The sequence below is a fragment of the Impatiens glandulifera genome, chromosome 1 (assembly GCF_907164915.1).
Source record: "Impatiens glandulifera chromosome 1, dImpGla2.1, whole genome shotgun sequence".
Classification (NCBI taxonomy): domain Eukaryota; kingdom Viridiplantae; phylum Streptophyta; class Magnoliopsida; order Ericales; family Balsaminaceae; genus Impatiens; species Impatiens glandulifera.
The window spans coordinates 27644721-27753571 of record NC_061862.1 but is presented as its reverse complement, the minus strand read 5'-3'; the positions used below and the strand labels follow the sequence as shown (position 1 = coordinate 27753571).

General features: G+C 31.2%; 13 protein-coding genes and 3 non-coding genes across 17 annotated transcripts; 10 read left to right on the top strand and 6 right to left on the bottom strand.

The window, feature by feature from the left end:
* Positions 1-14593: 14593 nt before the first annotated feature.
* On the top strand, positions 14594-16789 carry LOC124922295 (calcium-dependent protein kinase 2-like). Its single transcript, XM_047463034.1, has 8 exons — positions 14594-15296; positions 15368-15511; positions 15581-15731; positions 15799-15928; positions 15997-16164; positions 16236-16363; positions 16451-16550; positions 16611-16789. Exons 1-8 carry the CDS (start codon positions 14594-14596, stop codon positions 16713-16715), a joined length of 1629 nt encoding a protein of 542 aa, XP_047318990.1. The 3' UTR covers positions 16716-16789.
* Positions 16790-17832: 1043 nt separating this feature from the next.
* LOC124921781 (F-box/kelch-repeat protein At5g26960) lies at positions 17833-19621 on the top strand. The gene is made up of 2 exons (XM_047462486.1): positions 17833-19197; positions 19273-19621. Exons 1-2 carry the CDS (start codon positions 18031-18033, stop codon positions 19450-19452), a joined length of 1347 nt encoding a protein of 448 aa, XP_047318442.1. The 5' UTR covers positions 17833-18030; the 3' UTR covers positions 19453-19621.
* Positions 19622-22515: 2894 nt separating this feature from the next.
* Positions 22516-25829, top strand: LOC124922392 (hemolysin A). The gene is made up of 9 exons (XM_047463124.1): positions 22516-22850; positions 22924-23008; positions 23255-23334; positions 24120-24222; positions 24300-24456; positions 24538-24666; positions 24787-24873; positions 24945-24989; positions 25104-25829. The coding sequence occupies exons 1-9, from the start codon at positions 22733-22735 to the stop codon at positions 25281-25283; spliced, it is 984 nt and encodes a 327-aa protein (XP_047319080.1). The 5' UTR covers positions 22516-22732; the 3' UTR covers positions 25284-25829.
* LOC124922393 (ubiquitin-like-conjugating enzyme ATG10) lies at positions 25334-26600 on the bottom strand. The gene is made up of 6 exons (XM_047463125.1): positions 26486-26600; positions 26271-26421; positions 26063-26206; positions 25865-25985; positions 25682-25779; positions 25334-25609 (listed from the first exon to the last, which is right to left on the bottom strand). The coding sequence occupies exons 2-6, from the start codon at positions 26403-26405 to the stop codon at positions 25364-25366; spliced, it is 744 nt and encodes a 247-aa protein (XP_047319081.1). The 5' UTR covers positions 26406-26421; positions 26486-26600; the 3' UTR covers positions 25334-25363.
* Positions 26601-29038: 2438 nt separating this feature from the next.
* Positions 29039-31880, top strand: LOC124921259 (cyclin-dependent kinase C-2-like). The gene is made up of 12 exons (XM_047461889.1): positions 29039-29286; positions 29371-29452; positions 29544-29634; positions 29703-29735; positions 29825-29934; positions 30047-30119; positions 30189-30309; positions 30385-30502; positions 30607-30746; positions 30826-30883; positions 31011-31081; positions 31175-31880. Exons 1-12 carry the CDS (start codon positions 29177-29179, stop codon positions 31701-31703), a joined length of 1536 nt encoding a protein of 511 aa, XP_047317845.1. The 5' UTR covers positions 29039-29176; the 3' UTR covers positions 31704-31880.
* Positions 31881-32063: 183 nt separating this feature from the next.
* On the bottom strand, positions 32064-40037 carry LOC124921201 (tyrosine-specific transport system-like). The gene is made up of 14 exons (XM_047461829.1): positions 39603-40037; positions 39481-39521; positions 37817-37909; positions 37637-37711; positions 37175-37224; positions 36364-36453; positions 36043-36099; positions 35299-35368; positions 34895-34996; positions 34759-34811; positions 33128-33278; positions 32960-33044; positions 32742-32870; positions 32064-32452 (listed from the first exon to the last, which is right to left on the bottom strand). The coding sequence occupies exons 1-14, from the start codon at positions 39961-39963 to the stop codon at positions 32265-32267; spliced, it is 1545 nt and encodes a 514-aa protein (XP_047317785.1). The 5' UTR covers positions 39964-40037; the 3' UTR covers positions 32064-32264.
* TRNAV-AAC lies at positions 33393-33466 on the bottom strand. The gene has a single exon. It is a non-coding gene; the product is annotated as a tRNA-Val (tRNA).
* TRNAV-AAC lies at positions 33551-33624 on the bottom strand. The gene has a single exon. It is a non-coding gene; the product is annotated as a tRNA-Val (tRNA).
* Positions 33710-33783, bottom strand: TRNAV-AAC. Its single transcript has one exon. It is a non-coding gene; the product is annotated as a tRNA-Val (tRNA).
* A 4974-nt stretch (positions 40038-45011) lies between the features above and the next one.
* Positions 45012-56954, top strand: LOC124921200 (E3 SUMO-protein ligase SIZ1-like). Of its 2 annotated transcripts, none has more exons than XM_047461828.1 (17): positions 45012-45143; positions 45408-45505; positions 46984-47064; positions 47578-47620; positions 48422-48494; positions 48690-48849; positions 50798-50931; positions 51510-51578; positions 52402-52489; positions 52572-52647; positions 52910-52983; positions 53241-53348; positions 54131-54295; positions 54763-54867; positions 54987-55067; positions 55156-56395; positions 56493-56954. In XM_047461828.1, exons 2-17 carry the CDS (start codon positions 45482-45484, stop codon positions 56630-56632), a joined length of 2661 nt encoding a protein of 886 aa, XP_047317784.1. In that variant the 5' UTR covers positions 45012-45143; positions 45408-45481; the 3' UTR covers positions 56633-56954. The 2 variants fall into 2 exon arrangements, with proteins under 2 accessions (XP_047317784.1, XP_047317783.1); XM_047461827.1 differs by having other exon boundaries at positions 45012-45252.
* A 1255-nt stretch (positions 56955-58209) lies between these two features.
* LOC124922285 (probable serine/threonine-protein kinase PBL2) lies at positions 58210-60042 on the top strand. Its single transcript, XM_047463025.1, has 6 exons — positions 58210-58270; positions 58351-58622; positions 58710-58845; positions 58914-59050; positions 59125-59248; positions 59650-60042. Exons 1-6 carry the CDS (start codon positions 58210-58212, stop codon positions 60030-60032), a joined length of 1113 nt encoding a protein of 370 aa, XP_047318981.1. The 3' UTR covers positions 60033-60042.
* A 960-nt stretch (positions 60043-61002) lies between these two features.
* Positions 61003-64939, top strand: LOC124919780 (proteasome subunit alpha type-3). The gene is made up of 10 exons (XM_047460114.1): positions 61003-61232; positions 61334-61373; positions 61447-61530; positions 62598-62671; positions 63212-63298; positions 63402-63486; positions 63579-63625; positions 63806-63871; positions 64460-64550; positions 64635-64939. The coding sequence occupies exons 1-10, from the start codon at positions 61129-61131 to the stop codon at positions 64704-64706; spliced, it is 750 nt and encodes a 249-aa protein (XP_047316070.1). The 5' UTR covers positions 61003-61128; the 3' UTR covers positions 64707-64939.
* A 260-nt stretch (positions 64940-65199) lies between these two features.
* Positions 65200-68312, top strand: LOC124919710 (vacuolar protein sorting-associated protein 26A-like). Its single transcript, XM_047460030.1, has 11 exons — positions 65200-65427; positions 65543-65617; positions 65829-65903; positions 65982-66054; positions 66389-66433; positions 66718-66829; positions 66930-66996; positions 67122-67166; positions 67359-67414; positions 67714-67889; positions 67975-68312. Exons 1-11 carry the CDS (start codon positions 65425-65427, stop codon positions 68145-68147), a joined length of 900 nt encoding a protein of 299 aa, XP_047315986.1. The 5' UTR covers positions 65200-65424; the 3' UTR covers positions 68148-68312.
* A 14446-nt stretch (positions 68313-82758) lies between these two features.
* On the top strand, positions 82759-84111 carry LOC124922267 (stemmadenine O-acetyltransferase-like). The gene has a single exon (XM_047463005.1). It carries the CDS (start codon positions 82759-82761, stop codon positions 84085-84087), a length of 1329 nt encoding a protein of 442 aa, XP_047318961.1. The 3' UTR covers positions 84088-84111.
* Positions 84112-105114: 21003 nt separating this feature from the next.
* Positions 105115-106494, top strand: LOC124922248 (stemmadenine O-acetyltransferase-like). The gene has a single exon (XM_047462984.1). It carries the CDS (start codon positions 105115-105117, stop codon positions 106492-106494), a length of 1380 nt encoding a protein of 459 aa, XP_047318940.1.
* Positions 106495-106564: 70 nt separating this feature from the next.
* Positions 106565-108123, bottom strand: LOC124921899 (UDP-glucose iridoid glucosyltransferase-like). The gene has a single exon (XM_047462599.1). The coding sequence runs from the start codon at positions 108080-108082 to the stop codon at positions 106655-106657; it is 1428 nt and encodes a 475-aa protein (XP_047318555.1). The 5' UTR covers positions 108083-108123; the 3' UTR covers positions 106565-106654.
* Between the last annotated feature and the right edge of the window lie 728 nt (positions 108124-108851).

The following is a 108851-nucleotide window of genomic DNA, read 5'->3' as shown; positions in this document are numbered from 1 at the left end:
GAATTCTAAAAATAAAATATCATCAAAATAATATGTTATAAGTAAATACTAAAACAACAAAAAAGATTCAAACAAAATATAAAATTCATGTTTCGAACTAGTACATAGTCACTTGAATATTACTATTCAATTTCCTGGATCATCAACATTTAAAGGAAACAAAATCTTTTGATTTATATCTCCATCAGTGTCACTTTTAGGCATACTTACATCGTTCTCATTTTCAGACTGTTTTGGGTCTTCATTGCGAAGTTCATTCAATTCACCATGTTTCCGATCATTCAACTTATCATCGATGTCATTCTGGTTCACTTGCTTTACTATTTGATCGCTTGTGAAATACTTATTAAGGCTTCCTACTTTGCTTTGAATTAAAGCATATTCCTTTTGTTTTTTTTTCTTTTTTCTGCCTCAGACAATTGTTTTCTTATAGGAGACATGCTTGATAAAACTCTAAATGTTAATTTGCATTAAAAAATTATATATTAACCAGCATTCTATGAATCTATGATTAACCACAATGTTGCACTTCCGCTATGCAATAATGTAAGATACAGATTGTGAATCCACCATTCCACTAGACAAGTCCTCAACAACCAAAAATAATCAAGTAAATCGAACCAAAAGATCACCGAAATCGGAGGAAAAACTCTAGTGGGCAGTGGCGCAGTGCCGAGAAACAAGGCTGGAACGAGCGAAAAAGGCCCAAGAGCTCGGGGAAGGAGACGACCGAGTTTTCTGCTCCGATTCCGGCAAGCTGGAGGATCGACGACGGGCTTGGGGTTTGGGGGAAGTGTTTCCTTTTCTTTTTCCAGAATGCTTATTCTTATTTTTTTTTCATTGATTTAGTTGATAAATGGGAATCATACGATTCTTTTCTCCAAGTAAGATAGTGTTTTTTATTTTTATTTTTTTGGATACAAATTAAGTTAGGGGCTTAAGGCTTATCATTGATAGGTTATCAATTATTATTTATGGGTTTTTTTAAAAATAAGACCATGAACATGTCATTATAATTTTATTTTATTTTTTTTTTGAAGATTTTGTTACCCCAAAAATATTTGGGCCTGAGACAATTGTCTCACTTATTACATAGCAGGTCCGGATATATATATATATATATATATATATATATATATATATATATATATATATATATATATATATATATATATATATATATAATTAATGTAAAAACATATTTTTTTTTATAAAACTAAAATAATTTATAAATTTATAAAATTTTAAATAATAAAAATTTTAAATAACTTAATAGTTTACTTAAATTTTAAATTTTTCTAAGAGACCAAAATGTGTCGGGTTTGATTTTATTAGAAACACTTTAAATGGAAGAGAAAGTCATGGTGGTGAGGTGTCATTAGGAGTGTGAAAAATTAACGATATTATATTTATATCGAAAATACAGTACCGCAATATATTAAAAATATCGATTTTTAATATATACCGAAAAAAAAGTAAGGTATGATACCGATAATAAAATTATTGGTACGGTAAAGGTATGAGATTTTTAAAATTTTAGTATATCGAGATATCCTGAAATAGTATTTATAAATTAAAATATATATATATATATAATATGAATAATTAAATAGATTTGATATTAATTTATTAATTATAAAAATATAATTTTTTGAATAATATCAAAATATAATTATACTGAAATATTATTTAATTTTTGTAATCACATTAACCGTTGTTAGTGAGTCTGATTTCAACTTGGGTAAAAGGATAATGAATATTTTTAGGAGCAATTTGAGTTCTAAAATAGTAGAAACATTAGTTTGTACAAATGATTGACTAAAAGGAAAAGAATTGAACTTATGAAAATATCTTATTCATGAACTTGAACTTGAATTGTTTAAAAAAATTGTTAAGAATGAAATAGTGATTTTTTTTATTAATTAAGTCTAAATTAACTAATATTTATTATTAATATTATTATCAAATCTGAATTGTATTATCAATTTATAAAATAAATTTGTCGATACAAATATGATTAAAGATCGTTTTGAATTTTACTTTTTCGCCTGCACTTTAGTTTAACTTGAAAACTATACTTATATTTATTCTTGTTAATTCCAATTTTTTAACTAACTTTAATTTTTAACATTTTCTAGTTTTTACAAATTTAAATTGTAAAACGAATATTTTAATTTATAATAAATATATTTTTCTTAGTTTTGTGTAATAAAAATATTATTTTTTAAGTTAATATTTTTTTTAGGTATCAAAAGTATAATACCAATACCGTACCGAAATCAAGTTAAGGTAAAATTATAAATTTTTTGTATACCGAAATTAAGGTATACCAAAATAAAAGTAAGATAAATGTATGAATTTTTTGTATACCGAAATTTTCGGTAAGATATAAGGTATGAATAAAACATTAAGGTAAACCGTATCAACTCACCCCTAGGTGTTATGCTAGTTCTCATTCATTAAAAATAAAAATTTATTTTAATTTAACTTTTTAATTTCTTTTAAAATTATAAAATTTAACTTAAATGTTTAACAGAATTTAACTAATATTTATTGAAGATAAATAAAAGACAATTAAAAGAAAGATAAAAATGTAACCAGATTAATTTTATCAATTCACATCTAAAGTTAGAAATGTGATAAGGACATCATAATTTTTTTCTTTTACTTAATTAGGCTATTTCAGTTAAAATATATTTACTATTACATTGCCTTAATTTGACTCCTAATATTATCATATAGGAAAAGTTTATAAGTAATTAAATTAATAAAAAAAAGGCATAAAATGAAAAACTAAAGAAGGTGAGATTCATGAGATAAGTAAACATATTTGTAATCTAATTCTCATGTAACTCCTATTTGTAATTTATATTAGCATATATATTACATTGTTTTTCAATTTGATAACTGTGTTTATAAGTTAAATCGATAAAATATAGTTAAGAATTTTTGTAATTCAAAATAATGAACTCTCATTTCTATTTAAGTTATTCTTATAAAATTGAAGATAAAATTATCTTTTAAATAAATTGTTGTTACTTAGATCATTTGAATAGATTATGATATATATATATATATATTTAAAATTGTTACAATTAATGGTGATATATAATAGACGTATTATAATGGTTAAATTAATGTTAATATATGGAAAATATTATTGAAGATGGGTAAAGGGGAATTTACAGGAAAAAAAATGTAAGGGTAAAAAAATTAAAATGATAAATATGACTGAGTTTATATGGAGAATTTTATTGATTCACTTCTATAGATAGAATTGTGATAAGAAAATCATAAATACAATTAGCCTATCGTGAATAATTTAAAGTTGTATTTAAAAATAAAAAATCAGATTTGAACTGTATATTAAGAAAAATAACTCAAATTAAGGTGTGATTCATGAGAGAATGCAACATATTTTATAAACTATACCAATAGATTAAAATAGTGCAGACTAACCTTTTAAAATTACAAGAAATATACAAGAAATAATGAGAACATGTTGAAAAAAATGAATTGTGGTAGGGAGAGAAAAAGAATAATATATATATATATATATATATATATATATATATATATATATTAAATCAATTTCGAGTTAAAATTTTAAAATATTTATAAGAAAAAGATCTAAATGTGTTATTTTAACCAAATCACAATGTTCCAAAAACATGATATTTAATATTAATATATATATAAATAAAATAAATATATTTTTGTATTTTGATTTATAATTTAAACTATTTCATGAAAAGAATGATAAATGATTATAACTAATTTGTAAGTCTTTATATTAATTTTATTTTAAAAGTTATCATAATGATTTCACAACTATAAATAATTTTATAAAATAAAGTAATCTTGTTTATATATTTTATATAAAATACAATTAAAGTTGATAAATTTTATTTGGAGTAAAAAGTAAATAAAACTATATGAAACCCTTTTTTATTTGTGTTAAATTTATAGAAACATGCTACAGCTACACACAAATTTTTATTTTTTTCACTTAGATAAATATCATAAAATTATACCAAAAAGTTAAAAAGTTAAATTAAATAGTGAAATAAAAAATCTCACTCTACGTCCGTGGTCCGTGGCGGTCTCTGTCTAGTGAAGTGTGACTTAGTCTAGATTATTCATTTGTTTTTTATTTTAAAAATAATCATTTAACATTTTTTATTACATAAGTTCAAAGTTGTATTAAATATGAAAAATAAATGATTATAAGATTAAAACAAGCATATAATAGTCATTTTCCTTTTTATACTTTTGTTTTCTTTATGCAATAATCTTAATTTATTTCTTATAAATATTTAAATAATTTACATATTGCTTGGTTCAGAAAAGTTCTAAAGGTTATAGTGGTTTGGGCCAAGGCTCGGATTGGTCCGTGGGCTATAGGAGGCTTGGAAGGCCCGACAATCGATTCGGGAGACGGAGTTGATTCGGGAGACGGAGTAGGCTCGGAGAGCGCAAGAGGCACTTGGTCTGGTCTAAAGTAATGTGGTCCGGGTTATGGGTTCTATTCCCGAATGCCGTCTTTTTCTGTTTTTTTTTTTCAGTATCTTTCGATGAATCTAGTTATTATTGGTCTTATATTTAGGGATATTATATTATTCTATACTTATTATATTTATTAATTTAACTAATGTATAAATACCTATATTATATTATTTTAAATATATAAAAAATATTAGTATCTTTCTCCGTCCTCTAACATGATGTATTTGTCATTAGACATCCATTCAAATGTTTTTTCAAACTAAGTTTCTCCACATAAAAAATTCTAACTTTTATAATATCAATGATTTTTATATATAAAATAATATATCATTTTTCTTTAGTTTAAGAAGTTAGTTTCATCGCAATAATCCCACTATTATTAATCAAAAGAGCTTTTTGAATAATAATAATGAAATTTGAGATATCAAACTTTCACTTTAACCCTTTAACATTCTATCATGAGTAGATTTATTTATTAAAAAATGTTATGATAGTAAAATATATAATGGTTGAGATGTATATATAACTTTATCTTATTAGTTTTCAAAACTTATTGTCAATTTCCAATTGTTTACAAGGTTTTAATTTGAGGATTTTTTATAAAAAAATTGTAAGTTTATTATTAACTTAGATGTTTATATAACTTATAGTCAAATACTTTCAAGATCCGGTATGTAACATTAATATTGTTGATTTAATATATATATATAATCATGGATTTGTTTCACACTAGATAGCGTGACATTCATAAATTGGTGTTATAAATGAAATTGTAATAGTTATATTACTACTAATATTAGTATGGTTAATAATAAGAAGCAACTTAATTATAAATTTTATGTACTTTATATAGAAAAAAATATCCTTTAGTTCTTTATTTAGAATATCTTTAAAAATACTTTATCTTGTTCTCATGAAACTCTTTGAAATATACTCCTTACCTAACTAAATATAAAACAAAACATACTTAAAGGGTTAATATTTGACAGTCATACTTATATTATTTAATGGTAAAACTTTATAAGTTTTCACTTAATTAGGCTCAAATTTTAACTTGTTTTTTAAAATTTGTCTCAAACTAACGTTCTTCTTCCCATCCTTGTTGTACCAAATGAATTAAATGTAGTTGTACTGTTGCTAAAATATTATTTGTTAAATTTCATATAATATAATATATATATATATAAAAAATGATACTTAATTTTTAAAGTGTTTGGATTGTTAGGTCGAGAGATATAGTTAATTTGGATATATATGTGAGAATAAATAGATACTTTGGTCGAATTGTGAGTTGACTCGCCCATAAACTTAAAACGGTTCAAAATAAAATTAAAAATGCTATAAATATGGTTCAAACTTACAACCTAACAAAACAAGTACAACCCTTTAATCAACTAGGCTAATACCACTTTATATTTTAAATTTAACACCAAATTTGATGAACGCGAGATATTTTAACAATATAAATTCAACTTTTTAACTAACTAATATATATATATATAATGATATTTAATTTTTAAAGTGTCCGGATTGTCGAGTCAAGAGCTGTGGTTAATTTGGATATATATGTGAGAGTAAATGCATATTTGGGTCGGATTGTAGGTTGACCTGCCCAAAAACTTAAAACGGTTCAAAAAAAATTAAAAATGCTATAGGTATGGTTCAAACTTGTAACCTAGCAAATCAAATACAACCCTTTAACCAACTAGACTAATAAAACTTTATATTTTAAATTCAACACCAAATTTGATGAACGCGGTGGTTCATCAATAGTTTTTAATTGGTCATAATTCTCTTTTGACTCTGCGCTATAGATTTCACTATTATTAGTGTAGCAATAATGGAAGAATTTCATCATATTTATAGAGATAGGGGACACAATTCATATGGATATAGTAAGTCTCGAATGAGCTACTTTAATGATAGTTTTTACATTTTCCCTTTCACTCGTAGTATGGGGAAGAAGTGGACTCTGGAGGTCAAACTAATTAAATTGAGAAATCAAACTGTATCAATTATTTTAGAGATCTTCCTACAATGTGAGAGTAAATAGATACTCGGGTCAGATTATGGGTTGACCCGACCATAAAATTAAAACGATTAAAAATAAAATTAAAATTGTTATCACATTTTTACCGTAATATTTTTTCATAGTTTTTTATATTATTAATCGTGCAAATGCACGAAATATATGCTAGTATTTATAATTTTGATAAACTATTGTAAAGGTATTATAAAAAGTATTGATTTATTATTTAATATTTATACATTTTAATATAATAATATTTTGTAAATATTAATTCAAAAATAAATATAGTAAAAAATTAGGGTACGAGAGTTTGAACCAAATGTAAATAAGAAAATTCAAATTAGAATGATGAATTTAAATTTAAATTTAGTGTAAATATATTTTTGTAAAAATATGAATTTAGAAAGAATCGAATTCAATATGATATATACTTTTAATATAACATAATATTTTATTATTTTTAAAAGATTGACATAATAATTAATTTTTTATTAAGTTTTCGAATTTGAGACTGCTGTTTAAAATTTAGTGAAACATTAAATTAGTTGTTTCATATTTGTTTTTATTGAAAAAATATCAATTGAAGTGAATGATTTTTTCAAACAACAAACGTTTGATCACATTTTTTCTCGAGAAAAAAAAAGGATCTATTACATTTACAAAATTGTGCTCAATTTCATATGTTGGTTAGTTGAGGTACGAATCGGATAACTTTTATAGATTTGTCTTTTTTTATCTTATTTATAATCGTTAATGTATGATAGTTTATTTTTTAAAATTAATACTATTGACTATAGTTTATATTATATAAAGTTGGTGTAATAAACTATAACACTAGTCTTGTTGGTGCAATTAACTATAGCACAAGTAGTCATCATAGAAGTTTTTTTTTTTATTTATATACAGGATAATCAATCCGAACAAACCCTTTTTTTTAGAGGTATAAAATTAAAATTGTTTGATAATTTTGTATTTAACAAAAAGATATAATAATTTGTATAAAAAGTAAGACATTTTTTCTTTTATATTTATTTAGAAGTTAGTTTGTGTGTGTTAAAGTTGATTTTATCTTGAATTATTTTAATATTATTTTTTAGTCTTTTAACTTATTTTTATCTTTTTGTTATGAAATAATATTTATTAATGAATTTCAAAATAATAAAATATATTATATTTATGCATTTTATTGAATTCATTCCCAATTTATATTATAAAACTAAGATAATTTTATTAATATAAACTTTGAAAAACTAAATCGTGTAAGTATATTAAATTATTAATGAATATTTATTTTAATAATATATTAAAGCTTATTCAGTTATTTAAAAAAAAAAATCAACTATAATAAAACATTATTTCATGTGCGTAGTATGTTCTTGTCTCATCTATGAATATTTTTTTATTACAATTTTCGTCTTCGAATTTGATAAATCTTCGAGGGAAATTGTTTATATAATATTTTAACAAATAATATTTTAAGATAAAATTATATAAAACGAAGTTGGTAGACAGTGTATTAAAAAATCCATATTATATATTATTATAAAAAAATAATTTAAGACGTTTATAAAATATGAAGAATAAATAAATATATTGGTGATGTTATAGATTTAATTGTGTTTAATTATTAGTATTGGGGACGATGCGAATACAAGGTAAAATTAGAGTGAAGTCGGAGGGGCACATCTCCTGTAATTACCGGAAAAAACCGTCTCAAACGAGATAATTCGAATTGAAAATCGCGGGATAAATTAAAATTTTCACGTTTAATTTTCATACATATTCTCATCAATTATATCACTTCATTAATTAACCAAAATTTACTTTTAAACATATATTTTATTAATATAAATTAATATTTTTTAAATTATTTTTTACTAAAAAAAATTATATCCTCAAAATTACAACCAATTAATCAATATTTTCTAAATAAATCAAAATTTATTTTTTTAAAATTCATTACCGAACAAGCTCTAAAAAAAGAATAAAAATAGTTATATTAATGCATAAAATATTTTTTTTAAGATCATTAAAATAACAAAATGTTAAAAAATTTTAAAAAAAAAACATATATTTAAAAGCGGGTGAGAATAGTAGATAACCACTTAAAGATCCTCTATTCTCAATTTAATATGCTCCATTTGTTCCTCGGGAGAGACAATATTAATATTGTCCATTCCCTAATGAGAAGAAATAAAAGAAATATTAACATGAGAAAGCACATTAAATTAGGAGTAAAGGATCATATCTCGTAGGTAACTTCTTCTCTGTACAATTTGTATAAAATAAAATAATGTTGGTATAATAATATTACTATCGAGTATCTACTTGAAGACAAGTGCTTTTAATGATTTTATTTTAATTTTAAAAAAAAATTAAGTTATAAATATTATAATACTATAAAATAATTCAGTTATTATTCTGTTATACTTACTAATTATTTTTTTATTTAAATTATAAATGATAGATTCATGAAAACTAAAAACTATTATTATCTTTAAATATATATATATATATTTATATATATATATATATATATTTATAGAAGTCATGCACCAAAAAGCAAATATTATAAAAAAATATATTATAATCGTTCCAGGATATATTGCAAAAAAATGGAGATCAATCTCACTTCTTTTCTGTTGTAATTAAAGTATTAACTGCAATTATTTGAAATATAATTAGTATTGATTCAGTGAGGTGATTGCATTGTCCGAAAAAGTTTGGATAGAAACTACATGCTCCTAGTTAGCTTTTGACGGACTACATATTATTTAGCTCGAAAAAAATCATGAAATCTTCGATAATCGCGGTCAATCCATACATTTATTCAACAACGTTATTTATATATATATAATGATGTTTAATTTTTAAAGTGTCTGGATTGTCGGGTCGAGTGTATAATATGGATATATATGTGAGAGTAATGGATACTTGAGTCGGATTGTGAGTTAACCCAATCATAAACTTAAAACAATTTAAAATGCTATAAGTATGTTTCGAACTCGCAACATAACCAAATAAGTATAACTTTTTAACCAATTATGCTAATAACACTTTATATTTTAAATTTAACACCAAATTAGATGAATACGAGATATTTTAACAATATAAGTTCAATTTTTTAACTAATATATATATATATATATATATATATATATATATATATATATATATATATATAACTAATTAGATGAAAGTGTTTTTTTTATTTTAATATATTATTCGTGATTTATTAAAAATTTAAACATTGAATAAATATTATTATTTTTATTTTATTTTATTTATATTATTTATATTTTTATCCGCGTTTCAATCGCACAGGATCTTTCTAGTTATTATAATAATATAGATAACCGGTAGAGATGATATTATCTTATTTAAAATTGTCGAGCTCGTTAACACTAATTTTGTATGTTTGTTTATCGGTGAATATTTCAAATAATTAATTCTTTATATTTTGAATATATTGAATAAAAATGTGTTTTTATATTTTTTTTTTGTCATTAAATTTAATTCAACTAATTTAAATATTATTATGCAAGGATTTATATATATATATATATATATATATATATATATATATATATATATATATATATATATATATATATATATATATATATATATATATATATATATATATATATATATATATATATATATACGCGCGCCCACTCGAAGATATTTATCAAAAACAAACAAAAAGGCATTTAATTAGAAAGAGAGAGAGATTAGATAGGAATGAATAAAAATAATAATTTTACTATATGCATGCAGCATGAATTATTAATGGTCCTTTTATTTAATAATGTCTATATTGATGGTGACGGAGGAAAGAGGGTTCTTCTTTTCATAGAATAAAGACAGGAATGTCACTCACTATCCCCCACTTTCACATTTTTTTTTTACTTTTTCTTTTTTTAAATCTTTACTTTACTTCTAAGTTTTAACTATTTAATTTATTAAATTAAATATTTTTAACTTTTTCTTTATTAAATGTAAAGTTTAAATATAAAATACCATTTTAATAATTTATCCTACAAAAAGTTCAAATAACATATTATTTTATAAAAAAAAAAATTAAAATTAAACTAACTCTTAATCTTCAAATTCATGATTGTTTTTATTTGTTACATTCACAAAAAAAAAAAAATATATATATATATATATAATGCATCTGAAATTTAATTTAATATTAGTTTTTATAATATATATATATAATTATAATGATGCTTAATTTTGAAAGTGTCCGGATTGTCTGGTCGAGATCTGTGATTAATTTAGATATATATATATGTGAGAGTAAACGGATACTTGGATCGAATTCTGAGTTGACCCGCCCATAAACTTAAAACTGTTAAAAATAAAATTAAAAATGCTATAGATATGTTTCGAATTCGCACCCTAACAAAACAAGTACAACTTTTTAATCAACTAGGCTAATAACACATTATATTTTAAATTCAACGTCAAATGTAAAGTTTATATAATAATGTTTAATTTTGAAAGTGTCCGGATTGACGGGTCTAGAGCTGGTTAATTTGGATGATATATATGTGAGAGCAAATGGATAATTTGGGTCGGATTTTGGGTTGACCCGCCCATAAACTTGAAACGGTTAAAAATAAAATTAAAATTCTATAGCCATGTTTCGAACTCGCAATCTAACAAAATAAGTATAACTCTTTAACTAACTAGACTAATAATACTTTATGTTTTAAATTTAACATTAAATTTAATAAATGTGAAACGTTGTAACAATATATTCTTAATAGTATTTAAGAAGAAATCATTTAAATTTCTAACGTGTAAACAATGCGATGTAGCTACGTGGACAGCTAGTCGGACCTGATATTGGAGAAAAAAAATAGTGCATTTATTGTATGGGCGGTGCCGCGTTCAACCCTAACCCGGATGACCTTTTTATAATTTTTATTTTATATTGTGTATAGTCCTCCCGGTAGTTAAAGAGGTTTTCATTTACAAAAATTCTATCTAAAATTTATATAATTTATTATATAATAATAAAAATGAAGTCGGCAACTAAAAATTATATAATAATAAAACATAATTAATTCAAGTATGGACACTCTTATTAATAGTCTAAGCTAATTAGAAAATTAAAATTTATTCTCTCAAACTATAATTTTTTATAGGGCTAAATAGAAAGTCGTACTTTAATGACTTTAGATTAAAATTCATTTTCTCATATTTTATCGGTTACACGATTTTAAATTAAAATACATTATCTCATTAAATTATAATTTTTAAAATTATATATTTTATCCATTATTTTTATTAATATTTTTAGTACTATAACAATTTATGTCTATATGAATTGTTTTATACTCTTAATGTTTCAATAATAATTTTATTAGTTATATTTTAGACTCAAATATTAAATTTAAGAAGTTCAACATTAACAAAATTTTAATTCTCACGAGTAGTATTATAATGAGGATTTCATCGAAGAAATGCATCATTTTAGGAATCAATTACAACATTTTAAGCTTGATATAATTTTTCATGAAAAATTTTAAAATATGTTCTCTATTTCAGAATTTTGCCAAAGTTTATTTAAAACAAAATAAAAACAAATATCATTTGATTAACAAGTTAATCCGTTTAGTTTTAACCCTCCTTGTTTCTAATACGAGCATTTATTGCTATGAAATATTTTTAAAATATTTTTCGTAATAAAATGGGAGAATATTTTCTTACAAATTACATGATTATCTATATTGAGAGAGAATTTGTTTCAAGTATAGACTCTATTCAATTATTGACTAATAGTATATCTCACTTTCGATAGTCGATAGGAAGGTATGAATACTCAACTTTTTATTATTGTGTTATATTTGTTTTTGTGAAAAACAAATTAATCCAGATAAATTTTAAATTCTGCTTCACTCGGTCTATTGTCTGCCGTCCACCCATCTTTATGTATTTAGTCTTGTGTATATACGCCAATTTAATGTTAAAAGGAAAAATTAAGAGGTGTTTCAAAATAATTGTATAAAAAAATTTCCCATAATTTTATTTCTTCAATGGATTTTTTCTAAACACTATATTATAATAATAATGAGAATGGTTAAGAAAGAATACAGTCCAATAACAATCAAGCCCATATGAGTTATTAATATTGTATACCAACAACATAGATCCAAATCAGCTCAAACCCACTTTACTATATATTAAACCTATGAGAATATACAAAAAAAAAAAAAAGTCATCAAGGCCCGCCCATCCCACCATCATGGTTTTTCATCTTAATAGGCAAATTGGTTAAAAACTTAAAATAATCAATTTATAGTTAGAATTTGTATAGATAAATAGATTAACAAATTTTTAGGATTTTAAATTTATCATCTTAAAATTTTATAATTTTAAGAGTTTTAACCCTTTTAAATTTTACAATTTTATAAAAATAAATAAATTTGTATCAACAAATTCACTTAAAAAAATTATCACATATTCATATATATGAGAACTATGTCATTTATTTTATAAGTAACTTATTTTTAATGTTATTTATTTATTATTATTTCTTAACTTAATTATCTATAACTAATATTTTGTAAAAGTAAACTCATATTATTTAAGGTAAATGTGTGGTAAAAGATTTTAATTAAACTATTAATTAGAATTAGAATTTGTTATTTAATTTACTCATAAAATTATTATTTTATTTGAGGCTTGAATTTGTTTAGGATGAGAATTTTATTTTCAATTTAACATATTTAGTTATGTGAGGGATTTTTTTCTAGCTTAAGTTTGACAAGGTTATTCAATTTTTTTATCATTTTTTTTGGGTGTCTAACCACATAGGATTTGAAATGGAACAATGATACCTATTTATTTTTTAATTTTAAAAAAAAATGTAAAATTTATATTGATTCATTCCTTTTATTCATGATTTTTCAATATTTTCTTAAAACCATCCTAACTTATTTTATCAAGTAAGGTTGGTAACAGAAATGGGGTAGGCTCAAGAAGTTAGGACAGTCTATCCCAATACAACCCATTTAATAAACAAACAAATATATTTAATTAAATTTATTTATTTTTTAAACATATAAAAGGTGGTTCATTATAGAAATTGAATTTTTTTATTAGTTATGGTTCAATCTCTTCAAAAAAATTTTTTTTTTAATAAATTTGTTAACTATTATTATGACAACACAGATTTATATAGAATAGTTAGCTAAATGTAAATTAGTAAAATATAAAGTTTAATTCGATAAAATATTAGTTATATGTTATTATTATATTATTTATATATATAATTAAATATTTTATACCTAATTAATTTTTAAAGATTATATTATATAAATTTAAAATGATAAGAGTTTGTATATTTAAGAGTTTATTTAAAATTTTAAAGACTCTTACTCTTTTTTTTTTCTTTTTTTTAATTGTAAAATTGTAATATTTTACTTCAAAATTTAGGATACCAAGTTTGGAACTAGGTCGGTTTGCATGTATGATAAATGCCAAATTTAAACTAGTAACTGAGACTTTAATTTATTTTAACATGTCATTCTAAATACTACTTAAATAAAATTAATTTAAATAAAATTAATTGTTAAGCTTAATACATTCTTTATAAAATAAAATAAAAAGTGGGCCGAAAAATCCTCCACACCTCTATTTATGAGCCGGGTAAAATAGGAAAATACTAGAGATTCATATTAAAGGTTACGTTTGTTTGAATGATAATATCGGCGATTCATGATTAGACATTTGTTAATAGAGTAAATATTATTATCAGTCCATCGTTTGCAAGAGGTTGAGTGATATATATACTTCCCACCGCTAGAAATTAGCCAAACAAAAAACAAACAGAACCTTAAAATTTGGTTTTCACACTTGTTCTTATTGTAAATTAAGCCAGCCTTTCTTATCCTACAATTCCTCATCATCAATAGATCAGTCCTCTGCAATAGCTGATCTGCTTCTGTGAACTACCTTTTCTTCCTCATTCATCTCTAATAACACACCATTTCTGTTCTGTTCTTGTTCTCTCTTCAATGAATCTTTGATCATATTCCAATCATGGGGAACTGCTGTTCAAGAGATAACGAACCCCCAAACGACGCCCACGCCACAGAAGACGCAAATCAAGAATCCGTCAATGGCGACCGACATCACAACAACAATGGTTCACCCGACGACAGCCCATCTGGAAGCAAAGGCATACCCAGTTCCTCCTCCGTCGGAAGATCATCAAAAGGTGGTGCAGCCCAGATCGGGACAGTGTTAGGACGTCCAATGGAAGACGTACGCAATACATATAACATTGGTAAAGAACTGGGCAGGGGACAGTTTGGTGTTACCTATTTATGTACCAACAAACAGAGCGGCGATCAGCTTGCTTGTAAGACGATCGCGAAGAGAAAGCTCGGTAATAATGAAGATATCGAGGATGTTAGACGAGAGGTTCAGATTATGCATCATCTTGCCGGTCAGGCTAATATTGTTGAGCTTAAAGGTGCGTTTGAAGATAAACAGTCGGTTCATTTGGTCATGGAACTCTGCGGTGGAGGTGAACTGTTTGATCGTATAATCTCAAAGGGACATTATACAGAACGCGCGGCTGCGTCTTTGCTGAGAACGATTGTACAGATCGTTCATACTTGTCATACTATGGGTGTCATTCATAGGGATTTAAAACCAGAGAATTTTCTTTTGTTGAACAAAGATGAGAATTCTCCTCTCAAAGCCACTGATTTCGGTCTATCTGTCTTCTACAAACAAGGTCGAAATTTGTGGATTCATAATCACTTAATCAGACCCATGATCTTAAAAATTAATTATCAATAATTACAGGGGATGAATTTAAAGATATAGTTGGAAGTGCATATTACATTGCTCCTGAAGTATTGAGAAGAAACTATGGACCAGAAGTTGATATATGGAGTATTGGTGTTATGCTCTATATTCTTCTATCCGGTGTTCCACCATTTTGGGCAGGTTCGTTCGTCTAATATTATATATTCGATACAAAAACAATAGAATTAACGCATTCATGCATGCATGAAGAGTCGGAGCATGGCATTTTTAACGCTATTTTACGTGGGCACGTCGATTTCTCGGGGGATCCATGGCCTGCGATCTCACAAGGAGCAAAGGATCTGGTGAAAAAGATGCTTTGTGCAGATCCTAAACAGAGATTATCGGCCTTTCAAGTTCTTAGTAAGCATCGAATGAATGAATAAATAAATTAGTAACATTCATGATTCCACATTTTTAAATTTTGAATGGATTAATGTAGATCATCCATGGATTAAGGAGGATGGTGAAGCACCCGACACACCACTTGATAATGCAGTTCTATGTAGGCTCAAACAGTTTAGAGCCATGAACAAGTTCAAGAAAGTTGCTCTTAGAGTATGCATGCATGCTTTTAATTAATTAATTAATTAGGACTCTGAGTAATTTAATTTGTTTTGTCTTAGGTTATTGCTGGGTGTTTGTCCGAGGAAGAAATTATGGGACTAAAACAAATGTTCAAAGGAATTGACGTTGATAACAGTGGCACTATCACACTTGAAGAACTAAAGCAAGGGCTAGCCAAACAAGGCACAAAATTATCTGAATATGAAGTTAAACAATTGATGGAAGCGGTAACTATTTTATATTTAATTGATTAATTAAAATCATATATAAATGTAATTAACTAAAATATTTGTATTAGGCTGATGCAGATGGAAATGGCACCATAGACTATGACGAATTCATAACCGCGACAATGCATATGAATAGAATGGACAGGGAAGAACATCTCTACACCGCGTTCCAATATTTCGACAAAGACAATAGCGGGTATATAGTGCCATAAATATTCTCGATCATCGTCATCATCATCGATGTTTATTATTGAATCTAATTGCGATTAATCTTTGTGTTAAGGTATATTACGATGGAGGAATTGGGGCAAGCTCTTAGGGAATTTGGAATGGATGATGGGAGGGATATAAAGGAGATAGTTTCTGAAGTGGATGCGGATAATGTAAGTGAAAATGGAAAAATTTCTTAAACAATAACAAATCATTAACTATATTTTTTTTAGGATGGTCGGATTAACTATGACGAATTTGTGGCAATGATGAGAAAGGGTAACCCGGAGGCAGCGCAAAATCCTAAGAAACGACGTGACGTGTTCATTGAGGAGTGAAAGCCGATAAATTAAGTTATGGAATGGAATTTTCTGAATTTATATATAGTGTGAATTATGTAAATTCGGATAAGAAATTGGGCTATTTGCAAGAGAGCAAGTTTTGGAAGAAGAAGATATATAGGGAGATGATATAGTGCAAACCATTATAGATTATGGACCTGGAGGGTTTGATTGAGTGGAATTATTTGTCTTCTTCCATATATACTAAGAATGGTCATTGATGTTAAATCTAGGTTTCTTTGTGGTTTCATCTTCTTAAGATAATGTTGAAATGGGAAATAAAATTAATCAGAATAAATGGATAATTTCCTTTTTCTAATATGTGTCATTCTTGAAGTGCAAACTTCAATTTAGTGCATTATCAGTAAAACAAGAATTGCTTTACTCAATTTCTATTTGTTTTTTAAAAAAAGTTCATACAATACTATCTAAAAGGACAAACACAATTAAAAAAAATTTAAGTATTCACATCCTCACTAAACACACTCAAAACATAACGAAGTTAATCATTTTGAAGCAATAATGAAAATATAAGCTAGAAATATTCATCAACGAATAAACCTAATCGTAACGAGCTCAGAAATTCTTAAAAAGACCAATAAGTTCATTGACCACCTTTACCGTTTTTTCAGAAAAAAAAATCTTTTCTATTGTCATAATAATAACATTATTGAGTAAACGCGTTGGACGTTGGTCGACCGCAATCACTAAAAGTCTTTCGAGCCAAATAGTCCACAAAAAATAATCATTATAGAGACTCATCGATTCAATCCAACCAAACTCTCGATTTCTATCCAAACATCGTAACAGCGAAAATTGAATTAAGCATAAGTACCCCACTCAGATGCAAAAACAAATTAGGTTTGTCTCAACCTTCTCGCAACACATTTTACACCAACTAATAATATTCTCCACTTTCTTTCTTTTTTATAAATCCATTATATATATAGAATCCCACAATTTCTCATATAAAAATACTCACCTCACAAGAATCTATCATGTTTTACTCAATTTCTTAAGCAATGAAAATACCCAAATAAATTTAAAATGAAAATATTTTGATAAATAATTGGCATATTATGATATGATATGATGCATCATGTTTTTTATTCCTTCCAAATAAAATACTCTGAGAAATTGATGAAATCGAAGCATAAACTCATATTCATTAGATATCTTATCTTCAGAATTCCAATGGTCAACAGTTCGTTATTCGATCCCTCTTCTTCTTATATTCAATTCCATTTCAGCATCATATAGATTTCCTTTCCTCTCTCTCAATCTCTCTCTCCATCCTTCAAACTCCGATGAGATGCCGACGACGACAGACAGAGCCGGCGATACCTGCAACTTTCGCCACCGTCCATGGCTAATGAAATCCTGCTTCCCCAACCCAAACGAACAAATACACCCCCCACGTTACAAGGACCCACCTCGACATTGCTGTGGAACCATCTCAACAACCTCCGCCGCCGCCGCTTCAAAGATTCCTCCACCCACCGCCGCCGCCGCCGTTCTCCACTCCCACACCCAGCAAGCTTCAATATGCTCCCTCCCCGACGACCTCCTCCTCGAATGCTTCTCTCAAGTCCCACTATCCTCACTTCCATCACTTTCCCTAGTCTGCCGTCGCTGGTCCCTTCTCATCGATTCCTCCCATTTCTCCGACCTCCGTCGCCGCCAACTAACCCTTCACCAAACAATCTATGCCGTTTCCATAACCGAAACCGGCCTCTCCGCGGCAAGTATCCGAATCGGCCATGATTCATCCTGGAAATACTTTCATTTTCTATCGACAGATATGTTACAAGGATTACTCACCCACGCTAGAGTTTCTTCAATCGGCCGTAATATTTACCTAATCGGACGAACATCGATGGTCCGATGCGATGCGTGGACTGGACGGATGACGGAGCAGTCATCCACCACTTACCCGAGAAAGAAATTCGCTGCCGCGGTTGTAGCTGGTAAAATCTACATCGCCGGCGGTTCCGCCGGCGCGTCAGTGGTGGAAGAGTATGATCCTGATTGTGATACATGGCGCGTGGTGGCTAGATCGCCGAGGAAACGTTATGGGTGTATTGGTGCATCGGCTGACGGTGTGTTTTACGTAATTGGGGGTTTGAGAATTGGTTCTGCCGGCGATCAGGTGTCACGCGCCGCCAGTGCAGAGGCTCATGTTTATGCTAGCTCGATGGATTTATATGATGTGAAGGCACGTGGTTGGCTGAGGAGTCAGTCGGTTCCCGGCGGGGGTTGCGTTGTGGCGGCGTGTGCAGCCGACGGGATTGTTTATGTGCTTACAAGCCACGCGCTTGAGCTTTCTTTTTGGCGGTTTGATGGTCGGAGGAAGAGTAGTGGTTCCGCCGCCGGTGTCGGCAGTTTCGGCGATTGGCGGAGAATGAATCCGCCGCCGCTTCCGGCGCAAGTTAGACTGGACACATCTGTTAGATTTAGCTTCGTTACTTTTGAAGACAAGGTAACAAAAAGAACATATTTTTTTTAATATTTGAAAATAATAATGTTTTTAATTGTTTTTTTTTATTTTTTTAAGGTGGTTTTGATTCAAGTAATGGGGTGTATAGATGATTTGTTGAGGAGGAGTGGGAGAATGTCAAGAGGGTTAAGGGAGGGATTGGTTTTGGTTTATGATGGAGTCGCCGGCGAATGGAGTAGAGAGCCGGACTTACCGGAGGTGATGCGACGCGCCGCCTGTGTATGTGTGGAATGCTAACCGGCGCATTTCTTGCTAATCTACGCACATGGGGGGATAGGATACCTAAAATTCCACTTATTTTGGTTAAATATGCTTTTCCTTTTTAACCTTTTCACGGGAGACTTGTATTTGACGCAAAGTGTGCGATTAATTAATTGATTAATTTATATATTATTGTTTATTGTAATTGGATTCTTGTTTTTGTCAATTGTAATAATTTATTAAAGTAATTTTATTATTTAATTTAAGATTATTTTTTTAATCATAATTATTATAATCTTCCATTCAAGAGAAAAGCCATTATCTTTATTATTTTTTAAACTATAATATTTTGTAAGGATATAAATATTGATTTTTTAGATTATATATTAATAATAAAATATTATGTGGTTAAAAATTGTCATTGTATTTTTTAATATAAATATTCTATTTAATCTAAACTAAAATAATATATAATTAAATTTTGACCTACAATTTTAACTACCCATTTACATTTTAAACAAAAGTGTATTTTTTTTAAATTAATTTTGTAACTTTTTATTCATGAAGGTAACATACACTACAAAAAGTTAGGTTTGAAAGAAAAAATAATAATTTTAAACAGTTCAATATTATGAACAACAGTTTAAATGTGTTTTTTCTAAGTTATCTTAAGTTGTAGTTTATTATTATTAATTTTATTTTGAAAGCTAAGACAAAAAAGTAAAAAATATTTTTTAATTAGATCAAAAATTATATTTTAGATAAAGTAATAGATGAATTTTTGAGAGAGTTTAAGTGTATGTTTATTAAGTAGAATTTGACGCGTTTCAACAAATAATTGATTTTTTAAGCAAAACAATATAAAAAAAAAGTCATGTGTTGTTAAACAAAGATGAGGGTTTTTTAATATTTATTTAATAATTTGCTAAAGAAGATACAAGGGTAGTGTCATTTTCTTGATTTGCATCTATCTTCTGCACTTGTCTCTATCCACCAATTATTCATTATTATTAATCATTCACACCTTTTCTTTTTATCATTATACCTAGTTTGATTTTTGTATATTATTTTATAATTAATTTGTTATAATTGTTTGTTTGAACGTTGCTAATAGGATAAGTTAAATAAACTTAGCAAGTACTTAATCATTTTTTTCTTCCTTTTTTAAATAGTTTATATATAATAAATAATATATATATATACATTTATTTTCTTCTGCAAACTATATATATATATTTAATTATTTAAATGACATAAATATTATTGATGATTAGCATGCTGAAAAGTTTGTTACATGACTTTATTATTTTGAATAATTTATGTTTCCCATCATATTTTGCTTGCCCCCACTCAATTAATTTATTTTTCAATCGACCAACCATTCACAGTTAAACACAACATTTAGATAAAATTGTTCTTTTAATAAACTAAAAAATGTGAGGTCTCAGGTGTTCAACTAAAAAATGTTAATAAATGTTAGATCCATATTTTGATACCATGTGACAAGTAAACCATTGGTTAAATTTAGGGTGTAAGCAGTTTAATATTTTTAATTCGGTCTGATGTTGATTTTGGTTTATTTGTAGGTTAAAAAATGGGTTTTTATTGATTCCATCCGTTTCATAAGTTTGCTTATTTAAATAGTATAATTATATATCAAATTTGGTTTTGAAAAACTTATCTAATTATGTATATTATTTTTTAAAATAAATTATATATATATATTTTGAGAAGATAATTTTTTTTTTTTTTATTTCATTCCCTTTTTTATTTTTTTTCTTAAATTTTTTCAAAAATTAATTATTAAAAAATTGTTACTCAAGACTAAGGATGACAATTTGAATCTGTTTAGGTAATCGATTCGAACCGAACCGATTGGTGCGGTTTTTCCTTGCTTTGACCAGGGATCGGGACGGATCGAGAAAAAACCCAAAATAAGTTGACCGGGTTCAAGACGGGATGATATTTACATGCCTCGTATCGACTTCGAACCAAACCAAAAATATACCATTATTATTTTTTAATAATAATTAACTAAAATAATTAATATATATTTATTTAATGCCATCCTTACTAATTTTTCATTAAACAAAAATTCCTTTTATTTCTTTTATTTAATTAATATAATTATTAGAATGATAAATGTTTGATATTTTTTATAATTTATAATTATATGAATTATTTAATTATTTATATTTAAAATTTAAACTATTTTTCGGTGGTTCGGTATACCACGGAAAAACTCATCCCGATCTGGATGGAGATGGTTAATATTTAAAATCTACATGGGAATCAAGGCGTGACGGCCGGTAAATTTGAAACGGAATGGTAATGCGACCAATCTGTCCCGCCCATTCCCATCCCTAATTATCAAGGTTTTAAAATATGCGGTCCGATCGGCGGTTCAATCGATGATTCGACCACGAAACGCTTGAATGGGCGGTCCGACTTTTGACTTATATACGATTACCTTTCGAATCGACCAAAAACCGATCCGACTGGACAATTTGATTGGAAATCCGAACCGAAAATTTTCGGGTTGAAAAGGTTATCCATTATTCTATTGGATTTATTATAATTTTATATTATTTTTCTCCTCTCTCGGTAGGCAACCTTAACTCTAATCGATTCTATGCATCTTATGTTAATCATTTGAAAAGAATTTGTACCATTGTCAGAAGTTCAAATAGTGGCAGACGGTGAAGCATCCGATAACTCTTATCAATTTCTTTCTATATGTTTGTTAAAATTGAAGATGCAGGGGAACAAGAGACAGAGAAATGGGAAGAAGAAGAAAAATAAAGAGAGGCAGAAATAACAAGACGAACAGTCTGGTGTCTAAACATTACATGGTTGAGTATGGTAAATGAGAGGTGGTAAGTTAAAAGTAACCATGATTAAGAGTAACTATGATTAAATTAAGAAATCATTGGTTTATGAGGTAAAATGTTTATTTTTGTATTATCTTCTCAGTAATTTTCATTTATTATTATTTTCAAATAATATAAAAATTAAAATCCCGTTCAACTCACTGATTCAATCGGACCGAAGTTCGAAAAAAAAAAAAATTTTCGGGTCGATGCTAAAAATCGTTGGGTTCGGTTGAGCCATTTCACAATCGATTAGGTCGTTTTTGTTTCGATTTAGACTCGTTTTCGGTTGGTTTTGCTTCCACCCTAGGTCAATTACCAAACAGACTCGTCTTTCCGCCAGAAAGCCCAAAACGGCGCCGGAGTTCATCCATCGGCAATAGACGGCGACGCACTTCAGCTCCGGTTCGAATTTTACACTGTTAAACTTGAGAAGGAGAGGGAAAATGGCGCTACAATTTCTCAAGCTTCCCATTTCGCGTTGTTGCATTACAAGTAGTAGTACTAGTTCAATCAGTAGCTTACTTTTCCTCTACGAATCATCAAATATCCGATACATGCCAGGTAATTTCCACTCAAAGTTGTCCAATCATGAATTATCGACATATCTAATAATATACTACTATTTGATCTTCAGTGAGATGGAGGGCGAACCAGATCTGTATGAAAATTAGAACATTTGCCTCGGCCACAAAGTTAGATAATCCCCCGCCGCAGAAGAAGTAATCTCTCTTTCAGCTTTATCTAATTGCCTCCATGATTGTTCATATATTCTGTGGATGTTCCATGTTATGATAGATGATTAAAGTTTCCTGTTTCCTGTTTCATCTTGGGAGTAAAACAAATGGCTTGGTTGTACCTTGTTGTCTGTATAGTTTGCATGATTTAACTTCCTGCTCTGGATATTATGGTATTAGTGAAGATGTACTTGTATCAATTTGAAATATATATCTACTTATTGACTTCAGGAGAAAGAGACTTGATGAGTTATGTCTTGAAAAGTATCAGCAGTACAGCCGAAGCTTGATACAATCGTGGATCATACAAGGTGAGTGTCCTTTTAGTTGAATTTCCTTTGATCCTGATTTGAGAACAGTTCTATAAATTACTATTGGGTTTTATGACTATAGATGAACTAGATCCTTGGACAATGATTTGTCATGTGAAATTTGCTTGGTATCTTCAGTTCTAGTTGTGATTTGAGAGTGTGCTTGCTGGTTATGAATATTTACTAAGAATAAATTAGGAAATCAACATTTGAAGAATATCCATTGGTCCACTATGCTTGTATTTTTCGTCTTAAAGCTGTTATATGGTTTCGATGGATGGGCGGGATATGAACAGTTCCTCTTGAAGTTGAACAAAATATTTTCTTATACTTATTTCATCTATTCCACTCTGAATGTCATACTTTGGCATTTCTTTTATGGTTTCTTGAATGGAGATGGACTTCCATGAAATCTGGCTATCCACAATTACTCTACACTGTCTTCTTTTTGTTTGAGAAAGTTCTACGAGTACAAAATTCACTTTTAAGTAAAGGAGCAGTCTAACAAAAACGGGGGATCACTCCATTTTTGTTTTGGTTGATAAGGTTTTGATTTCATTCCTTTATGATCAATCATTGGCATCTTTACGAAGGATTGGTATAAAGGCTAGGGGACTGGATCCCAATACTTTCCCTGACATAATCTCATAGCAACAAAGCAAGCTATCAGTGAGCAGCTTCATTAGCTTCCCATATAACAAAAATAGTCAAAAATCAGGATCACAAGGCATTTATTGGATTAAGATTATGAAGTCACATTAATGGTCTCAGCTAATGGCTTGCAGGTAAAGTCTATGTTGATGGAAAACCCGTAAGCAAAGCTGGTACTCCTGTTTCTGATAAAGCTACAGTGGAGATAACGGCGGAAATTCCTAAATATGTGTGCAGGTGGCTACTTATTTATTTCCCCGAGGAGAATTTATGAGTTCTGGCATAATTATTTTTTTATCTGTTTTTAAATCTAGAGCAGGATATAAATTAGAGGCAGCCATTGAACAGTTAGGTGTTGATGTTTCTGGAAAAGTAGCTCTTGATTCAGGTTTGTCTACTGGAGGTTTTACTGATTGCTTATTGCAATACGGTGCTTCCTTTGTTTATGGAGTTGATGTTGGATATGGCCAGGTAGGTAGTATTGCTTAGTACTCTTCAGTTTTCATTATTTTCTGTGTAGTTTCTTGGTTAATGGCTCGGGTTTTTGTTTAGGTTGCAGAAAAAATTCGAAGAGATGAGCGTGTCTCCATAATAGACCGGACAAATTTAAGATATCTTCCTGGGCTTCCACAGAAAGTTGATTTGGTGACATTGGACCTTTCTTTTATCTCGATTCTTCTGGTTAGCATCTAAAATAGAACTGTATTCAGTGAGTTTGGTAAAATCCCTAGGCTTCTAGTTTTGGTTATTGCTTTGTCAATCCTGTTAGTTTTGTGCCTTGATATTCGTCTGTTTTTGCAGGTCATGCCGGCTGTGGTGAATGTGATGAAGGAAGAAGCTACCCTAATTACTCTAGTTAAGCCCCAGTTTGAAGCTCGAAGATCCCAGGTTAACATTCTTTCAAAAAATCCTAGAAGGAGCATAGTCGTATTCTCAAGATCTGTATAATTCTCTTGTAGGTTGGAAAAGGAGGAATAGTGAAAGATCCTTTGGTTCATCAAGAGGTATGCATTATTAAAATAGAAGAAACATATATTAAAAACACTTGTAATCTTTCTTTTAATGAAATTGAAATTACACACATGTTCATTAACGGGGAATATGTTGATTGATTATAGGTTCGTGAGAGGATCACCAGTGGTATAGAGAACTTTGGATTTGAATCGAAAGGATGGATCGAGTCTCCTATAAAAGGTGCAGAAGGAAACACAGAGTTTCTTGTATGCTTCAGTCGGAAAATTGACAAGTCCTCAACTCCTCAACAACTCACACTTGAAACCGCACCAAGATTGAACTAAAGTTACTATAGAAGAAAGTAAGGAGATGAATTTAACAAGTTTTGTCTGTCGAACAGAAAAACAGGGTTTAATAAATATTATTAAGATTTTGAACTTGAAATAACAAAATCTTTGTCCAAAGGAGGATTTGGAGAATCTTTCAGCATTTCAATTGGTAGTTTAAGTTTGAATACTTGTCCAACTACAGATAGCCATGACACAAGATAATGCTCCAATTTCGCTCCATTTTGATCTCTCGATGAATCGTTTTCAAGTAACAATTTCATCCACTCGCTCGTTGCACACGGATGCAACATGTACCACGGCCTGTTTAACTGCGGGTGATCCTACAAACAAACGAGCAATTCCAATGTTATGTAAAATCCCATAGAAAGTTTTATATTTACTTGTTTTTTTACCTCGAGAGTGATGAATGTCCATTTTGATTCCATCAACAACTTAAGTGAATCAGAAGACAGGTCCATTTCAATCTCGTTCATTAACATAATCTGTCCATCTGTTGCAGACATTATACGAGCAAATTTCAAATTTAATCAGATTTTTGCATAGAATGTTCATCATAATCATACATACATACATACCGGTGTCATAGGCGCGAAAGTAAAGCACAGGAACCCTAAACGATGAACTGTAGACTATATGGAATTCATAACGATGATGATGCATCTCACAGCTATGGTCATGATGATCAGATGATGATACCTTGCAAAACATAATTCAAAATTTTCAGAATCTGTCTCGTCTCATTTTTGTCTGTCTCTTTTCTAATATAGATTTACCAAAATTGCTTCATCCACAACATCATCGTCTGGATGATGATCATAAACTGTCAGTTCTTCTTCTTCTTCTTCTTCTTCTTCAATGGGTGGACTAGAGCTAATAACCTTAACAAAATTCTCTAGCGATAAATATCCATCATTAACCTGAAGAAAAATGTAAAAATAAGAGAGAATTCAGATAATGAGAGAAATAGTTATTGACACTAACTTGGTGAGCTGTGGTGGTGGTGGTGATCCATGACCAATTGGGGAAGAAGTGTGAGTTGAATTCGATCCATTTTTGAGAAAAAGCATGAGCAGCAACACGGAAATCGTTATACGAAATTGTGCCATCCGACGGCATCTAGCTTCCTTCTTCCCTGAACAAATTGATATAACCGTCCGTCAGCCATTAATGACAATCAACAGATGATTTAGACTAACCTTTTCCAATTTGTCGAAAAGAATCTTCTAGGGTTTTAAGCTATCTTTTCTTCCACGGGCGGTGATCGGCTTGCTACGACTCGGCCGGCGGTGTTTCTTCTCTTCTATACTGCCCGGCAAAATAATAATAATAATAATAATAATAATAATAATAATAATAATAATAAAAGAGCCTTCCATTTCCAAAGATGTTTAATTAGAACCTAAACTTTAGATTGAATGATTGAATAATTCCAATTTCAAAGATGATAAATTATTGATTTCAACTTTATATATATTTATAAATAATTAATTCCCTCATTTAATTTAATAATATCTATAAAATTAAAATAATTAATTAATGATTTAGATTTAAATTTAAATTATATGAACAATTTATAATATTAAAATTTTCTTGATGATCATTTTAAAGACGAACTTCAGTTTTTAAACGATAAACTCACGAGTAAAAGTAAAAATCATCCTTAATCCATACTTGATATAAAACGTCTAAAAAAATAAATAAATATAGATATTACTAAAATAGTGAAACTAAAATAATGAAAGACTAATATAGATAATAAGATTATTAAATGATACATTTAAGAGGGTCTTCAAATGAAAATCAATTCTAATAATTTTGTATATAAAATATAGAAAATAATTTTAAATTCATTAAGTTAGTTAATTATGCTATAAAAAATTGGACAAATACAGATACAAGAAAAATTATAAGCAACAAACCAACAAAAATTTCAAACGACTAAACATTATGCTATATCAACATCATTCAAAATATTTATTTTTTAAGCAGAATTTAATAAAAATTAATAATACGAAATGGATAAAAACACGAGTAAAATTATTATATATATATATATATATTTCTCGTCTAAGAATAAGAATAAGGAAATAAAAAAGAATAAAATAAGGATGAAAAGGCAAGGTTGGAGAGGAAGCAAATTGTGTCCAACACTAATTTAAATTTTAATGATAAAAAAAAATTAAATATTCTTCAAAATTATAAAAAGTTATAAAATGAACCAAAATGAATTACATTATTTTTTAAGAGAAAATAGAAGAATTAGTGAGGATTTATGCTTGCAATGATTAAATTTCAATATATATATATATATATATATATATATATATATATATATATATATATTTTGAAGAGTTAATACTAATTGGTGGTGATTGGTATGAAGTATTACCCTGTTGGTTGTTTGGTTGAATTAATTTTGTACTAACAGAAAAATTATTGGTACAAATTATACCTCAAAAGTAGTATAAATTAGTAACATGTTACAATAAGTATTAAATTCTTAATTTTTTTAATTATATTTTTTAATATTAACCTTTATAATTTAATTTTTTATTAAATTTTAATTATTAAACTTTAAATATTTTTTAATTTGAGTATTTATTATTGACTCTTTTTGTAGAAATTTAATTATTTTATAATAAATTTATTATTTAACATTTTTTTAAAAATAATGTTAATGTTTGTTTTATAATTAGTAATATAAAAAATAATAATAAAATTATTATTAATTATAATTATCATCTTTTATATTAAATACTCGTTAGTTTAATAATTTTAAAAAATATTTTCATATTTTAAACTAAATTATGAAATAATTATTATTATTTATTTTAATTTTTTTATATCTCTCCAGGAAAAAAAGGAAGTTTTAAGTAAATGATTCATTTTTATTAATTTATTTGTGATTTTATTATTATATATTTATTAATATTAATTATTAATAAATAATTATTTAATTATAGGAATTTAAATATAAGAAATCATATATATATATATATATATATAAATAATATAATTATATAGTATTATTATTTATTTTTAAAAATATTTATATTGATAATTGAATATATGTTTATTAGTTTAAATATAATTAATAATAAAAATATTTAAATATTTTACTCTTTTTACTATTTTCTTATACCATCGACCAAACACAAAATTATAAAACTTATATAATTTATACATTTTTATTATTTCAATCAAACACTAATAATATATATAATTTATACATCTTTATACCCCTATATAATTTATGTATCTTTACAATTTATACTTATATAACTAATAACTCGTAACAAACGCCACCATTGTGTATAACACCACTCTAATATAGGTTTCAGAAAAGGTAAAAACAACTTCTATTCAAAGTAACTATACATAGTGAATTTAATACATATGATATTAGTTTATGAATTTAAAATAATAACAAGTTGATTTTAAATTATTTAAAAATAATATTAAATAACTCAATATTCCATTTTACATAATTAAATTATCTTATCATTCAAATATTTTATTTTTTAAAAAAACTTTTTTATCCAGATAATATTAAATGGGAATAACCAGATTGCATTTGGGATTCTAACAAGGTCCAAGTTTATTTTATTTTTTTGTTAGAATAATAAATTTAGATAAAAAAGTGAAGAATATAAATATTTTCCACCCGCCCATAGAATAGAATAGATAGATGATAGATATCTGTAATCTATTGAAAAGTGAAAACCCGTAAAAAGCAAACGGGCAAAAGGGAAATTCGAGTTGCATTGAATTGAATTGAATACCAGACCAGACCAGAAACACCGGTGTCTCGGTTTGGTTTTAGCGATCGAATATTATCGAATATCGCCGCAGCCAGTCACCGCCAGCCAGCCAGCCAGCCAGCTGCGATGGCGATTGCGGCGTCAGGTCAGCTCAACCTTACCGAATCCTCTGCTTGGGGATCAAGAAGCGTAGACTGCTTCGAGAAATTGGAACAGATCGGTGAAGGTACATACGGGTGAGTCTAAAATCTAAACCATCCTGCCCCCCTTCCTCTTTACACAATCATCTTTATTTGACTCCTCTTTCTTTTGTGGGTCAGCCAAGTTTACATGGCAAAAGAGATTAGAACTGGGGAAATCGTTGCTTTGAAGAAAATTAGAATGGACAATGAACGAGAAGGAGTATGTTTTTCTCACCCCCTACTAAGCCCTTTTGTTTCATATCTTCACTAACCCATGATTCAACAATTGGATCTTTTTCCATCTAAATTAGTTTCCCATCACTGCCATTCGCGAAATCAAAATTTTAAAGAAGTTGCACCACGAAAACGTAATCAAGCTTAAGGAAATTGTTACATCTCCAGGTAATCTTAATTACCCACCAATTTGTTCTTGTTCTTGTTCTTGTATCTAAAAATGGTTCATTTTTCAGGTGGTGAAAGGGGGGAAGACCAGGGAAGGCCAGGCGAGTAGTATATATAAATTGGTGTATTTATTATTAGTTTGTGAAATGAAATTTCCTCATGTTACTACTATTGATGTGTGTGAATGCAGATGGTAACAAGTACAAAGGTGGAATCTACATGGTTTTCGAATACATGGATCACGACTTGACAGGTCTTGCGGATCGCCCCGAGATGAGATTTTCAGTTCCCCAAATAAAGGTGTGTGTGTAAAATATACATATATAAGGGGGGATTGATTGGCTGATTCTCCAGTTAATAATCGGTTGATGACTTATTTATCCCCTTTTCCCCAACTGATTGTTCATTTCAGTGCTATATGCGACAACTTTTAACCGGGCTTCACTATTGTCATGTGAACCAAGTTCTTCATCGTGATATCAAGGGTTAGCATGAGAGTTCCCACTGGTATAGTGTGGTGTTTTCTCTAGGCTTATGTTAACTGTATTTTGCAGGTTCCAATCTTCTGATAGATAATGAGGGGATCTTGAAGCTTGCTGATTTTGGGCTTGCGCGGTCGTTCTCGAATGATCACAATGGAAATCTTACGAATCGTGTAATCACCTTATGGTATCGGTAAGTCTCAATTCAATTTTGGCACAATCATCATTAAGAGTTTTTGTCTTAACGAGGTAATTTTTTTTATTCTAGACCCCCGGAATTGCTTCTGGGAACCACAAGGTATGGTCCAGCTGTTGATTTGTGGTCTGTAGGGTGTATATTTGCTGAACTTCTTCATGGAAAACCAATTTTTCCTGGGAAAGACGAGGTATGTCACGTCGATATGCTCCATTTGGAAACACTTATTGATTTTATTTCTAGCCTTATTTTTTATCCTTCACTAATCTGATTTTTCTTGTCTAATTCTTTTAGCCAGAGCAATTGACTAAGATCTTTGAGTTGTGTGGAGCACCGGACGAATCTATTTGGCCTGGGGTTACAAAGATGCCATGGTATAACAATTTCAAACCTGCAAGGCCGATGAAGAGACGTCTCAGGGAGGTTTTCAGACAGTGAGTAGTCATGTTTCAGTTATCTGTTGATTATTTTCTTAGGAAGAAGTCTGAGATATATATTTTTTTTCTATGACAGCTTTGATCGAAATGCTTTGGATTTACTGAATAAGATGTTGACTCTTGATCCCTCTCAGGTATGTTTCTTGATCTTTATTTTATTCAACAAGGTTTTTTGGGCATGTTTTAGGCTGTTCCAATTTGAAAAGTGTTTAATTGAAAGATTGGTCTGTATCAGAGCTTACATTGAATTTTATGATACAGAGAATATCGGCAAAGGATGCACTTGATGCGGAATACTTTTGGACGGATCCATTGCCATGTGATCCCAAGACGTAAGTCTATAATAATACTGTCATTTGCGGTTGTTTGTTCTTGTTGTTGTTAGTTGAGAGTACTAGTTTTGTATTTGGGTGGTTCTTCTCCAGTTTACCAAAATATGAAAGTTCACACGAGTTCCAAACAAAGAAAAAGCGACAGCTAGTAAGACAACAGGAAGAGAATGCAAAACGTCAGAAACTGCAACAGCAGCAGTCTCGAGTTCCACCGGGTCAACAACAGTCTGGACAAATACGTCCTGCACAACAGAACGTTCACGGCAGCAGCAGCGGTCAAGCACCAGCCTCTTCCTCGGGACCCAACCACCATTACAACAACAATAACAAGGCTCGTGGGCCCTCGGGAGGAGGGCAAAACAGGTACCACCAGAGATCAAGTGGATATCACCCACCAAACCGCGGTCAAGGAGGTGGTGGTGGATATGCAGCAGGTCCATATACGGCTGCCCAACCGCGGGGCCCACCTTATGGTGCGGGTCCTCGTGGTGGTACAAGTAGTCATCCGCAACAAGGTGGTGGTCAGTATGGTGGTGGAGGAGCAACGGGTTCTGGGGCTGGCCGCGGAGGAGGTGGAGGCAGTGGAAACCGAAACAACCAGCAGTTAGGTTGGCAGCAGTGATAAAAGGGAGGATTAACAACTACCACTACCACTAGTTTTCTAAGTAATTTCCACTCTTGTTTTGTATACTTATATATGAACCATGAAATTATTCTCTACTCTGTTTACTCACTTTTTTGGCTTTCATAATTGTAATTTTCTTTTCTTTTTTAATGAAAGGTTAAGTTTTTATTAATACAGTTGAAGTCCAGTTTGGGAATTATTATTTTGTAAGGCAATAGTAGTGCATAAATCATAATTAATAATAAGAATAATAATATGACCTGTGAAAGAGATTATTCTTATTTAACTATAATGTTTTTCTATAATTAACAGATGTAATGGCTCAAAATCTCTCTTCAAAGTTCTTGCAGTAATAATAAAATCCAATAAGGTAAAATAACATTGATCTAATTTTATTTTGCTAGTTTTCAGAGAAGAAAGTTAACTATTTATAAGTATATATATTAATTAGGCTTTAATCTCTAGAGTATTCAGTAATGAGTCAAATGGAATACATAATAATACAAGTAACCTGATGAATGAAGTAGGATTTACAAATAAAATGGATACATACAAACATCATTGCAGCACATTGCCAAAATTTCGCAGCAACTCGGAAAGAATGACGAATCCTGCCCCTCCAATCACGACAGAAAGGGTAAACCTTCCGCCAGGTACGAGAGATGGTATTCTTGGTAATTCCCCAGAGTCCGAATCCATGTCTGACCAAGACATTGCAGCAGGCAAAATTCCAAACAAAACCAACACTACAACAAAGCAAGGCACCCTTTATGTCAAAAACAAATAGCAGCTTTCAAGCAAGTCTAATTCTTTACTTACCTTCTCATAAGCATCTTGAAAAATGAACATTGCTATCACAAGTACAAGTACAACTCACTTATAATTAATGTTTGTATATCCAAATCCATATGAGAAAGAACTGTGTCCGACTAAGTTTAGTTTCCAAATACATGTGTATTTGGATCAAGATATTGAAACAAAAATAGAAAGTGTTTTCAAATACATGCATATTGAATGATGTAACATGTTATATACCTCCATAAGTCCCAGCAAAATCCAATGCTTTGAAGAATATTTCAGGGTCATACAATGACAACAATAATGGTGGAAACAAAGTAAGCAGGTAAGGCAAAGGCCTGTTTTCGCCAGACGGGAGCTCTAGCACTGTAAATTATTGAGAAAAATTAAATAAATTATAAATAACACAAATAAGCTGGACTACATGCTTAAAGAGAAATAAATTATAAACTCACAATCAGCAAGGAAGTCAGCGAGGCCTAACACAAAACCAATGTAGGATGTCGCAATTGCAAGAAGCGAAAACACCTCCACTACTGGCTGTGCACAGAGCAAGAGTTTTTGTTATATCTGAATAATTGCCACTTCAAAAATTGTGCAAATTAAGAAGAGACTCTTCTTACCCCAACAACTCCATTACTATTACGAAGTTGTTGCAATGGATCAGTGATCCTGTTAAAGTCTGCTCCAAAACTTGGGATCGACCCAAGTATAACAGCATTCCAGACGAGGAACAAAGCAAGAGGAATAGCTGTGCCCAGGACAATAGCGCTCCTGAAAATTTGATGCATTTTGTATATTAGGCTAGGATGTTCTATTATGGAAATATCATACTAAGTACAAGATTTGATAGCTTTCCTTTTAGAAAAAGGAATTCAAAATATAAAATGGCTTCGCCCGGACTCGAACCGGAGACCTTCAGTGTGTTAGACTGACGTGATAACCAACTACACCACGAAACCTCATGTTAAAATACTTATTTCAGTTATTCAAGTTGGTAACACTATCTAGCTTTTCCTTTTAAAAAGAAAATTAAAAAAATAAAATGGCTTCGCCCGGACTCGAACCGGAGACCTTCAGTGTGTTAGACTGACGTGATAACCAACTACACCACGAAACCTTATGTTAAAATACTTATTTCAGTTATTCAAGTTGGCAACACTATCTAGATTTTCTTTTTAGAAAAAGGAATTAAAAAAATGAAATGGCTTCGCCCGGACTTGAACCGGAGACCTTCAGTGTGTTAGACTGACGTGATAACCAACTACACCACGAAACCACATATTGAAAAATTTATTTAAGTAATAGAACTTGGCAAGGGTAGCTTTTTAGTAAAAGTGATTGCAATTTTAATAAAGGATGCTCCTTGAAAAGGTGATTTCAGAATGGCATTAGTGTCAACTATTTTATGAAGTTTCCTTGGAAGAAGATGATCATTACACTTAATTATTAATTGAAGTTTCCTTCCCTAGGGTTTCAATTTTAGTATATCAAAATAATTTTTAAGATATAAGCAAAATGCCTGCTATCAAATAATTTGATTAATCTAGGTGACATTTCACTTGCACAATTTGAAAATACCATAATACCCTATTTAAAAAAAATCATTAAATATTAATACCTAAGTCTTTTCACTCAATATCCCAACTTTTCATAACTCATACCAAATAAGATTATTTAAATAACCTAGATTGGTTATTTAAATAACCCAAATCCTAACAAGGCCTTAATTCTTTAGATTTAACTCAAATTAATCATAAGTCAAAGCTAAAATATCTCACTTAACCCAAAGATAACCTGAACATTTATCAAATTGTATAAGGGTAATTTAGTATTTATTGACTATTCTAACATTAGTTCAGCATTTTACCAAATCAACTACTTCAAATATAGATATTTTTATTTGTTTTATTCAGCATTTATTTTTTAGACACTTAATTTTTAATTTTATCACACACCCTCAAGATTTCAACTCAAGAAAGTCAGATACAATACCCTTAAGAGGGGAAAGAAAGAATAACAAGGATTTCTTAAATTGCTTGGATTATAAGGCTGTAAAAACTTAAAGAATCTATCAGGACTGTAGGGCTGTACTTTTTTCCATGTCAACTATAAGAGAAATAAAAAAATAGACAGCCTTTTATAGACCTCTATGTTCATCTCAATTAATGTACCGCAGTAACTTTTCAATGGTTAAAAACTGTCAGTTTGTTTCCAGACTTATGTATGTGAGTAATTGAAGAAAAATTCTGACCTGACTTTTGATAGGTTCCCTTCAAGATTTGTACAAATCACAGGCACTACATTCTGAAACAAGAAGGATATAATTTCATATGATGGATCCACAACTTAATGCTCAACAGCTTAAATACTATTCACGATACTTTTACCTGATAAACAAATGAAAGTGCTATTATTGGAATACTTAGTGGAGCTGCCTCAAAGTTGGCCTTCAGAAGAGCATCCCAATGCAGATCTCCACTTGCAATTACCTAAAAGACCATTCAGACCTAGTCAGGTGGAACTAAAGGAGAAAGGATATTTTTCTTCCTTTTTTTCTCTCACTATTGTATTTTACTGGCATTATATCAACTGATAATACAAATGGTTTTATTTACAGGTACCTAGCATAATCATTTTGGCCTAATGTAAGATATTGTAAATTATTATAAAACCTGAGATTGTGTAAATTCTCACGAGATTAATTATCTGAAATGGTAAAAAGAGGTTTTGCATTTCTTCTCCTATAAATGTAAAATTATGAATCTGCAAAGAAAGATGCAGGAGATTTTACCACAAGAGCCGTGAAGGAGACGATAATACCAAGCACTAGGACACCATTAAATGCTCCTATAAGCCGTTGGCTACATTAGAATATTAATTTCACATTATTCCAACTATTATTCACATGAAAAAATGTTGAATATGATTAAATAAACAACAAAGGAGTTTCAATTACCCAGAGAAAGTGCAAAGATAATTAATACAAAGCTCATCAATCTCATTTGAAATCACAAAGTGATCCAATCGACATCTCAAATGCACAAACTCGATGTATGTAGAGAATATTCGAATATAGTTAGATTAATGTTACTTTTTTATGTATTTGGACAAATAGGGAGATAATTATCTCAAAGTAGAGTTGAATAATTATGAATACTCTACAAAAGGTAAACACTACATGATTATAGGGAGTAAGTTATCTTAGGAAACTCATGTAAAACCGAAAGTTAAAGGGTTACTACCTATTGAATAAAATTACACGATTACTATTCCAAAATTCCGCAAGATCCCACAAAGAGTTTTAGTAAAACAATTCCATTGATGGAGATAATTAATAACCTACCAAACTATTGAAATATGATAGAAATATGACCATTGAAACATAATTTTTTTTTTTTGAAAAATGTTAACTTTTATTAAAAAGAACGCAATGCGTTCAAACGTTACAAAAGGGAAGTAAAAAACAAAACAATAAATAAGAAAACAGCCATTGAAACATAAATTGCAAAGGAAAAGAATATGATCAAAAACCAACCTTCCAAAATAACAGATACCCCCAAGAAGCAGTGAGAATATTGTTGCACTTTCCCATCTGCAACCAGAATCTGTTTATCAATACCAGATAATGATCATAAAGTGACTGAAAATATTAACAAGATACATTAAATGAGAAACTGATTCTATTGTTTCACTCTATAGTATAGACAGGTTCGTCCAAAGAAAACACATAAATAAATTTCTTGTGGACGTATACACGCTAAAATGGAAGAACTTTGTTATAGCTAAAATAAACAAGGAAAAAATATAGCTATCTTTCTGGTTTTCATGGCTAAAAAGTACAGCTCATGGTTCTTACAGTGGAATTCCAAGAAAGTTTGTCAGTATGTCAGAAGACCGAGCAACATAAGCAACAAGAAGGGCGTAGTGAATGAAGATGTATGACCAGCTGCAACAACAAAAAGAATAACCGGATTATTTTCAGGTTGATTAAAAGAATATGCAATGAACAGAGTCCAACTTTATGGAAGACATGGTAATAAGCTTAATCTTCCTGACAAATATATGAAAATACATAATGAAAATTGAATTCAGTCATATTCACATGCTAGTCAAAACCAGGATAAGAATACTCAACTAAGTTCATCATTTTCTCAATTAAAAGGGGCCAGCAATTATTATTGTCAAGTCCTGTGCGATTTGGCTCAACCTACCAAAAAATACTAATAAATCTGTAAATATAGATATGTAAATATAGCCATGAGCTCCAGTCATGGACAAATTTCTTTACTAATGCTTCGGTCTCATTTTCTTTTGAATTGTTCTATTATGTAAAATCCCTTTACGTGCAAACTATCATACTGTTTTCCAGGAGCCATTAGACATCTCCTCTCTAGCCAAACATAGGGTTAGGGTTTAGGTTAGGGGTCGAATTGTAAATATTAGGTAGATAAAGTTTATAAATTTTATAAGTTTGAGTGAATAAACAAACAAATAATTGTTAGTCAAAAGTTTATAACTATGTTTAAGCAAGGTTTTTTACATTTAATCTTTGAAGAAGGCTAGTGCTCCAAATAACTGAATTACAAGGAAAAATGTAATCCAACAATAAACTCGCCCAGGCCAATGGAAACAAACAAATAAAAGGGTATTAGTAGTAAATTACCTACCAGGAAATCTGGACTCCAGTTGAACCAAGAGTCCTCTTGGCCATAGATACCTGTCAAAAAGACATAAGTTACCAGGTGGTAGATTGAGTGTCCTTTGGCTCAGCCAAGCAATATCCAATTAAGAGAAGAGACCATATTATTCTATCAAGACAAGAAATCATAAATTGAAAATGATAATATTTTACTCATTGCAAGAGCTTCATAAACGACAAGAACTTTAAGAACTTGCATTTCTACAATGCATAAGCTTAATTACAGAGAAAAAACAGTTATCCTACTTCTATCTAATCAAAATTATAATCAGCAGCATATTCAATATCTACATACTTTATGAACCCTTTATTCACATGCTCACACTAGAATCTGAAAAAAGGATCCTTGTACTAATAATTCATTATTGTTCTACAAGCTTATTATCAAACTTAAAGAACTTGACATGTAGAACAAGATTATTCCTTTTACCAATGACACACCACCAGAACCCAGTTCACACATTGTCTTGATGTTGACTTCAGCGACTAGTAGCCCAGTGACAACCTGCATCATTCCCATCCTGTTAGCACTTCAGAGTAGTTAGAATAACGTATATAAGAAGATCAAAATATAATATTTTGCTTATTTCTGTAAGACTGTATTCATTACCATGTAAGCCCAGCAAAGAATGCAAACCAAAGCAGAGGCCAAAAAACCTTCTTCTTGCGTCACTGCTGGAATTGCAAGGATCCCTGCACCGACCTAATTACTCAATTCAGTTTCAATTATAATGATGGGACATATATTTGGGATATGAAGTGACATCCTTGTAGGCTTCCAACCCTATACTACTTCAGCATGATATTCACCTTTTTTTTTCTTATTCAATTCGTTTTGAAAAAAAGGTCAAATTTTATTACAGAAAGGGGTGGACAAGAAGTGCATTCACAAACAACAACCAAGAGAACCAGAGAAAAACAGGTAAAGGAAAAACAGAAATACCAAAAGATTAAATCACTATCTTTCCCCCCAAAAATGAAAGATTAAATCCAGATCATCTTAAAGAAATCCATCCTCTGCAAATCCCTCATTTCTTGAGTCAGATGAATGCGTGAATGAGGTATCCCTTTATCATTGATCCATGATATTCCCATTAGTTGTACCACTTCCCAGTATTTTTGTGTATGATTTAAGTAGATCACAAGTATTACCAACTACAGTACTACTGATGGCTAGATATATACTGTGATCTGAAGCACCGATAATTACATTTACCAAGATAACCAAGATAAATTATGTTGTCAAGTCCTCAACCATAGCTCTATTAGGAGTCTTTTCAACATATCCAGACCACTTCAGCTTATGTTTTCTCCTCATTGTGCTAGCAAATTATCTATGTTATCCCCATGCACTTTTTTAATTGATGACTGATCTGTATGTTAGTATGTGTATATACAAAATTATTTCAAAGTCAAACATGTTATTTTGTCCATAGAATATTAGGAGAGAAGGGGCTAATAATTTACTTAAAAAATAATGTTTCATTTATGCCTCTTCAATATATCTTATTGTAAGCACACACGTGACACATCTCTTCAATATATTTTTTGTTTTGAAAATTAATGCTTGTATTACAAGCGCAGAACTAGATACAACTATTAAAACAGTGAAATGGGACTTCCAAAGTGATCACCCATCAAATGATCCCTTTGGAAACCAATAGACGAGATACTAGAAACCATCATAAAGAAGTAGGCTTGTCAGTCATAATTCATAAACCCCCAAGGATGGTGATTTAGAACGATAAAGCACTACCAGACTTTTCCACTCAAGCAATGAATCAGCCATGGCCAAGCATTGATCCATCATAAACTAACGCCACTTCTAAAGTCTTCACAGTGTTACATGCATCTTTCATTACACATAACAGCTCATTTCATCAATATTTCATGACAGTAATGTGAACTGTTTCAACTGTCCAGCTTATAATTATGTCAAATTCAATAGTTTTATATCTATTCATCTTTGTGATGCCAAATTCTCCAGAAAATGTTTGAATTTAACATCTTCAGGAGAAGCAACTCATTCAGTTATTTAAGACAATTCAGACTATAAAGAAAAAAATGTATGTTAAAATTAAAGAAGGAACTGACTCTCAGCTATGCGTCAACAGCTACCTTAACATTATCAAGATCTTTAATATCAGGTAGACTTTATCTAAAAAATCAGTAAACAATTAAGTTACCTAATCAGGTAGACTTTATCTACATGTATTTGTATGTGTATCAGTGTATGTGTATGCAAATAGAAGGAAAGATACGACAAAGGTGTACCGTGGTGCCGGAGACGAGAAAGACCGCACTTGAGAAGCTTCCTGCCAGAAGCATTCGCATCAATATGAGAAACAAAAGAAGAGAGAGATAACGAGAATCTAATCATCTAATAGCTATTTTACCAGGTTCTCTTTTCAAAGTAGCTTGATTGAGATTAGAGAAGAGTCTCTCGAATACTAGTTCTTCTTTCTCAACATTAGCTCCTATTCCTATAGGTTCCGGTTTCTGCTCAGAGGACTCTGATTCCTCCTCCTCCATCAAACACTTCACCGTCGACGATAAGCTTCTTAGTGATGGAAATGGCGTCGATCGTACAAGGTGACGCCACGAAAGCTTGACATTGTAGGCATCTTCACGGTGATAGCTCCGATTAGCTATCGGATTTCGGAGAAGTCTTCCGTGTTTGCTATCACGACAGAGAGGTGAAGAACTGTAACCATAGGAGGAGGAGGAGGAGGAAGAAGCAGTAGAAGAAATTATCATCGTCTATTTTCCGTCTTCCTGTTCTTCTTCTTCTTCTCCTCTGTTCTTTCTTCTGTGTTGGAATTTGGAAAGAGGAACTCTGTTCATGAGATTGCAGTGTGCAGCAGTGGTAGTATGGTAGATAACGTGGGTCCGGAATTCCACGTGGACAGTATTTGTGATTTCTAAAAGTTTGTTTATTTTTATTTATATAAACATTTCATTTATTTAATATTAATGAAAAAAACAATAAATAAAATAGCACAATATATATCAAATTAGCCGTATAATCAAAGGAAAAACATTTGTCATATTTTAACATAATTACATTCAATAATAAATCTTCTCCTATTTTAACAAATCTTAAATAATTTTTTAAAATTTAATAAGGAAAATTTTATTTAAATTAATTAAAAATATATTTTTTATAAAATATTAGTTAATAAACATGTTTTATATAAGTATACAAACATATATTTAACTAGAGATTATTTTGAATTCGTTGTTTAGTAATACTCGAGAAAGGGTTTTCGTATTATATCCTTGTACTTGGTAAAAAACGGTATCTATTTTATAAAATCTTGACTTTTGAAAAAATGTTTTATTACGTTTTATTTAACCAATTATTCTTCGGGTCTAAAACATTTACATGTTTTTCTTGCATTTAAAATTATAAAACAGTATTTAAATACTGGTACTTGCGATTGATGTCGATAGTTGTTGTGGAAAGTACATGAAAAGTACCGGTTTAATGTATTAGGATTTAAAAATAAATCTCAAATAGGCCCTTATCAAAATATTTTGTATGAAAATATTCTACAAATATTTTGAAATTGTTTTCTATTTTTTTTAGATTTTTATAAAATGGTTTGATGCTTCAAATTAAAAAATTAAAATTTGAAATTCTAAAATTTCAACCAAACAGGCCCTAGGACCGACCCTCTCGGTCCCTCAGTCTCGAGCTAAAACCCTCTTGGTCCTAGGCCGGGGTCAATCGGTCGAGGTGCAGGAGGCTCTTAGTCCTGGGCTAAGGATCCTCGGTCGGGTGCAGAAGGTCCTCGGTCGAGGTGCAAGGAGCTCTTAGTCCTGGGCTAAGAATTATCGGTTAGGTGTGAGATTCCTCGGTCGAGTTCAGGAATTCTCGGTCGGGTGTAAGGGGGTTTGATTTTTTCGGTCGGAAGGATTAAAGCTCTATTTTGGTGCTGGAGCTCGAGAAGGTCGAACCGAGTTAGACCCTCGGTCGGTCGTGTAGAACATCAAACTGAATGTTAAATGATTTTGACTAGAGCATTGATCCATTGATCCAAAGGCATGTGGAGCTTCACTTAGTCTCATGGATCATTTATAACATTGTCCTAATGCATCACTCGATCGTGATGATGTTCAATTCAAATCAAATAGTTTTTAAAGAAAAACGGGTTTTTGATTTTTAAGGTTTGATGAAGCGAAAGGAGCTTGTCAATAGTTTTCTTATACTTCATATGATTGATTGAATTAAACCAAAACACTACCTGTTCATTTTGACCAATTCAATAACTGAAATTCTTATTTTTATAAAAAAAAATAGTGTTTTTATCAAACATGATCGGAATTGTTTGGAATTGGCTAGAATATGTTCCTAACATCCGTATAAACGTATTAAAAAGGTTTTTGGGTTGTTGTTCTTGAGCTATAACTTAAGAACAAAAACCTGATTTTGAAAATTTTCAAAAGCAAATTTGGATACTTTTGATTTTGATCGATTGATTTAAATTTGTTTAGGTAGAAAGTTTATAAACGATCTTATGATTGTTTTCAATCAAAAAATTAAACAATCAGACATTATATAAGATCGGTCAAACTAAATGTAAAAATTTCAATTTTAATTTGTAAATCGAATTAAGGTATAATTGGAAGTTTATTGTGAGTTGGAGAACACTCGTACACTCTTTTAGAAGCTTCATGAATGCCTAGATCCAAGTTTTACAGCCTTACACAAAAATTCGAAATTTTCAAGAAAAGTTTGGAAATTTTAATGGCGGATTTTATTCGGGGTTGATTAAGAGCTTAGGAGTGGATTCCTCGTCTTCGGTTTGCCCAGGGGAAGCTTGTCTGTTCTTCATCAAATTGCTTGATGTAAGCGATGATGAAGCTTAGGATTGTAGGTAAAATAACCACCGTAGTAGGGAGATCATTTTAGCTTTTGAATTAGCCGATTTGGTTGAGTATCGATTGAGTTCCACTCTAGAAAATCAAAAGTTTCGATCGATGATGATTGTTGTTCATCACGAGAAATAAGACAAATCAGAGGCAAAACGACGTCGTTTTGGGTTAAAATGCGAACGCTCAGGCATTCTGCCTGCGTTCTGTCAATGCGTTGTTGCGTCTTGGCGTTTCGTCAGCGCTAGCCCATCACTGAAGCGCGCCTTAGTCGTTCCGCATCTTTGTGAATGCACGTCTCTTCTGTTACAGTGGGCGACACACGACTAACTGCTAGGCGTTGTATGACATTCCAACGCTAATCTGATGGTTGTGATGTCTGATGCGCTAATTTCTCTTGATTTCGATTATAGTAGATTCCGACAATTTTTCAGCCTTAAAACTTATTTGAAATTGATATTTTTTCAATTATTTTTGTCCATTTTTCACCTACAAAATATACATTTTCTTTTAATATACATGACATTTATTTTGCCTATTTATATATTTATTTATATATTTTTAATGTTTTATAAATAATTTATTTGGGATAAAATTGATACAACATTTATCCTCAATTATTATTTTTACCTATTAAAATTAATTCAAGATAAAATGAATATAACATTTATCTCAAATTATTTTATTTATCTTTCTTGACCATTATTTTAATTATTACATCATGTTTTTTTGCCTTAATTATAATTAGTTTGATTTTATTTACTTAAAATAATTATTTTAAATTTTTTAAATGGGATAGATAAAACTTTAGTACCATCATTATTTTCAAATAACCTATATTATAATTTTATTCCAAATTTCAAATAACCTAGATTATAATTTTAATTCAAATTCCAACATGTCAATGTGAATAATCTATGTATGTTTGAAAAAAAAAATATAGAATTATAATTATTATGTTTGAAAAAATTATTTAATTTAATTTTAATTTTTATGTTTGAAAAAGATATTGGTTTGAAACACCTCTTAAAATAATTTAAGTGTTAAATTTTTTTTTCTAAAGTTCAATTCTCAATAAAAATAAATAATATATATATATAATTCAACGTATTAATTTATTAAATTGAAAAAAAATATATTGGTTCCACATGTTAAATTTTTATATTCTAAAATATAATATATCGGTTCAACATTTTAAATTAAAAAATAACATATTAATTCGAAATGTTAACCAACTAAGTTAAAAAATATATATCGATTTCACATTTTAAGTTTATAAATTAAAAAATAAATTTATTATCGATTAAACATATTAACCTTGTTGGAGATGATAAAATAATAAAATATTATTTGAAAATTAATAAAAAGATGATTAAAATTACTATTTATGGAATGATAAAATTACATTGACATGATTTTCATTATACCACCTCTAATTTCAATTCTAATTACATTATTACCAAAATCATTCTTAGGATTTTGAAAATTAAACAATAGACAGTCATATGAGTTTAAATTTTCATGTTTTACCGAACTTTATCTTGACCAAGTTGGTTTGCTCTTGATTTTTTTTTCATCACATCAATCTAATTTTAATATTCAAATCATTTAATTTAACAATTAAATTATCAATTTTTTTTTTTACTTTATTAAATTATATTTTAAATATAAAATAGTAATTTATTCATTTATCTTATTTTTTATCAATAACCCTTTATCATACAATTTTTATTTTGAATAAACCAAAAAAATATTAATCCAAAGAAAGCTATAGAGCTATAATATTACAAGAACTATACACAACGCATATAACACAATATAGTTAGTTTCTATATATCTTTTTAAAGTCTTACTCTCTCGTTAGACATTGGGTCAGTGACAAGGTCAAATTTGGTAGGCTATATCCGCTTCAGCCCACTCTAAAATAAAATAAAATTTTATTATTTATTTTATAGTTACAATATAAATCTGATATTATTTCCTAATATTAATTTTTTAAGCAAAATTCACAATTATCACTCCGGGTTTAGAGTGGAAAATGCGTTTACTTTCCCGTCCCATTCTACTTCAGATATTTTTTTTATTCGATTTTGAATAATCTCAGTGAAATGTCATTATTACCGTATTTTCTATAAATAAAAAATTATTTCATAAAATTATATAAACAAATGTTTTAATATTATTTATATTGTAATATATTTAAAATATATATTATTATAAAAAATAAACTCTTATAAAATACAAATAATAAATAAGTAATATTATATAATGTTTAGATAGAATCAAGGGATTGGTGCGAGACATAAATACCAGTTCAAAGAGAAAAACCATTCCTAACAAAAACAATTCAGATAAAAAATAGCAGAATATATTAGTTCATCCACTAATTTTATGTATAATTTTTATTTATTTTTTTATATCACTATAATTTTTTTTCGAGCCAACACTATACTAAAAGTCAATTTCTTGTTTTTTATAAACAAATCGTACTTTTATCCTTAAAAAAAAACAAATGGTACTTTGTCCGGTTGTAGTACAAGTAAATTTGGGGACAAATTGCATGATTCAGATAAGTTTGAGGGTGAATATGTTATTTAGGCAGTAAGAATTTGTGCGTTACCATTCGGTTGCATGCTTGCAGCTTCCTTTTTCTCCGAACACTAGCGCCGTCGGAACACACATTATCCAAGGCGCAAATAAACTGCGAACACTACTAAAAGGGTTTCAATCCTGACCGTCAGATTATTGCCACTGTTTGACCTAGATACAAAATCAAGGGCGTTGATCTGTTATTACTTTTAATCAAGTAGTAGCCAAATCAAGGACGTCTCTTATTATATATCTTCTATATTTAACGGTGGATAATACTTTGGCATAATGTTACTCAGTTACAGACAATCAAAACCCGGACATTTTCCGATTGATGAACTCGAATGAATAAACGACGACATGTCCGGAATTTGGTATTGGAAGACAGGATAGGTCATTCCCGGCGAGTTTCAGTCAAAAGAGGAATCCGAAACGCAAGCGGAGGGGAGAGAGAAAGAGCCATTCATCGATAGGTTTATTCAGTCACTTATAAAGATCTCATCGATTCATTATTTTTGCCGTTTATTTTCGAGAACTGAACTCGAGCGATCGATTCGCTTGTATCGGAGGCTATTGCAGCTGGTATCGTTTTTGTATAATTATGATTCGGCAATTCGTTTCTTCGATTTTGAATTTCCGATTCCATTATACTCCTTGATTATGATGTTCTTCGTTAGAGTTTATTGTTTCTCCATAATTTTATTGATCCTGATTAGGTTTTTATTGTTGTTTGATAGCTGGATGAACTCTAGCTGTTATCACTTGTTACCTGTTGACGAGCTTCACCGTTAGTGCTTACAGCGAGGTCGGAATGGATTTAGTATCTAGTTGTAAGGTACAGATGACTGGTTCTTCCGTATACAGTTCTTACTGTTAAAAGTTGATCCCTCTATATGTTACATTTTGTTGCCTTCTGATTAGCCACTCATTTTAGACTTTATGTTAAGCATATGCATGTGTAGTCTTTGTGATTATTTGGATTTCAAACAAAGACTGTGAATACTTGAGGGCACTACATAGTTAGATGGCTTGTTAGATGAACACTACTTAATCTGGAGGATTACATAGCTTGGGGGCATGCTATAAGAAGTAGACTTTCATACATGTTTGGTTGGTGTGTTGGGTGGTGGATAGAGCAGATATATGGGAATCGCGAGATTTTACTTGAGCGAAACAAATTAGGGCTCTGCTAAGAAGTTGTCCACTGGAATCTCTGCGCGCATTACAAGTGTCTCAAAGTCTTTTTTAAAAAGTGATCGCTAAATATCCATTTTAAAAAAGAGATCCTAAATATCCATTTAGAAAAAGAGATGGATAGAAAGGGCGGAGCCGTTAAGCTAAAGGAAGGGCGCTCGCTCGCTTGACCTTTATTTCAAAATAAAGCGAGAAATGATCAAATTTACTTTCCGAAAGAAGGAAAATGTCATTCTCACACGTGTTTACCCTTTTTTGGTAGTTTAACGGACATTTGCCCTTCTAACAAGAAAAGTTATAATTATGGAAACTTATCTGCCATTTGGATCGGAGAATTTATAGAGGAAATCGGGTTTTAAATTCCCATAAACCTATCCCGAACTCCGCTCGGAATCGACCTTTTCTGTCGTGCGAGTCCTCTAGCTGGAGATTTTCATTGCCTTAAAAGGATTATAGCACATACAATTAATGTTGCACCGTGTTTGAGAATTTCAAAACGATACGAGCCCAATCACAAGATACGTCTCCGGCACCACTTTTCTTGTACATTTGGGATTGTAAGAGGGTCAGATGCTTTCTATAATCATTTGGATAGTGTTATAAAATTGATGTTTATTGTTCAATGCAGTTGGCAGAAGTAGGTGTTTATAAATGAGTACCTTACTTGGAGGTTCTTGGTTGATATTTTTGACATATGAATGAAGTAGATTGGTATGTATGGAAGCAACCAATGCTAATTTTCTTTTCTGGGTTCCCATACAGCCACTGTTTATTGAGCAAACGTAAATTTTGAAGCATAAATAGCCCAACAGGAGAACTTGACTAAGGCCAGTTCAGTGGAAGAGGTTGTATAAGTAATTGCAGACTGTTTGTGTTTTAACTAGCTTATTCCATCCATATTTTTTATAGGGGCTGATGGGGTGGGGAGGCAGTTTGGCCTTTGGGATTTACGACTAGGCAAGTTCCCATTAGAGCATCTAGGGGGGGTTGCAGCCTACTGTCTGAAGTTTTTTGCTACTGTTATATTATCACATTTATTTTATGTTGTTAACATCCTTGTTAGATTGCATCTGTTCTTAAAGATTTTGTAATAAGTATTGATATGCATTTATCTTTTAGGAGAAATTGCTGCATTTTAGAATCAAGGAGCTTAAAGATGTTCTTACTCAACTGGGCTGTTCAAAGCAAGGAAAAAAACAGGTTTGCTCATACTTGTCTTTGAAAATTTCCATTGTTTGTAACACTTTATATAGATTTATTCGGAATAATGTTTAAATTTTTTTCTCTATGTTGGTATTATATAAATTTAAAACTGCAAAACTAGTAGTATGATGTTCTTCTCTGTAGTGTTGTATTAGAACTTAAAAGACATCAAAGTTATAAAACAGTTTACAATCTTAATATCTTTGAACTTATATCATGTTCTTCTCTGTAGTGTTGCGTCAGATTCTTGGGCTAAAATTTCCTCTGAAAGATCTTGCTTAATTATAGTTTTAGAATAAGGGTTCTATTTGCAGGTGAGGAGTTAAGTTGAGTTGGTTGCAACTGTGACTATTAGATGCTTTACTGGTGAAATTACCATTTTTTTCTCCCAAATTGTTTCGCATGAGATCATTTGTGCCTAGTTCCACATGCTTGTTACTCTTCTCTTTGATGCTGTTTTGTTGGATCATTTTGAATGGAAATTATATCAGTACAATGATCCCTCTGCAGGACCTTGTTGACAGGATATTTTCTATTCTATGTGATGAACGAGGTAACCTTATTATTATCCCAACCTTTTGATTTCTTTATTTTTCTTTCTTTAACAATCTAATCCTCCATCTATGATTCAATGTTTATCACACCTTAGTTATATATTCAGGATTTTCTTGACTTAGATGCTTTAATATGACTCCCTGACATGTTAGTTTTACATCTCAGTCAGTTTTGCATAGGGTTTGCGATATGTTTGCCCTGAATGGTTTGACTAAAATGCACCATACTCTACTGGAAAACTATTAATGACCTTCATGGGTCTTGCAATAGCTGACATTTATCGCACATAAATGTGTTCCTCCTCCCTTTACTCTGTATTGTTTACCACATTTCAACTTGACATGATTCATCCTTCTCATTTGTAATTTCTTGCTAGATTCAAAATGAAAATTGTTGGAGAAAAAATGAAGGGGAAATGTTTTTTAAACATTTTTATCACAGTGGTTTTAACCATTTCTTCCCTTAGACTTTATGCTCCTCATAATGTGCTCAAAGAAATTCATTTTCCATAGGTAATTTTTTATAGGTTTTCGATCCTTCACCAATGTGTTCTCATTAGACAAGGGGCTAGTATTACTTGTAAATTTCTGATATGCTGAATGTGAAGAGTCTTAACTGTTTTTAATTTTATTTAAAAAAAATACAGATTGCATTTACGTTTTGTTTGTATCACACAACTCAAGGCTTTTATCCTTGCTGAATTGTTATTATGCTCCAGTTTTCTAAAGGAGAGTTCTATTACTTGGAAAGTCCTTGAATTCTGGACTTAATCTATGTAATGTTTTTATTTCCTATATAGGTTCTTCTACATGGTCAAAGAAAAATGCTTTTGGAAAGGAGGAAGTGGCAAGATTGGTGGATGATATTTACAGGTGTTTCTTTTGTTATCACATTGGTTAGATTGCCTTCTTTGCCAACGTGATAGTATGCTTGTAACTAATATGAGTTGAGAGTTCTCTTAGCACGTCTATTATATTATTTTCTCTTTCTGTATATTTATAACGTACCTTGGTTTTTACACATACCTCTTAGTTTAATTAAGATATGTATGTGTTTTCATGCCCCAGAAAACTGCCAGTTAACGGTGCAACAGATTTGGCCTCAAAATCTCAGGCTGCTTCAGACAGTGGTACGAAGCTTAAGGAAGAAGTAGAAGAAGCTTATCAGATGGTGGTAAACACACGTTGCCCATGTGGAAGTTCGTTACAGACTGATTCAATGATTAAGGTAATCTAAAACACGCTACTTATCTTTCTATGTCCTTAGGGATTGAATCCTGTTTGCCCTTATCCTACTTGCGACGTGGGTTTAATCTAAACATGCTTTTGTTTTCTTAGAAGGTTAGGTCATATATACATGCATGCAGTTGAAATTGGTAGTGGTGTTACACTTTTGCTCCTCTATTTAATATGAAATTTCAGCTTTGTATATCTATTTTTGCTTCTAGGTCTTTTTGCTTCTAGGTTGAATTTGTTTACTTCCATTATGCAATAATATGTGCATCTTTTCATATCAGTAGTTAATTCTGTTAACACCTGTGTCCAATTATGCAAATAAAAAAGGTCTCTCCTGTCCATGATGGGAAAAAGTTGCTATATTTTCGTGTAAACTTTTTAATGGGGACTATGATCCTAACCAAAAATGTACTTGCTTCAACAAACTATTCTACTTGATAAATGGGGCATTGTAATAGTATAGTTAATGGATTGTTGACTCTTTAATGTGAATATACTTGAGTTGTGAGTCCATTCATTCTAGCATATAACTGTTGACGGGGATAAAATTGGTCGAGGATTTCAGATATCAATAGATTTTTTTTTTGAAAAGGTCAACTTTTCATTAAAAGAAAATGCAAGATGGGTTTAATGAATTACAGATGAGAGATATCAATAGGTATTGTCCTGTGAGGGATTTAAGAGGATATAAGAAGGTGATAAGCAGGTTTATTCTTGTGTGAAAGAAGTCATCTTTGAAATTCTGAACGTCCATTAATTTAGAAATGATGTTGTAACCTGGCTAGTCTTCACTTATTCATTAGTTAACAAATTTAAAGATTATTTTTGAATTCTTGAGAATAAAACCAGGACTACCTACTTTATGAATTGTTGTGCACATGAAAGTGAGGAAAAATGATAGTATAAAAATGATAGTATATAGATTGAGAAATCTTTACCAACAGCGATTACTCTAGGGTGGTTGTTGCTGGTGAGATAATTTCCCTTTGGTCTAGTCATCTTACACTGTTGGTGCATAATGAAATTTAGTATCATGTTGTTACATTTTATATCACGAAGATGCCATTATACTATCCCGTTTTATGTGATAGGATATAAAACATGCTATTTCTTTTAGCTTTTTATAATGAAATCAACACTTATTTCTCTACATCTGCTACAAAACTCTCCAACTAACATTTCACTAAAAAAGCTTGGAGCATTTTTTACTAAGGTTTTACTACCAAATACTCTTTAACATTCTCACACAGTGCATCTATGTACAATAAAATTGGGTGGGGGAGGAGCACCAGAAAACGTGCTGGAAAATATGTATGCTAATGACTTTCTTGTAGCTCAGACATGTTTGAGTATAATCATCACATGGTTGATATCCTTGATTCTACATAATCAAAGCAGCCTTTTTTCTTTGAGCTGAGCACAATAATGTTAATCATGATCCAGACTTTCCTGGTATAAGTGATTCAGTATTTACCTGTTTGTCATAACTACACTATGTTATATGATCCATTTGCTTCCCTGGATTGGTGTTTTGTTTTTGTGTTCCTATTGGCAAATGGTTGGTCTAGGTTCTTTCTCTGAGATCTGTTCTGGGCATCTCAACCTGTACTATGGACCTTCCTGATAGTAGCAGCTTGCTACTGAAATCTAGATTCACACATATTTTCTCCTTCAAAATAATGCATAAGATATCTCATGGAGTGAATGTCAAGGCTACTTGGCCTTTGGATGGGATTCCATCAATCTAGTTTTTTCTGTGTATATACATAGGTAGTGAAAGTTTGCTAACTTGTCAGCCAAGGTGGTTCACAGATCACCTTCAGTCAAAATATTTTTACAAGTCAGGGGAATATGATCATGTGATACTCCACCTATCTATTTACTGTGATATAATGATCTTTGTCAGCTGACAATTTCCACGTTGGCTTATTTATTTGCAGTGTGAGGATCCAAGATGCCATGTATGGCAGCATATTGGTTGTGTTCTTATTCCAGATAAACCAACAGATGGTGTTATTCCTGCTACCCCTGATATCTTTTACTGTGAAATCTGTAGAATCAACCGTGGAGACCCGTAAGTTCCTTCCCATAGTTTGTGATAGAGTCATTTTTGTAATACTTGACATGTGTCATTCTTTTTTAAGGGAATTTTATGATCGCTTCAGGTTCTCTATTCTTATATTATTAGCACCATGTTGCTTTTACTCTCTGTTCTATTTTGTTCATCCATGGCGAACTTGTTCAGTAACCTCCAAGGTTCTACCTTCTTTGGGGCCATTCATTTGTTTCAAATATACATTTACCTTATTTACATGCACTTAATTCCATTTAGTCTATGCTTTTCTATCCTGAGAATGTCTAGATCATGTGTTTCTTTTCGAGAACAGCTGCTTACTTTCAGGTTTTGAAGTGCATGTAACCATTCTCCAATTTCTTACAGTGTTTGTAACTTAAGTTTAAATTCTTGACTACTTAATGTTATTACTAATTAGAGATTATTGAGCTTGTCTGTGTATTGTTTTAGTAGCTTTTACATTCGAATGTTTATGTTCACTTACCCCCTCGTTGATTTTCAGACTTGTGAAGGTGGTTGAGTGTTCTTGCACTTGATTACTGCGCACGTTGCTTATAGATGTTTGTTTCTGCATGCAGCTTCTTAATGCCTGTGGGTCATCCACTGTCTCCAGTGAAATTGATTACTACAACTATTCCTACAGATGGGTGAGTACCTAGAATACATTGATATTTAATCAGTTTTCTCCCCCCCTAGAAGTTTGTATCCTAGCTTGATAATGGAATATTTATATTTCTTGGTCATGTGGTGTTTGTGTTGTTTTTCATCGTAGGTTTCCTTTCTCTGTATCACATTTCTAGCTCTTCTCTGTTGATATAATTGGCATCAATTTTATTTTACACGTTTGAAGATTTAACAATTAAAAGGATTATATTTACTACCCATTTTATAATACTCTTTACAACATTTACTTGCAATCTTCCAACATTGTAAAGAATGAGTTGTTAGTGGAACGTTGTATATAACAAATGACTGTTGGACTTTGCACACATATAATATGTTAATGTTTAGGAATCAAAGCTCCCTCTAAAATCTTGTCATTTGTTCTGTTGGCTTCTAAACAATTTCCAAGATATAGACCTCAATCCTTCTGATTAAAGTTGGTACTTACTGCTATGGAATAGTTTAAACAAATTCTTAACTATTAAAAAGTATATTGAATTTCCTCTTGAATATCTTTGATCAATTAATATCTTAATTTTCTCAATATTTTCTGCTGTTTGTTGATTGAATTTAATACTAATGCTATATGCTTTTGTCATCCTGATTGATTCTTCTGTCTTATCTTAGTTTAAAATCTGGTTATTGGAACTATTCTTGTTGCATTTTACTTACTTTTTCCTTGTACTGTTGTGCTGGCACTCACGTACCTAGTCCCTGCCTTGTGTGATTTTTTGGGTTGACGTCATTTATGGATATTCTTTCCTATTTATCCTGGTACAATTTTAACTTTTTGTTTGTATTTTTCAGTACAAACCCGATGCAGAAAGTTGAGAAAACATTTCAACTTAATAGAGCAGAAAAGGACATGTTGTTGAAACAAGAACATGATGTTCAGGTTGTGATTCTTCTGTTTAGTATTGTACTTATAATAGCTTCTTCTATAGTATGGAGCCTAAGATTTTATTACTATTTTGTAGGCTTGGTGTATGCTTCTGAATGACAAAGTGCCATTTAGGATGCATTGGCCACAATATGCAGAACTTCTTGTCAATGGTATGTGCTAATTTTGCTCCAGTCTCTAGTTTTTTGGTAGAACACTTAACCAAAATCTCTGAGCTTTATTGGGCATTGGTTGTTTTATGTTGAATATCTTTACTATGCCCATCAGTTGATTTTAACATGTATTTGCATAGGTGGTTCTGAGGTTTAGTGTTCTCTTGCTCTTTCATCATTTGTTGTTTATGTTGAGCAGCTTTACTCTGCCTTTATCAACTTAGTTTCCTAAGTTCATTTTGTTGCATAAATGTGTATTCAGATGTGCCCGTGCGAGCAATCAACAGACCTGGCTCACAGTTGCTTGGCACTAATGGTCGTGACGAAGGGCCAATAGTAAGTTGGTTATCACTTCTAATAGTTTCCATATCTTTTTGTTCACGAATCTTTCTTATATTAGGTTGTTATAAGCATAACGCATTCTCAGGCAACATCTTTGAATAGGATTGGGTACCTGTTGGTTTGTGAATTTCCTTGCCATTCACTTTAACAACTCTAAAGTGATTTTGTTTGGTTTTCTTTCTACTTTATTGTATTTCCTCTTTCTTTGGTACTAAGTATATTCCCCCTTTTATTGTTTCTTGGTTTCTCAGATCACAAAATGCACCAGAGATGGCATTAACAAAATATCCTTAACAGGAGTTGATTCTCGTGTGTTCTGTTTGGGTGTCCGCCTTGTCAGACGGCGTACTTTTGAACAGGTAATATTTTATTTTTTTGTGAAAAGAAAATAACCTTGTATTAAGAATATGTAATTTTATACTAAAGCAACTATCCAGATGAGATGGTTTCACATCTTTAGGCATCTCCAATGAAAGATCTTTCGTTTTGGGGGAAAATAAGAGATCTTTCTTTCTTATATCTTGACTTGGATACAATAAGTCTTGGGGCATCACACCCTAACATCTAGAATTTAGAGGTCAGGAGAACTAGTTCTTGAACTAAAGCATATGTGCCATTAGATTTCCTTTTCCTCCTATTTCATATTTATGATTGTTAATTTGGCTGAGTTATGTAAATCCCTCTATTAAATATTAATCAGATGTTAGTTATTTTCTTCCCCTAATTTCAGTTATTTGGTTCTGGCTTTTCAACTATAACCCCATAACATGGTATAACACATTTCGATGATATGTTATTATTCTCAAGACTTTGTTTTTGATATTTTCTTTCTTGAACCTTTTTGCTCTTTTACATATTCTTATACTGTTTGGTACTGGATTTTCAGCTATAACCCCTTAAATTAAATGAACTTTGTTAAAGATAAATGGTATAACACCGAAAGGGACAACAAGAAAAATTGTAGAATGGAATTTCTACCTGTATCGTGGATAGATAGAAGTTCTATTGATATGCTCTTTTCATATGTAATTGTGTAACAACAAAAAATGAGTCAGGTTTTTATTTTAGGTTCGATTGGTGGGTGGGAAATGATTTTATGCTGCTGGAATTTCACTTGTAATATTGTTATATTGTTGAACAGGTTCTTAACATGATACCCAAGGAGTCAGTTGGTGAGAAATTCGAAGATGCTCTTGCCCGTGTCTGCCGTTGTGTTGGTGGTGGAAATGCCACAGGAAAGGCTGATGATAGTGACAGTGATTTGGAAGTTGTTGCTGACTGTATTCCTGTCAGTTTAAGATGCCCTGTAAGCACCCTCAGAAATTCCAACTTAGTGGCAGAAAATTTAATGCCTATACTCCTGTTATCCTATTGAATTTAGATTTAAATTGCTGCCACATACAAAAAAGAAAGGAATAAAAAAGACAATTCTTAGAAAGATTATGGAATTCTAAGCTTAAGCTGGGATATTGACTTTGGACAAACCAATAAGATTTCATGCTAAAACTAGTATGCTGTGTGTTTAGTGGCAAACCTTATAGATAATATCTGCTTTGATAAGACTTTTGACATGGGAAACTACATGATAAACTTGTGTCATGAATTTTTTCCATCTTCCATAATGTTTAACGTCTTATTCTTTTTTGCAATAAAAGAAGAAATAACAGTCATATTCTTGAAAAAGAGAAATATTTCTTCACTGACATGGAAAAGCTTAGGGCCTCCATCATGTATAATTGAACATATAAAATTTATTTCTTAAACTTATTTCAGATGAGTGCTTCAAGGATGAAGATTGCTGGGAGATTCAAGCCGTGTCTTCACATGGGTTGTTTTGATCTTGAGGTGTTTCTGAGGATGAATGAACGCTCCAGAAAGGCAAGTATTCAAAGACAATTATCCAAGTATTTCCGCTTTTTATCTGTTGTAGATATGAAGTGTCGAATGTGTTTTGCGCTTTTTTTGTTTCTTATATCAATTTTTTTATGTGGATGCAGTGGCAGTGCCCAAATTGTGTAAAAAATTATGCCCTGGAGAATCTCATTATAGATCCATACTTTAACCCTATCATATCCAAGGTGGTACTGAATGTGATTTTCTAGCAAATATCTTATATCAATATTCCTTTTTGTACCAACAAGTATTTTTTTAATTGGTTGATACTAGATCCAGAATTGTGGAGAGGATATTTCCGAAATTGAGGTGAAACCTGATGGTTCATGGCGAGCTAAGGCTGAAAGTGATCGTAGGGAACTTGGAGAACTTGGGTTATGGCACTTTGGAGATGGATCTCTATGTCCGGAAGTTAAACCTGAACTGGAAGCTCTTAAACATGTCAAACAAGAAGGTGGTGGTTCTGATAGCCGTCCTGGTTTAATACTTGGAATTAAGAAGAACTGTAATGGCTCCTGGAAAGTCAGCAAGCAGGAAGCTTTACAGGACAATTTTGAAAATCACCCTCTCAACAACATTATTCCGATGAGCAGTAGTGCAACCGGTAGTGGAAGGGATGGTGAAGATGCTAGTGTGAATGGTGGTGGAAACTTTGAATTCTCTGTCAACAATGGGGTCGAACTAGATTCGATATCACTCAATCTTGAGAACCGTTTTGGGTTTCCAAATCAGAACCCATCTGCTCCTTTAAAAGATCAGGAAGTAATTGTCCTCAGTGATTCAGAAGACGAGAACGACGACATTATTATGCCTTCTTCTAGAAACGTCTACACAAACAGTATTGAAGAAACGGGTGTTGCTGCTGGCATTTTCCCCATTCCACCACATGGAATTCCAATTCCAGATCCATTTCCTGAAGATGCTATTATTGGTACTACAGGCATGGGTCTTTTCAATAGCAGTACTGATGATGACTTTGGGATTTGGCCTTTGCCTTCAGGTAGTCAGCCAGGTTCTTCAAGTTTCCAGTTGTTCAGTCCTGAAGCTGATGGGTCGAATTCATTGGTTGGTTTGCCGCATGGTTCCATTAGTTGTCCAACAATGATGAATGGCTACAATTTGAATCCGGAAACTGACATAGTAGGTGGGACTGCGGTTGCTGCTCTTGCTCACGAATCCAGTGTTGATAATCATTCTAGTGCCGATATGAACGGAGGCTTAGTTGATAATCCGCTAGCGTTTGGAGGGAACGATCCTTCTCTTCAGATATTTCTTCCTACAAGGCCTTCTGCTGATGCATCACCCTCTATACAGCTTGACGTGAGAAACCAACCAGAGGCATCAACTAACATTCGCAGTAGCGTGGATTGGATCTCGCTTAGAGTGGGGGATAGTGGCAGCAATGGTAATAATAATCATAATGAATCTGGTATACCAAATGGAGTGAGTCCTCAGCAGCAGCAGCAGCAGCAGTTACAAAAGGACGGGTCTTTGAGCTGTCTGGCAGACTCTGGTATGTGCTTTTTTCATTCATAACCCAAAACTTAGTTGATAAGAACCTGAAATTGGTCTCTCTAAATTCTACTACTTAATTGTGTTTCTTCTTGCAGCGTCGTTGCTTCTGAGTATGACCGATAATAGAAATGGCAAAACTGTTAGGGAAAGATCTGATAGCCCATTCACATTCCCTCGTCAAAAGCGTTCTGTAAGACCGAAGCTCTATCTTTCTATAGACACAGATTCGGAATAGTCAAATGACGGAAATATCCTTTTCAATAGTAGGTGGTGGTGGTGGTGGTGTACATGTATCATTCCATTTTGCTGGATGATGACTTTTGTTGCCAATCAAAGCTGTTTTTTCTTCTTCTTTTCCTTTTATTGATCTTGATAGACATCAACTTCCTTGGAGGTGAGGGGGGTAGATGAGTCATTTAACTGGATAACGTTTGAAAAATAGTCAGTCAGTCAGAATAGTCTGTGTAAATGTATTATTCAGCAAAATTAGAATCAGAGGATTTTAACTTACATAAAAATGAATAATTTTTGCAAGCTGATGCAACATACTTTTTTTTTTTTTTTTTTTTTTTTTATGTCTTGACTTGGTTTTCTTTTTATTGCCTATAACTATTTATTGACCTAAGTCTTTTATAGAGATTTTTTTTATATATATATCATTAGTTTATTTGTGTTATTACTCTTTAATATTATCTTTGTGTGTGTTAGTCAATGTAATAATTGATGTTATCTTTTTAAATATTGTTTTGAAATAATTTTCATCCTTTTTTTTAGCTAGGAAAATTATTTTACTTTAGTTACATTGCCATTTTAAAGTCAACATCAAAATTGATGGTGCTTCTCACATGAAGGGGAAAAACAATCATTTTTTATTTTTATTTTTATTTTTACTGTTTTGTGTTTCATTCGGAGCAGAAATAGGAAACAGGGTAGGCAACTAAGGAATTAAGCTCACCATTTTTATTTATTTATAAATAAATCAAATGACACATGTCTTAATATTTTATTAAAAATATTTTTGACTAAAATGGAGAATCTTAACTACATGGGATATTACTAATCATATAAAATTCAGTCAGCGGCATATTGATGATAGGACTGGAAAATAAATTATGTATAGTTTCATTTAGAATTTGTCTAAATAATTGACATAAGATTTATGACCAGCTACATGTTACATTTTTATTAATATTATAAATATTGACCTGGTCAATCACATAAAATTGGATATATATATATAATATAGCTAGTTTGATCTTTGACATTTTTTTCTTTTGGTTATTTTTAAATTAAAAAGTATATATTTAATTTTATCATATCAACTATTAAATCACTTAATCATCAATTAAAATTAAATTTGAAATATAAAAAATATTGTAATACTTCATTTTATATAAATCTCAAATAACTAAAAAAAAAAAAATCCTAGATCAAACTGCCTCTAAAAAATGTCAACCTTTTCTTCTTTATTCTTTAGTTTTGAATCGAGTATAATTAATAATTATAATAAATAATAGTCAAATTTGTAGTTATGTTCAAAATTGTAGCTCTGGATTTAATATAACCGTATTAATTTGGTCGTATTATGTCATTTAATTCGGAAAAATATAACGTTAAACTGAAAAAAAGTAAATGATACACGCGCGCAAAAACTTCATCTTCTCTCTCTCTCTCCACATTCATTCCATTGTTCAACGCAATGAAGCCTTATGTATTCAAATGTTGACAGATTTTGATGGCGACATCATTATTCGTTACTATTAATGTGCTTGGAAGAAGAAACATAGTCCAAGTAAAAGAGATTTATCTAACATGGGAAATTGCTCTAGGAAGCCTTCAACATCCAACCCATCTTCCAATCAACTATCATTCGGTGAGTAGTATTTGTATAAGATCATCAATCATGTTTGTGCATTTCCATCTTCTGATTTGATTTGATCGTTTTCCATTTAGAGTCAAAGAATGATCATAAACATCATGATGAAGCATCTTCCAAAAGTGACCCATCTATTGCCAATAACCTTAAAGCATTTAGTTTTTCTGATCTTAAGAATGCCACAAGGAATTTCCGGTCAGACAGTTTAATTGGAGAAGGGGGTTTTGGATGTGTTTTTAAAGGATGGATAGATGCAGTCACTCTTGCTCCTAGTAAACCAGGAACTGGTATTGTTGTAGCCATTAAGAAGCTCAAAGCAGGAAGTTTTCAAGGTCACAGGGAATGGCTTGTATGTATATAATGATCCATTTTCTTTCACTTTCACTTACTCTTGAATTTGAATTTTACAAGAAATCTTAATTTGGTGTAATTGCAGACTGAAATCAACTACTTGGGACAGTTGCACCATGAAAATTTAGTCAAGCTCATTGGGTATTGCTGCGAATATGAGAATAGACTTCTAGTTTATGAGTTTATGATGAGAGGAAGTTTGGAGAATCATCTATTTAGAAGTAAGTTTCAATTCCTTTATATACATATTATGCACATGCCTCATTAAGTAGAGTTATATTGTTTGTAGAAAGTATTGAACCGATTCCCTGGACAACAAGGAAACGTATTGCACTAGATGTTGGACGTGGGTTATCCTTCTTACATAGTTTAGATGCGAATGTAATCTTTCGTGACATGAAGGCTGCTAACATTCTACTCGACTCGGTATGTTGCTAGAGTATAAATAAATGATATGCCATTGAATTCTGTAATCTTATACATTGTTTAATCTGTCATAGGATTTTAATGCGAAACTTTCAGACCTTGGCTTGGCAAGAGATGGTCCAACAGGAGATAATACACATGTGTCCACAAGGATTGTTGGAACACAAGTTTATGCTGCTCCAGAATATGTAGCAACAGGTTTGTTACATATTTTCTTATCCTATTTGATGTTATTTTCTTATTTTTTTGAACTGATCAAACAATGCATGTAGTTTGTCTTATTTCAAATGTTATGGTTAATTCATTTCTACTCAGATGCTATTGTCTATTTAATTTGTAGACAATTATGTATATACTTGTTTTGTGATAGGATTAGGGTTAAAGGGGTAATGGGGATTAGATATATTTGAATGAAAAACTATGATTTTATACAGAATTAACTGTCAGAGTAAAGGCAGCAGCAATTGGGTATTTAAGATAGCACAATCCTGTACAAGTAGATATAAAGTTGACATTTCAATTCCAAACACCAAAACTATGTTTGGCTGTCTCTTTGGATTTGTGCTAAGATTTGAACTTTCTGATCATTTACTATATAGGTCATCTGTCCCCAAAGAGTGATGTATACAGTTATGGAGTTGTGTTACTAGAGCTTCTCTCAGGAAGACGGGCAAATGGGGATGACAATGGGGGAGGGCCTGAAGAAACATTGGTGGATTGGGCAATTCGGTTTTTAGGTGATGAGAGACGAGTATTCAGAATAATGGACACGGGATTGGGAGGGCAATACTCGAAAAAGGATGTAAAAGTTATAGTTGGGCTGGTGTTGAAATGCCTTAATGTAGACCCTAAGAAAAGACCATCTATGATAGATGCTGTAAATACATTGGAAAACCTTGTCATTCCAAAAGGGACAACCACTCCATTGAGGAAACCACAAAATGATGCATCTTTTGCACTAAAGAAGGTTCCTTCAAGTTAATTTATAGTGTTCCTTTCGATTCTTTAATTAATATCTTTTTAATTTTCATTGTTTTGGGGATCTCTCCTATTTCGATTGATCCCTTTTTTGTCTTGCATTTTTTCTTTGGAGTGTATTGGTTAAAAAAACCAATTTGTAAATACTTTGAGCAAAGAAGCTTTAGATGGTGTGATATTTCAAAAAATGTAGTAAAAGATTATCTTAATTATTATGTAATTTTTATATGAAATAATATTAGTTTGAAATATGAATCAACAATGATCCAAATTGTTTTCTAAATTATTAGGCCCATTTAAAAGCTTTCTTTTTTTCAATTTGAATTTTTTCGAAGGATAAAAAATGTTATTTGAATAAGTTAGAGGGATAAAAAAAACATTGATGGTTAATGATTTTGAGAAACTGATTATTTTTTTTGAAATTTTTTTAAAAAATATTGATATATATAAATAAAATAAACAATAATAATTTAAAATAAAAATATTTTAATATTTGGTCTAACTAAATGAGTGATGTGATTGATTAAAAATTTATTTTTGTATAAATTCTTTTAAATTTTTTTTTGTAGGATCAGACTTAACTGATTTCATGTTAATAATAATTGCGAAAGAAGATTTGTTTTATAAGAAATTATTAAAATATTTTTTATTTAAAATTTATTAAAATATAAAATAAGGTATTTTAATTTTGATGAGTGTAAAGAAAATGAGAAAGAATGACTTAATATCAAAATAAAAAATATAAGAAGATAGAGACAAATCATTTCTCTTAAATTTTAATTGATAAATGAAATAATTTGATATTTAAAATATTTTAAAAATAATAATAATGGGTGAATTTAAAGAAATAAAAAACCAATTAAGGGTTGTGGTAGAAATCCGGAAGAGAAAAAACCCGACCCAGATCCATCAAAACGGTCTCCTCTTTCCTCCTGTCTTGTGAGTTAAGAAAGGTCCGAGCCTCATTGTTGCATTTGCTCACTTCTTCAACCTTGTTTTCTCAATCGCGGGATTGCTGAAGAAGAACAAGAGGAACAACGAACAAAGCTGAACGAAATCACTGAGATAGAGAGAGAGAAAGAAAAGAAAAGAGTGATAGGATGAGCAGCATAGGAACTGGTTACGATCTTTCTGTCACTACCTTCTCTCCCGATGGCCGCGTTTTCCAGATCGAGTACGCCGCCAAAGCCGTCGATAACAGCGGGTATTCTCTCCTTCTTTCTTTCTCTTTGATGCGCAATTGAATGAATCTCTGCTACCAAATCAGTGATTGCTAACCTATTTTTTATTTCCCTATGTTTATAGGACTGTCATCGGTTTAAAATGCAAGGACGGAATCGTAATGGTACGCTCTTTGTTCACAGCATCCTAGGTTTTCTTTTCTTACTGATGTATAACATTTTGAGATTAATTTTTAGGCTGTGGAGAAACTGATTGCATCCAAGATGATGTTGCCTGGATCCAACAGAAGAATTCACTCTGTTCATCGTCATTCTGGCATGGTAGACAACTGCTACTTTTCATTTTTTGTTTCCTCGCAAGTTTGTTTATCGAATTCACGACTGTACTTCAAATATATTTGTCTCCTTGGTTTAAAGTTAAGCCATTTCTCTTTGATCTTCTATATCTACTTCTTCCTCTGAAGGTGGATTATCCATAATTTGGGTGTTGATGCTGATTTTGTTGTTCTCATGACCATTTTTTTTGGGTTAGAAGAGTTTTGTAGGCTTTATCATTACTTCTGTATTTCTGTTATGTGCACGGTTAAGAAAGCATATACTTCAGATTACATTGTTCATTAGTTAATTCCAATCTAGATTTCTTGATCTGTTTAAGGGGAGGGCCTTTCAGAGAGGCTGTAGACCCTGTGGTTCATCATTGTTCTCTCATGTGAGAGACTTAAGTTCAATCGTATGCCAATTTTTGAGAAAGAGATTGCAATAGGTGCAAATACTGACTATTCTGTTTTAACTAATCATGAGTATGTTTTTTGTTATGATCTCTTGATAGTTCTCTATTGGTGCTTCTCATTATTGTAGATCTTATACTTTCTTTATTTTTAACTAGCCAATGCTTTGGTAGTAGCTAGTGTGGAGTGTTCAGATGGAAATATTTCAAATTGGTCAAATAATCCGATAATCTCTTAAAACTATTACCTTTTTTCTTTTCTTTTAGCAAGAATAGTTTTTATTGATTAATGGGTTAAGAAAACTGGTTACAAATTTCAATCTTAGTACTTTTAAGTAATTGAGAAAATTTAATGGAGCAATGAACATAGTATCCATAAGATATCTTTAGGTGATGCCATCCACGGTATGTGTTTTGAGCATGATATGTCTAGTTTTGTTACTTGATGCAGTGATAAGCTTTATCTAGACTGCATATTGTGGAAGTATAGAAGAATTTGAAAGTGAATGATTTGCATACTCTCTTGTATTGAATTTTTGTGTATAGTTTCTTCCCTTTTAGCCCTCTTCCTGCACTTCTTCCATTGTCTGACTATTTATCCTATTTCTATTTCCTTGTCAGATTTCTAATTTTCACTTGTGCACATTTCTATGTTTTGCAGGCTGTAGCTGGATTAGCAGCAGATGGGAGGCAGATAGTTGCTAGAGCAAAGTCTGAAGCAGCAAATTATGAAAGGTTTGTTCTGTGAAGGTTTAGGAACCATGATGATTGTGATGCTTAAATTTCTTATAGTAGTCATTTGACTAGAGCAGCATGTTTTTTCTAATAAAGCTGCAAGACCTTTTGGATAAGATGAAAAGGCTAGTCATCTTGTTATATAAGAGCTGCAGGATTTGTTTAGTCCAAATATTTACAGCATTGTGTATCTGTTAAGACTTTGAGTCATCAGTTTTTATTTCCAGTTCCTATACTTTTGTTTCTTCTGACTGAGTTAATACAAAGTTACTTAAAAATGTGGAAAGTCAAAATGGGTTTATCATTATCCACAATCACAACACAACCTTATAAGTGAAATTCAGGTCTTCACATAATCCCCTTCATTGGTTCTATAAACTATCTGTACTTGTTGGTGAATTTTGCATGCTTATTTGGACATGTACCACTATGTCAAAGATCCATATTTATTTTCTTCATAGGGCGTTGAGAATAATTTGGCAAGTTTGATCTTTGATTTCTATTCAAGAATTGTTGAGAATCCATATTTTGTATATGCAGTACCTATGGGGAGCCAATTCCTATCAAAGAGCTTGCTGATCGTGTTGCTAGTTATGTGCATCTGTGCACTTTGTACTGGTGGCTTAGGTATGAATATCATGTTTCTTCTTTTCTTTTCTTATTTTTTTTCCTCTTTTACCTTTTGGAAACGATGAATTTGCACATTGAACATGTTCTTTGTTGATGACAGACCTTTTGGATGCGGTGTCATTCTTGGAGGTTATGATAGAGACGGACCTCAACTATACATGGTGGAACCATCTGGCGTGTCATATGTGAGTTTAACTTTGTTCAGGCTAAGTATTTCTAATCTTACCGTTTACATCTGTACTTTATTCATTAAGTTTATGCATATAAATCTTTATAGAGGTACTTTGGTGCTGCGATTGGGAAAGGAAAGCAAGCTGCCAAAACGTAAGTCAATCCAATGCCTTATTTTAATCTTCCATAAATATCAAGTAATGTTACTGATGAAGGTGGTAAAACCTATGTTAAACTTGAGAAAAGTTCAAATGCTAAATTTAGTTTCGTTACTATTCCTTAATTGACATTTTTACATGATGTTGACTTTATCTATATCGGTTGGACAAGCAGAGAAATAGAAAAGCTGAAGCATTCAGAGATGACCTGTCGTGAAGCAATAATTGAGATTGCAAAGATGTAAGTGTGTTCCCTTGCTTAAGCTTCCCATCATTACTCAACAAATGATAACTCATTTTGTTTCATTTTTGTTTTTATTAAGTAAAGAAAAGAAACAAATGCTATGCGCACATGAAATTGAAATTATTACTAGTTATATTTCTCAAAGAAATCAAACTAAACACTTTTATTCACTTTCATGCAACGTATCAGTTAGCCAATAATCATTTTTCAAGTGTCGATTTCCCCATTTTTAATTGTGTTGGCCATTTTGTTTTGTTATTGTTGAATCTCCTTCCAAAGCTCTTCACCACTTTTATGTTTGGAACCAAAGACTGTTGCATTTATTAATTTATTTTTCAGATTTCATAGACACAAATGAACATTTGTACAAAGTTTATAAAAATATCCCCATTATATTCATAAATAATCATTCTTTAACAATGATCCAATGCTCTTAGGTTAGGAGCATTGGTAACATTAAGCTTGATTGCTTGATGACTATGGCTAATACTACAGTTTTAGGATAATCCGATGTTTTTCATTTGGACCTAGCTAGGATTATGAAGGAATACCCCCATTATATGGTCTTCTTTTGTTTTTCTGCAGTATCTATAAGGTGCATGATGAGGCGAAAGACAAAGCCTTCGAATTGGAAATGAGTTGGGTCTGTGATGAATCAAACCGCAGACATGAGAAGGTAATAATACATATAATACAATTAGGAGATGGTTTTAAACAAGTCATTTGATCTAACGATAACATTTTCTTTCGTAACTTCTAGGTTCCGGAAGAGCTGTTGGAAGAAGCAAAGGATGCTGCCAAGGCCGCACTTGAAGAAATGGACGCCGATTAACTTTACTTGGTTTTTTCTTTAGTTTCATATCGTAAGCATGATTATGAATGATTACTCAAGACTTTTGCAGACTCGTTTGTTCCATCCAATGATTTTAATGTAATCCGAAAGTAATTGAACCATTTCCAGTATTCACTTTTCTTCTTAATTTTATTTATCACACTTGAATCAATGGAAGGATTTATTGTCCAACTCTTGAAAAAATCATCTAAAAAATTCCAAATCATTTCTTTTGTAGTTGTGACATGAAATTATTAATCTTCTTGTTTAGTTTTCTGAATTTTGTTATTATCATTATTTTTTGTGTCTACCACAAGATATGCTGTGGCTATTATTGGAAAGAATGAAATTATAGATTAATATTTATTTATGTATATAAAAAAATAAGAATATTTTTGTTAATTTTTAAATATTCAAAATTATGGTTATTAAAAGAAAAGAAAAGAATTAGAAACACTGCCAGCTAAAACATATATAGAAGTTGAAACTACATACATAGGACCGGCAGGTGGTACCGTGATATATATATTAGGCCGGAGTTTGCGGTAGAATCCATCATCGGATATTCGGATTCCTGGTATTTGACTGACCGTTCTTCAGCCGCCGATCGACGGAAACTACTCTCTGTCTTCATCGATTCGATTCCCTCTTGCAATTGTCGCACATCCATCGTTTCCATATCCTTTTATGACACTGTATTATTCAGAGGTCTCACAAAATGGTACGCTCTTTTCTCATACACGATCGCATGCGTATAATATGTGAGTTGATCACATGAGATCTTCTCTGACTGGTGTTTGATAAACGATAATGATGGGTTTTCCATTTCTGTTCAGGATTTTATAATTGGAGCTTTCAAGGCACCGTGTACTATTTCAATCTCCATTTCTGATGCAAGATCTCGCAAGCAGGTATATTTCATCTTGTAATTATAATATACCAAATTTAGAGGTAATTTCATTAGAATTTTACATCTTTAAGCAGATCGTGTAAAGGGTAGATTGTAAGACACATGGTTTGGTTTTAAGCTGATTGAAAAGCTTTCAGATTAATCAACTGTGAGACATGCTTTTGTCTCATTTATGGTTGTCTTTGTTTCTTTCCATCTTAATGTACTCTCAGATTCCATGGAAAAAGGGAAATGGTCAAACAACTATGGTTTGTGTTTTCCAAAATCAAGAAAATATTTCGGGAGAGGTAACGAGAATTATCTATCCTTCATGAAGCATCTCTATGGAAGAACTTGGTATAGACTATTATTACCTTTGATTGCAGGTTGTGATTGATCCACATAGAGGGAAGAAGGTTGAACATCTTGGCGTGAAAATTGAGCTCCTTGGTCAGATAGGTCAGTCAGCTTGCTTGCTTGTTCAACAAGGAGATTGAATCTGACTTACTATTTTCTTCCGGTCCTTCTTTTATTAGCATTTTCAGTAGGTTCTTCAACATGCTAATGATGTAAGACAAAGATGATTTAGATTTTAAAATAACTACCCCCAAGAGAAAGTAAAAATATAGTCACATAACTACCATTGATTTCTCATTTCTGAACAATATCATGCTCATTCTCATTGATGATGATGACAAATGCTTTGAAAAAAATTGCAACCGTATTTCTCATTGAATTGTTGGGTTTGGTTTCATTTTGGTTTATTAAGTAGTGTTGTATATCTTGATTGCAGAGTTGTACTTTGACCGAGGGAACTTCTATGATTTCACTTCTTTAGGTGAGTGTGCTTTTTGTTCAAAAGAAATTTCTGTTCCATATGTGTTTAATGTACTTACTTGATACATCATTTATAGTAAGTTTACAGATTGGGATGTCGATATGTAGTGTCTTTCAGTTCTGGGGTTTAAAATGCTTCCCTTTTGCAGTAATTGACTTATTTTTCTTTTTCCTATAAAACAAACACACAAGTAGTATATATATCTGATTATCTATGCTGCTGACCATGCTGGGAGAAGGCTACACCTGAATGCGTTTATCTATTGTCTTTCTTCTTTTATACAGTCCGTGAACTTGATGTTCCTGGTGAAATATATGAAAAAAAGACATATCCATTTGAATTTTCATCTGTTGAGATGCCATATGAATCCTACAATGGAGTCAATGTGCGGCTTAGGTGTGGTATACTTTTTTCTCTTTTTTTAACTGTTGATTTCTTGTTTGATGTGGGTTTTCTGTTTCTCTTTTAATGTTTTTCTTGTTGTTTTTGTGTTCAGGTACATTTTGAGAGTGACCCTTAGTCGTAACTTCATTGGCAATATTGTGGAGTACCAAGAATTTGCGGTAATACTCAGTCAGAGACTTATAATAATAACAAATAAGGCTTAAAATTTGATAAAAACTGAGAAATTCACATGTTCTGTAGTTGGTCATTTCTGATATATAAGGTTGTTTTTCATGTTTACCAGGTTCGGAACTTCACTCCACGCCCATCATTGAATAACAGCATAAAGGTCAGATTTTGACATCTCACAGGCTATTTTTTTGGGTCTAAACTAACAGATAATTTGTTTTCCAGCTTAATGTAGTAAGTGGTACCTTTCTAGTTTAATCTGTTCTTTGCAGTTCAACATTTCAATAACATGGTTCAAGTGTTTTGGTTCTTGTTCTTGCAATGAGTTAATATTAATTTGTGTGTTACGTAGATGGAAGTTGGAATTGAAGATTGTCTACACATTGAATTCGAGTATAACAAAAGCAAGTAAGTCAAATGGTTAGAATATTTGATTTTGAACGGCCTAAACAATCATACAAATATTACTATGAGAAACCAAATAAGTTGCATTGTTGGATAACCTAGAAATCCAAGTAAGACATAAATCAAGATTTCTAGCAAGAAACTTGGCAAAATCCAACTCCACTTGAACCATATGCAATTGGAATATTGCAGCCACATCACATAAATTCTAAAATCTCTATTTATTGAAAACAGAATCAAAATATTTGATGAATTAAAACACATAGAGGATCCTACTAAAGTGCAGTACTAGTCTTTCTCAGGTATGATTTGAAAGATGTTATAGTTGGGAAAATATACTTCCTTCTGGTGAGAATCAAGATTAAAAACATGGAACTTGAGATTAGGCGGCGTGAATCCACCGGAGCTGGTTCCAATACATATGTCGAGACAGAAACCCTTGCAAAATATGAGTTGATGGATGGTGCCCCAGTAAGAGGTATGGTTTCTTCATTCTCTATTTCTTGTTGAGGCTATACATATAAACATATTATATTCTTAATAAGATTATTGTTTATTCTTAGGAGAGTCAATTCCAGTTAGGCTGTTTCTTAGTCCATATGAGTTGACACCAACTTATCGTAATACAAACAACAAATTCAGCGTGAAGTACTATCTCAATCTCGTTCTTGTGGATGAAGAGGATCGACGTTATTTTAAACAGCAAGAGATCACTATTTATCGCCTTCTCGAGTGATCCTAGCTTGTTTGGGAATATGGAATTGAATGGCTGTTGTTGTTAATCTTTCTTTAATTTCTCCATCTCTTTCCAGTTAATGTTGTCTCCTATTACTACTACCAATGATTATTTTGATTCTGAACTCTGAAGCTTTTTTTTGATATAATTAGATATTTGCTTGCTTGATTGTGCATTATATTATTATATATATGATGCAATTTTCAGAATTAATTCATAAAGAGTGATCAAATACTCTATGATCAAGGTCTTTCCAATATTCATTTTTTTTTAAATGAACTTAGTTTTTTATTTATTAAAGGCTAAAATATCTTCAATGTTCGTAAGACTAATCACTCATCTCAAAAAGACTTTTGAATTTTCTTAGGAAATGTTAATATCAATTTAATAATAATGTTAATCACTCATCTCAAAAAGACTTTTGAGTTTTCTTAGGAAAAATGTTAATATCAATTCAATAATAATGTAAGTCATTAAAGCTTCTAGTTATAATTGAACAAATCGATTAAGTTTAATTGCATTGTTCATCAAAAAATTTATTCCTTAAGAGGCGAATTCAGGATTTTCTTTTTCTCTATGGATTATACTATTACGGGTACAAGTAAACATATTAATCGAACCGATCTACGAATACCTCCACTAAAATAAAATAAATATACGAAATTTAAAAAATAATTAGAATAATTGATTTAAATAACAAATTTATAAATATTTAAAATTATATAGTTGAAAAAAATTATGTTAAGCAAATTGAAAAGTGAAATAATTAGGTGTTAAATAAGAAATCGAGCTTTTCCTTTCTTGGTTGTAAATAAGAATAATGACTAACTATATAAATAAAGAAAATATGAATAATGACTAACTATATAAATAAAGAAAATATGAAAGTCTAGTTGGGTGGATTTTAGCCCACTTTAGTGAAAATATAGAGAAAGAAAAGACAACATAAAAATAAGAAAAAAAACACAAATTCATCGTCAAAAACAAATTATCAATTGAGTAGACACTCGAGAAGAGGATTATAGAATATTAATGCCTATATACCGTTTTGAAAGAATGAATAATACATTAATTTCCAAATGAATGACTTGCTATATCTCATCAGTTTGTTCTAGGTCGAATATTTATTTTATAATCTATTTAATTTTTGTTTTTGATTTTTTTTAGTACCCGAACCAAATCAATATAACTGTTTTAACTTATTTTTTAATATTAATTTATATGTTTTATAAACTTTTTTTTTGTTAGATATCTTGTCTTAAATAATAGAAAATATATATACATATAATGTTACAAATAAATAAAATTAAATTAAACATACGAATAACGAAATCACCGATTGAGATGTTGATTCGAGTAATGTGTTAGACACATTTCCCTTAAAACAGTTTCATCGTCTCCCGTTTGTGCTGAAGATTAACGTAGATGAATAACTCTCAGGGTACAACGAATCCAGTAGTGATTCTGCACTGAAATCACTACTCGTCGAACTTGATCAGCGTACCTGAACTATCACCGGGTTTCAACGGAAATTCGAGCAAAGAACTCGAAGAACACTCACAAAACAAGAAGAGGGCTTTTGGAATTCTAAAGTGAGAAAATATAAGATGATAGGGGTTGTTTGAGATTAGAGATGAGGGGTTTATATTGTTGAAAAGTTAAACTTTCATAAAAAATAAAATCAACCATTAATCTTTGATCCAATGGCTGACCTTAATTGCCTCTTCATTGTCCTTTACATTTTCTCTTAGTTAGAAAATACACATTACATGATTTTCTAAATTGCTAATTAATTGATAACAATAATATCATAAGGTTACAATAGCAATTAAATGATAATTACATAATTAACAAATTAATTATAATAATTTAATTATTAGGATCAAATTTCACTTTAATTCACGTTTCAATTTCGTTTGAATTTCATTTGATTTTATTTACCCAAATTCTCATTTTCATTCATTAATGAAATTTATGAATTAATTTAAAATTCCAACACTTTTGAAATAATTTAAAATAAATTTAAAACTAGCTGCTTAGTTTTTTATTAGGTATATATCAATTTAGTACTTTTTAAATCTAATTTTTAAATTAATTTATTAATCATTCTCAATTATTCTTCCATTTATTTAAAAATTTTGATTTTGACAAACATGATTGGGAATGATCAAACATGATCTAAATAGTTGCCCAACATCATTAGAATCGTGTTGGAAAGCTTTCTGAGCAACTGTTCTTGAGAATTGACCCAAGAACAGCAAACCTGATTTTTGAAAATTTTAAATTCAAATTTGAGTTTTTCTATTTAAGATCGATTAATTGATTCTAACATAAACAGAAAGCTTGGAAATGATCCTATGATCGATTTCCAATCATAAAATCTAACAACCTGGCATCATACAAACTTTTGAAAACTGAAACATAAAAACTTCAAATTCAAACTAGAAGGATGAATTAAAGGGTGATTGGAACCCTACCAAGGATTGGAGAGCACTCATTAGACCTTAGTGAAGCTTTGGGGATGCTCAGATCCAAACTTTAACGCTTGATACAAAATTTTGAAAAATCTAGAAGCATGAAACTTTAATGACAAATTTTCTGTACTTTTTGATTTGAAGTTAGAGATGGATTCTCTTGGATTCAGAATTGTTGAGGGACGCCATTTATAGCTTCCTAAAGTCAGTTTGAGAGTTTAAGTGGATCGAATTAGCCAAAAGCCATTACTGGCATTTTGGTTGTTTTTGGATCAACTTGCCGGAATAAGCATGATCATTGCCTATTGATGTAGGGGAAGTTATCACCAAAGTAGGGTGAACATTTTACCTATCGAATCAGTCAAAATGGTGGACTAACGGTTGAGTTCTATCTTTAAAAAATCAAAGATTGAATTCGATCTTATTCCCATGGCGATCGCGACGAAGAAGATGATTGGGGCGTGAAACGACGTCGCTTCGGGTGAGGACGGGATGCGGAGCAGTCCATTAGCGTTATGTCAGCGTTTTGGTCGTTACATTGCATTCTGGCTAACGGAGCTAACGCTCGGTTAGTTAGTTCGTTGTTTCGCGGGCGCATGCTCCTTCCGTTGTAGCGGGTTACGCGGGCGCGTCTGGGGCGTTGAATGCGATTCTAGCGTCCTTCCAATGGACGCAGTTTCGACTGTAGCAATAAATCTATATTTCGGCTACACCCGATTACATAGTTATTTTTATTTTAAAACTTAAAGGTTTATTTGAAATTGATTTATCTTTCACCCTTTTGACTTTAATTTTGATCTTTTAAAATACATAAAATATTAAAATAAATATGACAAATATTTTTGCCAATTTATTTTATTTTATTTTATTTTGTATATTTTTGGGTTAAATAAATAATTTTTGGGATGAAATGGGTACCACATTTCATTCTAAATTATTTATTTTAATTCATTAATTTTTCTAAAATTATTTTAAGATAAAATGAATATAATATTTATCCCAAATTATTTTATTTTTTTTATTTGATCATTTTTCTTAATTAATAAGATTTCAATTATTACAACAATTAATTTAATTAATTGTTTAATTATGTTTTTGATTTTGGAATAAATTATTTTGATTTTATTTATTTAAAAATAAATTAAAATAATTATTTAATATTATAAATTGGATAGGTACATTTTTAGTGCTTACAGTTGAGATTATGTTTTGAGAAAGAAAATTGAAAAAAAAAATTAATATTGAAATTGTAATAAAATTAATTAAAATTATTAATATTTGTAATATCTGAAAAGAACAACTTTTGATATTTATATTTCTATTTACTAAATTTGGTAATTTTCCTCTTTCATTTAATATTTTCATATTAAAATGGCAAAAATAAAGTCAATTTTCTTTTTAAAAAAATAATAATAATTTATTGTTTTAACCTTCCTCTATGAGAGGAACATGTAAGATTTGAAAGCTCTCATTAAAAAGAGTGATTTTTAGGTAAACTTCTTTAATAACTAAAAATCTATTAATCAAACATGACCTTACTTCATTAATTAATATATTTTTATTTTATTTTATAAATTATAAATATAAAAAGACAATATAATCAATCAATTAAAAAGTTAAATTTATTTTTTAAATAATTATTTTAATCAAAATCTATTAAAGACTTCAAATAACTCTAATCAAATAATCACATCACATAGTTCTAATATAAATTATTTAATTTATTAATTAAAATATATACTATTATTTTAATAATACATATAAATTCTAAAACCTCAAAATCAAAGAAGCCTGCATTCCTGGGTTAAGTTGACTTATTTTCTAATTATTGTTTGAGAATCAATAAAAATAAAAATATAATAATTTTAAATAAAAAATATTTTAATATTTTAATTAATAAATGTAATCATTTGATGAGGGAGAAAATAATTGAAAGATGCATCTAAAACCTCAAAATCAAAAGCGTGGATTCCAGGATAAAGTTGACTTATTTTTTAATTATTATTTGAGAATCTCGTAGAATAAAATAAAAATATAATAATTTTAAATAAAAAATATTTTAATATTTTAATTAAAAAAAATAGTGATTGGATGAGAGAGAAAATAAGTGAAAAATGTAGTTTGAAATATTTAAATAACTAAAATCTAAGAAGATATAATTAACAAAAGTAAGACAATATTACAAATATGATAACTCATAAGTTCAAAATAATTGAGTATAAATTGAAAAATGAGTAAATATAACATATTATTTAAACCGTATTTATATTGTATTTTACAACAAAGAATTGATTTTTAAAGTTGGTTGAGATTGTATTATTTTTAAATTTTGGTAATGACAAATAATTAGTATTTTTTTGAATTATTATTTCGATTTGTTTCGGATAATTTGAACTCAAATATTAATTAGCTAAACACGTAGGATTTTTGTTAATTTGTTTTTCAATCAAACATTATTTAATTACCCTCATCATTCAAATAACTCAATAATATTATTAAAATATTAAATACTCTATATTTTCTAAAATAATAAATTATTAATATCATCTTCTTACTAAATATAAATAAATCAATATTTAATTAAATAATCACTAAAGAACAAGTTATAAGTTAAGATTAATTTGAAAATTAATCAACTAACTGAAATATTATTATTATTATTATAAATACAATACTTAAATTAGGATTAAGCAGTGTTTCATTATCTATCGAGTTAGTTTGAAACTTTTGAAACATAAGCCTATTATAAGTTAGCATGGAAAACTAACTTAGGCTGATTGGAGATCTAAATAACTAAGTTTAATAGAATAATCAAATTGTTCTAACTTCTAACTTTGAAGTTAAGATTATTGATGATCCTAATGAAACAATATAATATATTTTGACGATAATAAACTAATCGTTTTTAATGATTATTCGTGAGCAAATAAATCATTTAATTCTATAACTTCTCACAAAACCAGACGCGTATTCTATGGACAAAACGAACACAACCACAAGAGCTTAACATTTATAAATAAGAATTCGATGCAAAAATGTGTAACTATCTACCAAAAAAACATAATAATTCAATGACATCGAGTCTACTCATCCACTAATAAATAATAAAGTTATATATGATTTCATAATGGATATCCAAATATTTAGATTCAACTTTAAACCTTTCACCAACCAAGTTAAATATTAATTTTTTTTTATTAATGTAATATAGTTGACTCCACATGTCTTAACAAAAATAAAATAAACAAGCTCTCATGTACAATAAAACATTGAGTAACTTATAAGCTAACTAGCTAAGTGACAAATAGATCTAGGAAGTTTTCAGTTTTGGAATATTCGAATTCTTTCTGCTTGGGATATAGATAAGGGGTTATTATTACTCACAATTTTTAAACGTTTTCGCACTTAAATCGTTTCAATAGTTTGTAAGGGTTTGCGAAAAATAGAAAGTGATATTAATCCCTAACATGATTTCTATCAAACCGTTTTTCAGAAGTTGTCAATTTGTCAATTGAGTAGACACTCGAGAAGACAATTATAGAATATTAATGCCTATAAACTGTTTTGAAAGAATGAATAATACATCAATTTCCAAATGAATGACTTGCTATATCTTATCAGTTTGTTCTAGGGTCGAATATTTATTTTATAATCTATTTTAATTTTTGTTTTTGATTTTCTTTAGTACCCGAACCAAATTAATATAACTGTTTTAACTTATTTTTTAATATTAATTTATGAGAAACGATTAGGTGAGGGAATTTGGTGAGGGAATGACTTGGCATAATCTTATTCGCTGAAAAAATCAAATAATTTCTCTCTTTTCTCTCTTTCCTCTCACTTTTACATTTTCCAACCAATGAAGATGATGCTAAGTCATTCCCTCACCAAATTCTCTCTCTCTATCACTCCTCTTAATTTATATGTTTTATAAACTTTTTTTTAGATATTTGTCTTGAATAATAGAAAATATATATACATATAATGTTACAAATAAATTAAATTAAATTAAATATACGAATAACGAAATCACCGATTAAAATGTTGATTCGAGAAATGTGTTAGACACATTTCCTTTAAAACTGTTTCATCGTCTTCCGTTTGTGCTGAAACTTAACGTAGATGGCTGTCTCCCAGGGTATAACGAATCCAGTAGTGATTCTGCACTGAAATCACTACTCGTCGAACTTGATCAACGTACCTGAACTATCACCGGGTTTCAACGAAAATATCGAGCAAAGAACTCGAAGAACACTCACAAAATAAGAAGAGGGCTTTTGAAATTATAGAGTGAGAAAATTTAAGATGATAAGGGTTGTTTGAGATTAGAGATGAGGGGTTTTATATTATTAAAAAGTTAATCTTTCATAAAAATAAAATCAATCATTAATCTTTGATCCAACGGCTAACCTTGATTTCCTCTTCTTTGCCCTTTGCATTTTCTCTTCGTTAGAAAATACACATGATTTTCTAAATTGCTAATAAATTGATAGCAATAATATCATAAGGTTACAATGACAATTAACAAAATTAAATATATTTAATTTGATAATTTTTTTTCAAGTCATTAAATGTTAATTACATAATTAACAAATTAATTACTATGATCAAATTTCACTTTAATTCACGTTTGAATTTCGTGTGAATTTTGTTTGAATTTCATTTGATTTTATTTATTCAAATTTTCATTTCTATTCATTAATGAAATTTATGAATTAGTTTAAAATTTCAACACTTTTGAAATAGTTTAAAACAAATTTAAAACTAGTTGCTTAGTTTTTTACTAGGTATATCTCAATTTAGTACTTTTTAAATCTAATTTTTAAGTTACTTTACTAATCATTCTGGTGATGTCTGGTTAGTACTACTCGATAGTGATATAACTCTTTAAGTACGGTTATTATTAATCTACTATTATCATATATGTTCTAATTCTATTTTTTTTTGTTAGTTTAATATTATTACAAACTTTGCTCATTTTTTAATGAAAATTATGATTATGAGGGATCATTTCCACTATTGATATTTGAGTTGTTATATTGTGCTATGCCTTGTAAAACTCTGAAATAACATATCGAATATATTGTGTTATTGCCTTGTAAAACTTTGAAATAACATATTAAAAAACTGAGAATGTAACTTTATTTCTCAAATACATCTTCTTAAGTTAATGCATTTTACAATCAAAATACATATTGAATATAATATGAATAAATCACGTTCGGGTTAAAAATAAAAAAAATTCGAAACCCGAAAATAACACTGCTACCTTCCGGGTTTAACTTAAGGAAGTGCAAAGTAGTGAAGATTGCTTCACTTTATTTTACAATATAAAAGGGAGTGAAACAATCGTGCATAAGAGTGAAGATTGCTTCAATTCACTATCTTTTACATTGTGTAAAAGGAAGTGAAGCTAGCTTAACTTCCTTTTACAATGTAAAATGAATGTAAAAGAAAGTGTAGTGATTCACTGAAGTGCGCTTGCTTCAAGTTAGATTTCTTGAATTGATAAAATAAACAAGAACTATTTGATTGAGTTCTTGAAGAGAAAGATTGAAATAATATTATTGATTAAATGAATAATCTTTACAATAGTTTATGTATTTATAATAGTAATAGAGAAATAACTAAATTGAGAAAATATAGGATTTGGTTATTATATTTAGCCTAATTAATAGGAGATAAATAAATAATTTCTCTTATTTATTTAATACTTTATCATCCCCCTTCAAGCGAAAAGGTGAGGCACAAACCGTGAGCTTGTTACGTAAAAGAGAAAATCGATGAGAAGAAAGACCTTTGGTGAAGATATCAGCCACTTGATCTTCAGTAGGAATATATTGGATGAGTAGTTGTTTACGAGCAACTTTTTTCCGAACAAAGTGAAAATCGATTTCAATATGTTTTGTGCGAGCATGAAATACCGGGTTTGCTGATAAGAATGCGGCACCAATATTATCACACGATAGAACCGGGGAAGAAGAAAGTGAAACTCGAAGTTCACTAAGTAGAGATTGAATCCAACAAAAATTAGCAGTTGTATATGCAAGAGCACGGTATTCAGATTCAATACTAGAGCGAGCAACTACTTGTTGTTTCTTAGAATTCCAAGAAACGAGGTTGTCACCTAAAAAAATACAAAATCCAGTTGTTGAACGACGATCATCGGGACATCCTGCCCAGTCAGCATCAGAGTAGGCAGCAAGAGTGAATTATGAATTTGGACGAAGAAAGATCCCATGACGAGGAGTATGACGAAGATATCGAAGAATACGTTTAACCGCTCCCCAATGAGAAGATGTGGGAGTTTGCATGAATTGACAAGCTCGATTGACAACAAAGGCTAACTCAGGACGAGTTAGTGTAAGATATTGTAGAGCCCCTACTATACTACGATAGAGAAATAGATCAGATAAAGGATCACCATCATGTTTAGAAAGGGATGAGCCAGCAGAGACGGGAGTGTGTAATGACTTTGCTTGAATCATATCAGCCCGAGTGAGAATATCGTCAATATACTTGGATTGAGAAAGAAATAAACCATCTTTGGTACGAGTGGCTTCCATTCCAAGAAAGTAATGTAATTGACCTAAATCTTTAACAGGGAATAATTTATTTAATTGAAATATAATTTTGTTAGAAACGATTTAGAGTTGCCTGTGAGAATAATATCGTCCACATATACTAAAAAGTATGCTGTTATTTGAGGTGCATGATACGTGAAGAGAGCCGTGTCAGATTTTGATTCTATGAAATCAAAAGATAGTAGAGCAGTCCGGAGAGTAGCATACCAGGCACGAGGAGACTGTTTAAGACCGTATATTGCTTTATGAAGTTTGCATATATGATTAGAAAAATCTGGATGGACAAAACCGGGTGATTGTGCCATGTAAACTTCTTCTTGTAGAGACCAATGAAGAAATGCATTGCTAATATCAAGTTGATGAATGAACCATTGATAAGATATTGCCAAAGAAAGAATAACACGAATAGTAGTGGGTTTTGCCATAGGACTGAATGTCTCTTCATAATCAATACCTTGTTGTTGATGGAATCCTTTAGCCACGAGACGTGCTTTATGTCGATCAATAGACCCGTCAACTTTATGCTTGAGTTTGAAAACCCATTTACATCCAATAATATTATGAGATTGTGTACGAGGAATAAGAGACCATGTTTTATTCTGAATAAGAGCATTATATTCATTTGTCATGGCAAGACGCCATTGCAGATCCTTATTAGCTTTGGTAAAACATGTAGGTGTAGTAGCGGAAGAAGTAGCAATGAGAGATGATGAGGACATAGACCGTGCTTTATTGCGTGTGATCATCTGATGAGTAGAAGATGTAGGTGCATTAACTGTTGTGATAACTGGTTGTGTTGAAGGAACAATAATAGTAGTAGAAGAAGATGTTATAGTGTTTGGTGATGTTGTTGAGGTCGAAGAGGGTGATGATGAAGACGGTGAAGTGATATGAGATAATAGAGGTGGTATTGGTAAATTAAGTATAGTTGTTGGAAGAGATGTCTCATTATCTTCTTGTGGTTTAGATAAGCGCACAAGGTCCTTATTTTTGAAAGGAAAAGTGAGTTCGTCAAAAGTGACATGTCGAGAGATAAATATTCGTCCAGACGGAATGTGAAGACACTTATAACCTTTATGAGATGAGCTGTAACCAAGAAAACTGCATTCAGTAGTATGAAAATCGAGTTTGTGTTGATTGTACGGCCGTGTGAGTGGATAACAAGAACACCCAAATGTCTTCAAAAACCATAATCAGGAGAAGAGTTAAATATAGTCTCGAATGGTGAACGTTGATGTAATGTCGGAGTAGGAAGACGATTGATAAGATATGTGGCTGTTTCAAAAGCTTCACTCCAATAATGTAGTGGCATAGATGCATGAGCCAATAAAGTGAGACCAATTTCCGTAATATGACGAATTTTTCGTTCAGCAATGCCATTTTGCTCACTAGTATGTGGGCAAGATAAACGATGTAAAATACCATGATTATCAGTTAATGATTTGAAATTTCTATATTCTCCTCCCCAATCAGTTTGCAATATTTTGATTTTACGACTAAATAAATTTTCAACAAGTCGAAGAAAGTTGATAAACGTATTCAAAACATCCGACTTTTTCTTTAGCGGATATATCCACGTGAATTTTGTAAAATCATCCACAAAATGTACGAAATAACGACAACCATTAGATGAAAATTCAGGAGCAGGTCCCCAAACATCTGAATGAATTAGGTCTAAAGGAGCCATAGATGTAGATTTTGAAGCTGAAAAAGGTAGTTTATGTGCTTTCCTATATTGACATGATCCACAAAAAGAAATAGTATTACTACATGAAACTGGTAATTTAAAGTGTGATATAACTAAAGATGTAGTAGCGCTAGAAGGATGTCCAAGTCGTGAATGCCAAATTTGAGCCGGAGATCTAATACCAATAAATGCTTGTTTATTAGAACATGTTGAAAACGAATTTTCAGTAGGTTCAACGCAATAAAGTCCGTCCTTGAGTAATCCCTTAAGAAGCACTATCTTCGTATCTCGGTCTTTAATAAGACAAATATTTGGGTGGAATTCAAAAAATACGTTATTATCTGATGAAAATCTCGCGACACTCATTAGATTTTTAGTAATATTCAGAACGTGTAAGATATTACGTAAGTAGAGAGATTTTTGTTGATTTAAAATTTTAGTCGTACCAATATTATAAATATTCAGAGGCATATCGTTTCCGACTTTGATAGTTTGAGTACCTGTATAAGGAGCATGTACATGTAGATTATTAAGATCGGAAGTAATATGGTCGGTAGCACCTGAATCTGGACACCAAGTGGGATCTACAATAGTAGACGATGTAACTAACATTGTCGTAGGATTTGTAGAAGGATTAAAACGAGGGCACTCGAGAGCACTATGTCCTTGTACATTACATATTTGACAAGATGGATTATAAAAACAACTTTCGGAGCGATGACCAATTTTATGACAAAAATTACATTGCGGACGATTATTGTCTCGGTTATGTCTTTGGTTCTTTCCGCCTCCATGCCTATAAATATAAGCAACATTCGCCGAAACGTTTGAGCGCGAAATATTTTCATAATGGAATTTTCTTTTCTTGAATATGAGTCGTTGTTCATAATTTAGAAGGATGTCTGTCATCTCATTAAACAATAGATCTTGTCCGGAAGTTAGAGCACATATCATCGGCTCGAACTCGTCTCCAAGCCCGTTGAGTAGAGTTAGTTACAGATCTTGATCAGAAACATATTGTCCGGCAGTAATAAGTGCATCTGATAGGTTTTTGATGTGTTGAATGAAGTTAAGAAGAGAATCACTACCTTTGTGTGCGTTTAGGAGTTGACTCCGTAACTCAAATAGTCGGCTCTTTGATTGAGAAACATAGATTTTCTCTAAGGTTTTCCAAAGTTCTTGTGCCGAAGATGATTTTGAGACTTGTTGACGAATCTCGTCGGTCAATGTTGAAAAGAGCCATGCAAGTACCCTTTGATCTTGGATACGCCATTGTTTAAACTTTGGATTCTTGATTTGAATTGCATTATTTTGACCATCTGTTTCTTGAAGAAATTTGGGAGGAGTTTCAAGATTTCCTTTTATTATATTCATAAAATCATAACCTATCATGATTGGAGTAACTTGTGATTTCCAATAGATATAATTATATTTATCAAGCTTTACGCTTCCAGATATTATTGGTAGAACTGGGGAGTGATATTGTTCTTCCATTGAAATCATTTTCGGGAGTTTTCCCTTATACGCTCTGATACCAAGTTAGATTTCTTGAATTGATAAAATAAACAAGAACTATTTGATTGAGTTCTTGAAGAGAAAGATTGAAATAATATTATTGATTGAATGAATAATCTTTATAATAGTTTATGTATTTATAATAGTAATAGAGAAATAACTAAATTGAGAAAATATAGGATTTGGTTATTATATTTAGCCTAATTAATAGGAGATAAATAAATATTTTCTCTTATTTATTTAATACTAACATTTATTTACAGTGTAAATAAAAGTGAAAGTGACTTCACTCTAGTGCGCTTCCTTCACTTCTATTTACAATGTTAATTGGAGTGAAGCTAGTTTCACTGAAATGCGCTTACTTCACATTTATTTACATTGTAAATAAAAGTGAAGCTAACTTCACTCTAGTACTAAATTGCGTATTTTCATTATTGCGATTTACCACTATCGCGTTTCATCTAAAACGCGTGAGTTCATAAACGGGTTTAGATGAAAACACGATAGTGGTAATTCGCGTTAATGAGCGCTAAGTGGGCACGAGAGGGGCAAAACAAACATTTCGTAGGGTGAAAAGGCCTTTTTTACAAGATTTATCAAGCGTGATCCATTTTTAGAATTACCCCATTATCAAGGCCATTTCGTGAAATTTCCCTTTTATAAAGTAATGGAAGAGGAGCACTTACAAATTATTGGGACGATGAGCCTTACAAAGAGATTGGAGCAGATCACAGGAATTTGAACACACACTTCATCTAACTAGTCTGACTTTCAGTAAATACGGTTTGAATTAATTTCTTACTTAACACAAGTAATTCCGCCCTTTCCCATATTGAATATAATAAGAAAAATGTCTGCTCTAGTCCCGATCAATCGCTAAAGCCTCAACGAACTCAGAAAGTACTACATGCATCAAGGCACCTTGTATCAAGATGGACAACCTGATGAAAAAAATAGTAGAAGCAACTGTTAGAATATAGAGTAGAAATATTGTATTAGAATGTTATGTTGAGTAACATAAAGTTATGTCTATTATATAGACATTACATTGAACTTATATGGAAACTAATATAATATAGTATAATAATAATATAATATAATATAATAATGATATTATCACAATTTATATAATATTGTGATAATATCTTACATATATATTATATTATATTCTAACATCCCTCCTCAAACTCAAGATGGAAAACGTTTGAACAACTTAAGGTTGAAGACGAGATGATAAAATGTTGATGTTGTATTCTTCAAACTTCAAAAACTCGTGAGCTCCATCCAGTTAAAGGATGGCAGTGTGTTGACGGATAAACCAACGAAGAGGTAGAATCCCATGGGAATAGAATGTTTGGGTAAAACAACAACCGAATGAACTCCGAAGTTATTCGCGAGTCTCGAAATCCATCCAACGACGGGATGACAGTGTGTTGCATTAAAGAAAACCAACGAAGAAGGTATGTAGAATCTCATGGGAATAGAATGTTGGAGTGAAACAACACCTGTAAAACCCATTCTAACGAGAGAATGATAGTGTGTTGACTAAATAACCAGTAAAAGAGCACATATAATTGGATTAACACCAATAAAAATATGACATTAACTACTGGAATAAAGCAATAACTGAAAACAAACTCAGAAAATATGATTGACGAAAAAAGTAAGAATATCAACATAATTATTTTAAAGAAGAAAATATTATTAAGATATACTAATAATAATTAATAAAGCATTATTAAATCTCTCCATCAATGACTAAAGTAACCATTGATGGAGGCAGCGGAAAACTATCACTTAATTGACTCAAGAACGATAACAAGGCTCTGATACCATGTTAGAATATAGAGTAGAAATATTGTATTAGAATGTTATGTATAGTAATATAAAGTTATGTATATTATATAGACATTACATTGAACTTATATGAAAATTAATATAATATAGTATAATAATAATATAATATAATAATAATATTATCACATTATATATAATATTGTGATAATATCTTACATATATATTATATTATATTCTAACAACAACTAACCTACTTAGATTAGGGGATAAAGACTTGATTCCACTTATATTAGCTTCAACCATCCTAGGACTAGACTTTAGACTTTGCAAAAAAATCATGGAGGCCCACCTAATAAAAAGGATGAGAATAAAAAGGTCGCAGTTATGTTTGCCCTAAACTATTGTAAAGTAGAGAGGTTTTTAGGGCATAAATAAAGTGTTAGTACAGCACATTCACAACTTAATCACATGATTTAGATTAACTTGATCTCTCTCTCTATATCTAGAATAGACTAGATCCGTCTCCTTCTCTTTCTTCTTCCAGAAACAGGACGATGGAAGTAGTGATGAAGTCAAGTGAGGTTATCAAGCCCTCATCGCCGACGCCATCTCACTTTCGCCGCCACTACCGCTCCTTCATCGACCAAACCAATCCCAAATTCTTCATGCCCACCATTTACTACTACCCACCGCCACCGCCGAATAACATGAACAACGATCCCATCGCCGCAAACGCCGGAAGAATTGACCTTCTCAAGCGATCCCTCGCGGATGTGCTCACCTCTTTCTATCCCTTTGCAGGCCGAGCCACCGATCCCTCCTTCATTGACTGCGACGATTCCGGCGTCGAGTTTACCCAATCTATAGTACTCAACCGCTCCGTCAACGACGTCATCGCCGATAAAAACGCAGAACAACTCAATCGATTCTTGCCTTTCTTGACGGGGATCACCGGCGGCGTCCATGACGACGAGAGGCTCTTGGGCGTTCAAGTCAACATTTTCAAGTGCGGGGGGTTGGCCATAGGATTTAGTCGGTCCCACAGCATCTGCGATGCTTTTTGTTTTGTCAATTTCGTAAACTCCTGGGCGAGATTGGCACGCGGAGAAGAGATAACTCCTCCGACCACCATTTCCGCTTCTATATTCCCACCCGTAAACAACCTACCAATGTTCGGAAACAACAACAACTCCTCCTCCTCCGATATTAATGATGATGAAAACAACAAGAATGAAGGCAAGAAGGTGGTTGTGACCAAGGTTTTCCGATTCAGTGACGCATCCATATCTTCACTAAAAGACAAGTATTCTGAGCCGCCTGATCTAATCCCGACCAGTGTGGAGGCCTTATCAACATTCATATGGACACGTTTCTACGAAACCAAGAAAAAACAGAGTAGCAGATACGTTATAACTCAAATGGTGAATCTCCGGAAGAAGGCCGACCCGGGTTTGAAGCTAGATTCGTGCATCGGGAACATGGTCCAGTCTGTGGTGGTGCATCCGGACTTAGAGCTAGTAGATGGATCTTCGGGTTACGGCATTGTGAGGAGGATGAGGGCGGCGATAAGGAAGTTCGACGGCGAGTACGTAAAGAAGCTACAGAAAGGTGATGCGAGCTTGTTTTTTGAGGGGTTGTTGGATTCGTTCAAAGAAGGAACTTCGATATTCGTGTTTAGCAGCACTAATAGGTTGCCATATTATGATGCGGACTTCGGGTGGGGAAGACCCATTTGGGTTAGCTCCGGTCACATTGATTTCAGCAATTTAGCATTTATGTTTCCTACGGAGTCTGGAGATGGAGTTGAGCTTTGGCTCAATATGAAGGAAGATGATATGAAGGAGCTTCAACTCGATCAACAATTTCTCAACGTTATCTCCTAATTACCACTCTCCACCTACCTCTGATTCCACTCATCTTTTTTTTTTATGTTTATTCCTCGTACCATTCATGTTTAGACTACGATTATTAATAAAAATGCATTATTATTATTATTATATATATTAATTATAAATGCAACATTGAAATTAAGGATGTCAATAGTTGTACTTAACTAACCGTAACCCAATGGAAATATGGTAGCTACTAAATCCAATTCTAGATAATGGAAATATGGAAATAGTGGATCCAAATGAGTATAGCCGTATCATCGTGTGTCTCAGATGCTTGACGCACACTCAATCCGATATCTCTTATGTAGTTGACATAGTTAGTCGGTACATGGAGTAACTTACCACTCTACACCAACAGACAATAAAACACATTATTCCTTACGTGAAGGGAACGACGAGCTATGCGATTCAGTTAAGAAGAGGACGAGAAGTTGAAGAACTCATTGGTTTTATTGACAGCGACTTAGCCGGTGACGCAAACGACATAAAAAGTACTAGAGGGATGGTGTTTTATCTCAATGAGAATCTAATCACCTGACAATCTCAGAAGCAGCGAACTGTTAATTTATATTAATGTGAGGCGGAATTTATGGCAACTACTACAGCGTTGTGCTAAGGACTTTGACTGAGAAACTTGTTGAGCGAGGTGCTCGGATGCGAGCAAAGGCCGGTAACCCTCTATGTTGACAACAAGTCCGCAACAGCATTAATGAAGAACCCAATGTTTCATGGACACAACAAACACATCGACACTCGGTTCCATTTCATCCGTGAATGTTTCGAGAACCGACATATCGTTGTAGAGTTTGTAAGCACTAGAGAGCAACGTGCATACATTCTCACCAAGGCCATCAAGAGTCAAATTCGCGGAGATGCGAGAGCTGCTCGGCGTGAAGAATCTCGAACAAAATCAAGCTTATGGGAGAGATTGTGAGTTTAAGCATTGATTGTCAGAAAATTGAAAGTTGTTGGCCTTTATTGTCTTTTATGCAATTATGACTTATTTAATTATTAATGGGCTTGGGCTTGTATGTATAAGTAATTTAGGTTTCTAGGCTAATTACTACTTTATAAGGGTTGTTTGTAAAGGTTGATATACAATACTTAAGTCTCTTAAAAAAATTTCATCTTCAACAAATCTTATTGTCCTTCCTCTATTTTCTAGAGTTTCATTTTTTTATAATTGTTCTTAGAAGATCCAATAATCATAACCAACATTTGGTATCAGAGCAAATATTTACTATCAGAACATTGATATCGAAGCAAACCTCACTAGCTTTTATGATGAGGAGCCATAATTAATGTTTGCTGAGAGAGTGACAAATGCTTTTCTCGGAGACGATGAGACAAAACTTGAAGATTTCGTGCAAGAACCGTCCATGGAGGAACCAAAAGTGGTGTTGCTCATTGAAGAGAAAATCATGGAGAAACTCCTCGCAAGTGGCGATGAGTGTAATCACACCGATGTGTGGTACCTTGACAATAGAGCTAGGGGTGTTCAATATTTGGTTTGAACTGAATATCCGACCGAATTCGAATTCACCGAGTTCGAATAAACCGAATTCGAATAAACCGAATTCAAATTTCATTTTCGGTTTTTGAATCTATATCCAAACCAATTCGAATTCAAATATGGTTTTCGAATTGGTTTTTGAGTTTGGGTTTCAACTCAAAAACCAAACCGAAAACCGAATTCATTGTTTATTATTTATTCTTCCAAACTTAGCTTTAGAAAAAGTTCAAAATAATCAAATTAGAATATTTTGAATTCAAAATTTAATAATAAAAGGAAAAAAAGCACTAGTGGTCTAGTGGTAGAATAGTACCCTGCCACGGTATAGACCCGGGTTCAATTCTTGGCTGGTGCAATTGATTTTAAGTTATGCTAGTTCTCATTTATTCCAGAAAATAAAAAAATGGAATTCGGTTCAGTTTTCGAATTTTCTAAAAAAATAAAAATTCGAATAAACAGAATCGATGAACTCGAATAACCAAAAAACTGAACCGATAAACACCCCTAAATGGAGCAAGCAACCATATGACGGACCATCGAGAGAAGCTCAATGAGCTCGGCGAGAAAATTACTAGAAATGTGAAGTTGGAAGACGAATGAAAGACACACATGTTTCTTGATCCAGCTTGTGAGAAAATCCGTGTGAGTAAAGATCTCGTGTTCGAGGAGGAGAAAAAGTGAGAGTGGTACAACAACAACAACAACAAGCTCGTACAAAATTCTGTGGAGTTCAGAATCCTACGAGATGTTTATGTGGAGGCACAACTAGTAGAGATGGATCGTGATGAATTTTTGTTTCTCACCACCGACGAGTCAAGAACATATCACGAGGTGGTAGCTGGTAGCTGAAGAGTCGTGGTATGAGTCCATGAAGAAAGAGCTCGAGTCCATCAAGAAAAACAAGACATGAGAGCTTACTAACTTACCACCCAGTCACAAGGCCATCGGGTTAAAGTGGGTTTTCAAGTTGAAAAGAGACAACGAAGACAACATGCTCAAACACAAAGTGAGATTGGTAGCGAAAGACTACATGCAAAAGCAAGGCGTTGAATTTGAGGAGACATTTGCACTTGACACAATCAAGTTAATTCTTGCTATCGCAACTCACCGTGGATGAGAGATTCACCACTTGGATGTCAAATCAACATTTTTCAATGGTGATATCGAAGAATAAGTCTATATTTCTCAACCTGAAGGCTTCATCGTCAAAAATAAAGAGCACAAGGTGTACAAGTTATACAAGACTCTCTATGGACTACGTCAAACACCAAGGGCGTTGAACACTTATCTCAACAAGAGAATGATGAGTCTTGACTTCATGAAATGTTATCAAGAGCAAGTTGTGTACACGAGAAATCATGGAGAAGAAGTATTCATTGTTGGAGTATATGTCGTCGACTTGATCATGACAGGATCAAGCAGCAAGGGCGTTGAGGAGTTCAAAACCAGATGATGAAGGAGTTTGAAATGAGTGATCCTGGGCTACTCTTGTACTGCATTGGTATCGAGGTGGACCAAAAGAAAAATAGAATCAAGATGAAGCAGACAACTTATGTGAAGAAGGTGTTGAAATAGTTTGCAATGGAGGATTGTAACTCGAGCAAGTATCCGATGGAAGAAAAGTTGCTGCTCGGAAAGGATGTGGAATGAAGCTTAGTGGATCCGAAGGAGTATATGTGCATCGTTGGGTGTCTCAGGTACTTGACGCACACTCGACCCAATATCTCTTATGCAGTTGCCATAGTGAGTCGATACATGGAGTATCCTACAACTTTACATCAACAAACATTAAAACACATTCTTCGTTACATGAAGGGAATGATGAACTATGAGATTCAGTTAAGAAGAGGACGAGAAGTTGAAGAACTCGTTAGTTTTACTGACATCGACTTAGCCGGTGACACAGGCGATAGAAAAGGATTGGAGCTATCAGGTCAAACCACCCTTCAGGTTGTTCAGAGTCGTCCAATGCGTGAGCCAACTCTTCAAATTCATCTGTCTATCCTTAATTGAGTCGAAAGCTTGTCTATTGAGCCATCTCAGGCAGTTGTGTTCTCCTCCAAGAGGGATGAACTGTTAGAGAAAGGACTCGGGGCGAAGGCGAAGAAGAATACACCACCGCCATATATATATATTTTTTTATTTAAGGGAGACTTGCTTTGTAAGAATTTTGGGATACCCATATAATTAAGTGAATATATATGGTTATCAACTATAATAAGTCAAAAATTGTGTGGTTTAATTGTGAAATAATGACTTTGACTTAAGGGCATAATTTATCCACAATAAATATTGTGGATACTATATGCATATCTTTTAATTTGATGAGGGGCCAAATTAAAAGTTAGCAAAAATCATTATAACTAACTAGTCCGTTATGGTCCCCATTTGTAGAGAAAAAGACATAGAAAGAGAGAAAGAGAAAGAGAAAATATATCTTCTTCCAAAAAAAACTCTTTGTATCCCCATCAATAGAGAGGTTAAAGAACTAAGGAAACTCTACAAGTGAAAGATCATACCATTTATCAAGTTATGGCTAAGGATTCAGGTATGCTTCTGCTATTCAATTTATTTTGTATATTCAACCAAGAACAGTGAATTTTATAGTTTCATAAGAATTAGAAACATATATAAGGGGATTTTGAAGGTTCATGAACATAGCTTTAAAATGTTTTAACATGCTCTAGACAAGAATTAGTGTTGAGAGTGATGATAGTGGGCGTGGTGACATTGGATGTTTTGGCCACGAATGGGAGAATCTCTAGCCAATGCGGTGCGAGAAGGATGTCCAAGTCTTTGAATCTGAATGGATCGAGCCTAGACACTAATATCACTTGTTGAGAAAACTTATATTCGATCCCTACTTGATTGAAAACTTATGAGCAAATAAAACACAAATAAAAATAGAATTATATAACACAATGAACACATGATATGTTACTTGAAAAACTCCTCAACTTAAGGAATAAATCACAAAACTTTACGCCTAAATCAAGCTTCACTATAATCAAATGTTTGGTATATACAATCAAGGTATAACAACCTTTAATAGCACAAAAGAACTATAAGGGCATAACCAAAAAGATACAAACTTTTTGGTCCCAAATGAGTAAAATAAAACTCAAACTAGGTAGAAACTTTAAGTCACAGAAAATCAAACTTCGAGACGTCCAAACCTTGATCCGACCATTAAAAATTGCAGATGATTGAGTTACTAACCTCTTGACATAATTTCAGCTCAACCAAACTCCGTTTAAATCTCTAATCGTCAGTTTGTTTAGTATTGTCAGACTAGGCGAAAATTTGTTATATTTTCTTTCTCTATCTCTCTTCTTATTTTAACTATTAGATATATAACCTAACCATTTAAAATATTGTATTATCCTTAATGAATTTAAAGTGAACTTGAACTACTTTAGGGCCTTTTTCAAAACTGGGAGTCCAAACAAAAAACCAACAAATTCATCATCGATTTCCCGACCCAAGCAGTCGAGCAAGAGCGACTCGATCTTGTTGTTGATCTTATTGTCGATAGCAAAATGGAAGTCCATTAATGATCTGAAAGAGCTGCCAACGTTAGAGCCAGAAAAGTCGACGGGGAGATGTATGAAGGAGAAGTCGGGGTGAGAAGAAGGGGTCAAGAGGGGTGCATTCGGCGTGAGCAAGTGTAATAGAAAAACTTTTTTCATGAAGGATGGAAGCTAGTAAAAACATAGGGTTTATGTAGGTCTCGTCACAAGATAAAGCAACCTATGCAATTGTATAGGGCTCCCACTTTTTAAGGGCCCCAAAAATTTTAAATTTTTCAAAAATATAGTATTATTAATTATTTAATTAATTAATAAATATATATTATAAATTAATTAATATATTTATGTATATATTTTAAGAGTAAATGACATAATGTTTAATTTATGTTTAATCAAAAATATAGTATTATTAATTATTAAATTAATTAATAAATATATATTATAAATCAATTAATATATTTATGTATATATTTTAAGAGTAAATGGCATAATGTTTAATTTATATTTTTAGAGTAATAATAGAGAAAGTTATATAATTAATTAAATAATAAAATATATAAATATATATGTTTTAAAATATATATTATATTTTCTAGAGTAATAAAAAAGATAATAAATGTCCTTTGGTAGAGTAATAAAAAGATAAACGTGTGGTTCTACTTAATTAGAAAAAAATAATAAATTAATCAAATAAAATATTATTGAAACAATTTGTTAATGTAACCCAAAAAAGCTTTCGTGCGAGAGGAGTGTATCTAGAGAGGTCGAACTTCGATAATTTCAACATTGGTTGCCGTGTTAGGAATCATTTTTAAAAATAAAATATTACTTTAAGAGATTTTGAATGATTCTTGAGAGCTTTTGAAATTAATTAAACATAATTAATTTGAGGTTCAAATTTGAATAATCCAGAAATTTAAATAATCAAATCACAATTTGATTTTTCAAAAAATTCGTTCTTTAAATTAATTAAAAATAATTAATTTAAAAGATTATTTATTTAAAGACAGAGTCGCCAATTAATTTTCGAAAATCAATAAAAAGACTTGTGTGTACAAACGTAACTTAGACAGAGTTTCATTTTGGTTCCAATTTGTGGATACTCGAGAAATGACTTTTGCGTTATATCTTCTGTACCCGTTTAAAACGATCTCTACTTTATAAATTTGGTTTTTGAAAATCGGTTGTATAACGTTTTAGTTTTAACCAAGTATTCTACTGGTCCTAGGCATACATATGTTTTAGCGTTATTTAAAATATTGTAACAACAATATTTAAATGTTGGTATCTATTTCAGTTGATGACTAAGGAGGAAAATATCTGAAGAACATCAGTCATTTAGAGGCATTAGAGTTTAAACATAAATTCTAAATGATCTTTTGTCAAAATATAATTTGTGGAAATATCCCAAAAATATTTTGAAATCATTTTCTAATTTTTTGAGATTTTTAGAAAATGGTTGGGGTTCCAAAATTACAAAAATAATTTTAGATTTTGAAAATGGGAACCAAACGGGCCTTAGAACCGGTGTCCTAGGCCTTGAGTTCATTTTTATCGGTTGAGGCTTGGGACCCTTAGTTAGACCCATCAGTCCTAGCTGAAAAGCCTCGGTCGAGGTGCTAAGGACTATCGATCATTGGCTATAATTCTTGGTCGGGTGTTCGAATTCTCGGTCGGACGACTCGGTCCTAGGTGGAAATCATTGGTCATGGGTTTGAGAATTCTCGGTCGGGTTCGAGATTCCTTGGTCCTAGGTTTGATTTCTCTATCGGATGTAAAAATCATCGGTCAGACCTCTTGGTCCTAGCTGAAGAACATTGGTCGGACCACTCGATCCTAGTCAATATTCGGTCATACGCCTTAGTCTTGGGTTAGAATTTTTCGGTCGGACCGCTCGGTCCTCAAGAACATAAAAATTGCAGGTTTTGCAATTTGATAGAAGCTTGGATTCTTCATTCATAGGGCCTGGGTAGCTTCACAAAGCTACCATGAATATTTAGAACATCATCCCAAGACATCAATCAACATGGGTGGTGATCAATTCATTCTAAACAGTTTGTAGCCAAAAAACAGGTTTTTGGTTTTAAAGTTGTTTTGAAGTGTAAGGAACTAGTTAATAGATTCCTTATACTTGATTGGTACCAAAATATGAACACTGGTTGTTCAGTTTGACCAATTCAAGAACTCAAAATTTTCCATTTATTTAAAAATTTTGATTTTGATCAAACATGATTGAGAATGATCAAACATGATCCAAATAGTTGCCCAACATCATTAGAATCGTGTTGGAAAGATTTCTGAGCAACTGTTCTTGAGAATTGACCCAAGAACAGCAAACCCGATTTTTGAAAATTTTAAATTCAAATTTGCGTTCTTCTATTTAAGATCGATTAATTGATTCTAACATAAACAGAAAGCTTGGAAATGATCCTATGATCGATTTCCAATCATAAAATCTAACAACCTGGCAGCATACAAACTTTTGAAAACTGAAACATAAAAACTTCAAATTCAAACTAGAAGGATGAATTAAAGAGTGATTGGAACCTTACCAAGTATTGGAGAACACTCATTGGACCTTAGTGAAGCTTTGGGGATGCTTAGATCCAAACTTTAAGGCCTGATACAAAATTTTGAAAAATCTAGAAGCTTGAAACTTTAATGACAAATTTTCTGTAATTTTTTATTTGAAGTTAGAGATGGATTCTCTTGGATTCGGAATTGTTGAGGGACGCCATTTATAGCTTCCCGAAGTCAGTTTGAGGGTTCAAGTGGATCGAATTAGCCAAAAGCCATTACTGGCATTTTGGTTGTTCTTGGATCAACTTGCCGGTATAAGCATGATCACTGCCTATTGATGTAGGGGAAATTATCACCAAAGTAGGGTGAACATTTTACGTTTAGAATTAGTCAAAATGGTGGACTAACGGTTGAGTTCTATCTTTGAAAAATCAAAGATTGAATTCGATCTTATTCCCACGGCGATCGCGACGAAGAAGATGATTGGGGCGTGAAACGACGTCACTTCGGGTGAGGACGGGATGCGGAGCGGTCCATTAGCGTTATGTCAGCGTTTTGGTCGTTACATTACATTCTGGCTAACGGAGCTAACACTCAGTTAGTTGGTTCGCTGTTTCGCGGGCGCACGCTCCTTCCGTTGTAGCGGGTTACGCGGGCGCGTCTGGGGCGTTGAATGCAATTCTAGCGTCTTTCTAATGGACCCGATTTCGACTGTAGCAATAAATCTATATTTCGGCTACACCCGATTACATAGTTATTTTTATTTTAAAACTTAAAGGTTTATTGGAATTGATTTCTCTTTCATCCTTTTGACTTTAATTTTGATCTTTTAAAATACATAAAATATTAAAATAAATATGACAAATATTTTTGCCAATTTATTTTATTTTATTTTGTATATTTTTGGGTTAAATAAATAATTTTTGGGGATAAAATGGGTACCACATTTCATTCTAAATTATTTATTTTAATCCATTAATTTTTTTTAAAATTATTTTAAGATAAAATGAGTATAATATTTATCCCAAATTATTTTTTTTTTGTTTGGCCATTTTTCTTAATTAATAAGATTTCAATTATTAAAATAATTAATTTAATTAATTGTTTAATTATGTTTTTGATTTTGGGATAAATTATTTTGATTTTATTTATTTGAAAATAAATTAAAATAATTATTTAATATTATAAATTGGATAGATACATTTTTAGTGCTTACAATTGAGATTATGTTTTGAGAAAGAAAATTGAAAAAAAAAATTAAAAAAATTAATATTGAAATTGTTTTAAAATTAATTAAAAATATTAATATTTGTAATATCTGAAAAGAATGAACAACTTTTGATATTTATATTTCTATTTACTAAATTTGGTAATGTTTCCTCTTTCATTTAATATTTTCATATTGAAGTGGCAAAAATAAAGTCAATTTTCCTTTTAAAATAATAATAATAATTTATTGTTTTAACCTTCCTCTATGAGAGGAACATGTAGGATTTGAGAGCTCTCCTCATTAAAAAGAGTGATTTTTAGGTGGGGATGTAAATGAGCCGAGCCGAGCATAACAATATTATGCTCGAGCTCGGCTTGAGCTCGTTTCGAGCTTTTACAATCGAGTTCGAGCTCGGCTCGTATAGATTTATTTGAGCTCACGAATCGCTCCTGTTCGGCTCGTTTAAAACTCGTTTAGAAAGCTCGTTTAAAGCTCGTTAAGAGCTCGTTTAAAGCTCGTTTATAAATTGAATAATGAAATGAATGCAACATTAAAATTATAATTATAAATATACTTTTCAAATGATAAAAGTAACAAATTAGTGGAAGTAAACCTTCAAAACTATAACACTAGCCAATAACATAATTACATAAAGCATTTTTCTTTAGTTTTAGAATACTTCTAAAAAGGCCATAACACAAAAATATTATCAAAAGTATTTTGCTATCATCCAATATGATAGAGCATTTTGCTTTAGTTACAGTATAATTCAAAAAAGGCAAAAACACTGCATATTATCAAAAGCATTTTGCTCTCCTCCAGCAACATCTTACCATTATAGATTGCTATCACAAAATCAACATACCTACATCATATATAACACATCATTAACATTCATTATTTTCATTTCATAATATAATTACCAAATAAAAAAAATACTTAACACTAGAGAAGTCACAACCATTGACTGCAAGGCTTTAAGTCAAATTAATCTCTTTTATTACAAGTTTTTTTTGAAGATAATTGCAATTGTCTTGCAATTTCACTAAATATACTAATTCGGGACTCTGAAGATGATATATGTTTTACACTATCACGCACATTTGAAATTATATCTTGAATCTCTGAAATGCCATCTTGTACTAAGAGATTCAAGATATGTGCACAACAACTTACATGGAACAATTTTCTATAACATTATCAGGTTCAGTCACCTTATCAGGTTCAGTCACCTCCTTGTTTTGAGAAGCTTCAGTGTTATTAATTTCATTTGGTTGAACTTGAACTTCTTCATAGTTGGTGTTGTACTCAATTTCTGAAATACAGAGTATAGTATTGTAGAATATTCATTAGAATATTTTAATACACAACATAATCAACAGATTCCAAAAAAGAGAATTCTTCAAACTATAAAATAAAACCATTTCAATAGTTCTATAAAAGAGAATTCTGAAATAACATATATATATATATACTCATTAAATAGTTCTATAAAAGAAACTGAAGAAAAGACACATACAAATATACTAATAAGATACAAATATACTAATAAGATGGACGTTTATCCACCAAAACAATTAATAATATCATATTTAAATAAAAACACATTAGGTCTTGTTAACAAAACAAAAGACTAAAAAAACAGAAAGAATAAGTATGAAATCAACAAAACAAGGGTGTCTACTTTTTTAGTTTAAGCATATAAAACAAATCACTGAGGTTTAATGTAAAAACAATTTCAGATAGAGACTTAAACCTAGAAAAACCTCTCAAGTTTGGGTGTTGCAAGTGGCCCGAATGAGCCTCTCACCAGTCACCAGTCACCACCTCTTTGTTGTCTAGCGTTAGGCTGAAACTCCCTACATCTGAAACACTTTGAAACATCACTAGCTAACCCTAACAAATATACTAATTAAGAAATAAAACCTAAAATAATATTTAAAGTTTTTGTTTTTCACAAAACATAACTGGTCTTATAAAATATGAAATCTCACCTCTAAGATGATTCGTAACCACTGATTTCCACTTTCCACTAATGCTTAGACGAGAGAACTTGGCGAAAGAGAGAAAGAAAAGAGCGTTGAAACCTTGGTGTGCTGCAACCTTATAGACCGACGACCTTGGCTAGACGGTAGAGTGAGAGAGATGAGAGACTTGGCTAGACGAAAGAGAGAAATATGAGAGACTAAAGACTAACTATCGAGATCCTTCTACAGAGTTCTAAAGAGTTCTCTTACAGAACAAAAAAAAGAATTTTAAAAATATCTATTTATTAATCCTAAGTTTAATTATAGCTTTATAGGTTATTATTATATTAATATAAATATAATCATGTAATAATATTAATTATTATAATATATATTTATATATTACTATTTTTTTTAATAATTTACAAATTATATTTAAACAATATTATAATCGAACGTGTTCGTGAGCCTATAAACGAACTTGTTCGCGAGCTTATAAGCGAGCCTATAAACGAACATGTTCGTGAGTTTACGAGCCGAATATCGAGAAGTTCAAGCTCGGCTCGTTTAAATTTTCGAGCTTTTAAACGAGCTTGAGTTCGGCTCGTTAAGACTAACGAACGAGCTCGAACGAACTTTTTGTCGAGCCGAGATTCGAATAGCTCGCGAGTAGCTCGGTTCATTTACATCCCTAATTTTAGGTAAACCTCTTTAATAACTAAAAACCTATTAATCAAACAAGACCTTACTTCATTAATTAATATATTTTTATTTTATTTTATAAATTATAAATATAAAAAGACAATATAATCAATCAATCAATTAAAAAGTTAAATTTATTTTTTAAATAATTATTTTAACCAAAATCTATTAAAGACTTCAAATAACTCTAATCAAATAATCACATCACATGGTCTAATTTAAATTATTTAATTTATTAATTAAAATATATACTTTTATTTTAATAATACATATAGATCCTAAAACCTCAAAATCAAAGAAGCCTGCATTCCAGGGTTAAGTTGACTTATTTTTTAATTATTGTCTGAGAATCTCGTAGAATTAATAAAAATATAATAATTTTAAATAAAAAATATTTTAATATTTTAATTAATAAATATAGTGATTTGATGATAGAGAAAATAAGTGAAAGATATAATTTGGATTATTTAAATAACTAAACCTAACCAGAAGAAGATGTAATTAACCAAAAAAAACAAAAAAAAAAAAACAAGTAAGACAATATTACAAATATGATAACTCATAAGTTTAAAATAATTGAGTATAAATGAAAAAATGAGTAAATATAACATTTTATTTAAACCGTATTTATATTGTATTTTACAACAAAGAATTGGTTTTTAAAGTTAGTTGAGATTGTATTATTTTTTAATTTTGGTAATGACAAATAATTAGTAATTTTTTTGAATTATTATTTCGATTTGTTTCGAATAATTTGAACTCAAATATTAATTAGCTAAACACATAAGATTTTTGTTAATTTGTTTTTATATCAAACATTATTTAATTACCCTCATCGTTAAAATAACTCAATAAGTTTATTAAAATATTAAATACCTTATATTTTCTAAAATAATAAATTATTAATATCATCTTTTTACTAAATATAAATAATTCAATATTTAATTAAATAATCACTAAAGAACAAGTTATAAGTTAAGATTAATTTGAAAATTAATCAACTAACTGAATTATTATTATTATATATATTAATTATAAATACAATACTTAAATTAGGATTAATTACATAAACAGAAAGCTTGGAAATGATCCTATGATCGATTTCCAATCATAAAATCTAACAACCTGGCAGCATACAAACTTTTGAAAACCGAAACATAAAAACTTCAAATTCAAACTAGAAGGATGAATTAAAGAGTGATTGAAACCTTACCAAGTATTGGAGAACACTCATTGGACCTTAGTGAAGCTTTGGGGATGCTTAGATCCAAACTTTAAGGCCTGATACAAAATTTTGAAAAATCTAGAAGCTTGAAACTTTAATGACAAATTTTCTGTAATTTTTTATTTGAAGTTAGAGATGGACTCTCTTGGATTCGGAATTGTTGAGGGACGCCATTTATAACTTCCCGAAGTCAGTTTGAGGGTTCAAGTGGATCGAATTAGCCAAAAGCCATTATTGGCATTTTGGTTGTTCTTGGATCAACTTGCCGGTATAAGCATGATCACTGCCTATTGATGTAGGGGAAATTATCACCAAAGTAGGGTGAACATTTTACGTTTAGAATTAGTCAAAATGGTGGACTAACGGTTGAGTTCTATCTTTGAAAAATCAAAGATTGAATTCGATCTTATTCCCACGGCGATCGCGACGAAGAAGATGATTGGGGCGTGAAACGACGTCACTTCGGGTGAGGACGGGATGCGGAGCGGTCCATTAGCGTTATGTCAGCGTTTTGGTCGTTACATTACATTCTGGCTAACGGAGCTAACACTCGGTTAGTTGGTTCGCTGTTTCGCGGGCGCATGCTCCTTCCGTTGTAGCGGGTTACGCGGGCGCGTCTGGGGCGTTGAATGCAATTCTAGCGTCTTTCTAATGGACCCGATTTCGACTGTAGCAATAAATCTATATTTCGGCTACACCCGATTACATAGTTATTTTTATTTTAAAACTTAAAGGTTTATTGGAATTGATTTCTCTTTCATCCTTTTGACTTTAATTTTGATCTTTTAAAATACATAAAATATTAAAATAAATATGACAAATATTTTTGCCAATTTATTTTATTTTATTTTGTATATTTTTGGGTTAAATAAATAATTTTTGGGGATAAAATGGGTACCACATTTCATTCTAAATTATTTATTTTAATCCATTAATTTTTTTTAAAATTATTTTAAGATAAAATGAGTATAATATTTATCCCAAATTATTTTTTTTTTGTTTGGCCATTTTTCTTAATTAATAAGATTTCAATTATTAAAATAATTAATTTAATTAATTGTTTAATTATGTTTTTGATTTTGGGATAAATTATTTTGATTTTATTTATTTGAAAATAAATTAAAATAATTATTTAATATTATAAATTGGATAGATACATTTTTAGTGCTTACAATTGAGATTATGTTTTGAGAAAGAAAATTGAAAAAAAAAAATTAAAAAAATTAATATTGAAATTGTTTTAAAATTAATTAAAAATATTAATATTTGTAATATCTGAAAAGAATGAACAACTTTTGATATTTATATTTCTATTTACTAAATTTGGTAATGTTTCCTCTTTCATTTAATATTTTCATATTGAAGTGGCAAAAATAAAGTCAATTTTCCTTTTAAAAAAATAATAATAATTTATTGTTTTAACCTTCCTCTATGAGAGGAACATGTAGGATTTGAGAGCTCTCCTCATTAAAAAGAGTGATTTTTAGGTGGGGATGTAAATGAGCCGAGCCGAGCATAACAATATTATGCTCGAGCTCGGCTTGAGCTCGTTTCGAGCTTTTACAATCGAGTTCGAGCTCGGCTCGTATGGATTTATTTGAGCTCACGAATCGCTCCTGTTCGGCTCGTTTAAAACTCGTTTAGAAAGCTCGTTTAAAGCTCGTTTATAAATTGAACAATGAAATGAATGCAACATTAAAATTATAATTATAAATATACTTTTCAAATGATAAAAGTAACAAATTAGTGGAAGTAAACCTTCAAAACTATAACACTAGCCAATAACATAATTACATAAAGCATTTTGCTTTAATTTTAGAATACTTCTAAAAAGGCCATAACACAAAAATATTATCAAAAGTATTTTGCTATCATCCAATATGATAGAGCATTTTGCTTTAGTTACAGTATAATTCAAAAAAGGCAAAAACACTGCATATTATCAAAAGCATTTTGCTCTCCTCCAGCAACATCTTACCATTATAGATTGCTATCACAAAATCAACATACCTACATCATATATAACACATCATTAACATTCATTATTTTCATTTCATAATATAATTACCAAATAAAAAAAATACTTAACACTAGAGAAGTCACAACCATTGACTGCAAGACTTTAAGTCAAATTAATCTCTTTTATTACAAGTTTTTTTTGAAGATAATTGCAATTGTCTTGCAATTTCACTAAATATACTAATTCGAGACTCTGAAGCTGATATATGTTTTACACTATCACGCACATTTGAAATTATATCTTGAATCTCTGAAATGCCATCTTGTACTAAGAGATTCAAGATATGTGCACAACAACTTACATGGAACAATTTTCTATAACATTATCAGGTTCAGTCACCTTATCAGGTTCAGTCACCTCCTTGTTTTGAGAAGCTTCAGTGTTATTAATTTCATTTGGTTGAACTTGAACTTCTTCATAGTTGGTGTTGTACTCAATTTCTGAAATATAGAGTATAGTATTGTAGAATATTCATTAGAATATTTTAATACACAACATAATCAACAGATTCCAAAAAAGAGAATTCTTCAAACTATAAAATAAAACCATTTCAATAGTTCTATAAAAGAGAATTCTGAAATAACATATATATATACTCATTAAATAGTTCTATAAAAGAAACTGAAGAAAAGACACATACAAATATACTAATAAGATACAAATATACTAATAAGATGGACGTTTATCCACCAAAACAATTAATAATATCATATTTAAATAAAAACACATTAGGTCTAGTTAACAAAACAAAAGACTAAAAAAACAGAAAGAATAAGTATGAAATCAACAAAACAAGGGTGTCTACTTTTTTAGTTTAAGCATATAAAACAAATCACTGAGGTTTAATGTAAAAACAATTTCAGATAGAGACTTAAACCTAGAAAAACCTCTCAAGTTTGGGTGTTGCAAGTGGCCCGGATGAGCCTCTCACCAGTCACCAGTCACCACCTCTTTGTTGTCTAGCCTTAGGCTGTAACTCCCTACATCTGAAACACTTTGAAACCTCACTAGCTAACCTTAACAAATATACTAATTAAGAAATAAAACCTAAAATAATATTTAAAGTTTTTGTTTTTCACAAAACTTAACTGGTCTTATAAAATATGAAATCTCACCTCTAAGATGATTCGTAACCACTGATTTCCACTTTCCACTAATGCTTAGACGAGAGAACTTGGCGAAAGAGAGAAAGAAAAGAGCGTTGAAACCTTGGTGTGCTGCAACCTTATAGACCGACGACCTTGGCTAGACGGTAGAGTGAGAGAGATGAGAGACTTGGCTAGACGAAAGAGAGAAATATGAGAGACTAAAGACTAACTATCGAGATCCTTCTACAGAGTTCTAAAGAGTTCTCTTACAGAACAAAAAAAAGAATTTTAAAAATATCTATTTATTAATCCTAAGTTTAATTATAGCTTTATAGGTTATTATTATATTAATATAAATATAATCATGTAATAATATTAATTATTATAATATATATTTATATATTACTATTTTTTTTAATAATTTACAAATTATATTTAAACAATATTATAATCGAACGTGTTCGTGAGCTTATAAACGAACTTGTTCGCGAGCTTATAAGCGAGCCTATAAACGAACATGTTCGTGAGTTTACGAGCCAAATATCGAGAAGTTCAAGCTCGGCTCGTTTAAATTTTCGAGCTTTTAAACGAGCTTGAGTTCGGCTCGTTAAGACTAACGAACGAGCTCGAACGAACTTTTTGTCGAGCCGAGATTCGAATAGCTCGCGAGTAGCTCGGTTCATTTACATCCCTAATTTTAGGTAAACCTCTTTAATAACTAAAAACCTATTAATCAAACAAGACCTTACTTCATTAATTAATATATTTTTATTTTATTTTATTTTATAAATTATAAATATAAAAAGACAATATAATCAATCAATCAATTAAAAAGTTAAATTTATTTTTTAAATAATTATTTTAACCAAAATCTATTAAAGACTTCAAATAACTCTAATCAAATAATCACATCACATGGTCTAATTTAAATTATTTAATTTATTAATTAAAATATATACTTTTATTTTAATAATACATATAGATCCTAAAACCTCAAAATCAAAGAAGCCTGCATTCCAGGGTTAAGTTGACTTATTTTTTAATTATTGTCTGAGAATCTCGTAGAATTAATAAAAATATAATAATTTTAAATAAAAAATATTTTAATATTTTAATTAATAAATGTAATGATTTGATGATAGAGAAAATAAGTGAAAGATGTAGTTAAAACCTCACAATCAAAGAAGCCTAGATTAGAGGGTTAAGTTGACTTATTGTTTGAGAATCTCGTAGAATAAAATAAAAATATAATAATTTTAAATAAAAAATATTTTAATATTTTAATTAATAAATATAGTGATTTGATGAGAGAGAAAATAAATGAAAGATATAATTTGGATTATTTAAATAACTAAACCTAACCAGAAGAAGATGTAATTAACCAAAAAAACAAAAAAAAAACAAGTAAGACAATATTACAAATATGATAACTCATAAGTTTAAAATAATTGAGTATAAATGGAAAAATGAGTAAATATAACATTTTATTCAAACCGTATTTATATTGTATTTTACAACAAAGAATTGATTTTTAAAGTTAGTTGAGATTGTATTATTTTTTAATTTTGGTAATGACAAATAATTAGTAATTTTTTTGAATTATTATTTCGATTTGTTTCGAATAATTTGAACTCAAATATTAATTAGCTAAACACATAGGATTTTTGTTAATTTGTTTTTATATCAAACATTATTTAATTACCCTCATCGTTAAAATAACTCAATAAGTTTATTAAAATATTAAATACCTTATATTTTCTAAAATAATAAATTATTAATATCATCTTTTTACTAAATATAAATAATTCAATATTTAATTAAATAATCACTAAAGAACAAGTTATAAGTTAAGATTAATTTGAAAATTAATCAACTAACTGAATTATTATTATTATATATATTAATTATAAATACAATACTTAAATTAGGATTAAGCGTGTTTCACTATCTATCGAGTTAGTTTGAAACTTTTGAAACATAAGCCTATTATAAGTTAGCATGGAAAACTAACTTAGTTTGAAACTTTTGAAACATAAGCCTATTATAAGTTAGCATGGAAAACTAAATGCTGATTGGAGATCTAAATAACTAAGTTTAATAGAATAATCTAATTGTTCTTGAAGTTAAGATTTTTGATGATCTTAATGAAACTAGCATTTAGCCAGTGTATTTGCACGATTAATAATATAAATCTAGCATTTTTAATTTTATTTTTAACTGTTTTAAATTTAAAGGTGGGTTAACCACAATCCGACCCAAGTATCCAAATTAACCATAGCTCTCGACCCGGCAATCCGGACACTTTAAAAATTAAGCATCATTATATATATAGATTAGTTAGTTAAAAAGTTGAACTTATATTAATATTAAAACGTCCCGCGTTTATCAAATTTGGTGTTGAATTTAAAATATAAAGTCTTTGTAGCCTAGTTGGTTAAAGAGTTGTTCTTGTTTTGTTATGTTGCAAGTTCGAAACATACCTCTAATATTTTTTATTTTATTTTTAACCGTTTTTAAATTTAAAGGCGGGTCAACCCACAATCCGACCCAAGTATCATAATTAACCACAGCTCTCAACCCGGCAATTCGGACACTTTAAAAATTAAGCATCATTATATATATAGATTAGTTAGTTAAAAAGTTGAACTTATATTAATATTAAAACGTTCCGCGTTTATCAAATTTGGTATTGAATTTAAAATATAAAGTCTTTGTAGCCTAGTTGGTTAAAGAGTTCTATTTGTTTTGTTAGGTTGCAAGTTCGAAACATACCTCTAGCATTTTTAATTTTATTTTTAACCGTTTTTAAATTTAAAGGCGGGTCAACCCACAATTCGACCCAAGTATCCAAATTAACCACAGCTCTCGACCCGGCAATCCGGACACTTTAAAAATTAAGCATCATTATATATATAGATTAGTTAGTTAAAAAGTTGAACTTATATTAATATTAAAACGTCACGCGTTTATCAAATTTGGTGTTGAATTTAAAATATAAAGTCTTTGTAGCCTAGTTGGTTAAAGAGTTCTATTTGTTTTGTTAGGTTGCAAATCAAAACATACCTCTAGCATTTTTAATTTTATTTTTAACCGTTTTTAAATTTAAAGGCGGGTCAACCCACAATCCGACCCAAGTATCCAAATTAACCACAACTCTCGACCCGGCAATCCAGACACTTTAAAAATTAAGCATCATTATATATATATATATATATAGATTAGTTAGTTAAAAAGTTGAACTTATATTATTATTAAAACGTCCCGCGTTTATCAAATTTGGTGTTGAATTTAAAATATAAAGTCTTTGTAGCTTAGTTGGTTAAAGAGTTGTTTTTTTTTGTTATGTTGCAAGTTCGAAACATACCTCTAGCATTTTTAATTTTATTTTTAACCGTTTTTAAATTTAAAGGCGGGTCAACCCACAATCCGACCCAAGTATCCAAATTAACCACAGCTCTCAACCCGGCAATCCGGACACTTTAAAAATTAAGCATCATTATATATATATATATATTAGTTAGTTAAAAAGTTGAACTTATATTAATATTAAAACGTCCCGCGTTTATCAAATTTGGTGTTGAATTTAAAATATAAAGTCTTTGTAGCCTAGTTGGTTAAAGAGTTGTACTTGTTTTGTTAGGTTGCAAGTTCGAAACATACCTCTAGCATTTTTAATTTTATTTTTAACCGTTTTTAAATTTAAAGGCGGGTCAACCCACAATCCGACCCAAGTATCCAAATTAACCACAGTTCTCGACCCGGCAATCCGGACACTTTAAAAATTAAGCATCATTATATATATATATAGATTAGTTAGTTAAAAAGTTGAACTTATATTAATATTAAAACGTCCCGCGTTTATCAAATTTGGTGTTGAATTTAAAATATAAAGTCTTTGTAGCCTAGTTGGTTAAAGAGTTGTACTTGCTTTGTTAGGTTGCAAGTTCGAAACATACCTCTAGTATTTTTAATTTTATTTTTAACCGTTTTTAAATTTAAAGGCGGGTCAACCCACAATTCGACCCAAGTATCCAAATTAACCACATCTCTCGACCCGGTAATCCGGACACTTTAAAAATTAAGCATCATTATATATATATAGATAATATATATTTTGACGATAATAAACAAATTGTTTTTAATGATTATTTGTGAGCAAATAAATCACTTATTTGAGAAAGAAATTTGGCCGATTTGAATGATTTGCACGACTTAATTCTATATCTTCTCACAGAACCAGACGCATATTCTATAAACAAAACGGACACAATCACGAAAGTTTAACATTTATAAATAAGAATTCGATGCTAAAATGTGTAACTATCTACCAAAAAAACATAATAATTCAATGACATCGAGTCTACTCATCCGTTAATAAATAATAAAGTTATATATGATTTCATAATGGAGATCCAAAGATTTAGATTCAACTTTAAACCTTTCACTAAATTTAGGTTTTTTAGTTTATTTGGGTTAAAGTGACAAAAAAACCTATATGAAATATGAATAAATTTATTTGGGTAGAATGAGTTTTGGGACATTTAAGTCTCTACTATTCTTAAAAATTACGGAACATGCCACTGAGTAATAGGGTTTAATAATTTAAAATTTAAAAAATTGGTAAAGATAAAATGATATTTTAAATAAATGAAAGATTGAAAATATTGAAAGAATGGAAAGAAGGAGAGAAAAAAAAACAAATTTAATTTAAAAAAAAAAAAAACAAATAGGACAGCCATAGTTGACTCCACATGTCTTAACAAAAATAAAATAAACAAGCTCCAATGTACAATAAAACATTAAGTAACTTATAAGCTAACTAGCTAAGTGACAAATAGATCTAGGAAGTTTTTCAGTTTTGGAATATTCGAAATCTTTCTGATTGGGATAGATAAGGTGTTAGTATTACTCAGAATTCTTTCTCAAACATTTTCGCACTTGAATCGTTTCAAGAATTTGTAAGGGTTTACGAAGAATAGAAAGTAATATTAATCCATAACCGGATTTCTATCGAACCGATTTTTAGAAGTTGTCATCAATAGTTAAATCCCGTCTCTATTGATTACACCGATTCTATCCTAACTTATAAGTTAACTAGCTAAGTGACAAATAGATTTAGGAAGTTTTCAGTTTTGGAATATTCGAATTCTTCTTTTTGTTGGGATAGATAAGGTGTTAGTATTACTCACAATTCTCAATTTGAATCACTGTTTTTTCTTCTTCTTCTTCGACAACATACGATGATGGAAGTAGTGGTGAAGTCAAGTGAGGCTATCAAGCCATCATCGCCGACCCCATCCCACCTTGGCCGTCACTACCGTTCCTTCATTGACCAAACCAATCCCAAGTTATTCATGCCCACCATTTATTACTACCCACCGCCACCGCCAAATAACATGAACAACGATCCCATCGCCGCAAACGCCGAAAGAATTGACAGTCTCAAACGATCCCTCGCGGATGTGCTCACCTCTTTCTATCCCTTTGCAGGCCGCGCCACCGATCCCTCCTTCATTGACTGCAACGATTCCGGCGTCGTGTTTACTCAAGCTGTAGTAATCGACCACCGCTGCATTACAGACGTCATCGCCGAAAAAAATGCCCAACAACTCAGTCCATTGTTGCCTTTCTCAACGGAGATCACCGGGGCCGGCGTCCATGACGACGAGAGGCTCTTGGGCGTTCAAGCCAACATCTTCAAGTGCGGTGGCTTGGCCTTGGGCGTTAGTTGGTCCCACAACATCTGCGATGCTTTTTGTTTTATCAATTTCATAAACTCGTGGGCGAGATTGGCACGCGGAGAAGAGATAACACCTCCGACCACCATTTCCGCTTCTATATTCCCACCCTTAGACAACCTATCAATGTTCGGAACCAACAACAACTCCTCCTCCTCCGATATTAATGATATTGATGAAACCAACAAAAACAGAGCTAATGAAGAAAACAACAAGAATGAAGGCAGGAAGGTGGTTGTGACCACCAAGGTTTTCCGATTCAGTGGCGCATCCATATCTTCACTAAAAGACAAGTATTCTGAGCAAGGCCGACCCGAACTGATCCCTACCAGTGCGGAGGCACTATCAACATTCATATGGACCCGGTTCTACGAAAGCAGGAAAAAACAGAGTAGAAGATACTTTATAACTCAAATGGTGAATCTCCGGAACAAGGCCGACCCGGGTTTGAAGCTAGATTCGTGCATCGGGAACGTTTGTCAATTTGTGGTGGTGCATCCGGACTTAGAGCTAGTGGATGGATCTTCGGGTTACGGCATTGTGAGGAGGATGAGGGCGGCGATAAGGAAGTTCGACGTCGAGTACCTAAAGAAGCTAGAGAAAGGTGACGCGAGCTTGTTTTTTGAAGGGTTGGTAGATCCTTTCGAAGAAGGAACTTCGATGTTCATGTTCAGCTGCATGAATAGGTTCCCATATTATGATGCGGACTTCGGGTGGGGAAGGCCCATTTGGGTTAGCTATGGTCACTTTGATTTCAGCAATTTTGCATTTATGATTCCAACGGAGTCTGGAGATGGAGTTGACGTATGGCTTAATATGAATGAAGATGATATGAAGGAGCTTCAACTCGATCAACAATTCATCAACACCCTTCTTCTTTCCTAATTATACTCATGTTTATGCTTCCTTCTACTCGTGTTTTCTATGATTAATAATAATGATAATAAATATTTGGTTGGAAATTAAAAGCATACAAATTTATTCATAATAAGCAAACATCAAGATATGTTAAGAGAAAAAACATGATATGATTGGATTAGGAAAACTAATTAGGCTGCTGTAGTGACAAGATGAATTGGACAAAAGAATCCAAATCATTGTAAGAAGATCCTCCTTTGACAATCGAGGATTCAATTTTCGACTTCATATCTCCAGCCTTCTTCCTCATCTCCTCCCCTAATTTACCACTCATCACCTTCTTGATCGCCGCCTCTATCTCCCCCCTCTCCAACGCCTTCCGATTCCCGCCGCCCAATTCCAGACCCGCCCCCCAAACGGCGCTAACATACCTCGCATTCACCCATTGATCTCCAAAACCCGGCCTGCAAATCATCGGCACCCCTTCGCCCATACTCTCCACAGTCGAGCTCCAACCGCAATGACTCAAGAACCCTCCAACCGCCTTGTGCGCCAGCACCTCCTTTTGCGGTGCCCATTCTACAACCATCCCTCTTTCCTCTTCCAAAATCACTCGTTTCACTTTCTCCGGTAACCGTTCAATCACGGCCGCAGTCGTTCCAGCCTCTCCCTGTAACAAATCGGGTCGAACCACCCACAAGAAGGGTTGTTCGGAGTCGGCCAGCGCGTGAGCCAGCTCTTTAAATTCATCTGTTTCTATCCTGACCAGACTCCCCATACTGATGTAGATAACAGAGTCGGGAGCTTGTCTGTCGAGCCACTTCAGGCAGTCGGTGTTCTCCTCCAAGAGGGATGAACTGGCGGAGGCAGAAGGAGCAAGTTTGAAGAGAGGTCCCGGGGCGAAGACGGGTATAGCACCACCGCCGCCGCATTTCTTTTTGATTTCTTCAAGGGAGGCTTGCTCTAGACAAGAGCCAGTGTTGAGAATGACGGCGGCGGCCGTGGTGACATTGGATGTTTTGGCGACGAATGGTAGCATCTCTTGCACATGCGGAGCGAGAAGGATGTCCAAGTCTTTGAATCTGAGTGGATCAAGCCCAGGCGCTATTTCGTCTCCAAACCCATCTGGAATTGGGATGTAAGATTGAAGATCTGGTAAATTAAGATGAACCCGTAAGCAGGTAGCGCTGCTGGTATGCAGGGAAACACTTGGAATGCCAAGACGATGTGCGGCTGATTCGACGTTGCAGAAGATGGTGTCGTAAATGATGCATGCAATCTTCTCGGCGCCGGATTCATCATCGATTTCCCGACCCAAGCGGTCGAGCAGGAGCGACTCGATCTTGGTGTTGATAGCGGAATGGAAGTTTAGGAATGATCCGAAAGAGATGCCGACGTCAGGGCCGGAGAATCCGTCGGGGAGAGGTATGAAGGAGAAGTGCGGGTGAGAAGTAGGGTCAATAGGGGTGAATTCGGCGTGGGCCAGTGTAATAGAGAAACCCTTTTCATGGAGAATGGAAGCTAGCAAGAACATTGGGTTTATGTGACCTTGGAATACCCATGGAACTAACACTATCCTCAGCTTTTGCTTTCTTTTCTCTCCTCCTTCCTCCATCACACACTCTCTAAACTCATTGATCTGCAGCAAGTTCTCAAATTGTGTATTTACAGGATCAGATCTAGATGTGCGATCAATCGGGTGTGTATGTATTCAGATTTCAGAGTCGGTTGATCTTGTTTTTATTTATTTATTTAAAAATAAAATAAGATAAAATAAATTTATTTTATTTTAATAAAATTAAATATAAAAAAACTAATTAAAAACTCAAATAAATTATTTTTATACACACTCAACTAACTGTCATCAAATAAGTTAAATATATATATATATATGAGAAATAATTAGGTGAGAGAATTTGGTGAGGGAATGACTTGTCATAATCTTATTTGCTGAAAAAATTAAATAATTTCTCTCTTTTCTTCCACTTTTACATTTTCCAATCGAAGGTGATACCAAGTCATTCCCTCACAAAATTCTCTCACAAAATTCTCTAACTCTATCGCTCCTCATATATATATATAATTTTATTAAATCACTATATTCTAATGATGAATTAAAATAGATATTATTATTTTAAACATACATATAAATCTTAAAAATCCAAAATTAAAAAGTTTAAAGGACTGTTTTTTCTCTCTCCATGTCAAGTTCTTATTTTCTAATATATTAAAGGGTTAAGTTCTTATTTTCTAATTATTGTTTATGAATCCAGTACAAATGATTTATTAAACATATTTATTTAATATTTAAAATCTAAATTTAAGAGTTAATAAGAGAAAGTTTAACATATAATATTTCAACTCAATATTTATTATCTTTATGA

Excerpts from the sequence above, each read along its gene's own strand:
- LOC124921781 (XM_047462486.1), top strand. The coding sequence starts at position 18,031 with ATGCCGACGACGACAGACAGAGCCGGCGATACCTGCAACTTTCGCCAC. Across the intron at positions 19,198-19,272 it reads TCGTTACTTTTGAAGACAAG|GTGGTTTTGATTCAAGTAAT; the intron begins GTAACAAAAAGA and ends TATTTTTTTAAG.
- LOC124921899 (XM_047462599.1), bottom strand. The coding sequence starts at position 108,082 with ATGGAGGAAGGAGGAGAGAAAAGAAAGCAAAAGCTGAGGATAGTGTTA.
- LOC124919710 (XM_047460030.1), top strand. Across the intron at positions 65,904-65,981 it reads AAGAAAATATTTCGGGAGAG|GTTGTGATTGATCCACATAG; the intron begins GTAACGAGAATT and ends CTTTGATTGCAG. Across the intron at positions 66,997-67,121 it reads TGGAGTACCAAGAATTTGCG|GTTCGGAACTTCACTCCACG; the intron begins GTAATACTCAGT and ends CATGTTTACCAG.
- LOC124922392 (XM_047463124.1), top strand. The coding sequence starts at position 22,733 with ATGGCGCTACAATTTCTCAAGCTTCCCATTTCGCGTTGTTGCATTACA. Across the intron at positions 22,851-22,923 it reads AAATATCCGATACATGCCAG|TGAGATGGAGGGCGAACCAG; the intron begins GTAATTTCCACT and ends TTTGATCTTCAG. Across the intron at positions 24,457-24,537 it reads TTGATGTTGGATATGGCCAG|GTTGCAGAAAAAATTCGAAG; the intron begins GTAGGTAGTATT and ends GTTTTTGTTTAG.
- LOC124921201 (XM_047461829.1), bottom strand. The coding sequence starts at position 39,963 with ATGATAATTTCTTCTACTGCTTCTTCCTCCTCCTCCTCCTCCTATGGT. Across the intron at positions 39,522-39,602 it reads TACTTTGAAAAGAGAACCTG|GAAGCTTCTCAAGTGCGGTC; the intron begins GTAAAATAGCTA and ends TGCTTCTGGCAG. Across the intron at positions 36,454-37,174 it reads ACTGGAGTCCAGATTTCCTG|CTGGTCATACATCTTCATTC; the intron begins GTAGGTAATTTA and ends TTGTTGTTGCAG.
- LOC124922248 (XM_047462984.1), top strand. The coding sequence starts at position 105,115 with ATGGAAGTAGTGGTGAAGTCAAGTGAGGCTATCAAGCCATCATCGCCG.
- LOC124922267 (XM_047463005.1), top strand. The coding sequence starts at position 82,759 with ATGGAAGTAGTGATGAAGTCAAGTGAGGTTATCAAGCCCTCATCGCCG.
- LOC124919780 (XM_047460114.1), top strand. The coding sequence starts at position 61,129 with ATGAGCAGCATAGGAACTGGTTACGATCTTTCTGTCACTACCTTCTCT. Across the intron at positions 61,233-61,333 it reads AAAGCCGTCGATAACAGCGG|GACTGTCATCGGTTTAAAAT; the intron begins GTATTCTCTCCT and ends CTATGTTTATAG. Across the intron at positions 62,672-63,211 it reads GAAGCAGCAAATTATGAAAG|TACCTATGGGGAGCCAATTC; the intron begins GTTTGTTCTGTG and ends TTGTATATGCAG.
- LOC124921259 (XM_047461889.1), top strand. The coding sequence starts at position 29,177 with ATGGCGATTGCGGCGTCAGGTCAGCTCAACCTTACCGAATCCTCTGCT. Across the intron at positions 29,453-29,543 it reads TGGACAATGAACGAGAAGGA|TTTCCCATCACTGCCATTCG; the intron begins GTATGTTTTTCT and ends CATCTAAATTAG. Across the intron at positions 29,935-30,046 it reads TTTCAGTTCCCCAAATAAAG|TGCTATATGCGACAACTTTT; the intron begins GTGTGTGTGTAA and ends TGTTCATTTCAG.
- LOC124922285 (XM_047463025.1), top strand. The coding sequence starts at position 58,210 with ATGGGAAATTGCTCTAGGAAGCCTTCAACATCCAACCCATCTTCCAAT. Across the intron at positions 58,271-58,350 it reads TTCCAATCAACTATCATTCG|AGTCAAAGAATGATCATAAA; the intron begins GTGAGTAGTATT and ends TTTTCCATTTAG. Across the intron at positions 59,051-59,124 it reads CTAACATTCTACTCGACTCG|GATTTTAATGCGAAACTTTC; the intron begins GTATGTTGCTAG and ends AATCTGTCATAG.
- LOC124922295 (XM_047463034.1), top strand. The coding sequence starts at position 14,594 with ATGGGGAACTGCTGTTCAAGAGATAACGAACCCCCAAACGACGCCCAC. Across the intron at positions 15,512-15,580 it reads TGTTCCACCATTTTGGGCAG|AGTCGGAGCATGGCATTTTT; the intron begins GTTCGTTCGTCT and ends GCATGCATGAAG. Across the intron at positions 16,165-16,235 it reads TTAAACAATTGATGGAAGCG|GCTGATGCAGATGGAAATGG; the intron begins GTAACTATTTTA and ends TATTTGTATTAG.
- LOC124921200 (XM_047461828.1), top strand. The coding sequence starts at position 45,482 with ATGGATTTAGTATCTAGTTGTAAG. Across the intron at positions 47,621-48,421 it reads TATTCTATGTGATGAACGAG|GTTCTTCTACATGGTCAAAG; the intron begins GTAACCTTATTA and ends TTTCCTATATAG. Across the intron at positions 54,296-54,762 it reads CTGTCAGTTTAAGATGCCCT|ATGAGTGCTTCAAGGATGAA; the intron begins GTAAGCACCCTC and ends AACTTATTTCAG.
- LOC124922393 (XM_047463125.1), bottom strand. The coding sequence starts at position 26,405 with ATGCCGTCGGATGGCACAATTTCGTATAACGATTTCCGTGTTGCTGCT. Across the intron at positions 26,207-26,270 it reads CCACCACCACAGCTCACCAA|GTTAATGATGGATATTTATC; the intron begins GTTAGTGTCAAT and ends ATTTTTCTTCAG. Across the intron at positions 25,986-26,062 it reads TTGTGGATGAAGCAATTTTG|GTATCATCATCTGATCATCA; the intron begins GTAAATCTATAT and ends ATGTTTTGCAAG.